At 37.0% G+C, this 140778-nt stretch overlaps 17 protein-coding genes, 1 long non-coding RNA gene and 1 pseudogene across 38 annotated transcripts in view; 7 read left to right on the top strand and 12 right to left on the bottom strand.

Annotated features, from left to right (window-relative positions):
- LOC103325676 (F-box/kelch-repeat protein At3g06240-like) overlaps positions 1-1355 on the top strand; it is a 1754-nt gene extending 399 nt beyond the window's left edge. The window contains exon 1 of the mRNA XM_008227854.2: positions 1-1355. This exon is cut by the window's left edge and continues 399 nt beyond it. Coding sequence (XP_008226076.2) covers positions 1-1000 — 1000 coding nt within the window. The 3' untranslated portion in view covers positions 1001-1355.
- Positions 1-7881, top strand: part of LOC103325675 (Trypsin family protein) — an 8259-nt gene extending 378 nt beyond the window's left edge. Inside the window, exons 1-6 of one of the 3 annotated variants that reach the window (XM_089049096.1) lie at positions 2527-2997; positions 3787-4495; positions 4627-4770; positions 5280-5520; positions 6195-6695; positions 7130-7881. In XM_089049096.1, coding sequence (XP_088905222.1) covers positions 4001-4495; positions 4627-4770; positions 5280-5520; positions 6195-6695; positions 7130-7554 — 1806 coding nt within the window. In that variant the 5' untranslated portion in view covers positions 2527-2997; positions 3787-4000 and the 3' untranslated portion in view covers positions 7555-7881. Of the gene's footprint in view, positions 1-2526; positions 2998-3786; positions 4496-4626; positions 4771-5279; positions 5521-6194; positions 6696-7129 lie in introns of those variants that run through there. The other 2 variants (XM_008227853.3, XM_016793201.2) reach the window with 2 other exon arrangements.
- Positions 7882-8136: 255 nt separating this feature from the next.
- LOC103325674 (arginine/serine-rich protein-like protein) lies at positions 8137-14269 on the top strand. Of its 4 annotated transcripts, none has more exons than XM_089049097.1 (13): positions 8137-8446; positions 8859-8924; positions 10059-10147; positions 10723-10769; positions 10851-10931; positions 11019-11178; positions 11266-11476; positions 11577-11630; positions 12214-12330; positions 13028-13094; positions 13183-13214; positions 13608-13671; positions 13867-14269. In XM_089049097.1, exons 1-12 carry the CDS (start codon positions 8247-8249, stop codon positions 13669-13671), a joined length of 1188 nt encoding a protein of 395 aa, XP_088905223.1. In that variant the 5' UTR covers positions 8137-8246; the 3' UTR covers positions 13867-14269. The 4 variants fall into 4 exon arrangements, with proteins under 4 accessions (XP_088905223.1, XP_088905224.1, XP_008226073.2 ...); XM_089049098.1 differs by having other exon boundaries at positions 8139-8446; positions 11580-11630; XM_008227851.3 differs by having other exon boundaries at positions 8140-8446; positions 13884-14269.
- An 850-nt stretch (positions 14270-15119) lies between these two features.
- Positions 15120-18042, top strand: LOC103325673 (Lojap-related protein). Its single transcript, XM_008227850.2, has 5 exons — positions 15120-15461; positions 16016-16142; positions 16376-16514; positions 16623-16711; positions 17522-18042. Exons 1-5 carry the CDS (start codon positions 15216-15218, stop codon positions 17641-17643), a joined length of 723 nt encoding a protein of 240 aa, XP_008226072.2. The 5' UTR covers positions 15120-15215; the 3' UTR covers positions 17644-18042.
- Positions 18043-18223: 181 nt separating this feature from the next.
- On the bottom strand, positions 18224-22559 carry LOC103325672 (2-oxoglutarate (2OG) and Fe(II)-dependent oxygenase superfamily protein). The gene is given in 5 exon segments (XM_008227848.3): positions 18224-18796; positions 19224-19607; positions 20122-20750; positions 20752-21189; positions 22229-22559. Coding segments are annotated over 4 exon segments (1428 nt in total). The 5' UTR covers positions 21165-21189; positions 22229-22559; the 3' UTR covers positions 18224-18794.
- A 126-nt stretch (positions 22560-22685) lies between these two features.
- Positions 22686-27197, top strand: LOC148918686 (uncharacterized). Of its 4 annotated transcripts, none has more exons than XR_016125499.1 (2): positions 22686-22838; positions 25731-27197. It is a non-coding gene; the product is annotated as an uncharacterized LOC148918686 (long non-coding RNA). The 4 variants fall into 4 exon arrangements; XR_016125500.1 differs by having other exon boundaries at positions 22716-22838; positions 24142-27197; XR_016125501.1 differs by having other exon boundaries at positions 22716-22838; positions 23478-27197.
- Positions 23129-26997, bottom strand: LOC103325671 (G-type lectin S-receptor-like serine/threonine-protein kinase At4g27290). Of its 3 annotated transcripts, none has more exons than XM_089049095.1 (7): positions 25683-26997; positions 25271-25426; positions 24981-25171; positions 24630-24840; positions 24020-24257; positions 23780-23930; positions 23129-23676 (listed from the first exon to the last, which is right to left on the bottom strand). In XM_089049095.1, exons 1-7 carry the CDS (start codon positions 26995-26997, stop codon positions 23374-23376), a joined length of 2565 nt encoding a protein of 854 aa, XP_088905221.1. In that variant the 3' UTR covers positions 23129-23373. The 3 variants fall into 3 exon arrangements, with proteins under 3 accessions (XP_088905221.1, XP_088905219.1, XP_088905220.1); XM_089049093.1 differs by having other exon boundaries at positions 24981-25111; XM_089049094.1 differs by lacking the exon at positions 23129-23676 and having other exon boundaries at positions 23779-23913; positions 24981-25111.
- Positions 27198-37247: 10050 nt separating the features above from the next.
- LOC103325670 (putative BOI-related E3 ubiquitin-protein ligase 3) lies at positions 37248-39003 on the top strand. Its single transcript, XM_008227846.3, has 3 exons — positions 37248-37603; positions 37709-38090; positions 38216-39003. The coding sequence occupies exons 1-3, from the start codon at positions 37548-37550 to the stop codon at positions 38831-38833; spliced, it is 1056 nt and encodes a 351-aa protein (XP_008226068.2). The 5' UTR covers positions 37248-37547; the 3' UTR covers positions 38834-39003.
- Positions 39004-50821: 11818 nt separating this feature from the next.
- Positions 50822-52389, bottom strand: LOC103325668 (Ubiquitin carboxyl-terminal hydrolase family protein). Its single transcript, XM_008227845.3, has one exon. It carries the CDS (start codon positions 52239-52241, stop codon positions 51024-51026), a length of 1218 nt encoding a protein of 405 aa, XP_008226067.2. The 5' UTR covers positions 52242-52389; the 3' UTR covers positions 50822-51023.
- Positions 52390-59925: 7536 nt separating this feature from the next.
- LOC107880783 (DNA polymerase zeta processivity subunit) lies at positions 59926-61700 on the bottom strand. Its single transcript, XM_016793036.2, is given in 5 exon segments — positions 59926-60487; positions 60777-60798; positions 60800-60967; positions 61230-61342; positions 61540-61700. Coding segments are annotated over 5 exon segments (549 nt in total). The 5' UTR covers positions 61652-61700; the 3' UTR covers positions 59926-60353.
- Positions 61701-62297: 597 nt separating this feature from the next.
- LOC107880667 (elongation factor 2-like) lies at positions 62298-63504 on the bottom strand (annotated as a pseudogene). Its single transcript, XR_016125696.1, has 3 exons — positions 63389-63504; positions 63208-63295; positions 62298-62957 (listed from the first exon to the last, which is right to left on the bottom strand). The product of XR_016125696.1 is annotated as an elongation factor 2-like (transcript).
- An 8151-nt stretch (positions 63505-71655) lies between these two features.
- LOC103325771 (akuammiline synthase 1-like) lies at positions 71656-73430 on the top strand. Its single transcript, XM_089048136.1, has one exon. The coding sequence runs from the start codon at positions 71785-71787 to the stop codon at positions 73207-73209; it is 1425 nt and encodes a 474-aa protein (XP_088904262.1). The 5' UTR covers positions 71656-71784; the 3' UTR covers positions 73210-73430.
- Positions 73431-89860: 16430 nt separating this feature from the next.
- On the bottom strand, positions 89861-91732 carry REV7 (DNA-binding HORMA family protein). 2 transcript variants are annotated; one of them, XM_089047634.1, is made up of 5 exons: positions 91634-91732; positions 91465-91545; positions 91156-91268; positions 90744-90846; positions 89861-90457 (listed from the first exon to the last, which is right to left on the bottom strand). In XM_089047634.1, exons 1-5 carry the CDS (start codon positions 91662-91664, stop codon positions 90258-90260), a joined length of 528 nt encoding a protein of 175 aa, XP_088903760.1. In that variant the 5' UTR covers positions 91665-91732; the 3' UTR covers positions 89861-90257. The 2 variants fall into 2 exon arrangements, with proteins under 2 accessions (XP_088903760.1, XP_088903759.1); XM_089047633.1 differs by having other exon boundaries at positions 90744-90933; positions 91634-91731.
- Positions 91733-92523: 791 nt separating this feature from the next.
- LOC148918685 (elongation factor 2-like) lies at positions 92524-96769 on the bottom strand. The gene is made up of 4 exons (XM_089048052.1): positions 96645-96769; positions 95622-95675; positions 95441-95528; positions 92524-95190 (listed from the first exon to the last, which is right to left on the bottom strand). Exons 2-4 carry the CDS (start codon positions 95622-95624, stop codon positions 92750-92752), a joined length of 2532 nt encoding a protein of 843 aa, XP_088904178.1. The 5' UTR covers positions 95625-95675; positions 96645-96769; the 3' UTR covers positions 92524-92749.
- Positions 96770-98207: 1438 nt separating this feature from the next.
- LOC103325667 (elongation factor 2) lies at positions 98208-102149 on the bottom strand. The gene is given in 5 exon segments (XM_089048050.1): positions 98208-98618; positions 98621-100879; positions 101211-101298; positions 101394-101440; positions 102026-102149. Coding segments are annotated over 4 exon segments (2529 nt in total). The 5' UTR covers positions 101397-101440; positions 102026-102149; the 3' UTR covers positions 98208-98439.
- A 708-nt stretch (positions 102150-102857) lies between these two features.
- LOC103325693 (Per1-like family protein) lies at positions 102858-107563 on the bottom strand. The gene is made up of 6 exons (XM_008227873.2): positions 107422-107563; positions 107003-107103; positions 104978-105239; positions 104678-104874; positions 103823-104010; positions 102858-103376 (listed from the first exon to the last, which is right to left on the bottom strand). The coding sequence occupies exons 2-6, from the start codon at positions 107101-107103 to the stop codon at positions 103063-103065; spliced, it is 1062 nt and encodes a 353-aa protein (XP_008226095.1). The 5' UTR covers positions 107422-107563; the 3' UTR covers positions 102858-103062.
- A 1494-nt stretch (positions 107564-109057) lies between these two features.
- On the bottom strand, positions 109058-111431 carry LOC103325772 (NAC (No Apical Meristem) domain transcriptional regulator superfamily protein). Of its 2 annotated transcripts, XM_089047693.1 has the most exons (4): positions 111104-111431; positions 110335-110669; positions 109410-109879; positions 109058-109302 (listed from the first exon to the last, which is right to left on the bottom strand). In XM_089047693.1, exons 1-3 carry the CDS (start codon positions 111303-111305, stop codon positions 109448-109450), a joined length of 969 nt encoding a protein of 322 aa, XP_088903819.1. In that variant the 5' UTR covers positions 111306-111431; the 3' UTR covers positions 109058-109302; positions 109410-109447. The 2 variants fall into 2 exon arrangements, with proteins under 2 accessions (XP_088903819.1, XP_016648489.2); XM_016793003.2 differs by having other exon boundaries at positions 109058-109879.
- Positions 111432-119651: 8220 nt separating this feature from the next.
- On the bottom strand, positions 119652-132389 carry ABA3 (molybdenum cofactor sulfurase (LOS5) (ABA3)). Of its 8 annotated transcripts, none has more exons than XM_089048431.1 (22): positions 132023-132382; positions 131641-131739; positions 131399-131457; positions 130972-131132; positions 130363-130514; positions 129749-129875; positions 128828-128930; positions 128702-128747; positions 128251-128289; positions 127990-128146; positions 127362-127458; positions 126500-126616; positions 125509-125586; positions 125168-125269; positions 124868-124943; positions 123505-123615; positions 122589-122653; positions 121981-122132; positions 121479-121711; positions 120726-120862; positions 120297-120410; positions 119652-120205 (listed from the first exon to the last, which is right to left on the bottom strand). In XM_089048431.1, the coding sequence occupies exons 1-22, from the start codon at positions 132132-132134 to the stop codon at positions 120095-120097; spliced, it is 2448 nt and encodes an 815-aa protein (XP_088904557.1). In that variant the 5' UTR covers positions 132135-132382; the 3' UTR covers positions 119652-120094. The 8 variants fall into 8 exon arrangements, 6 of the variants coding, with proteins under 6 accessions (XP_088904557.1, XP_016648747.2, XP_088904558.1 ...); XM_016793261.2 differs by having other exon boundaries at positions 122589-122656; positions 132023-132381; XM_089048432.1 differs by having other exon boundaries at positions 120726-120865; positions 122589-122656; positions 131641-131805; positions 132023-132380.
- Positions 132390-134625: 2236 nt separating this feature from the next.
- Positions 134626-136368, bottom strand: LOC103325695 (2-oxoglutarate (2OG) and Fe(II)-dependent oxygenase superfamily protein). Its single transcript, XM_008227876.2, has 3 exons — positions 135787-136368; positions 135307-135652; positions 134626-135147 (listed from the first exon to the last, which is right to left on the bottom strand). The coding sequence occupies exons 1-3, from the start codon at positions 136287-136289 to the stop codon at positions 134887-134889; spliced, it is 1110 nt and encodes a 369-aa protein (XP_008226098.2). The 5' UTR covers positions 136290-136368; the 3' UTR covers positions 134626-134886.
- Positions 136369-140778: the final 4410 nt, after the last annotated feature.

Genomic DNA, 140778 nt, shown 5'->3' with positions numbered 1-140778 from the left:
TCGACTTCCTGTGAAGTCTGTTGGTAGATTCAGGTGTGTTTCAAAGTCATGGCTTCGCCTTACCACCCAACCCCACTTCATCCAAACCCACCTCAACAGAACCCAGACTCAGAAACTCATTCTCAGCTCTCAGTCTCTCTTCTCCTTGGACCATTTAGCATCTATAGATGATGATATGTTGCCCTTGGAGCTTGATTTTCCACTCAAGACCCATCTCAAAACTGAATGGGTTCTCGTGTCTGGTTCCTGTAATGGTTTGGTCTGCATCATGCCTCAGCCAGAAGCCTTCTTTATATTTAACCCTTCAACCAGAGAGTCCATGAGAGTACCAGATTGCCCCATGCCAAGCCATGCTTGTCCTCAACGAGGAGTGCGTTTTCAAGGTCATGCCCACGGTTTTGGTCATGCTCCTCCTATGAGTGATTACAAGTTTGTCAAGGTTGCTTATGGATGCATGGTACTTGTCTTCTCATTGAAAAACAATTCATGGAAAAGGGTTCAAGATTTTCCCTACAAACATCTTTTGGATGCCTATGGGACATTTCTCAATGGAGCTGTCCACTGGTTATGTGGTCCTCTTGGAGTTGGAGGTCCCTGTGTTATTGCTGCTTTTGATTTAGCAGAGGAAAAGTTCTCAGACTTGGCCACACCTGATTCTGTCACGAATTATCGGAGATTTACAACTGGCATTTTGGGAGGGTGCCTTTGTTTACTACATTACCATGATGATCATAAGCAACACTCATTTTGGGTTATGAAAGAGTATAATGTGAAGGAGTCTTGGACTAAGATTATGATAACCAACTCCTACTTTTCTTTACAGCCATTGTGTTACTGGAAGAATACCAATATACTATTGGTGAGAAATCAAAAGCAATTACTTCTGTGCAACCGAAAGGATGGAACATGTAAAAAATTCTTGGTGAATGGCCTTCCGAGTGACTTCAATGCTGATGCGTATGTGGAGAGCCTCATCTCTCCAAACTTTCAGCAGAACTAAGGATTGTGTTTAATCCAGTGTTTTCGTTTCTTCCTCTATGCATTATGCACTACTTACCTCTTGTATGGAACTCAGAAAGTTTATGTTTTGTGGGTAATGAAGTTGTTTCCTTGTGTGTAAGCTTTCACTTAGTTTTGCCGAAACCCTCTCCTGATTTGATTGATGGTGGAGACATCAAATTGGTGGTTTGTTATTATCTGTTTTGTGATTAGTTAATTTGTACAAAAATTTGTTGATTGCCTTGGAAATTTGCTGCTAAATTTTAGATTGTCATTGTCTTAGTAGCTGTATTCATTGAAGCCAATTGATTATGGAAGTAATGTACAAGGAACCATGGGTTTCTTAAATGGCTTTAGATTGCCTGCCTTAGAAACTTGCTGCTAAATTTTCTGCATATTGACAGCAACCTATATGAATTGTGGGCTATCAGTGTGTAAAATTGGAATTTCATTAGTTATTTGAACTGTTTTTCTGTTGGATAATGTCTCTTTTCCAGCCTCTCTTGACTCTTCATAAAAGTTTTAAGTAATAAATGTGCTATGCCAATTTTCATTTCCTTAATTGTGCATACTCGAGGCTTTCACTGTGAGTCGTATTCTGCTCAGTTGGATGATTTGGAAATGTAGAAATCTGAATAGGCAAGGGAAAACCACAGTACAGTTCACAATCATCCAACTATATGGCTCTATCCTCCTTCCAATCTAAAGATAAATGTAGATGCTCGTCGATCGGCAAACGAGTTGAAAAGTCTGCAGGACAAGATGTTGAGAGCCTGAGACCTATGTTTAATATATGGTCAAGTCTACTATATATTAGGGTAACACTTTGCTTGAGCCTTGCAGGCAAGGCAGAAAAGCTCAATAATCACATATTGTTGTAGATGATATGCCTTTTGTGGTGGCTTGACCTCAGCCCATCCTCTTTGGTCACCATTATAAACAAGGGTGGCCTTAATTGGATGTCAAGGAGAAAACCTTACTTGGGGCTTCAGATGACACCTGTGAGATGTTACAGTTCAAACCCACCTTGTTAAGTTGGTCATTCTGAATTAGTGGAAGTATTATTGTTATCAATATGCTGTGGCCAATCTACTCTAATTTCACCAGTTTCCCAGATTCGCTAAATTCAAATGTTGACGTATAGATAAATGAACACTATTTATGTTATTCCTAATTCTTGCAAATGAGAAATAATTCGTCAAAATTAGTGAAAATCAAGAGAAGGAGCCGAGTGTTTTTCTTTTACCCCTGCAAGGCTTGTGGTTGAAGTAATTAAGTAACACTTGAGATCTTGTGTTCGAATACTCCATCTCCGAATATTATTAAAACAAAATCAAGTGAAGTACTTTATGAGTGAAGATTCAATGGAATCCAAGGTTGTGACATTAAAAAAAAATACATATAATAATTATAAAAAAGGAATACTTGGAAGCATACTTTGGCCATGGAGTAAAGATTTTTCAATTTTTTGCTGCAGTTAAACTCTTGATACAAATAGAAGAAAATCAGAGCCCCTTTTCTAATTTACAATTTTTCCAAAAACAATGTGGCATTACATTTATTGAAAAATTTCTTTTTATAACGAGACATTGACAAGTATTTGTACCTCGTATACGATAATGCTGTCGGAACTACAGAATCAGTTCAAGTTAAAGGAGCCAATACAAATCAGACAGCTTCAAGACCCAAGTATTAGCACATAGCCCCCCACACTATGCACTATTTCCCACCAAACTCTCTTCCCCACAAAAAAGAATGTTAAAGTTCAATAAAATAAGCGCACAAGATGTTAACTTTACCAGCTTTAATTTCATTGGTTTTTTATAGCAGCAGCAACCACTCTGCTGCATACCAGCAAAGTGGCAATCCCAGAGGCTTTTGAGCCGATTCTTTCTCCAGTTTGGCTGAATTTCTACTTGGGTTGGTTTGTTTGAAGGTGCTCTGTGACTGTGAGGTTCCTGCTACAGGAACCCATTCCAGCTCTGCCATTACTGATCAGTGAGCTATCTTCTTTTTACTCATTCTAAGCCTTTGATTTTATGTTCAAATCATTTTTCTTTATTTCATGAGCTGATGATTGTAGTTCTCAACTTCTCATATCTGAAAAGGTTTGCTTTTTTGGTTTCTGCTGGGTTTTTGTTCTTTCTTCTTAATGAATTCCTTGTTATATGTTGCCTGTGTGATTGAATTTCTGGAATCCGTTAAACATGGGTTGAAAATAAGTTTTTCTACTGTTGGTGTAAAAACTGAAACATTTTGGTCACAAGGAAGGTACAAGTTTCCATAGCACCTGGTCATTCAGCAAGCTTCTTTGATAGCCTCCGCTGGTTCTGCTATGTTTGGTCGGTGGTGAAGCTTAAGAGGCAAATGGAGTGTGAAAGATTTTTTCTTTTCTTTTTTTTAGATTTTAACAGTGAATGTCGAAGTAAGTCTTAGTTTGACATTATTTTTCTCTTCATTTCTTCCATTTTTCTAGGCGACCAGACATAATTGGGGGGAATTATCATGCCTTTCTCAAATTTCATTACTCAATTTAAGGATTTTTTTAGTCTTAATCTTCATATGAATGATGCTAAAAAGTTGGATGGTGCTCCTAAAGTTGTTTCAGGGATTAGAGCACGCCTTTCGTGTATGTGTAGTGGAAAACATCATAATTATATATAATGGTAGACTTTTAAGTGTATTAACCCTGCTGTAGGGGGATGTTTCATAATCCACATTTTCATTTTGGGATTTCACCATTAAGGAAGTCATTAGTATATTTTGAGGCATGTCTTTACTTTGCAGTCTATACTCTCAATTGCGGATTGCATGGTCCACCCATTCCCCATCATGTCTACTGGACTTGTACTGTCTCACTTCATTTCTGACTATAAGTTTAACATGTGTTTGCAGCATAAACTCTCCCTTTTTTCCCCTGCTTATAAGTTATAATATTATTACCTTAGAATTCTCCTCTTAAGATTTTTCATTATGTTATCGTGTTAAGCTAACTGGAAAGATGGAGCGGACCAGATTTAATATGAGGATGCGTTATTCTGGTTCAACACCATCAGAGGAGTCAGTTTTAGATCTTGAAAGAAACTGTTACAGTCATTCTAATTTGCCTTCCTTAAGTCCACCAACACTTCAACCTTATGCATCAGCTGGACAGCATTGTGAGACCAGTGCTGCTTACTTTTCATGGCCTACCTCAAGCCGATTGAATGATGCTGCCGAAGAGAGGGCAAACTATTTCACTAATCTACAGAAAGGAGTCCTGCCTGAAACTCTTGGTCAATTGCCAAAAGGGCAGCAAGCGACTACATTGCTTGAACTGATGACTATAAGGGCATTTCATAGCAAGATTTTGCGGTGTTACAGTCTTGGAACAGCAATTGGGTTTCGTATTCGACGGGGTGTGTTAACTGACATACCAGCTATTCTTGTCTTTGTTGCCAGAAAGGTTCACAAGCAATGGCTCAGCCCGATACAGTGCTTACCCACTGCCTTAGAGGTCAAGAAAAAAATGTTAATTACAATTTAGTTATTCATTTAATTATTCAACAATTACTTTTTTTGGGATTATCGACACCTGTTCCATATGATTTTATTTGTGTTTTAAAGTACTCTTTTTAACTTAAGCAGGGGCCTGGAGGTGTATGGTGTGATGTGGATGTTGTAGAATTCTCATATTTTGGTGCACCTGAGCCAGCTCCCAAAGAACAATTGTACACAGAAATTGTAGATGATTTGCGTGGAGGTGATCCATGCATTGGCTCAGGTTCTCAGGTATGTTTAGGTTACCTTCCAAGCTTACCTTCTTTCTATGAACTAATATAGGGATGGGAAATTGGAAATGCACTAGTTTTAACCTTTTTTAACAAAGCATGGCCATCATCTTTTGTGGAATTTCTAATATACGACAATAGTTAATCAAAAAATTTGAACTAGTTATTTATAAATCCAGCCTTGATTGAGGTTCTTATTCTTCTATCTCATGTACCATGTCATTTGTCATAGTATTGAATCAGTAAACCAAATTCAATGGCATATTGGGTTAAGTCGAGAGCCAGTAGCTTGAGCTTAGAACAGTCAAATGTTAATTAGCCTTCTCCTGTTAAGCTAGATTTGTTGAAGTGTCACACTTCTAAAATCTGGTACACTAGTGTTAGTTACTTAAGTAAATCCATATCTTATTCTATTACTGTGTACTGCATCACTGTTATTCCATCTTATTCTGGTATTCTTTTAAATCTGAATGCTGGTAAGTACTCTGTTTCTTTTTGCTTTTATTCAAGGTGGCAAGCCAGGAGACATATGGAACATTGGGTGCTATAGTAAGGAGCCAAACTGGCAATCGGCAAGTTGGTTTTCTCACAAATCGGCATGTTGCAGTTGACTTGGATTACCCAAATCAGAAGATGTTTCATCCCCTACCTCCTTCACTTGGACCTGGGGTATATCTTGGGGCAGTGGAGAGAGCTACCTCATTTATCACAGATGAGCTTTGGTATGGCATCTTTGCTGGAATTAACCCAGGTAAGAAGGATTCAAAAGTTGGTAATGTAACCTATTTTGCTTTTGGAGATGGATTCTATTACATTCTTTCTTCAGAGTGCTCATCAATCCAAATTTGAGTAGATTGACTTTGTTACTTTGACCAATTGGTCAATGGATGTCTACTTAGCTAAGTTGATCAAGCTCTAATAAAGATATTCACAGATTAAATTTAAAGATTACAAGCAGAATATTTAATATTGCTGCATCAGTTTTTACTTAATCTATTGTTCTATAGCTTCACCTGTCCCAGCCTTTTTGATGCCTGGCAAAAACATCAAGATGGTGCCAAATCGCCTGTTTAACTCATGTATTGTATGCTTGCATGCGTTGTGCATGTCATCAGTAAACACTATAATGCTTTTACCTTGAGTCCTGTTTTCTCTTATTTGTATCTACTGATGATGCCTTAGGCACCATGGTTGGGGATGCACTCACCCTATTGGCCCATTTCAACCTTTTTTTTTTTCCTAATCCTTTATCAAAGTCTGTCCCAACATTTTGGTAATTAACATAAAATTATGTGGTTTGATTATTTAATGGTAAGGCTATCTTTCCTTAGGCTTGCTAATACCAGAGACGGACACATTTTTTAAAAGAGAGAAGGAAAGGAAGGAAGAGAAACACTTATTCATCCGGATTTCATGTTATTGCAGAGACATTTGTGAGAGCAGATGGGGCATTCATTCCTTTTGCTGATGATTTTGACATGTGTACTGTTATTACATCCGTGAAAGGAGTAGGAGAGATTGGTAATGTTAAGATAATTGACTTGCAGTCCCCAATCAGTACACTTATTGGAAAGCAGGTGATGAAGGTTGGAAGAAGTTCTGGCTTGACTACTGGAACTGTATTGGCCTATGCCCTCGAGTACAATGATGAGAAAGGCATATGCTTCTTAACTGATTTTCTTGTTGTTGGTGAGAACCAACAAACATTTGACCTTGAAGGAGACAGTGGGAGCCTCATAATATTAAAAGGCGAGAATGGGGAGAAGCCACGGCCAATTGGGATCATATGGGGTGGTACTGCTAACCGAGGCCGACTTAAATTGAAAATTGGTCAACCTCCTGAGAATTGGACAAGTGGAGTTGATCTCGGACGTCTTCTCAAACTCCTTGAACTCGACCTCATTACAACTGATGAAGGGGTTAAAGGTTTGTGCTTTGGGGTTGCCTTTATTTGCTGGTTCCCCCTTCATTAGTACTTGCCAATCTTCAACTTTTTATTTGTAGTTGGTCTGCATATTCATTCTGATTTTCTGCGCTCGCGTTCCTTGCATATAATTAAAAACTCAAATTTGTGGGGTGCATAGACTAAGATAAACCTTTAAACTTGGATGCATTTATCATTTAGGGTTTGACAAACCCTCATAATATTAAAATATAACAGCATGTTTTCTCTTATTATTATTATTACTATTATTATGAGGGGAGCAATGCATTAAGGAAAACTGTGTGTTCATGGGTAATGTGTTGTGATGTATGTCAAAATGATGGTGAAGGACAATATTTTATAATATTAATACAGACAAATGAATACATATGATGTACATGCCTTAATTACAATTCTATGTAAATGTTATCTGTAGTTGCAGTACAAGAACAAAGGACTGCTTCGGCAACGGCAATTGGCTCGACTGTCGGTGACTCTTCCCCTCCTGATGGGATGCTTCCAAAGGAAAGACCTGAGGAGAAGTTTGAGTCACTGGGTCTCCAAATTCAGCATATCCCTTTAGAAGCTGAACCCAGCAGCTCACTGTCCTTGGTGGAAACAGAGTTTCATCTGGAAGATGGTATCAAGGCGGTTCCTAGTGTTGAACATCAATTTATACCAAGCTTTCTCGGAGGATCCCCACTACATAAAAAAAATCAGATGGGTAGAACAGTTTCTGAGAATCTCTCGTCACTGAGGAATGGCTGCGACGAAGATATTTGCTTTTCACTGCAGTTGGGCGACAACGAAGCCAAGAGAAGACGTTCAGGTGCTTCGACCAGTGCTGAAGAACCAAAATGAACTTGATTACTACTGGCTTAAGCTTGGCGAACCAACCCATTTTGCATGCCAGGAACCCTGTGTTAAGATTTGCTAACACCCTCTGAGGTATTATGTTGCAAGTATAAATTTCAAGCTCAAACAACGTGCATGTCTGGTTGTCTTGGGTACAAGTAAACATTTGTAATTTTGTTATAGAGCAATTGTGATCCAGCTCTCATGTTGAGCTTTTGAATATGAAGCTTTGGAGTATGGACATGCCATCATAATTTTGGATCCAATACTCCTTTTGTCACCTTAAATTTGTTTTTCTTATGATCTGCCGGTATGAACATCAATTTTTACATACGAAAGCGAAACCCCGAAGTGGAGAAATTTTGTAGTGGGACAGTGTCACTTGGTGTTATTTTTTTGTGAATATTTGGTGAAGTATAAAATCATCTCGTTATAGTATTACTATTAGTAACTCCATCTATCAATATAAATTTTATTTCCCCCAAAGGTCAAGGTAATAAAAAATAAAATTAAAAAAACAAAGAAAAAGAACTACCAGCGCGAGACAAAATTTGCCACCCTGACCTCGTGAAAGTTGAAAACCCTTGTTAATATAGGCCTCTCGCAAACATTACATAAAACCTCTCTCTCTCTCTCTGTGTCTTGGCCACTCACCACTCCACCAGGGATTTATCTAGGGTTTCGTCTCTCTGTCAGCCATGGCGAAGCCAAGCCGAGGCCGTCGCTCGCCACTTTCAGGCTCCGGTTCTGACTCATCGTCACGCTCCCGCTCGCGTTCGCGCTCCTTCTCAGGCACCGACTCGCGCTCCAGCTCTCGATCTCGCTCCAGGTCCTTCTCTTCCTCCTCTCCGTCCCGGAGTGGCAGCTCTCGTAGCCGAAGCCCTCCCTCCAAAAAAAGGTTCGATTTTTTTATTTGCGTTTTAATTTGACACTCTAGGGTTTTGTATCTGCTGTTTGGTTTCCTAGAAAGTGCGGAGAAAATTCATGAAGGAAATTTAACAATTTATATGAGCGTGGACATTTCGTCACAATGTATGGGTATATTTTCTAAGTTGGCAGGAATTAATTCTGGTTGAAATAAAAAATATTGAGACTTGAACACGAACTGCAATTATGAGTTGATTAATTGGAGAGGTTAGAGCAGCCTATCATGTAATTTTTATTTTTAACCATGCACCTTTGTTTTTTCCTTTTTTAGTCTTTTTGTCGTGTTTTAGTTTAATTGTAGTTTAATTGCAGCATTTCGTATATTGAGGTTCGCATTAAGAAATCTTATTTTCTGATGAGAAGTAAACTGATTTATTTTTCAGTCCTGAAGTTCCTAGACGAGGTCGTTCTCCACCACCACAAGCTAAAAAGGCATCTCCACCCCCAAGGTATACAGTTTTAGCATTGTTTCAGTTTTTCCTTTAAAAATTTCGGGTGGTTTAGTGTTTTTTGTGCTTATTAATTTTTTTGGGGGCACATAGAGAAGTAGAATTTGTTAGTCAATTTCCCCTTTTTTTTCAACATAGCCTCTGTTTTTTTCTTTCTCTTTTTAGGGTACAATATTGAGAAATCGATATACTTAACATGAAGTTTGAAGTAAAAAAAGTTTGATTTTCATAGTATTTACTGGTCAAGGCTAGCATCCATTAGTTCTGAAAGGATCCAACGAAGACTTTGATTGGGGTCAAGTGGCTGTTCATGAACATATGTATTTTCATATGAGAATGTGACAGAAAATCCCGTTATGAAATTTGGTTGTGTTTAGAAAACCAGAGAGTTATTAACTCGAACTATGTTGGTACCAAAATTTAGGCCCTGTTTGGTATCCTACTCAAAAAAATAAACTAAAAAATTATAATTCTTTTTAAGAAGATGAGTTTTCAATTAGTGATTTTAAGATCTAAAAACTTGTTTGGTATTGAACTCCAAACTATTTTTAAGATCTAAAAAAAATTGAAATTAAAATCAGAAACCCTAAATTCCCAATTTGAAATTAACAAGAGAAAAGGAAAAATTTGTAAGCTTTCAATAGAAACCCTAGAAACCCAAAACATGAAAAAAGATTGATCAATTTTGGGTCGGGTAGTGGACGAAGGAGACCTTGATGGCCTTGACGGAGCTGCGAACAAGAGAGAGAGAGAATAAAACCTCACTTTTTTTGTTTTCAATAGTGGGGGTGCTTTTGAGTTTGTTTTGCGTTTGGGTTTTTAAAAATGGGCCTACCAAACGGGTTTTTAAAGTTTTGAACTTAAAATCTGTTTTTGAGTTTATAAAATTGGATCCCAGTAGGATACCAAATGGGAGTTTTTACTACAATTGACATTTGGAAATGAGTTTTCTCTTATAAACTTTATTTTCAACTTGATACCCGGGGTCTTGTTGGTATTGAGTTCGGGCTGGACTTCATTATATTCTGATCATGTATTTGTCTGGAGTACATCCACTATGTTTCCATTCTCAACCCCATAAATTTCATTGTATGTGAATGCACATCTCACATCTGCTAACATGTTACATTTCAGGAAAGCTTCTCCAATTCGCGAGTCACTTATTCTTCACATTGACCAGCTTACGAGGAATGTGCATGAAGGCCATTTACGAGAAATATTTTGTATGTTTTCTTTTGTTTCGTTTAATATTTGAATTCTTTTTGCATCATGAGAATTATGTTGGTTTAATACACATAATTCTGGAGTCGATTCTAAGCAATTTCCATTTACGATTTTTTTGGACATCATAGTCTATAACGTTTGCCACATTGCGACAATTTAAAAATCTAGCCAGAGGAGTCCAATGAAAATTTTAAAATATTTATATGTGTTTCTCTACCTTATAAGATTCTCAGATCAGCCTCCAGGACAATTTGAATTGTTATATCTTTTAAAGTCTTATTCTTTCCACCTCTTTAGAAAAAAAGTTATATTCTTTTTACTTTTTTTTGTTCTCTTTGTGCAAAATTTCCGAAGGACCTATTTCAAGCAACTGTAAAAGTAGCTACTATGACTTCAAATTTAGGTACCATTTGTCTTACAAGTATCTTGTACTCTGCAGCACTGATCCTAAGCTCAGATTTGAATACCTATGTATGAAAAGTTGTTACATCATTAGCTCATATTTTTGTTGTTAAATGTTCAGATGAACTGGGTTGTAGGCAGTGTATCTCATCCAATTTTATATTTTTTGTAGGTAACTTTGGTGATGTTGTCAAAGTGGAGCTGGCAATGGATCGTGCTGTAAGTCCGTACTAGATTTAATTCTTGATTTTGGCGTATCTTGCTTTGGTACAATTGTGTAAAACTGGTTTTTTTCTGCAGGTTAATCTTCCAAAAGGATTTGGATATGTTGAGTTCAAGACGAGAGCAGATGCTGAAAAAGCACAGTTATATATGGATGGCGTAAGTTTTCTTGAAGTGTGGGAGTAGAAATAGTTTCTCTAATATGACCATACATTGAACATGCTGTGTTTAAATACCTTGTTTCAGGCTCAAATTGATGGTAATGTAATCCGAGCGAGGTTTACATTACCTCAGCGTCAGAAGGGATCACCACCACCTAAGCCTGTTTCCACTGCTCCAAAGAGAGATGCTGTGAAAACTGATGGTGTCAATGCTGACAAAGATGGACCGAAGCGACCAAGGGAAGGTATAATCTTTATATTTGATACTTTTTATGACATTGCATATGTTTTTGTCTACTATGTGAATGATATGTATGACTTAATGATATCAGCTTCTCCTCGTCGGAGGCCACCTCTCTCACCACGAAGGAGATCCCCTGTAGCTCGCAGAGGTGGATCTCCAAGACGACTGCCAGATTCTCCACCACGTCGTCGTGCTGGCTCTCCTGCTCGTCGTGGTGATACTTCTCCAAGGAGGAGGCTTGCATCTCCATCTAGAGGTCGTTCTGGATCTCCGCCACCAAGGCGACGTTCCCCTGTTAGGTATGTGCGTCGACTAAATTTTGCATCTTTGCATGTTAAGTTGTTGAGTTTTTTTTTATTAGTGTTTGACTAATTATCTTCTTGGTATGACTTCTCCAAGAAGGATACGTGGCAGTCCCATTCGTAGACGCTCTCCTTTTCCTCCAAGGCGCCGGTAATTTTTTATTTTTTTTTCTTTGGTACTTCAAACTCTTCACAAATTAGGGGCATAAAAAATGAAGCTATCGCTTTTCATAGACCATGAATTTCTGTGGAATTAAAAAAGACATACTACTTCTGGTCATATTTTACTGGTTCTTCCAGTGGACAATGTTAGTGAATGCATATTGATGCCATCGTAACAAAAGTATTTCTTCCAACAGTTTTGTATGTTATCACCTTGCAGATAAAGTTCTGGAATGTATTTATCAAAAGCAATGGGAAGCAAAGATTGTCGAAGCTCAAATAATTTTTATAAATGAAAAGAACCGAATGAGTAACATAGATGACCCCTTTAGGTTTTTTTGATAAGTAGGACAGCTCCTAAAAACCAATGCTTTCAGCATGGAATTTACATGCACAGCCATGCACCACTTTTTAATTCTAATCTAGGTGGCTCGTCATGAATTGCAACGAAGATTGATGTCACTATATCAAGTGTGCTTATAAATACGAGTTTGTTAGGCTGATTTTATTTTCTTGGGTTATTTTGAGTCTACACTTTGGGTTTAATCTTATAAAAATATTTAATTCTTCAGTTCACCTCCTAGACGGGTTCGTAGTCCTCCCAGAAGGTCTCCAATCAATCGTAGGCGTAGCCGGTCTCCTAATCGTAGGCTTGCTCGATCACGATCAAGGTCAATCTCGCCGCGGAGGTATCATCTAAATATCCAAGTCTTATGAAGTCTAGCTTTTTGTTTGAACTAAATCATTGTTTATTATTATTTTTTTTAATAATTTCATTTCGTGATTGTTCTTTACCATTTTTCATGTTCTCAATTTTTTGAAGTTATTAAATTCATTGAGTTCAGATATTTATAATATATATTCATATTTTGATGCAAATAGTGTTTGACATGATGTGTTGATTATGTCAACCATTTCTTTAACCTATTTTAGGTCTTTGGTAGTTGTAATCTCTCTCTCTGGGCGATTGAGTAGGGTATGAAACATATGATGAGTGTGCATGTGCTCATTAGTTGTGTCGAATACAGAACTTTATTATGTTGAATGAATAATGGATGCATAAAGTAAATCTGGTCAGTCATGTAGTCATATGGATTACTTTAAACTCCTGGTATCTCGATGTGTATTGTTTTCTATATATGTTTTGATAATTATCTACTATGTACTATTTTTTGCCCCTTTTTAGATGAGTTAATGTTTTTCATTATATTGCCCCTTTCTGGTATCTCGATGTGTCTGTTATGTTATTTTGAAGGAATAGAATATGCTTGATATCTTGTTTAGTTTTTTAAATTACTGACTTTCCCTCATTAATTTCCTGTCATAAGTTTGTTATTACTCTGGAGTCTAAGATGCCTGCATTTTTTTGTTGCTTGTCTTTGACAGAGGTCGAGGGCCACCTACTAGACGTGGGAGGTCGTCATCATACTCTGGATCACCTAGTCCAAGGAAGGTTTGTGTTTGTTAGTTTGTTAGTTTGTGTAGATAGAGAGTTTAGCTTCTGGGATACCGTGCATGGCTTAATACTTGCAATCTTACAGGTACCCCGAAAGATATCTCGTAGTCCAAGAAGGTAATGTTTTTTATCAATTTGTTTTTAAAGTTTTGATCTTAATGAGTTTCACTCCATGTTTGTTCGAATCTATTTTAGGATCTCACCGTCACATAAATTTGCTTGTATTTGCCTATGTCCTTTCATCTTTATTATATTTTATTTGTCATGAATATCTATAAATGTCTTATTTGTAATCTGTAAACGTCTGAGCATTTTTCTATAGTTTCATTGGATAACCTGTTTATCTAATCTGACGTAAACACTCAATTGAGCTACGAAATTTATGCTTAGTACTTGTTTTTTAACTTTAAAAAATTCCCATGTTTCTGGGGGACTGGTGGGTTGTTTGGTTTTTAAAAGATCTGGTACTTGGCTTTAGCTTGTTCTGATGGTGGAGGGTGTTTTATGCAGGTCTTTGAGGAGAAGAAGCAGTAGCAAGAGCAGCAGCAGCAGTTCACCTCCTCGTAAGCCATAGGTAAGTACTCTCTCTCTCCATAAATCTTATTTTGGTTTCATTGATAAAAATTCATATCTAATCGTATTGAAAACACAGTTGGGCTACGTTATTTAGATCCAATACCCATTCTTATGCAGTAGCTTAAAAAATATAGCTCATGATTTCTGCGGGCTAGGTGGATTGTTGGTGATTGGTTTTAGCTTGTTCTAATAGGAGGGTGCTTGTTGTAGGTCTTTACGAGAAACAAGCAGTAGCTGTTCCCCCTCCCTCTTGCACTCAGCAGCCATGGATATGTAATATCAAGATTCGCTAGAGTAACTGATATTCTCGGAGTTCATATTTCTTTTTGTATTGATGTTCCCCCTCCCGCTTGCACTCAGTAGCCATGGATATTCGCTAGTAACTGATGTTCTCGGCGTTCATATTTCTTTTCGCGTTGATTACGAGCCAACAGGGTGCAGTTGTGCTATTTTGAGCTAGTCTTTTAGTTGTTTAACTTGTTTATTTCCATGACTGTATCCACATAATGTGGGAACGAAGTATGATGCTTGATTGAACATTGGTAAAAATCTATTGTATAAACAGGTGTATGATATGATTTTTTTTTTTTAAGCAAGGTGGTGTCAAGAATTGCATGGTTGAATTCTCCAAAATTTTCCATCCCATTAAAATTGAGGCAATCTGATTGAGTGAAAGGAGAGTGATTGTCCTCTGTTTTTCCATCGCTGGTCAAACTGTGCCAATATTATGGTGACTCCAAAAAATAAAAACATTAAAGTTATTTGCTGCATTAGTTTTAGCCTTCAGTTTGTAAGTTAACCTTGAAGCTACAAGTGAAAACTCGTTTTGTTGTATAGCATTTCTCATAGGGGAATGCTATCAACTTTCTCTCTAAGGTTAAAGGTCCAAAGGAGAAGGTTGAATACTAGGAACCTTCTCTCTAGGGTAATGAGAATGACATATGTTATGAGAAAAAGTGAAGAGGTCCAAAGGAGAAGGTTAGAGAGAAGGTTACTAGTATTCCCCTTTGAAATATAGAATCTGGCTTAACTTTTTGAAGAAAAAGAACGTGGCCATGAACCTACTAGTTATTATGGATCCTTCATGACCGTCGAAACATTGATTGGACAGGTCGTGATTTTAGCTACTAAGAATTTAAAACTGTCATGAACACAAATAACCCAGTTTTATCTGATATATATGCCTTGCGAATGATTGCACGTATTTAAAATTTATCTTAATATCTCGTACACGATGATGAACTGCGTTTTAGGAAAAATAGAAAGAAAAAAGGGAAGTTTATTAGGAATGTAGTTACTACATTTTGACCTAAAATTATTTTTCTTTTCTTGTTCTTTAACAAAAAAAAATAAAGAAGAAAACCCGATTTTCTTTAAACCAAAATAAATAAAAAACGAAAGGATAAATTGGGCTGATCAGGAGGACAGTGTAGAGTGGTGGAGTTGCGTAAAACCCAACCCAAAGCCCAAAGTTCCCACTGCTATCTATCTAGCGAGTGTATTTTCTCTAAAATTCTGTGCAACCGTACCAATTGAGCTACAATGGCAGTGCTCATTACGCTGTCTTTCGCCGGAGCTGGCCCCGGCTACCGATTCGATGCCCTCAAGAAGCTGGGTCGACTTGAACCGAAGCTCTGTCAAAGTTCCACCAAGCCTTTTTCTCATAAATGGTTCCACTGCAAGTGTTTTTGGCAAGAACCCAGAAGCAAGAACCTATCTTTGAAGTCAAGGGAATTGCGAACATTGCGTTTGGCTCGTGGGAAAGAAGCTGAAGATAGTTTCTCTTCGGTACGTTACTTCGTCTTTCTGTTGTCAAATTCATGTGAGCTGGTTTTGGTTTCGAATTGTGTAGCTGTTTTGTTCCAAAAAGAACAAAGTTATGAAACAAGTTTTGGTTTGGTGTTGTATTAGAATGAATATTTGAAGCTTATCTTGTAGATGCTCTACTCAAGTAAAAGCCACAATGATTTTCCATTCTGCCTTCGATATCTTTAATTGTATTTGAATCTGTCATACAAACACTTATGAATTTCACTTATGGTCTCACTGAAATTCCTTAATATAGATTGGTCCGTTTTCTCCTTTTAGACTTAGTATATAAAAAGCTTCTTGGTGAAAACCTGGCTGAGAAAATATCTCCTTTTGTTCCTTGTGCGTGAGACCTTGACTTCTTATCTGCTTGTTGAGGGAGTCAAAGGGTATGGTGGCCATCTCTCTGGTCCACCAAATTTACCTAAAGGAAAAGAAAAAAAAAGTTGTAAGCGATTTTTACAGGATCTTGTCAAATGCGTTTTGTCAGTCTGAACCTTGACAGCTTATTGCTAATCAATGACATATTGCAGAATGTAAGTGAAGATACCGACGATATGTTTGACGACTTGTTTGATAGATATGGAAAAGTGGTATATCAAAGCAACGATAGGATGTCTCCTAGCATAGAACTTGATGACGATGCTGAAAGCTTATCATGTAAGTTCATATCACAATCAATTTGAGCAAAGACTCTTTGCAGTGTGACAGATGTAGATTTTATTTTGTTTTTGTTTTCCTCTCAATTTTGACCATAATGTTGCGTAGGTGTTGATATAAATATTCTTTCCAGTTTTCATGTATTACTCTTTGGCCGTATGAAACCAAACTTTCAAAGTGCTTGATATGCTTACTGTATGCAACTTATTAATAATCTCCTGCAATCGCTTTAGTTGCTGTAGAAGTGGCCAGTGTTGCAAATGATGTAAAAGCAGGAGACATAAAGGTCCTATTTGTGAAGCCTCTTGTGTATTGGACTCGGTTTTTTATTATTGCCACGGCATTTTCTCGTCCGCAAATTGACGCAATTGGGTATGCACTTCACATTTAAGTTTATGATTGTTTATGTTCGATTTGCATGCTAAATTATGAAACAGACTTGGAAGCAATATTTGATAGACTTTTTATGCCGCAATTTAGGTCCAGGATAAGAGATCTGGCAGAGACAAAGTATGGAAGAGTTCCATCTGGGGACTCAAAACCCAACTCATGGACCCTGTTGGACTTTGGTATGTATGATTCCTTTACAATGTAGTGAAAATTATTAATTGTGGATTAGTTTGGAACAAACTTATCCTCACAGTTATGCATTTGTGATTGGGAATATGGGATGTGTGACCCTTCACTCAATTTAGATATACATTGATGAAGATTCTAATATATGACCTGCCCTTGTTCTTTCTTTTTATTATCTTGTATATTGCTAATCTACCCATGGTTATCGGCAACTGGGATGTGGCACCGTTGTCTGAAATTGTCATTCATGGTGCTAATATGAATCAATTCATATTATTTGATTGATGCGGGAGCAACTATTTCCATATGATTGTATCCAAGCCGGCTATAGGTTTCTTAGATGATCCGTTTGACTCACTCAGATGAAACTTGTTATGCATCCTAGCTAGTCAAAATTTTCTTTTCTTTAAGTAAATTTCAGGTTAGTTTTGTTAAAAATTTCCTTCAAATTTCTAGCTGCAATTGGACGACATTGACAACTTGACTTTGCAAACTTGATGTTCACTTAATTATGGTCAACTGGGATGATACCTGTGTACTTTGATCCACGTATAAGGCTTTTTAATCTTTAGGACTCGTATCTTGGTTGTCATACCGAAGCAAACCAACCTATTGACGCTGGGGTCCTTGAGAATTATAATGTTGTCAATACCAGGAATTTAACTCTCTCTCTCTCGCACAAATAGGGGTCTAGCAATATGCAGTTGGTGTGTCTTTCTAGAAATTTTTAAACCTGCATGCTGAAAAGTTCTTTAAGAATTCTTGATCTTACACGAAATTCTTGACGTGTGTCTTAATTCCAGGTGATGTTGTTATTCATATATTTCTTCCGCCACAGCGAGCTTTCTACAACTTGGAAGAATTCTATGCTAATGCTACGCCCGTTGAATTGCCTTTTGAAAACCAGCCACCATTTCGAGGCTGAGAAAGGCCTTTAATTTGCCCAACAAATCAAACTGAGTGCTAATGGGTGCATTGGATGGCTAGAGCGGCTCTTTGAACCTCTGCCAGTTTTGGACTCTTGTTCTCCTGTCTCACTTGCAGAGTGACAGAATGGTACTGAACACTGTTTCTGGGCCAGCCTGATATTGCTTTGGATGCCATTATGAGAGGAGCAATAGGCACGGTGTAATTGTGCAAGCATCAATGCGACTTTACATTCTAGTTATGGTTCTAAGGAGTGCTTCTGTTTCCTCAGGGCTTCGGAAAGGCCCGAGGCTTGTATATGTAATTGACCATGTTAAGAATCTTCAAACACTGAAAGTCAGTGTCATTTTACATATTTATTTATTTACGGTGATATATAAGTAGCATTTTCATCTAACCCTATGTGTTAATCACCCTGTAGTTTTCCTGTTAAATTTGGATATCAAGAAAAATGATCTCCTTAAGACGCATGCCACATGCATCTGTATATGAACCAATGAAAACTTAGTTTGGTATGAAAATTCTGCAAAAGAGTTTATTGATCTCCAAGATATTTAATACTTTCCTTCTGAAGGACATTCAATTTTAACTGGTATTTCCATATTCTTATTGTGCTCTGCCATTAAACTGACCAGTGGATCAGGGAAGCTGTATGTATACAACAACAAATAAATAAAAAAGTACATGATAAATTTACAGCAAGATTCTGTTGCTTTCTCTCTTTATTGATCTATAACTCACACTTCCTGCCTCTGTGGAAAGCATTCGAAATTTGAATAAACACTGTAGTATTACAGCATCAAAACCAACATGATATGGGAGGTGCAAATAAAATTCCAAAATCCCCCTCCACTTGTATCCATATGATCCTCAGCTCTTCACTGGTTCCATTGCCTTTTTAGAGTGCAGCACAATTGATATAAGAGCAGATGAAGGTTCCAGATACATCTTGTTCACTTTGTCAACTATTGGAATGAAGGAACATAAACTTTTCTCAAGAATGTCTATTTACAAAACAGAAAACTGGAGTATGAGTAACGATTGTCATGCTATGAGAATCACATGTGAAGGAGGACCACATGCTTCTGGTGGCCATGTATTGGAAATTACAGGTACTAAAGGTCGGCCAGGGAAGGCAAGCCGAAAAGTTCCTGCAGAAGAAGATGATGAATATTAGTTCACATAGTAACCATCAGTGGAAATAGGGAAAGAACAAAGGTGCAACCCAAATGACCTAAATTAGGGAAAGACATACAACACAAAACCAACTGTTCAATTCTGTGTGGTATTAATAATTATCCACAGAACTACTGCACAAGTCTCACCATTGTCAAAACTTTTTCTCCTTTACTAATGCTACCACAAAGACACGTATATAACTTCTATTTCTAGCACAATCTTCAGACACTACATTTCATTAGCATATATATCCTATAATAACTTCACAGTAACATGGATGAAGAGAAAGCATGTGTGATTGTCTGCGAAGCATTGAACCAAAGAGAAGAATCTAATGTGCAAGTATGCTCGGTTATTCAGATACAAACTTTTTTACTTGATTACTTGAATGGCACTTACAATTACAATTAACCGAGTGTTGACTGGCCTGTCCTGGTTCAGTTAGACTTAACTCCACTTCATGAGTAGCTGTCCAACCAGGTTCATATGCTTCAAGGAAACCAATCTTTGCCTTGTTGGGTAGATCATGGGGATGAACAAATGGCACTCCATGTGGCCACCCAATCTCCATTCTTATATTGGCACATGGGCTATCAAGTGTGAGAATATGATTCTCACACTCCTTCAGGTTGCAGAACCTCAGCTTGATTCCCTTCTTGTCTGCAATGTCCTGAACCCTTTCCTTCAGAACTCTCTGGGCCTCAAGCCTTAATCTCTTGGAAGGTGGCAGAGGTTTTGATCTCGAATCATTCTTCCTCCTCCTTAACAAAGGCTTCATAGATCCTGTACCAGCATTTCATCGATCCAAGGACCTGCTGTTAAAAGCTTCTCACTAAGAGCTACTCACACAGAGAACACACGTAATCCAACATCAACAGGATTCATGAGATGGAGAGAATTTCTAGAAGATAGAACTAGATTGAAGATCCTTGTTTCTTACAACAGGAATGCAAAAACTATTAAGTAGACCCTACTAAGAAATATTAGAAGCCAAATTCAAATAGCATCAAATGTTAATGATAACAGAATATCAATTATACAACACCCTACTAAGAAATATTAGAAGCCAAATTCACTGGTTAAACTTATTTTTGGTGTGTCCACCTGATTCAGTGAAAAACCAGTCCTGTCTAAAAGAAAGGAAAAAAAAAATCTTTGACGCGTATATGACAAGCCAGAACAATGAAGAACAGACAACCAAAGTAGCTGTTATGAAAAATATGAAAAGTAGCATTCATGAATTAATCTATGGTATATAAACAAGCAGCCAATGGTAAAAAGATTAAATGCAGCATACCTTCTTGGGTTGCATGGAAATTGAAACTTTGAAAACTGTGTCTGTTGAAAAGTTGATCGGTTGGGTGAGATCTCTGCATAAAGTCATCGACCGGAACTGGCAGCTGGAACTGAGCTTCAACCCCATGACCAGCATCTCTCATCTCTGAACAACTGAGACTGGTCATGGATTTAGGCATGAGTTTAAAAGCCAAAGAACATCGGCCAAACAAGTTGCTCTGAATATTAGTAGTCTCTGTTCTTTGCAGTGCAGGGTTGACATATCCAGCAGTTGCCTGATAGAGTGCAAGGCCAGGGTAAACAATAGCTTCTTGGGGACCAAGATCTTCATCCACAAGAACCCAACGACCCTGAAAGTCCTTTATGTGTAGACCTGCCTTGTCTGACTTGACAAGAGATATCAAGCTTTTGTCAACTTGATGCTCATGGTCAGAAAACATAACCAACTGGCCATCCTCTTGAGTCGTAAAATTATGGTGTTGTGCTCCCTGAAATGATGGTCTTGTATGACAGCAGACAGACAGTACTGAAGAAGATATTTCCCCATTTCTTAAGGGAACATTATCAAGTACTTTAGTAAATGGTGAGCTCCGCAAGTTCAAATAGAAGCTGATAGCATCCAATATATCGAGCTGCCTTTCCAAGCAGTGAAAATATATCCGGTAAACCTGCTGGAGGAAATTCCATTGTGTTGTTGGGCTCTAAGGGAGTGAGTCCAGGTCTGTAATCATAGGTTTCTAGCCACAATTGAGGATCTGCATAATAACCGGAAGTCTTGCACCAGTCACGAGGGTCATTGGTATTAACCATATCCGCAGCTGGGTATGATGCTTTTTGGTGGAAGTAGAGGCGAGCCGAATCTAAACCAGATCTCAAAAGAGCCCCATCACTTACTGGAAATTGAATGATGGCAGCAGAATATTGAGCTAGTGACTGCGACAAAGTTGAAACAGATAGTTTGTATGAATCTGATGGAAGACCTTCAGCAGGAGCAAGATCAGTTAGCTTCACACGACCCAGAGATGGCAGGCCATTACCTGCCATGAAACCCTTCTGGTATACTTGCTACCTGATTTTGAAGAGAGGTATGTAGCAATCAACAGCATAGGTTACCACTGACATAACTCACAAATTAATAAAATGAAAAAAACCATCATTATTCATCAAGCAAGATCTTTTTCTTCTTTTCTTTTTTTTTCCTTAATGAGTATTCAGAAATCCCTTGACCCTTAAGTTGAAACCACAAGAACTGAACCATCTACATATTGTAAAAAATGCACATGAAGCATATACATATGAATAGATACATCATTTATATAGAAAAAATGCTCTCCTAAAGTCCTTAAAAACAGTCTTGCTTCTCATCCTCCAGTACGTCGCATGCCGCGGGCACATCATTTGACATATGTGAGTCATACTTAACTAGAAAGATCAAAACACATAAAAGTTATTTAAAGAAATAAAATTGTTTTCATTAAGTTTTGAATATCAAAGCATCTACATTTATATATGACAGGATGATATAATAGGCTCCATAACAGTCAGAAAATTGAAGTGCTAACCAATATCTGCCACAATGTCATCTAAACTTAACACAAACGTAACTGTGTGGTGAAAGGTAAAAGGTAAAGGACTGTCTGATTCGAAAAATAAAGAAAAAGAAAAGGTCTAGCTACAAAACTGAAGACTATATGCTAGAGCATAGACCGGAGACACCAGAACAAGCTTGCACCCATATTTCTTTTAACCATAATTCCCTGTAGGTAGTCTGGCTTGATACAGAAAAAGTGAAAATCTTCATTAAAAAAACCTGGTGCAACGATGAGCCTGTCCATTGAGATTTATCCAACCGTTGAAATGTTGCTTTTGTTTCAAAACTTATTTTCCCTCAACCTTTTAACCAGTTGCCAACAATTTTCCATCCAACTTTAGCTTCAATTATAGTACCCATGAAGCAATTCATTTCAAAAAGTGACAAAACTGGACAAATTTATTTCCTTTATTCCATGTAATGTAACCAAATGGTTTAAGAACATGACAAATTCCTAATTATCAAAACAAGCCCAAGAATACAGAGAGAGAGAGAGAGAGAGAGAGAGAAGACTGACCTTATTGAAAGAAAATGTTGAAGAAGCCAACCCAGAAATTTTAATGCAAGGAAGATTAGGGTTTTGCAGAGGGAAAAGAGGAGAGAAGAGAAGAGAGGTTATGTGAGAACAGTGTTGTTCTTTTTTAATTACAATTTACAAGGAACATTTGATTTGATGATGTGATGATAACGAAAACTTGGTGAGGTGGAAATTTTGGATTTTGAACTGACACAAGAAGAGTCGTCAAATGCCATCTCAGCAATCGGCGGCGGGACTCGGTGGATCGAAGTCCTCCTCCTACCACTCTCTTCCAAAACACTTTTTGCATCTAAAAATTGATGGAAAATGCTTTCCAACTTGATTTCTTTTTTCCAATTTACTCAAATCTGGTAGTGGCTATACTCGTGAAATATACGACACGTCGAACTATACTCGTTAAGTATTCGACATGTCGAACGTATAGCCGCGCGGCTATACCACTTAAATATACGACATGTTCACCTCACCACACCAACGACAACGAGGACAATCCTCCCTCTGCGAACTCCGCCTTATTCTCCTCTCTTCGCATCGACGACGTGGTGGAGCTGTCCTAACATGGAGTTTCTATGGTCTTGCCAATAACAAGGTTCGGTTTTTAGGCCCCAATCTCAAATTCTGACTATTTGTTTCTGGTTTGGTCAAGCAATAGATTGATTGGTTTGGTTCTTCTTGAGACTTGATAAATCTTTATGCATTCAGTATTCATCCATTGATAGTTCGTCTTGGTTGGACTGCTTTTCATTCTTTGGATATTACATTTCTGTTATAGATTTTGACATTTGCTGATGCCCTCTTGTTTGCTGAGAGAAAACAAATTGAAAGCTTTGTCTCCTCCTCCTCTTGCATAGGAACACAAAACCAACCCACCAAAGAACAGAAATAAATAAATAAATAAAATTATAACACCACCTCAAGTGAAAAATCTAATTCATAGCTTTTACATTAGTTCTTGTATCAGCATCTGTGTTTCTGTAGTGTGAACTCCAACTCCAAAGAAAAAAAAAAAAAAAAAAATTAGAGGGTGCATTTGCTAACGCATGGGTTGGGAATCTCTTAATTATATTTCACTTTTCAAACTGACTTCAAAAGCACCAGATTAACACACCAACATGACATATCGTTTATCGAGCCTCCATTAGTGTAAAAGTGACTTCATTAACTGAAAATGCTTTAGAAGAAGGATCGACTTCGAGTTCATTGAGATCCCTTTCACTATAAAAACCAGGTTTTTGAGGTTGAGGCAATGACCCTTCACCACTCAACATTAGAACTGCAGCTGGCATGCTCGGTCTATCTGCCGGGTTACGCTGCACACATAAAAGACCTACATGAATTGATCTCAAAACTTCATGTGGATCACTGGAGTCTCCTACTGATGTATCAAGCACTTCAATGGACCTGCCTTCTGTGTATAGCTTCCATGCCTAAAAGAATTAATCAGAAGTTCAAAACAGTTGTGATTGATTAAAAGAAGAAACAGAAACAAGCAATGAGTAAAATTTTTTGGGCATGACAGTTGACACTAACATGTCCAAGAAGGTTGAGGCTGTGGCCTGGATGAGTGAATCCTCTGTTTCTCTTCCCACTCACTATCTCTAGCACCAACACACCAAAGCTATAGACATCGGATTTTGTCGAGTAGAACCCATCAATTGCGTATTCTGGGGACATGTAACCACTACAAACTAGTCAATCAAGAACTAATTTAATAAGCAAAGTAAGTATACCATATGTACATATTGGTTTTTTTGTGATATATATACTTACTATGTTCCAACCACTTTCTTGGTTTTTGCATTTGTTTCATTTTCTGCAAAACTTCTTGCCAGGCCAAAGTCTGAGATTTTTGGGTTAAATCCATGGTCTAATAAAATGTTACTGGCTTTCAGATCTCTATGAATTACTCTCAGTCTAGAATCCTGATGAAGATAGAGGAGCCCCCGAGCAATTCCATTAATAATGTCAAAGCGCTTGGGCCAATCTAGCATCATGCTTTTTCTTTGATCTGCAAAGTAGTGTAGTTCACCAATGTTCAAATGTCCATCATGCTAACATAATCAAGTTTTGATCATACTCAAACACACAACAAGACATGTTATTATTCTCTAAGCTAAATCCTAATTGAAAAGGAAAAAACTCTCAAAAAAGAAGCAAAAAGGATGTGTCAACAGTCATACAACTGTTTTACTGTAAAAGCTTAAATTGTTAGGGAATATTCCAACATAGTAAATCAAGCTAACAAATTCCTTATGTGCACACTGCACGCAGAGAGGCAGAAAAATGCATATGGCAAGAAACAGATAGATAAAATCCCACCCTACACCTTGCAAACCAACAAAGAAGTGAACTAATGAAGAAGGTTTTTGAGTGGTCAAACCAAAAATAAAGAAGTCTAAGCTTTTGTTAGGCATGAACTCGTAGATCAGCATCATTTCATCTTCTTGAATGCAGCATCCTAAAAGCTTCACTAGATTCCTGTGCTGAAGTTTGGCAATATGCGTAACCTCATTATTCAACTCATTGAATCCTTGTGTAGAATGTTTTGAGAGCCTTTTCACAGCTATTTCTTGTCCATCTTTCAGTGTACCCTGAAATCCATCAGCCACATATCATGACCAAAATTCATACTCTGTAGTTTGCAAACGTTCAATATACTACTTTGTATGTCCTGGCCGAAACGTGTGAAAACTGTCCAGCTCACTGTAGGGAGGACTGCATATGACTTTACCTTAAAGACTGATCCGAAACCGCCTTCTCCAAGTTTACTGTCGTTTGAAAAGCTATTGGTTGCACAAACAATAGCAGCCAAGTCAAATAATGGTAATTCCATATCTTCCTTTTGGCTGGGCCTCGGTTTTCCTGTGAAGTATGCAGTGAAGTAAATAAAGTAACCTGGAACTGAAACTGAAACCAAACTACCTAGCTTACAAAATAAAGGAGCAACAGCAAAAATTCCCTATAGAACTGAGCCTACATAGAAGATGGAGGGGCAGAGTAGTACAAAATTAAATAGCTTACCATCTTTTTGGTGCTGCTTCTTCCACACATATAATAGCAATGTTAGCCCCAGGATCAGCAGTACAGTAGACAACACAGTACTGATTACTATGATTCTCACTTTTTTCACATTGGATTTAGAGGTTTTAGCATTGGTGTCTGTATTGCTTCCTTGATCTAGGAATGAAGTATTTGAAAGCAGAAACTCGAGGAGTCAGAGATCAATAAAGAAGAACTTATGTACTGTATTGTTTCTGAGACAATTCCAGATAAATATTTTTCTAATTGTGTCAAAAGTTTTCTGGCTTTATTTTGTTCCTCTCTACACTGCCTTTAGGCACATGTACTGTCGGAAGATTTCTTTCTTCTTTTTACTTGGTTTTTTTTTCTTTTCCTTTCAAACTTTGTTCTAAACAGCAAGATAATTCCATACCTAGTTCCGATGCAGCCATTCTTACGTAAACATCTTGCCCATTTCCAGTGGAATATCTTATATCAATCAGGTCGCTGAACCACAGCAAGCACCCCCTTCCTCCATCCCGGACATCCAAATTCGCAAAAGCAGTGCAGGAGCAGAAGCTGTTCATGCACATCATCTCACATTCCTTGAGGTTCATACTTGAGTTATACCAGGATTGTTCTGTATTTGGCAATTTCATCCCAGAGTACTTCTTAAAGATGTCTCCAGTGCAACTCAGTGGAGTCTTTCTCACACAGCCATATGACCAATCCACCAAGTCCCGGTCTTGTTGAAAGTTAGGTGTAAATCCTTCCAAGCAGCCACATACTGGGGAGTTTTCAACACTGCGTGCACCATTTGGACCACATAGTCCATAGCTGTCACAGATATCAACCTGTGCTGTTAGGTAAAGGACCCAACCTTGGGTTTCATCACTCCAGGTGTAGCTATGCAGAAACCCATCTTGAGTTAAAGCCAGCCTTGAAAGAACTGAACTGTTGAGAAGCTTGTAACCATAATATACTTCTTCATCATCATCCAACACAAAACCATATGTGTTTGTATGGTCTGAATTTAAATCATGCATCCCACTAAATTGGATTCCATTCCATGGTCCAGTCCGATACTTTATAACAGAACCCTCCCTCACAATTAATTCATGGTATCCATCAGGACCAAGCTGATATGTATAATTTCCGGGAGAAGGATCCTGGGGGCTTTTCCATGGTGTAAGATGCCAATTGAAACCTGTGATTTTGTTCCTACCAAGCTTCATACCTGGTAGTAATGTATCACCTGGGTAATCAAAACTCTGCCATAAATATTTCTCAGTGTCATTATGATCATTGCCATCTATCACAACAAGATTTCCCGAATCCAAAAGTTTTCCCACTGGATTCTGTGCAGAACTTGATGTGTTGGAAGACCAAACTGAAGTGTTCTTTTGGTCAACGAGGACAAGAAATCCAGGGCTGCTTACCTTGAGTACACCTGATGAACCTGTGAGGGGTGTGTCTCTGTTGGCAATCCATACAATGGTGGCAACCGGTATCTTCTTGTACCATATCGCCACGTACCGGCTTTTTGAAGCACCGGCGCTGAAGAATCCAAGCTCAAAGGTTCCCCCTGTTGAAACTACGGTCTCACCATCTGCAATGGACTGAAATGTGCTTGTGTCTTCTGCTGTGGAAACTATTATTTCTGTTGTGATGAGCAGCAAAGAGGAGCACAAAAGATGCAACCACATATTATATAAAAGCCTTGCATGGATTTTCAGTTTTCCAGCCATTCATATATGAGCTCTTTCTTAAAATTTTCTATGGCACTAAGCTGCTTTTTTGTGGAACTTTGAAGACCTCATTGGTTGTTTCTATAGTTTGTGAGATAACATCTCACTTTCACAAAGACTCTGTGATAATATATATAATTCCTATCTATTGACCACTAATATGTAGTTAGCAATGCAAGCAGTCGATCATCTTCTAGTTCCTCAATTTTTTACACTTTGAATGTATTGATTTGGTACCCTGTCATTTTCTTAGGATGAATTGCCTACTAAAAGAAATTCATTGATTTCATCAGGGATCCCTTTTCAGAGCTGGAGCAGAATTCATATCGATTATCATTGTCAACACGTTATCGATACATTGTCGACAATATGAAACTAAATTTAGATGCATGATTGAATGCAAATAAACTAAATTTTCTCCAGCGTGAAATGGAGAAAATTCTCCTCAATCAAATGTAGACTGCCTTTAAATTTAGTTAAGAATGGATCGTTCCTCTAGTAGAAAAGTCTGAAAATTCATTTCGTGGTCATCTTGGAGACAACATTATTTGAAACTAGTGCCATTTTGGATGATCCAAGAACTGGTCCACTCACTCGGTCATTCTTCCATAATCAAATATACCAAATTTGAACAAGTCTTCTCATCCAATTCCCTCACTCAAAGGAAGCTGCAATTTTCTGATTTGTAAACTCTTTGGCATTATTGTTCAAGTCTTCCCATCCCTTTCCTCTCCTCTTTCAGTTTTTCTTTTTCTTCTCAGGTTGTGAACCTCACATTTGACCTTAATGGACAAATGCCCAAGGGAAGTATGAATAAGAGCATCTCCAACTGGGGAGGTGCTGTCCAATAATTTGACTTACATTTCATTTTTTTCAATTCTAGAACACTAATTTAACATCATGTCATATCTATCTATGTGTATATTTATAAAGCAAAGTGCCATTGTAGTTAAATTTTCAAAGAACCCAAGTTGCTCTCTATCTATATTCTATAGGAAAACTGTGGGGTAAAAGACTAGAAAACAACATACCATCTTTCTGGTGCTGCTTCTTCCCAACATAAAAAAACAGAGCTACACTCAGGAGGAGTCCAGGAGATGACATTATAGTGCCCACTATGATTCTTACTTTCTTCTCATTGGATTTAACAGGTTTACAAGTCAAAAGCCAAAACTTATAGAGTAACAACCTTTGTGAATACAAGCGACAGTCTTAACTATAAGGGGAGGGGGGTTTCTCACACACACACACTACAACGGTGCCAAGGGAGTTTGAACCTAAGATCTCTAGTCCACAAGTCAAGGCCCTTTTCTACCCGTTGGCAAGTAACAACCTTTGAGTTATGTTTTGACTTTAATTTTTTGTGCATGATCATTAAGAGGTGCATAACTCCCAATTGGGTGTTTCATGTACAAAGATGTTTCTTTTTCTCTTGTTTTCTTTTCAAAGTTACATTAAACACTAACTTTTGAGATTTGAGATGGCTCCATACCTAGTTCTGATGATACCATTCTAATAATCATATATATCTTGCCTATTTTCTGTGAAATTTCTTATATATCAATCAGGTCACTAAACCGCACAGCAAGCACTCACTTCCTCCATCCCTGAAATCCAAATTTGCATAAGCTGTGCAGGAGCATTTCTTGCCCTGGCAAGAATTGGGCCCTGGAAGTGGATTTTGAGGCCTAAGGAGCCTTTTGCCTGGGCCAGGTTGCTCTATTGTTTGTGACTTTTGACATGCATAGGTGTATCCATTTGAGGTAAGATAGAATTAACCTCTACTTTAATTAAATTTAAATATAGTTACTTGTCTGTATATTATCAAACACGCACGTATCCAAAAGCCAATTAATTAAATTAAGAATAGAAAACATCTGATGGTGATTGGCAGATTTAATTACAAAAATATACATATTGTATACCCAAGTTCGAATCCCTCTTTCGGTTAAATTAATTTAGACTAATTATCACTTGTAACAATAAAATAAATTTAAATTAATAAATAATAAATAAAACTTTGACGAGCCATGCCTAAGAGCAACTCCACCCATTTGCCCTTAGAGCCTTTCCACCCGTTCAGCCCGAGGCTAGGGGAAAAAAATGGCTTTCAATGGAGCACCAGCCCGGGGTGTGGGACCCACCTCCTCGGGCTGGCCCAACGCAAGTCTTACCCGATGTCCAAACGAGGGTTATCAGCGCTCTGATTCGCTTCTAAAGATCGCTACAAGACTCACGATTTGATTTTTTTCCTGTTGCCACGTGGCGTGGCTCTCCGATCTGATTTTTTCCTCCAATCCAACGGCAGCCAATTTTTTTGCAATAAAATACTGAAAAAAATTCGGAAAATTTTTTAAAAAATACCCAAAAATTAATGAATTTTTTTATATAAATACCAGCCTTTTTTTATATAATTTATCTGAAATTTGAAATTGAAAATTTTATCCGATTATGAGATATGAATAATATTGACACGTAGGAACCCGAAAATCTTATCCGAAAATATTATCTAAATTAATTATTGAGGTAAAAAAAGTTGTGAATAAAACAAAAAAATGAATAGTAACTGCCCTTAGCAAAGGCAACGGGTGGAAACACAAAATTCGGATTTTGAAATAGCAACCACTATTCACGTGAATAGTGGCTGCCCTAGCTCCCCCCCTTGCCATGGCTAAGGGCAAATGGGTGGAGTTGCTCTTAGCCATGGCAAGGGGGAGGTAGGCAGTCACTATTCACGTGAATAGTGGTTGCCCTTGCAAAATCGAATTTTGTGTTTCCACCCATTGCCCTAGCTAAGGGCAGTTACTATTCATTTTTTTGTTTTATTCACAACTTTATTTACCTCAATAATTAATTTGTATAATATTTTCGGATAAGATTTACGGGTTCCTACGTGTCAAGACTATTCATAATCGGATAAAATTTCGGGATAAGATTTTTTTGTTCAAATTTCGGATTCAAATTTCGGATGAATTTCAAAATTCAAATTTCAGATAAATTTTTGGGTTCAAATTTCGAATGAATTTCAAAATTCAAATTTCGAATGAATTTCAAAAATCAAATTTTAGATAAATTTGGGTTCAAATTTCGGATGAATTTCAAATTTCAAATTTCAGATAAATTTGGGTTCAAATTTTGGATGAATTTCAAATTTCAGATAAGATTTTCATCCAATCAAATCAAGTCACGTGGCATCTTTATCTTGCCAAATTTTTCTATAAAACCAAAGGCTCACCTCATACCTCTCACACCACATCTCTTTGTTGAGAAGTTTCCACCTACTCGACAATGCCATTTCTATACGAGGCGAGTCCGGAATTTTTTAAAATTCGGCATGAATTTTTTTCCACATATGGAAAAATTTCATCTCATTGCCTGTCAAGGGACAATGACAAACTCGGAGCCAAGCCTCACACAAAGAAACATCTTCCATGGTGCTCCACGCCCCTCCGGTTTCAATAGAAGAAGCCATAAAAATAAAATAAAATAAAATTACAAGGTGAAAGAGATGAAAATGTTGAGTGAAGAGTGAAGAAAATGTTGAGTGAAGAGTGAAAAAAATGTTGAGTAATTGTAGAAGTAGAATAAAATGTATGAGAATTGGTGTTGAAAGTGAAGGGTATTTATAGGTATTTATAGGGAAAAAAATCAGAATTTTTTAGGATTTTTTAGTATTTTTTAAAAAATTTGATTTTTTAAAAAATTTCGATTTTTTTTCATAATTTTATTGTCCAAAAATCGCCACCGTTGGATGAATATTTGGAATCAAATCGGAGGGGCGTGCCACGTGTCTTCCACCCGTTGGTGGCGTCGTCGGCCACGTGGGTTCAAATTTTTAACGTTGGCGCGTGCATTGCACGCGCCAGTAAAAATTTGAATTGCGCGCGACGACGCCACCGACGTCGTCATGACGTCACCCCACCGCGTTTTGGACCTGGGCGGAAGTTGCCTTGGGCCAGCCCGGGTTGGTGGGTCCCACCCAGGCTAGGCTGCACCGTTGGAACCGCTCTAATAGTGGGGCTCAAGCCAATTGGACTTAACCGTTTGGACTTGGGCCAGTTATAGGTCATAAGCCCACTTTAACCTTTAAGAAGTCTCTGGATGAATAATAGCCCAAATATAAAGTCTCTGCTGGACGACAAAGAAAGAAAGAATGTTCAGAAAAACCATGAATCTAGTGAAGTCTAGGAAACCACAAAATCTTTTGTGTAGAAACAAATTTGTAAGTGCGTGGATAACTAGTGTGTTTAAACACTTAACATGAAAGTGCTTTTATGCTTTAATAAAAGCACTTATTAAGGACACATTACTTTTTTTTCTTCTTTTTTTTCTTTCTCTTGGTAAATTGCACATGACATCTTGGGTTTTTTACACAAGTGATATTGGGGAAGGAGAGATTTGAACACATGATGTCGGGTGCAAAAGTAACTGTTCTTAATCACTTGAGATTTGCAACATCTTGGTTTTAAACTTGGCCACTTAATTCTAATACAAACAGTAAAATATGCCTTGTCAAGGGCAAGGGTTTAGGTATACTTGCAATTTAATGGACAAAAGTTTGTAGCAAAGCAAGAGATGCTATGCTATGCATGCAGCTTCCTTTCCAGATATAAAATTCTTACCATCGAAGCAATATTGGTGCTTTGACCATATGATCATAATAATTTCTTCTTTGCTTTTTGTATATAACCTTACTCTTGAAGTCTTCCAAAATCTGAAAACAGGTGAAAAGAATAACTTTTTCATTTATTATTATTATTTATATTTATTTAATTAAAAAAATAGTTGTTTTGTGAACTGACAATGCAGAGTCCTTGTTATGGTTGAGGCCTACACATTATTATGGGTGACGGGTGGAGAGGTAGTATCCATTGGGACAAGTATCTCTGTATTGAATTTGTGAATGCATTAACAATTTAATGTGAAATTGACTTGTCCTAAAGTTGGAGGAGAGGAAGGATGTATTGAAATGCACATGGAGAGACATTTAAGCCTGGCAGGCAAACAAACACCATGACAAGAAAGAAAAAAATACAGAGAGAGAAAGAAAGAGATGATGCATTGGGAAATGTAATCTCTGTTTGAGCAGAGCAGAGAGGGAGATCCACCATTGTTAATCTTTTTCCCACTTCTTTCTTTCTTTGCATGTGTCTCATTGAATGTGGGAAATTTCGTTCTTACTTTATTATGAGGGTAAATTTCAGCTGGTTGTAAAAATCACATTCTGTTGAACTACAAGTGGTAAAAAAAAAAAAATTATAAATAATGACATGCCATGATGCCACATGAGTTTACTGGGTACTGCAGATTGATGGACACCAGTAGAATCATGCAGTGGGTCCAGGGCTGCAAAAGGGACCCACCCTGCAGGTGGCCCCATGAATGAATGCCACTTCTCCCTCACTTTCCCCCCAACCAAACGGTCAAATTTCACTTTGGCAGAAGGAAGGAGAGAGAGAGAGATATATAGATATATATAAAGCTGACATCTTTCCAAGCATCCTGAGCACAAGTAAGGTATGTTTCCAATACAAGAAATAATGATAGCCCGTCAGAGACCCAGCAGCAGATGCAGCAAGCATCATACTTAGTTGTCATAACAATTGCAGCACAAATGGGAAAGTGTCCTTTTATTATTTTAGCTTTGCTCTCTCTCTCTCTCTCCTCTCTCCTCTCTCCTCTCTCTCTCTCATGCATGAGCAAAAACGAGTTTGGTTGTATTTATGTATATTGTTTGTTATGTTGACAGAGACGAATGGAAGTGAGAAATATTCAAGTATGGTTGGTTTTATATGTGTTGTTGGGGTGATGAATGAGATTCCCGAAAAGGAAAAACAAAGCTGTAAAGATAGAGAAAGAGAGTGAGAGATTCTTCATAATGTGAGAGTTTAAAAGGGTGGAGATCACATGTAGAATATAACACCAACTTTAAGTTTGAATGGAAGAAAAGATAAATAAAGAACAAAACCAATTAAAAATAAAGAAAGAAAAAAATACACTAGATATATATATATATATATATATCCCCACAAGTCGTGGTGCAAAAAACAATTTGCCCCTTAAAAGGTGGTGAAGCACAAACAAAACACACATGATTCCCCATGTGTGTGTATATATATATCTTCTTTTTCTTTTTCTTTTTCTAATTTATCATGATAGCATAGCATGCCTCGAGTAATCTTGGCCGTCCAATTTAGTATCTTTTTTTTTTTGTTTTCTACTTTTTATTACTTTTTGATATATGCTTTATAGATTTCGGTAGTGGTTAAACCAAAGCATGGTCGATGCAGTTGGGTTGATGTGGGCAATAATAGAGCCAGAATGAAAGAGAAAGGTGAGGCAAGGTTAAGAAGAGGGAATCACTCTCTATGCTCTACTTTTTTTCGTTTTTTTTTCCATCTACCTTCTCCTTTGGTAGTGGCATCTTTCTCCATCTCTTTCATGAAGTTTCGAAGCAATTGTGTATGATCGAATTCTAGGTTAATGAGTTACTAGATCAAGAATAGATATTCAAAAATATAATGTTGTATTGTTAAATAGCCTTGTATTCCTCGTAGATATCTGAATGTACGACTTGTATTCCTCTCAATAACTCGGTTATTCAAGTAAATATTCGAAAAGAGAAAAATCGAATACTGTTTTAGAGTTAAGAATAAATACTTTAATAACCAATTGAGTTATAAGTCGGTTTGCTTCTTCTGGATCATAATAATAACAAAACCAAAACTATGTTCATAAATTTGTGGTCCAACAATTTTATAAGCATACTCTAGTGGTTGTTTGTTGAGCAACTTGAAATGCCAAGGGGAACTTGGAAAGATCGAAGATGATGGGGATACGATATGCTCAATATTATTATTAATGCCTTGTGAGTCTGTCTGTCCGTACGGCCTTTGCTATCCCATGCAACATTACATCCTACGAAAGAGGGTATGCTATTAGTTTAATAACCCTACCCATGTGGGGGTTGTGTGCGTGTGTGAAACTTAAGAGACTGACTAAACAAGATTAGTTGTTAATAATGCAGTCATTAAAGGAAATTTAAATAATAAAAAACAAGAGGTAAAAAAAAGTGGTTAATAATGTCAGGTTATGCCTCCTCAAATCTTCCGCAAATGAGATTTTGTAGGATCAACTTGCGGAACCCTAGTTGGCCACTGAATTAATTAACCTTAATGGCAAAGCTTTTGCTCACTAATTAAATGACAGATCTACTTGTCATTTTGTCTCCTTGATTGAAGCTATACTTTTCCCACCCCATCGCGTAATTAAAAACTAATAATAACAATAATAAATAAATAAATAACTAGTTGCTTAATCGGAATACATTTTGCCTTGAGAATATCGTAGTTATTTTACAATTGTGGGTGGCTATATATGCACTCGAATAAAATAATTTCAACATGTTAATTTAATTTATTGGAAAGGTACGATGATAATATCGAATTAATAACAAGAGAGAGAGAGAGAGAGAGAGAGAGAGAGAGAGAGATTAGGGCAGCAAACAATGCATGTGGAGACAAATTAAGTATTTGGGAAATTAAGCATGCTGGAAGTTTGTAACATTTATTTTTCATCGGCTTAGAAGAAAGGTGGCAAGATCTAGGTGATGTTGGTGGGTGCATTTTGGAGGACGAGCGGGGGGTGAGACAGATTGGGATTTTAAATCAATGTTTATTTTCTTTTATGAAAATACCTTGTGGTGTAACATGTATTGTTTGATAGCGTATTACGTATTACAATATCTAAATTGTATGTTAAAAACTTATAACATGAAATACGTTTTAACTTGACTACAAAACACGCCACTCATTATTATATGATGTACGTGTTAAAATACATTATATGAGAAATTATAAAATAAACTTTTATTTTGAACTTGTGCTTTTCTTTAGGGTCAACATCGTGACCAGCAACGAATTAAATTGTATCCTCAGTCCAATCTTAGCAGCAAAGTTTTATTTTTCTAATTTACAATTATATGTGGAAAATCAAACCCAAGCAATCTCAGGGAAAGTGTGACCCGGATAAGACTGACATTGCATCAAACTTTATCCACAGTTTTCTCTTGGACAAACCAACACTTGTACATATTCATATACTAATATCAGAACGTGAACTTTGAAAATTATAAATTAGTTGGGATTGATTGGCATGCTGTCAAATTTAGATTTGGTCAAGGTGCATGCATCAAATGGAGGGAAAATTCATTTGCAAGAAATTAGGCTCCAAATATGGGAGTCCATCAAAACGACATCAAAAACGAGACTTCCTAAATTCCATCTAAGAAACGGAAATATTTTCATTGATTTTATATATTTTCTTTAAGTTTGAGATAAGCTCAAATTTCATTTTTTTTGGGTCAAGGACTAAATAAAAAAATCAATTATTGCTCTTCACTCACCTGGAAACATATATAAATGGACGAACAATTAATTAATTAATTAGTGTAGTGATTTGCAGTAATTGCTTTTGAATTCAAGCCCTAACATCCGTATAATGTGTATAATACATCATCACTTTTCTCGATAAGAAAAGGTCATAAATTTGGAGAGGTCAATAATAATGAACACCAATAATGCTTGTCCTCAAACAGCTGAGAGGTCAATAATAATGAGCGTTCCAAAACTAGAGACTACGTTTTCAAGAAAGTACTCAATAAAACGATGAAATTATGCTATCAACTTGATGTGGCACCACGAAATATTGAATATCTTTTAAGTATTTTTATTGGTTTTCACTTGAAATTTGAAGTTTTAGATTGATTAGGCAGCCTGGCCCATACCAAAAATAGATAGATTATAAGAAACTACCACCGCAGCTTGAGTATTTATCATCCAAGCGTGCCCTATAGAGACGTAAACATTATGATCTATAGATATGTGGATCAGAATCTGTAACACACACTTTGATGCAATGCAAGGCTGTATGTGAAGTCCATCGTATCGTCTGTGCATGTACGTAGACATATCGAAAATTACATGAAATTCTATAATACCGTATATTGCAAAGTAAATTTAACATTGATATATATATTTTATATCGTATCTGTTGGAAATCAACGTCTTTCATTTCTTGCACACGCATATAACAATACACGTGTGCATTATAGACGTGTCCATGTACGCGTGTGCATTATAGACGTGTCCGTGTCGATTTCATTTCTTGCAAATTAATTAACAGCTAACAATTATCCATGTGCACATAAAACATAAGATGAATTAGGAGGTCGGAGGGGAGTGACCGTGGAGCAGCAAAACACTTTTCTTTTTTTGGTAGATGAGTGCAATAAAAAGGGGGCTGAGGCCAGGTGGCAGAAACAGTCCAAAGCTAAACCAAACAAAACGAAACGTATCCATGCGATGCGCATGAAGAAGAGTGTAGGCTGTAGCTCTCGCCAAAAGTAAACCACCTGCCAAATGGACCAGCCTCCCAAGGGTACCACCGTACTCATCATCATCAACACCAACCCCAACGGCCATTAATATTTATTATTATGAAAATAAATAAATAAATAAATAAATATTCCTTTTTTATTATTACACGTTGTTTTATTTTTAACTTCGTGTTTTGACAAAAGTTCGCCTTCGGTGGTCCCCACAAGTCCACGCTGGCCCCTCGCACGTGTTCGGAGTGGATCAGCCTTTGTCATGTTCCCCGCCTACCCGGCCCCACACGTGCAGCAGCAGTTGCTGTTGCGAATTCACTGAATTTATGAGAAAAGCCCTCCGTAGGGGTGATTTGGCGTTTGGATTGTAGCCGTGCCTACGTGGCGGCCCCTGGCAGGCCCCAGTCGGCAAACTGCTGCGTGGCAGATGCCCACAATGTCAGTCTTCATCACTCTCTTTCTCTCTCCTCCTTTTTTTATTTTCGTTTAATTAATAGAAGTAAATAGTAATTAAATATTTTTCCAGGGAACAAAGGAAAAAACAGATACGGTAAAAGACTCCGCGCCCGTGTTACGGATATGCCCCTGGGGAATTGCTGGAATTACTGGAATTACGGACTGACCGGATATCTGTTACGGTTTTGGTTACAAATTATGAGTCAAGTAAAATACGGAAGGGTCTTTCTGGTAACCGCATCCCAGAATAGACAAAACGGTCAAAACCCCATCTCTTTCTCTCTTTACTCTATACCTTTTATCTTTACTCTCTCTCTCTCTAAACTTTTTTTTTAATAATTATTTTCTGTCTCTAAACCAAACCAAACCCTAAATAAACCCACCATCAGCCTTGCCACCTCTACTGCATGCCCTTTTGTTCATTTCCTCCTCACACTTGTTCTCTCTCTCTCTCTCTCTCTCTCTTCCTATCTTCCCTCCTCTTAAAAAGCACCAAAAACCAATAAAACCAAGCCCAAACAAGAACCACTACCAAACTATAACGCATATATACACATATCGACACTGCAAATTTCATAGGTATCAACCGAGACAGAGAAAGAGAGAACCCACAAAACGCTACACAGAAAGAAAAGCAGAACAGAAAAGAAAAACGCCTGCTCTGCTCTGCTCTCCTTTCTTCCTTTTGCTCATCATCAATCAATCCATGGCTGTTGAAGCTCGGCATCTCAATCTCTTCCCTTCCCAGCTCATACCCAACAGGTATGTACTCGTCTTCTTCATCTTTATCTCTGGATATGGGCATATGGGTTTGCTGAGTTCGTGTTTTGGTGCATTAAATTGATGGGGTTGGTGCGATTTTTACAGGGAAATGATGAACCCAATACAAGGAAACACAAATCTGTACAGTGCCCATATTGGGTACGGGGTGCCATTATCAACTGGAGGGGTGGCTACAGAGGCTCTGCTGCCGACCTACAACTCTGTGATCACGGATTCGATAATGCCTCCGAAGACCTCAACAACCGCAGCCATGAAATCCGATAGCGGCCTCACCTACAACGTCCCTATTAGTCTACCAAGAAAGCGGTCCAGAGACTCCATTAACAACATCAGCCCTCCCTTCTCATACCCAACTGCTCCGGCTAATTACAAGAACTCATGCGGGCCTTTCTCTTTTCTCGGCGAGGACATTTCTCTGCGCATACAACAAGAGCAATTCGACATCGACCGTCTCATTTCTCAACATGTACGTACCAAATACAGAGCAACGAAAACTATGCGATTTGGTGTCTTCTTTTTTTTTTTTTCTTGATGGGTATTTTCATTTTTCATTTTATTGATTTGGGTTTTTCTTGTTTTGGGATTTTGTAGATGGAAAAGGTGAGATTGGAGGTCGAGGAGAAGAGGAAGAGGCAAGCAAGGAGAATAATGGAGGCCATAGAGGTTGGGATGGCGAAGAGGCTCAGAGCCAAAGAGGAAGAGATTGAGAAAATCGGGAAACTGAATTGGGCTCTGGAAGAGAAGGTCAAGTCTCTGTGCCTAGAGAATCAAATATGGCGCGACCTGGCTCAGACCAACGAGGCCACCGCCAATGCTCTCCGCACAAACCTAGAACAGGTCCTGGCTCATCATCAGGTCAAGGAAGAACACCAAAATGACGCCGCCGCTCTCATGGACGACGCGCAGTCGTGCTGCGGAAGCTGCGGCGGAGACGAGGTTCAAAACGACGGCGTCGTGGGTTTAGACGGGTGGCGCACGGTGAAGGGTACTACTAGTACTACTGAGGGTCACCGCGGGGAGGAAGGTACAAGCGGGCGATGCGGGTCGAATACAAGTAGGTGGTGCAGGAATTGCGGGAAGGAAGAGGCCTGCGTTTTGCTTTTGCCGTGTAGGCACCTTTGCTTGTGTACGGTATGCGGATCATCGCTCCACACTTGCCCCATCTGTAAATCCACCAAGAACGCTAGTGTGCATGTGAACATGGCTTAGATCAATTTTCACCAACACCACCACCAAAAAAAAAAAAGACAAGAAAAACAGGAATTTTCATGAATAGAAATTTGTTTCATCCCAGTTTTGTCTAAATTTCTTTCTTTTTTTAAAATTTTCTTTTTCTTGTAAGTAACTAATTTCTTTTTTAATTATGCCTTTTGGGTTCATGATGTGTGTTTCAAATGCTTGCATTAAGGCAAAGTTACTGCAGTTGGAATTCAATTACTGTATATCAATTGCCAATTAGAGAGGAAAGGAATAGGGTGAATTCGAATACCCGAACTTTCGATATAAAAGATAACCGCTCGTAACCACATGAATTACAATGCTCCTGTAATGCTAGTTAAATTAGCCCATTATTTGGCTTTTTGTGTTTATAAATTGGTCTCTAATGAAATTAGCCTTTTTTTTTTTTTTTGGGGTGCTAAAATTAGTTCAGGATAGAAAAATGGACAGCACGGCGCATGTTAGCACGGGAGCAGCGCAGGTTAGCGGGGGTTGTTCAGGTTTAAGGCTGAAAGGCGGATGTGTGTGTGTACGTATTTATAATATAATGGTGGGGACCGATGACGGGCGACGTGATATGTATTTGTCTTTCTGGGGGTGGGTCCCACGGCGCATCTACCCCTCTTCTGCTTGCTGCTGTTGCTAGTCTCTCTTTATAGACCAACTAGGTAACACGAACGGTGGGGCGTTTCGTACACGCGTGAGCTTAGAAGCGTGGGGTCAACGAAAGAGAGAGAAAGCGACAGGTGTGAGGCAAAAGCTGACACGTCGGACGCGCGCGCAAATGTTGCTGTGGCTCAGCAGCAGCACTCATCGCTGCCTGCAAACGGCCACTATTTCTGAAAAAGTTAAAATATAAATAAATAAATAATGAAAAAAGGTGATATAAATAAATAAATAAAAATAAAAATCAGGGAAAAGGACGAAAAGGTCCAAGTCTGGTGGCAACATCACTGCAGCACTGGCAGTCTCTCTCTCTCTTTCCCACCAATTACTATAACTATTGGCAGTATATTTGTTGCGTAACCGAGACGACGACGTATTAGCAGAAATATCGTGCAATGGGGCACAACAATAAAAACTGTTGGGATTCCCGACGCCTGGTGGGGTGGTGGTTGGGCGAGGCGTGTCCTACGCACGTTACTATGCACCTCTCTTTGGTCGCTTTCAAATGGGTACAATTTATATATATCAACACAATCACAAATGCCCCTTATTATTTTACTATTTTATTTTTTGATATTTTAACCTAGGAATTTTAGGGTAGGGGTAAAGAAGAAGAAAGGTTGGTGGTTTGAAGGTGGCCTGGCTTAGTTTGGAAGGTGAAGCAGTGAAGGGAAATGAATGAGGTTTGTGCTGAATCTGGCAATGCAAGGCAATTGGGTTTTTGGGTAAATTTGGTACAAATCGTCCTTTCGCCGGCACAGTAGATTTTACAACATTACAATAAAAAAATGGTAGTAATGTCAAGTCTAGTTCTATATAGCTCAATGAGGTCATGGATTCGATCTGATCCGATTCGAGTAATATCTTCAAACAACTTTATCTTATGTGTTATATTATCATGCATTTTACCGTCTGAAAACTACTCACACGGGCATAGACAACTGACCTTAGAAAATATTCATTAACATGTTCTAGACATTTTGGAAAAGTAATTGAAAATATGAGGGTGTATTTGGAGGAACGTGAGGGGCACGTGATGTGTGGTCGTGTGTTTCCTTTTCAAGATGTGGGGAAAACAAAGTCAAATGATAAGATAAGCAGTGTGGTGTGGTGATTCTCATCTAGGCATCTTGGGATGAATAAATTTGTGAATTCATTCTCACTCACACCAGTCACCTCCCTTTGTGGGACTTGGAAGTTATGTTCCCATTATTTAATTAATCACAAATATTTATATCAAACAGAAAAAAAAATTATAAAAAAAAAAAAAAAAGTGGGGCTTTGATTGATAACTGGGGTCCTACCAGATAAAAGAATCAAAATCAAAATCAAAGTATGCAATTACGTATCTCAATGGAAAAATAGATGCACTACGCAGCCTTACATTGAATTCAAATAATTAATTTTTATTTATTTATATAAATATAGGGTTAATTTAATCAAAATCTATCATTGACCTAAATCGGAATCCCAAATATTTTTTTTAAATTTTAATTTTATTACAATTTGACTATGAATTACCATACTTTCTAAAAATGACTATGAATCTTCGACATGTAATGTTCGTTATTTATTTATTTATTTACGGCTATTTACACGAAAAAAGATTTATAATAAAAAAGAAATTGGTATGTAATTTGAAAAAAGGTTGAAATTATAAAAAAATCCAACACCCAAAATACTTTATAAACACACCCAAAACCCATTTATAATAAAAAAGAAATTGGTATGTAATTCGTATTCTAGAAACGCAATCAATCCAGTAGAATTGTGAAAACGAGGAGTCAATAATAACAAAATAGGTTTCAATCATCCAATATTGGAAATCGTTGGCTAAATCAAAGGCGTAAACGACATAGGGCCAAAACGATAAGGCTAAGAAAGGGTCAATATTTATTAAATTTTTTTAATTTTGTTTGAGTCACATAAAACAATCAACTTCAGACCAACAAAACAAAAACAAAAAAACAATAGACATATTTATTGCTAACAATAGTGCCGTCGACCTTTGGACAATAATTTTCTCAAATTTTTTGTCTTCGGGGAAAAGGAGATGAGAGAAAAAGAGAAAAAAAGACAAGTTTAAAATAGACATTGCATAGCCTTTTCTTCTTGTTCTTTGAGTCGACTAAAGGCAATAGACTTACAAAATGAATAGTTTGGGGTAGTTGTTGGAATGCTACAAGATATAGGTAGTCATAATCAAGTTAATGACTATTTGGTTTAGTCGTGCTTAGTTTTAGACTTCATTAGAGAGATTTTGAGTTCAAATCTCGTGTACTGTATTTATTAAATAAGACAAAGTAACCCTATTTAAAATAGATAAGTTTGAATAATCAACAACTAACAAAAGAGGATGGGAGGCCAAGATTGTAGGTGATTGATGGAATACCTATACGATGGGCAAGCACATTAATTTACTTTGGTGTTCATTTTTCATAAGATACAACATTTATTTGCTTCTTCTTTTTTCTTCGTTTTAGTGATACTCAAATATATCGAGTGTAAGGAAAATAGCGAAAGTAAGTAAAGATTTTTTGGGTAAAAGTAAAGACTTTTGTTATGCGTGTGGGTGAAGGTACTTCTAACTAAAGGTATAAGTCTTCCTTGTGTTTGTATTTTTTTGAAGTCAACTCAGAATTCTTCTCTCTCTTTTTTGTTGTCAAACTGCTAGAAATTCATTCACTTCCCATAAATGTCTATGATCCGGTGCTAAAGGTCAAAAGATTCAAGCATTTGGACATGATTTAGGTTCATGGATTATGATCTAAGTTTGGAGCAAGTGCTTAGAGCTTAGTGTTACAGGCTTGAGGCCTAGGGTTAAGGGTTTGAGATGCAAGTTTAGGGCTCTCATCCTAGGTTTAGCGTCCAAGGTCTAGGGTCAACCGGTCATGTTTCAATGCTCGAGATATGTGACATTGTGATTGTAATAGTTCCAAGCTATAATATTCTTTGTTACCAAGATTCGAGTTAAGGGATTCAAATTTCGCTTTCAAGATTTATTGATTAGACTTGATTTTCAAAGTCTAGTGTAAAACTTTTTATATACAATCTTACTACAAAAACTTGCAACACGTGTTATATTTCAAATGAAAAATATCTTCTTATCGCAACAACTCATGAATTCAATTTGAGCCCTAAAATATTTGCCGTCAATTTAGGAATGAAAACTTGATACGTCTCAAAATTGGGAAGACTTGTAGATATAATATATCATCAACTTAGGCATCATCTCCAATAATGCTAGTAATCTTCACACTTTATTTTTTTTAAGAATCACGCAGGCTATCCCTTTTCTCCAACACTTATTATTAATAGTATTAAAATATCAAAAATATAAAAAATAAATATAAAATTATGATAGCTCCAAGAATAATAATAACAAAAGGTAATATTAAAAGGTGGCCAAATTGTTCAGATGTGTTATTATTTTCTATCCCATTCAAAGCAACCAAATCAAACTTCAAATTTGTCCTACTAATGGGCCAATTAGAAACCATATGTCCTATTTGAGGGGCACCATAATAAAAATATTATTATTTTATAAAAAAGTTTTGGGTCCCACCAAAAAAAAAGAAAAAAAAGAGAGGTGCAAACAGCCAAAATTAGCATTTAATGAGGAGGGTAACAAAAGACATCACAAAATAATGGGAGATTTTGTTTGTAGGATTGGATCTTTGGGCCCACAAATGGGCCCCCACCAAGATCAGGACCCTCTGTCCCTTTACGACCAGCATGCCATCTACAACACGCGAATCTGATTCCCACCCAGTTCTGTTTCCCTTCCCTTGTTTATATAAATTTAAATTAATCTATCTTAATCTCGCTTAGTGAATTGATTAAGTGTTGATGATTTAGATTAGTTGGGTTGGGTTCCCTATCAGCATAAATTATTGCCATCATAAGTCGGATATTTTTCTATTGACTAGTTTTTGTGATAATGATGTCTTACTTTAATAATGAAAGACCTTTTAATTGTTTGTTTTATTGGGCAATTGGATGGACTTAAGCCAAATTTAAAAAGGTGTTTCTACCTAGGAATCTAATCAAAAGCTAGGGAACGTTGTACCTAAAAAAACAGAGAGGAGAAATTATGCTTTTTTTGATGTGTATTCAAAAAGATTTATCTCTTTCTGACTCGGGGTGACAACAACAACCACTATGACCGCTAATCGACATAATTTTGGATATGAAAAACTTGACGCCATTGATCGGCCTGCATTTGAACACATATACTTGAATTTAATTATCCAATAACATAACGTGTCACTACTTTTACAGTTGATTAATTTTTTAAGAAAAATAGATAGAACATTTTAACTCAATGACAAGAATATAAACCTAATTGAACATTTTAAACAATTGGGTTTTCCTTTCTTGTTGTAGTTTTGTATGTATGTTCAAGTTGGAATTCCCAAAGGCATCCATAATCTATACTTGGGCAGATACACGTAACTTATGGCCAAATTTTGTTGACCTTATTAACCCAAAATTAATTGAATCCTTATCTCATCATCTAGGGGTTTCTAGTCTCTTCCACACCTTTTTTTAAAAATTATATATATATTTTTATATATAATTTTTAAAAAATTTTTCTAGTTAGGCTAAGTTTGTCTTCTTTTCAAACCCAAATATATAGTTTGTACTTGCATATATCATAAAATAAACATTTGGTTGTACTTGTATATGATTTTATTGAGTGTATATGCATTCCATGGCATCCACATGCAATTTATTTGGCCAAGAAATTGACCAATTTGTTGGATATGACGACTCCTTTTGTCCAATTGAAAAAATAACAAAAACCCATTTGGCGTATGCATTTGTAATTTGTCCAGAAGAATATGTAAGCACATTTGGTGAAATTTCAATGGCGATTGCCAGTTGGGTTTTCATCAAAGAAAAAACATTAGGTCACCCTCAAAGCTATGTCATATGCCCATCCTTTTTCGTTGCCTTTGGGAAGACAAATGAAAAATGTCAGAGAAAGCTGATTGTTTAAAATGAAAAGAAAATGGGAAAGGAAGATTGCCCGTGCTTGAATCATGGAAAGATGGCTAGAGGGCAACTAACTTTGGCAACCACAATAAACTTTCAGCTAATAATTTTCTTGACCTCAAAGTGGGGGAGAATTGAGCAAATTAATATTGGTGTAGGGGTTGGTCTAAGTCTTAGCTTAGTATGGGGTTAATTATAGATTAAGTAATTCGATCATATTGCTTGCTTCATCTGACAGCAAATTAACTTCTTGTTCTTGTTTTCTTTTAGTTTGTTACAAAGGTGGCCGAAAAAATAGAGAATTCGAACTCTAGTATTGAATGTGGACTCTCTACCACTAGAGCTATGAGTACATAGAACACCCCGCTACACAAGCTCTAGTTCGTGTTAATATTATCACATCGAGAAATGTGAATTAGAATTAAATCACGAGTTTAATTAGGTATTGTTGATAAAGATTGGTTATGGATTACACGGATGAAGCATCATGGAGCTTAGTGCATACTCATTCATGGTCATGGGGCCACGTTGTTGTATTGTGGCATCATTACATTTATTCGATAGTGACTAACGACCATGTAACCTTTAGATAGAATTTTTAATTGGATTTTATTCTCTCTCTTTTTTATATATAAAAAAAGTAAATTAACTTTTATAAAATGGTATCTTTGGAGATAATTGGGATTGTCAAAGGGAGATTAAGTACTAATTAATTTTGTCAAAATGGCACATCTCATGGTCATGAAGTGCTTTGCTTTGGTTGAGTGCTGCCATTGCACATTGGACTTCTACCACCAAGTTGCCAACCCTAATTTTTTTTGTATTTTTTTATTTTAAAGATCAATGCTAGAAGGAAAAACCTATATATTTAAGTAGCTTCTACTTTTATGAAAAAGAAATTGTGATTATACAATGTAGATTAGTAGATGTTACCCCTAATAGAAAAGTGGTCCGCAATAATTCTATTATATTTTAAATGCTCTTACCCAAATCATCAACTAGGGGCACACATTTTATAAATGCCGAAGGGAGGCAACAAACACACATCGAGGGGCCTACTTTTTCTTTCTCCTGCCAATGAAAAAGATGTGTGAATAAAGTAAAACCCTAATAAAAATTCATTGCCTTGGTCCCCCTTCCTATAGAATCACACATCAATTTCATGTGGGTCATGATCCATCCTTACCTTGTTCCTCTTCTCCACTCTATTCATTTCATTGATATAAATGCATACCAGATAGATGCATGAAGGGACATGCTCAACCCAACAAAAATGTCGACGATTCGGACAATGACACTTGAACCAATGGAATTGTTTCTTTTTATTTATTTATTTATTATTTATACAAGTGATACTGAAGAAGGTGGAATCGAACTTAGAACCTTGTGTGTAGTAGTAAATGTTCTTAATCACTTAAGTTACAAATCCCTTGCAAATCAATAAAATTGTTCTTTGACGACCTAAATTTTTTTAATTTTTTTAATTAAAAAAAAACAAAGAAAATAAAAAACTAGAGAAAGAGAAAAATCCCCCACCTAAGTATCTAGGACCATGCTTTGTGCTTTTTTAATGTTTTACATCCTTAAGGTGTGAGACTTGGTGTAAAGGAATGGAGATGTGTGTGTCACATAAGTTGCCCACTTTGGTGATATAAACCATATTCCAAGTTTGAGTTGAGGTGAGGTGAGGTGGGGCTGCTGGCTGCTATGTAAGTAAAAATGGACAGTACAATACAAAGCATAGAATATGGATCCAATTAAGAGGGGGGCATGGGGGCCATGATGGGAACCCTAACTTTCTTCCCTTGTGAAAAGGGGCACTCATGTAATGTAATGGAATTGCACCACTCCATTCATATATCATCTTACAATTATGTTTGCTTTGCTCCTTTCTTTTCTTCTCTCCTATATATATATATATATACTTTCATCTTTGGACAAGGACCCCTCATAGGGTCCCCACACACACACACACATATATATAAATATAGGGCCCCACACTCACATATCACAACTCACTTGAGAAACTTGATGGGACCTAGAGCCTTGTCAAATTGGAATTTAAGATGCATGGCCCCAATTTAGCATTTCTTAATAAGCATGAAGCACAAGTCTAAAAAAGGAGCCCACCCTAGTGAGTGAAAGCAGACCAAAATTACAAAGACTTAGAGATTTTGAGTGGAGGTTGATTATTTACTCTGTTCTTTTGATGCTGCAAAAGGAGATTGGTGAAAAAAGAACAAAACCTCAAATGTGTGACAGACAGACATGTCTTGATTTTACTATGCATGGGTAATGGGTTATATGTTATCTTTTCAAATGGAGGGCTTAAAGATGAGATTCCAAAATCTCCCCAAAAAAAAAGAAGGCATAAACCAACCAGTGACCTAGAAATCATATCTTAACAATGAATTTTTTTTCTTTTTCTTTTTTCTTTATGTGGGGAATTTCAATGACCTGCCATGAGTCTACTTTACAAGGTTGGATTTGGATTTGTGGTGTGATGGATGGAGTAAGTCTAAAGATAGAGACATTATTTATTGCAGATTTGAATCCAGAAAACCCACTAGGGATGATGAAGCAAATATGGAAAACACAAGTTAAAGAAGCAAGAAAAAAAGAGCAAAGGGAGGAGCAACAGTTAACACAAACTATTCTTTTTTCTCTGTGGATTTGACAGAAGATTGGTTGTCTGCAAGTGTAAACATCACCCTCTTCCACTAGCACATTATATCCATGTGCAAAAGTCCCAGTCTTTACTCTCTCTCTCACCCCCATTGATAGGTCCTTGTAGATTGTGGTTGCAAACCCAACCCTCCCATCTTGGGTAAAATCATTGTGTCTCTCTTTGCTCTCTCTCTCTCTCTCTCTCTCTTTAGTGGGTACTTTGTCTAAAGTAGAATGAAATCCCTTGTTGTCTACATTAGGCACCACTCCAAAAGCTCTCACCAATAAAATGATTCATCATGTTTGGTTGATGTGAGTGGGCACACACCAGAGAGAGAGAGAGAGAGAGAGAGAGAGAGGGATGAATTTTCTATATGAAAGGACATAATATTGCAGAGGATAGATGGGTTGGTTTGGACTAGGTGTTGGCTGAAAATATGTAAAGTGATTCTGCTGAAATGATCTCTATCATGAACTAAATAGAGATATGAATGTACTATGGTCTTTTTTCTTTCATCCTTCTTTTTCACCCACTTTTCTTTTTTTCTGTTCAAAAGTTGCACAGCAGTGAAGTAGAGACATGAACTTGGAGTTGAAGGTGACATTACAAGAGAATCAGCTCTCACTTTGGACCAATAAGTGGAGGATATATTTAGGTATTGTCACCAATTTGGTAGTGCACAGTATCGACTTGTCGACAATTTTTGGGGTGCATGACATGCGGGTGATAATTGGGCCCATTGATCATGGAGCACAATACTTTCTCAGTGGAATTCAAACTCTAATTGGATTGATTATGAAACTGAAAAGAATTTGTATTCTTCCTTTTTACACCTAAATCCTAATCTATGGACAAAACAAAAAAGCCAATTTAAATGTATATGGTAAATTTGCACTGAAATGATTTCAAGGTGTAAGGATGTTTTGACTGTTAAGGATAAGTCTTATTGTTTAGGATCGATTGTCAGAGTGACCATACATTTGAGTAGAGGATACCCTCTCATTTGGTATGAGATGAGCAATGTTAGAGATAGTCGGAACATAAGTGGGCTAAATCTAATTATTGATGCGTGTAAGTATACAATGCATCAACGATTAAGATCATTCCACACCGGCGTTCACGATTCATGGCAGCATTCTTGGGTTTGGTAATTGCTTGTGCATCCAATAGTTGATGATTACAACTTACAAGTCAATGAATCCATTATTGAAACAAGAAGTACTAGTACGATAATAATGCCAATTAATGGTCAGCTGTCAAACCTTTTTTATGGGTTGGAAGCTGCCTTATTTTACAAAACAGAATGGGCCATAAGGAACAAACAGATCAAGAGTGAGAGTTAGGATGTTTGGGCCAATTTTACTAGGCTCCACAATGAACCCTACTACTCCTAATCAAAAGAAAGAAAGAAAGAAAGAAAAAGACCACATAATCAAATCTCGCTTTCCATGTTCAAAATGAATGGATGGTGACTTCACAGGAAAGACATGCCCCACCAAGTCATCATATACCAAACGAAACATGCATGATGATCTCTGCATAATGCAATTCCCACACTAGTCGTAGTCGACACACAGATTATTATCAGGAAAATAAATATTCAAAACACTTTATGGTTGTTTTCATTTGATTTTTTTTGAATTGATGATGAGGAGGAAACAGCTACAAATAAATGCATTATAAAGAAACGGAGGAAAGTTTTTAAACTAAGATTTCTCAATGTGTCGGCTGCACACTTTGTCTTACCTGATTTTGTTTAGTGATGCGTATGTACAGTAGAAAAAGTATATCATAACCGACCGGTCGTACGTACGTATACTAGGTATAAAGTGATTTGTTCTTGCGAGACTATTTAACATGACAGAAGTATAATGACCCAGCGCTGTAAATCATGCGCAGAGACTGAAGCACAGTTTTCTTGTGCACCAGCCAAAGGCATAAATTGTGAACCAGTGTTTTAAAGCATCCACTTGAGTCTGTCAGTAACGTTAAAGCATATCAACTACAAAATATATATTTCACATAAATTTTTTGAGATTTTGGAGGAAACTTAATGGGTAGAGATAGATTGAACTGGTTTGACATAACTAGCTGTTCAATTAACTTTCCGCAACGTGCACAAGGGCGAGGAGGTGACACATAATTTTTTCCTTCTTTAATCTATGCTTAAGTTGTTGCTCAATCTCACTAGCTATATGGGAAGTATTTCCACATCCAAGGGACAATTTTATAATGTTTTGATATGGAGTATGATTGTGTATTCCGTTTTTTGTTTTGTGTGCATGTGGTTTATTTATTAGGTTAGATTCATGGTCCATCAGTTGATGGTTATGTCACAAGGTGGTGCATTATGTTATAGATTTTGGTTCAATTTCACATCAATCATGGAGTTGTTATGTGATTACATTAGGTTGTTGGTTTGTGAGTTATATCTTGAGAATTTGAGGAATAGAAGAAGATGCATAATATATGAGTAAGATTCATAATGAATAGATTGTGTTAGGTTTAATGATTGAAAATGTGTTATACTCTGTTTTTCTGTTCTTCTTATTGTTAATGATGTATATTATTCTTACTAAAATCAAAGAGTTGAATTTTGTGTTATGAAATGAGTTTGTTTGTCTAATTATATATATATATATATATATTTTTTTTGTAGTTGTTTTTAAATTAATAATTTTTTGATTTACTTTAATCAAAGTGAAACTTCATTAGATAAACATTAGATTTTACGAAACAATAATTAAATGGGTTTCTGCATAACTAGAAGAAAAAAAAGTGTCATGACAAAACAAATTCATTAAACCAAAGGAGTAGTTCTTGCCATCTCCAATGCTAGAGGACTCAAAACTAAAATTTCTCCCTTCAAAATACAATTATTCAAGTATAGTTCGGACTCAAACAATTTTTTTTTCCACCAACAGTGCACGACTCAAGATTTAAGTCTGTAGCTTTATTTATACCTTCGTGGTTTATTTATCCAAACATTTTAATTTAAAAAAGTTGAAATTCCACAATCATATTTTATTTCACTTAAAATGAAAGGAAGAAATTGATTTTGGTAGGTTAATTAATAAATGGATGAATATTTATAAAATCTTAGATGAGTTTCGGGGTTGGATATGATTTAAATTAATTAATAATATTATAATAGTTGTTTGATTTAAATTTGGGCCATTGGATCTCAAACGGGCAGATAATCTCATCCTTACACGCAGTGTCTGCAAGCTTCCGCAGTGGTCTGCACGCTCTCTTCAGCTGCTTCACGTGGGCTGCATGACTCGCTACCCTGGGCGTCACATTGTTTCAGTCTGACTGGAATCTCGGGCCAAATTCCACCTGATCTTGGGTTTTGGGGAAAATTTGAACCCGCCTAATACACAAGTTTGAAGGTTTTCTTGGGCCAAAAACTCAAATTTTGGGTTTGGCCCTTACCCATTGGAGCCTTAGAACAGAACAGATGACAAATTCTTTAGATATCTTAAAAAAAAGATTGGGCAGTTAGAAACAGAAACCTGCATCTCTGCAAGTTGATTGGACCATCAGCAACTGCTACATCAAGTACACTTGTATTGACCTTCGCAAGGACATTGTGAGAATCAAGAGATGATATTATCAAATCAAAATGACCAATGTTGGAGTTTAACTAGCACACACAGTCCAAAATGTTTTGTTTAACTAAAACTCCAGAGTCACTACACATAAACTTGTCTTCCCTTTGCACCTTAGAGATCTCTAACATGAAGCTTTCCGCTTCTTGTTCTTTCAAATTGGGGAGATAAAGTGCATGAAAGTTGCAATGACAAATATCACAAAAAGAACCAAAACTTTACATTTTCAAGAAACAATCTATGGAGAATGCATGGTTTTACATGAATTGATCTCTCTCCTACCGCTAAGTGCTACAAATTTATCGTTAAACAACAAAAGGGGACATTTGTTTATCAAATTCAGCCCATCATAAGCTTCTTTAAGAAACACAGTGCTCCTTGCACCTTTATTAGTTATGTAAAATATGCCAGGATGCTTTATCAGACAGAGCAGCAATTTAGAGGGCAAGAAATACTCTGAGTGAAACGCATCCAATTGAGCAGATGTCATCCTCTTCTGCATTGTCAAGCTGAGAAGCTCATGGAGCACCGCTACCACCCGCTTCCTGGCTTTCGGATCAGCAATGTCAAATCTCCTGGCATTCAAATAAGGGGAAGGGAAATCCATTTTCTGCCACCTTTCAAGTTGCTCAAGATAGCTAGTGTTTGGCCTAAAACCAGCAGGAAAACTCATTCTAAATGCATGGGGACCTCGAAAGTTACCATCTTTTGATATTCTAACCTTGTTTCCCAATCCAGAAGGACCAGAAATCCCTTCACCACCTAATTGTTCCTCACGAGCTGTGACTGCTATTGAAGAATCCCAATTCTCCAAATGAAGATAAAGTTTGCCATTGAGTTCCTTGACCGAAAAAATTTCAGGGTACTTTGGAAGCAATGATTTCTTGAAATCATTCGGCAAACCCAATTCGGAATCAATGAATTCAATGTTTTCCAGAGGGACCCGGCAATCAACTGACAGCATTAACAGCTTCCTCAAGTTTTTAACCAAAATGGGTTCCATCAAATCCTTAGCTTCAGCTTCTTCTCTAGCAACTTTTTTAGCTTTTTCAGCGAGTGTAACAAAAGGGGGCGTTCTGTTACCACCACCAACATAGAAGATTGAAGGATATTTTTCTATGGCAGCCATGAAGTTCCATTTCTGAACAAACCCAACTTCTTTCTCGAGATCCCTGAGAAGGAGAGATTGGTGCTTTTGCGACTGAATAATAGATTTCAGCTGCAAAATCAAGGCCGGCTTTTTCTGAAAGTCCATGACTTTGTCAAGTTCGTGGACTCTGTGGTAGACTTTCCTCTTGGGTCTTCTTCCTCCGCTGGATTTGTGCTTCACCGGGACCCACATGGAGGCTTTTCTGTGACATGGGATTGGAGATGACAATGCATGCGCTTGTGATTCACACGGAGGAGAGGTTTTCAGAAGTTGGTGAAAGCGCAGCATCGTGGTTTTCCTTTGCATTTTGCGAGAACAGGTTAGTCTCTGTGGCGCAAAACATCGAACAGTTGGCGTGCGAGCCTATAAGCAACGGTCAACCCAGAGAGACTGCTCCACCTTTGTAGGAGGTGGAATGGTCATAGGATTCATACCAGGCATGGCAGTGAACTGGGCCTTCAAAGGAATATGAAGCTGCGTTTTTAAATGGTGGGTAAGCCCATAGCTATCACTACTATTTCGGTGGATAGGCCCACAGGCATCATTACCTTGCAAATTGATGATATAATTCCACACTTCTTGTTTTCTTTCCTTCCTATCCTTTTATGCTTTTATTTATGGCTTATTATCACAAAACGTCCATAAGGTTTACGAAACTATCAAATTGCATCCTGAATGTTTTTTTGTCATTCGTGGTCCTCAAGGTTAGTGTGCATGATCACAAATGGTCCCTGCCGTTAGGATCTGTCAAAAAACTCCGTTAGTTTGTTGATGTGGTATATATGTATATCACAAAATATTCTTAAGGTTCACACACCTATCACAAATGGTCCTTACGAAAATTTTAAATTTTTTAAATTTAAAATTCATAAATTTTTTGTTTTCTTTTTGAAATTTTATGAATTATAATTATTTAATTTTAAATAAATGTGACACTATATTATTGTAGTTGTGGGCTCCATATATATATGCCACATCAACAAACTAATGAAGTTTTTTTAAAATAATTTAAAATTCATAAAATTTAAAAATGAAAAAAAACTAAAGGTTTAGGGTTCATAAATGGTCATTAAGATTAAAATCCTTCTATAAATGGTTTTTTATTTATAAATAATTTTAAAAAGAAAACCAGAATTTTATTAATTTTAAATTAAAAAATAAATTTTTTTTTTGTAGGAATCATTTGTGATAAGTGTGTAAACCTCAGAGATGTTTTGTGATATATATGTATGCCACTTCAGCAAACTGACAGAGTTTTTGACAGAACCTAATGGCAGAGACCATTTGTGATTGCACATACTAACCTTGAGGACCATAAGTGACAAAAAAAAAACATTAAGGATGCAATCTGATAATTTCGTAAACCTTAGGGATGTTTTGTGATAATAAGCCTTTATTTATATAGGGAGATCTATAGTAACAGTACCATGGAAGTTTTACTAGTGACACCAACCAAACTAATCCTGTTGGATAATTAGTTCAAAATGGGGAATTAAACTCTACACCAACGAGATTTAGCCGAGTAAACAAAGATATAGACTTGTGGACGAGTCGTCTCAAGTTCGAATCCCATGTCAAAGAAAACATGTACCTTAAAAGGGAGGGAAGGTTGGATGCACTTGCCTGTTGGCTATGGGTTAGCAGTGATAAACACATTTTTCATAAGCAGAAACTATCTACACAATTATTTGTAATTTTAAGAATTATAAATTGTTATTTTTGCTCATGTTATAAAATATTTTGAAGCCTAAAGTCACAAAATCGTTATTTTGACTATTTTATAGCGACGAAAACAGCTCCTTGAAGTTATGATAAAATAAAAGTGCGTATGTGTATGATGGCTATGATCAAATAAAGTAACTCTTATAAACCTAAGGCCATTCCAATAAATTCCTATGTCATTTTCAAGATTAGTTTTGGGATTAGCTACTTACCCTGGGGAAGAACCGCGTAAAGGATTCTGAGAAAGGAAGCTTGATAAAAAACGACCTTAGAGAGAACTCCAGGTCAGCTTCTTCCACCCTCGAGCCATAAGACTGATTCACAGTGAGCTTAAACATAAATCTTTCCACAGGGATGCTATCACTGTTAAAGAAAATAACTGCTACTCTCTCCACCAGACCCTAGTTTGTAAAATGTACGTCTGTTTTAGTGAAAATGGTACATCACCGGAATAAATACATTAAACGAATAAGAAAGACTGCATCTTTCTTAAAAAAATCAAAAAGAAAAAAGAAGAAAAAAAATCCAACCCAACCACTTGAGACCGCCTAAGTGAATTTTCGAACAGATGAGATATATGAGAAATTTTTGAAGAAACAAGAAAGAAAAAAGTAAAAGGAAATAAATGAGTAAAGGATCAACCTTTTGGATGAAAGGATGAAGTCCTGAGACAGCAGAATGGATATAATCTCTGAGTTCAGGGTATAGCCGTTACACTAAGACGAGAGAAGTCGGGATTTGTGGCCTACCCCATATTTGCCTTCTATGCGCCACGAGTATCGACAAACATCTCCTTTTAGTTTAGGACATACATTAAAAATATTCTATTTATAGCGTATAGCCCCGCGGCTATATGTTTGGAAAATTCTTATCGCTGCGCGGCTATACGTTTGGAATATTCTAATTACAGAGCTCGGCTATACTATTTTCACAAAGACACACTCTAGGCGCGTCTTTTTATTATTATTTATAAATGGTCTAGCCGGCTGACGGGCTTTATTGCAGTCCTTTTTTTTTAATTTTAATTTTTTTTTTATAAATAGTATAGTTGAGTGGCCATACTCTGGATTTTTTTTAAATTAAAAAAGGTATCGCCGCTCGGCTTTATTGGGGTCCTTTTTTAATTGTTTTTTTAAAATAGTATAGCCGCGGCAATACTATTTACATGGACGCTGTGATCTTTTTTTTGTAATTCTTTTTCCCCCATTTTTGTTTGTCGATAAGAGTAGTTTAGAGCATTATCCATTACTATTAGGCTATTACCTGAGTCTCTATTATTCCCTTTTGAGTTTAGAGCATTATAACATACAAATCCTTCTCCTCTCCAGGAACATAATTTGGACCGTGATTCTAACCTTCAAACCTGTCTGGACTTTACCAGCAAGGACACGACCAAACGCAAAGAATCGACCCTTGTCAGATGAGGGAATCATCTTAGATACATAAAGCATAAGAGGCCCTTCAGGATCACAGTTCCTGATAGCATTTGCATATTGATCATCAAGGGGACCCTCGTACAGGTTTTCAACATGGTATCTCTGGTCTGTTGAAGTAGAGGGAAGGTGAAAGATGATCATTTCCAATAGGGCACTGCTGGCTGGTAGCCAGGTCTGCATGACACGCTTCATCAACGCCTTTCCCATCAGCTCCTTTTCATCACTCTTCATCGTGACACCAATCTTTGTCAACATGGGCCACAACTTGTCCTTCTGATCATTCATGCAGGTGTTGATAATCTGCTTGATGGATTCATAACAGAACTGAACGAAACCACACTTGCAGGTAGCATAACCAGTGTTCTTGCTGGTCCATTTTGTTTATACCAAAATGAACAGCCAATAAGCATTGGACATGTGGACCAAACTGGAGCTTTATAGCCTTTGGTACCTAGCTTCGGTACCTAGTCTACCGATCCCGCAATTAGGGCAATTTTCCCCCAGGGACACGTCGCAGTCCCACAATTGGAGTCTACAGTCCCACATCGAAATTCTCAACAACTTGCACACCTCCCAAGGTCTATAAAAGAGAACAACTATCCCAAAATGGAGGTAATCATAAGTTACAGCAGACTGCCTATTGATCTGTAGTTCAACTTTACTAAATCCGTACTTACTTAAGCATCGGAGAGCCTTCGGCCGGTACCACACCGGTGCCCTAGGTCTGACCGAGCGTTTGCTATCTTGCAAATTGCACGCCCTACTGAGGCCCAGGGAATACCGAAGGCCCCATATCACTAAGTTACGCGGAAAAGTGCCGAATCATTTTTCTGCGTCAACACATTTCTTGGTAGCTGGGTCAAAGTAGTTCTCACCCCAGAGCCTTTCCATCATCTTTGATTCATCAACTCCAAACTTGGATGCATACATCTGTGCAAACCAGTGTATGATGGCTATGATCAAATAAAGTAACTCTTATAAATAAATCTAAGGTCATTCCAATAAATTCCTATGTCATTTTCAAGATTAGTTTGGGATTAGCTAGGCAAACAAATTATTGTACTAGTTAGCAAAACGGGCACGTATGGTTCAAGGGATACCTCAACATGCAAGTTGTAATTGTAAATGAAATGTTCAGAGTGAAATTTTAATCAGCATTCATATTGAGAGTGTGATGCTCTACCAAGCATATTTTTCATGATTAACGACCTCCAAATCATGCGTGAGGCATATTTTTCTTGCACCGGCCAAAGGCATATGTTCTCAACCAATTTTTAAAAGCAACTACATGAGTCTATTCTAAACATGAAACACATCAACAAGTACAAAATATACGATAGTTGGTATTTCAGAAAAATAATTACAATCGAAATTGAGATCGTGGAGGAAACTAAAATGTCATTTATTTTGGTTACCACTATTAATTTGTTTGTTGAATTCTATCACGTGTTTGATAATTACTTTTTAGTGGCAAAGATGTGATAATTACTTTTTAGTGGCAAAGATGTGGATAGAGGAGAATGCATTCATGGCCTAGTTTGCGGAACAAACTAATATGTATGAGGAAAATAATGTAATTATTGGGTTAGTGGTAAAAAGAGTTGATGTTGCAAATTTTCTCATGGAGGTTTCTTTCCACTGTAGTTTGCTCTCCGGCATCAAACCAATGTGACATGGGCTAGGAGGGCTTCATGGAAGATATCTCTTACATAATTGGCTTCGTATATTCATATTCCCCAATAATGTCAAGGGCTTCTTTTGCAACTAACAAAAAAGATCAAGTTTTCAAGCATCTATTTATCATATGATAGTAAGGATTGCATCAACAGTTCTGATAATGTAGGTGCGATCATACTATGACATCTCTTATTACAATCCGCTCATGTTATAATAAAGTGTTTTATTTATTAATACTTTACCTGTTAAATATAAAATGATTGCCCATTCATATAAGGACGCGTGAATTAACGTCACACTCAAGAATATTTCGAAAAGTAGTTCAGGCAAATGAGGTCCCACCACCTAAGTTATCAATGGAGAAGTGCTTAGGGACACCAATGTTGAATTGGTTCAAATTTGGGTCACTTTTAGATCATACTTATTAACAACAAATAATCATGTTAGTGAACAAATTTAGTGAATCTAGCATTATTGTTATTAATAAAAGGAGGTGTCATATATAAAAAATAATTAATAATGTGAGTTTTTCTAGGTTTTTACTTAACCATTTTCCTATAATTTTTATCTAACCATAATGCAAATGAGGAAAAATTGTCACGCAGACCGTCAAAGAACACAGTTACCTCAAACATTACCCTTCCCAGTCCAGCTAAATTTTGTACGAGAATTTCATAGTAGTTTAAATTGATGGCCTCAAAATGCAAACATCTCCACTTAGCCTCGTTGACTGATAGTCATGCAAATGAATTATTACAATGGAAATTTTATCAGCATTCATATTGAGAGTGTGGTGCTTCACCAAGCTTCCTTTTCGTGATTAAATGATGATCAAATCATGCACCAGCCACAATTTCCTTGCAATAGCCCAAGGCATGTGTTGTGAACCAACTTTTTAAAAGCATCTACATGGGTGTTCGAATTTATTCTAAACTTTGAAGCATATGAAGAACAAAATTTATATGATATTGGACATTGAGAAAATCAATGCAATTCAAATTGAGACTGTGGAGGAAACTAAATGGTAAGGGATATGTTTAATATAGGATTACTATGTAAGTGATGTAACTTTTGAATGAACTTCTGTCTATAGGTTATGGGTTAGTAGTGATTAGGAGTAATAAGGGAAAAGCTTTCAGATCTATTTTCTCTTGTTTAGCTTTTACATAGATATTGTCACCTTGATTTTACCATAGAGCACTTGAGGATATTTTGCTCTCACTCGAGATGTATTTTGTTGTGGTTTTTAGTTGTAAATTGGCTTTCTCAGTTGCTCTCTGACGTTCTAGTTGTAAATTCCTTCAGTAATCCCCATATCCACACAACATTTGAGGATTCTTTTTTCTCACCCAACATGTCTTTTGTTGTGGGTTTTAGTTGTAAATTCGCTTCCTCAATCGCTCTGACATACTAGTTGTAAATTCCTTCAACAATCCCCATAATGACTCTCCATGTTATAAAATTTTCAAAATCCCGTGATAAATTTCTTTAGTGAATTGGAAATTGCCATTGAAGTCTAAAGAAGAAAATAGAGTATGAAAGATAGAGCATGGAAATCTTAAATCCAATTCCTAGCAATAATTGAAAAGAAGGGTCCGAAGTCAATTCTTAACATCTTGAAAAGAAAAAAAAAAACTAAATTCTTAAACTTAGGTTTCTTGATTGTTTTGATCAAAATAAAAAAAGAAAAAGAAAATCCAACATATTGAAAGTCATTTGGAAATAACAATCGAAGATATTGAAAGTAGACAAATTACTGATCCACTAAAAATGTTTAAACTAATCCTGAGTATATGAAATATGCTAAAATCTAAACGAAGAAGGTAAAACCAAATGAAGTAATGCAATTATAAAAAAAGCCATGACCAATCGATGTGATAGTATTTCAGTTGTTGTCCAAAAATTAGTGTAAGATGTTTGTGGCAAATTTTGTTGGATATGGTCTTTTGAATATTTGACGGGTTTGCCAATTTAGCATTTTATTTTTATTTTAAAGGATTATTATTACTAAAATTACCCTAATAGATTCTTACCTCAGATCCAGATTATGATACTTTAATTTTTTTGAAAATCAGTACACCATCTTCCACTGTGTGTCGCCTCATTTATTGCTTTCTTAAGCCAATCAATTTATTTCTTTACATAGACATTGTGATTTTATTTATTTATTTATTATAATTGTTTTTCCCTGATTTTTGTTTATCGATAAGAGTAGTTTAGAGCATTATCCATTACTCAAGTCTCTATTGTCCCATTTTGAGTTTTTATTTTTCGGAGTTATTACCCATATAACGAATTTAGCATTTTCACGTTGAATATTCGTATTTTTCATGTTTAATACACTTATTTTTAACAAAACTTTCAATAATACACACAAAATTCACGTATTATACACAAAATACTCACATATTATTGAATAAAAATATTTAAATACTAATTATTCACTAAGAAAATAATAATTAAAACATAACTACTAATTAAAGTAATTAAACAAGAGAAATTCAGAGTGCTATTCAATGGGTATAGCCGAGCGGCTATGCAAAATTATAAACGTATCGCCGCCTATACGTTTGAAATATTCTATTTGCAGGGTATCGCCACTAGGCTATACTCTTTTCACAAAAACGCACTAGGCGTGAGGCGGGTCTTCTTTTATAAATAGTATAGCCTTTCTTACTGGGGTCTTTTTAAATTCTTTTTAACAAATCGTATAGCCGACCGGCTATATGCGGATTTTTAATTAAAAACTGTATAGCCGCGCGCCTTACTGGGTTCTTTTTTGTTTATTATACATATACATTTTTTATAAATAGTATAGCCGCGCGGCTAAACGCTTCACATGGACACTGATCTTTTTTAGATAATGGTTTTCCCCCTATTTTTGTTTATCGATAAGAGTAGTTTAGAGCATTATCCATTATTATTAGGCCATTACCTGAGTCTTTGTTGTCCTCTTTTGAGTTTTTACTTTTCCATAGTTATTACCCGTATAAAGAATTTAGCATCAACAAATGAAGAAGATATTTCAACAACTAGAATGACTTAAACCCACAAAAGCTGTGCAAATTCATTTTGAACTCATATTCCAACATAAAGGAACATCCATTTCTTTCACAAAATGACAATGGTTAAAATGCTGATAAACTAATGCCGAGTAGCTAAAATGTGGTAAAAACCCCTTTGAATTGTTAAAATGTGCTGATAAACTAATGTTTCCCTGGACTTGGGAGAGTACAAACAACAATCCCTTCTACTAAAAGGAAAATACATTTAGCTATCAAAAAGTAATTTTGTTATCTCATAATATACTGTAAATTGTAATGTCATATGTTAATCACCTCCAGTTTGTCACATGGTAAATGCACCATATGTAAATGTAGAAACTCGGAATCCTCTCTAAAGTGTTGTGCTTATGCTTTTCCCTTCATCTTCCACAAAATTTCTACCTTTGTACCCTGTAATCTCATTCTAATTGGATAACAACTTTACAACACTAAGCACTGAATTCTTGCGGTTTATACACCAAAATGCAGAAAGCAAGCGTAATTTACTTATTGAGCATTAAGTTTATGGGACAGTGTGATCATGATTTAATGGGGGTTATTAATGGAGGCTGTTGCCCCTGCTGTGTGTCTGTTGGAATCCACAACTCTGCATCCCTACTTGTGCTTGCCTGAGGAAGGGATCGAAAGTACGCAGTTATCTCCCACCTGCAATCTGTTATAAAGGAAAAGCTTACACACCTAGCAGCAATATCGAAAGGAAAGCAGACATGAAAATCCAAACCATGTTCATGAGCTCAACAACCACCCAAGCATATGGTCAATACTCAACCAATTAAACCAAAGCATTTGATAGAAAGTAGCAATTTTAAAGTGAAAACCAAACGCAACTACATCATTGAAAAAGAATTATATCAAATAGTATTCTAAGACAAAACTACAACACTGAAGCAAAAAAAATGAACATCAATGTACAGTTGTCAACTATGAAACTTAAAACTTACCCTGGGGAAGAACCCGTGTTAAGGGATTCTGAGAAAGGAAGCTTGATAAAAAACGATCTTAGTGAGAACTCCAGGTCAGCTTCTTCCACCCTTAAGCCATAAGATTGATTCACAGTGAGCTTAAACATAAATCTTTCCACAGGGATGCTATCACTGTTAAAGAAAATAACTGCTACTCTCTCCACCAGATCCTAGTTTGTAAAATGTACGTCTGTTTTAGTGAAAATGGAACATCACCGGAATAAATACATTAAACGATCATCACCGGAATAAATACATTAAACGATAAGAAAGACTGCATCTTTCTGAAAAAAATCAAAAATAAAAAAGAAAATCCAACCCGGCCAGCCGCCCAGACCCGCCTAGCGCCTAGGCGGAATTTTCGAACACAAGAGATATATGAGAAATTTTTGAAGAAAAAAGTAGAAGGAAATAAATGAGTAAAGGATCAACCTTTTGGATGAAAGGATGAAGTCCCGAGACAGCAGAATGGATATAATCTCTGAGTTCAGGGTGACGAGCGCTATGAACCACCAAATTCATAGATTTCCTTCTTTCAAAAGCACCTTTGCCCAAAACCAACCATCAGTGAAAGCAGTTGAAAATGCAAAAAATAACAATTACCCATTATCCCGCTAAGCTCATATGCGATTTGAAAACTGGGTTTTGCTTTCTGGTTTCCCCAGATAATGAAGAAAAACAGAACTCAAAGCCACAACTTTTTTTCTCAGCAACCAAAACGAGAAATGGGTTTAGAACAAACCTGGAGGGTAAATTCCTTTGAGGAAAACGATTGAAGTGATTGCCACCTCCAGGAATTCAACCAGAATCCGAGCTGTCTCATCTGCACCATTTTCAATTTGAATTATTCTCATCTAATAACCAAAACATACCAGAAGTAAAGAGGCTTTGAAACCAAAAAATGAGGAGAGTGATTATCTTTGCAAACTGTGTTGAATAATGTATAGCCGAACGGCTATATAAAAAAAAAAATTATTTATAGAGTATAGCCGATCGGCTATACGTTTGGAATATTCTAAATACGGAGTATAGCCGACCGGCTATACGCTATACTCTTTTCACAAAAACATGGGTCTTTTTTTCGCACGGCCGTACTCAGGATTTTTTTAATATAAACCAGTATAGCCGAGCGGCCTTACGGGGTCCTTTTTTAAAGAATTCTTGTTTATGAATAGTACAACCGCTCTCTTAAAAAGGTATCGCCGTGCGGCTTTACTGTGGTCCTTTTTTATTTTTTTATAAATCGTATAGCCGCGCGGCTATAATCATTTCCAATAGGACACTGCTGGCTGGTAGCCAGGTCTGCATGACACGCTTCATCAACGCCTTCCCCATCAGTTCCTTTTCATCACTTTTCAACATGGGCCACAACTTGTCCTTCTGATCATTCATGCAGGTGTTGATAATCTGCTTGATGGGTTCATAACGGAACTGAACGAAACCACGCTTGTATGTAGCAGAACCACTGTTCTTGCTGGTCCATTTCTTGGTAGCTGGGTCGAAGTAGTTCTCACCTCAGAGCCTTTCCATCATCTTTGATTCATCAACTCCGAACTTGGATGCATACATCTTGGCAAAGTTGGTCAGAGTAAAGGCCCATCTGTGTAAACCAGCTGAAAAGGCAACTGTTCCTTTCACTGGATAGTACCTGGACATCACCAAGAAGGGGGTCTTCGTATGTAGCCAGAATGACATTAGCATTCTCAATAACCCTTTGGAATGCTCGGTAAGCCTCCTCTCCATCGACCTGGAGCTCAAGGAAGCACCTGTCCATCTTGTTAACAGTGAAAACAGGTCTGATCTTTTCTCCTAAGGCTTGACGAAGCAGAGTCTCTGTTTGGACACAAACACCCTCAATGCAATCAACCACCACAAGTGCACCGTCAGTAATACGAAGAGCAGCTGTGACTTCAGATGAAAAGTCAACGTGCCCAGGGGAATCAATGAGATTGATGAGGTACTCATTTCCGTTTCTCTCCCCCTTGTAGCTCTTCAAAGCTTCATCAGTCATCTCATAGTAGAGAGAGATACCAGTAGATTTGATTGTGATACCACGCCCTGCCTCATCTGCACGGGTATCTGTCATCCGGACATCACCAGCAACTTCTTGTGCAATGATACCAGCAGCAGCAACAAGAGAGTCGGTAAGGGTTGACTTCCCTGCATATTAAAATTCAGTACCATTATAGCTATGAACAAACACACAGGAGATTGAAACATGAACAAGAATGTAATGCAAATTTGAAAGCAAAAGGACAATTATACATTTGGGCAGGGCATAATCAACCAGATACAAGAAAGCAGCTCAAATTAACTCAAACAGAACACTATTAAGCACTCCATTATAAGCAGATGAGTGAAAATAATGTTACAAAGATAAGAATTATCAAGTGAAAAAAGTTATCGATACCATGATCAACATGTGCAATAACGGACATATTACGAATGTTATGCTTGTAGTCCATAATCCTACGGAGTTCCTCTGCTGTAAACTTCACCTGCACATATCAACAATATCTCTCCATTAAGAATTACGAAATTAACATAGCAGCCCAACAACCACTAAGCTTAGATTGATAGATTACACTTACCATCTTGACTAGTATTTAAGAGAAACCACCAATTTGTAATTATAAGGAGGTGAACCACCTGAAAATTAAAACCATAAAGAAAATGAACCGAGGGTTCAATTGAACATTCAAGCAAGAAATTCAAGTAAATATCTATGAATACCCTCTACTTTGATAACTATTACTGTATCAAATATAAGGAGGAGGAGGTGGAAGAGAGGTTTTTTTTTTCCTTTTGATTTTTGTTTTTAATTTATTTAGTATTTTATTTAATTGGACTGTTTTACCCCTATGCAACGGTACCAATGCAACGATTAATAAAAAGTTGGTGTACCATTTGAATTAATGATTTAGTTAAGGGACCAAAATGCAACTCGGTATAAATTTGAGGACCACTTGAATAAATAACCCCAATAATTTTTCTTTTACTAGTTAAGGCAAATGAGATCACACCACCTATATCAATCGAGAAGTGCTTAGGGACACCATATAGTTTTTACCCATCCTAGTCCAGCTAAACTTTGTATGAGAATTTCATAATATTACAGCATCATATATAATATAGTTTAATTTGATGGCCCCAGAAATGCAAACACCTCCACTTAGCCTCGGTGACTGATAAACCAGATTATAATTGAGAGTATGAAATGTTAAGATTAAGAATATTAAAATGGAAATGATGTATAGTGAAATGATCAACCCTAATATTTATGCAAATGACAGGACCCGTCCCAAATTTCCCGGAAGGGATTTAACCTCGGAGACCCCGGCATCACACCCACGGGTTCACTCCTTAAATCTATGTCCTCGTTTACGAGAGGATTAAGGGCACGAGACTTTTGCCAAAATTTGTGAGTCTCCTGTAAATTGAACATTTTCCCAAAATTTCCACCTGCATAAAACACATTTTATAACCCAACCGGCAGCACGCACAATATAATCTCACGTAATTTACATAAATGACCTCCGGCCTTCAAATGATTCTAGCAGAACTGCCCACAATGTTTTTAAAATAACTTAATGCATCAAACATGCATATAATAAATTCAAAATCTATTTATGCACACCTTCACTCACTTAGTCCCCAAGACAAGCCTCAATTCAACCAAGTTCGGGACCAACAACGAGGTCCAAACCAAACTCAATAAGACCACCTAAGTGGAGTCTAATCTGTGGCTGCACCTAGTATCTTCAGTCGCCTCATACCCTACTAAGGGATCAAGCCACACGTAGCTCTTTCGTATCCATCCCGCTCCTAATATCACGTGATAAACCATTACAACCATACAAATTCATACATTCTAGGATTTATTCATCACAACTCACCAAATACAATCACAGTGATCTCCCCATACCGGAACATCCAAAGTTATTATGGGACATATCGCACGGATAAACCCACGACACGTGAGATCTCATCAACATATCACATAATCCCCTCATACGACGGGGCGTACCCGGCCTCGTGTAGAGTGCATCAACACGCCGGCTAATCCAAAGACGCGTGCGACCTCACTGGCCCGCTACATTCTCACCACCCTCACACAATCATGTCTCCTCATACGTCGGGACGCACCGGCCACATACGAGGTCTGTCAACACGCGGCTAATCCAAAGACGCGTGTGACCTTAACATCTGGGCCAGCTACATTCTCACCAGCCGCACACAATCATATCTCCTCATACGGGACGCACCGCCACGTATGAGGTGCCAACACGCTGCTAATCCAAAGACGCGTGCGACCTCCTGCAGGTGCATTACATTCTCACCAGCCTCACACAATCATATCTCCCCTCATACGTCGGGACGCACTCACCACGTATGGGGTCTATCAACACGCCGGCTAATCCAAAGACTCGTGCGGTCAACCCAGCTAGAAAACCAATAATTCAATGACCAAAAAACAATCATGGAGTTGTACAGAAAATTCAAAGTTCCAAAATAAGTTGGATTAAATCACTTCTCATATAATCTCCACTTCAATCTAACAGATGAGTGAAATAAACAAATGAAATTGACATTTTCAAACTCAGAAAGTATAGAACGAACTTGGAGAAATCCTTGAACTGATGTGAAACCGAGACCTTCATTGCATCTCATAGAACTTGAACATGGAAACTCTCTGAACCACATTCAAACATTGAAATTTCCTTGTATATCTCTTATTTCGGGAGGGAATGTAACACCCGACCCCAAATTTATCCATGTTTTAATTTATTTAAGTGGAATTGAGAAATTACCCGTGGGATAGAGGTATTTTAGTCAGTTTCTTATTCGGAAGGAATTTGGGAATTCGGTTGTCTGAATTACGTAGAGCTGATGAGATGAGTCCGTAGACACGTAGTGGGCTCGAATCAGAGTTGTAACGAGAGAGATATGATCAAATGAAGCTCAGTGGCATAATCGTTAATATTTTGAAATGGGTTTTTGGTTAAAAGACGGAATTGCCCCCGTCTCTCTCTCTCTCTCTCTCTCTCTCTCTCTCTCTCTCTCTCTCTCTCTCTCTCTCTCTCTCTCTCTCTCTCTCTCTCGCGGACGCACCGGCCACGTTTTGGCCGGCCGTTCGTTCATCCGGCCACCACTGGGTCGGGACCGGTCCCAAAATGACCGCCGACTCCGCCGTCCTACCCACCCGTTCTCCGCGCCAGTAGCGATACCGCCGAAAATTGCGTAAACACGGCCGATTTTACCAGAATTTTCGGAGCTCGTTCCGCGATTCCGACCACCAAATCTTGCGATCAAGGTATGCTTTCTCATCTATTTTCCGAGCTCTAGCTGCCTGTTGGGTAGGAATTGATCAATTTGTAGGCAACCTCGATTTATGAATTGAGTTTCACCGGATTTCGAGGAGATTCCGGCCACTTCAGGTCAATTTTTGGGGTATGCCCAAGAACAAAAGTGATTCCAAATTAGGTGTATTACCTAGGGTAGGAGTCTTGGCTCACGATTTGTAATTTTTCCGGCGATGCGATATCGCTTTGACACCCACGCGCTGTCGGTGGTGTGGCGGCGCGTGGGCACTGTAGCTGAGGGGCTTTTTATCCCACCGTGATCCTCTCGATGTCACGAGCACGTAGGTGGGCTCGGATCTCATTTTGGATACCGTTAGAGTTCCAATGCGGATATCGCTATCGCGTATTTTCCGGGTTGGCTAGGTTTGGACCGTTGGATGGTCCTAAAGTTATAATAGGTTGATCTAGGTATTACCAGGATCGTATAGGATTCGACGGATCGTAAACGGAGTCCCGGATACTAAAATGCCAACCCTAGGGTAAGGTTTAGTAACCGTCAATCGATGCGATCGTGAGCGATCCGACCGTCCGATCTGGACCAAACTTGCAGGACATGTGTCCTAGAGCTTGTAGAACCTATAGGAACTTTCGGATCGGAATTTGGAGGTGTGGGCCCCGCAGGCCCGTTTGACCCTAGGTTGACCGTGAGACTTCCGGGATAGTCTTATCTTTAATTGAGGGTTAGAATGACCTTAGTGACAGGTCTTGAGCGTTGTTGAGTTAAATGGATATTGTGGGTTTAGGATATAAATTGGTGAATATAAGTGGGGGAGTTTATGGAATGCTTTATTGATTGAGGTTAATATAGGATTAGAAATTATATTATATATTTAATTGTGTGATTGTATAAAAAGTAAATAAAGGGATCGAATGTTAGTTTACAGTGCTATATGCACTACCCCACGTACCCCCCCCATATTGTGATTATGTTGAGGCCGTTAAACCCGTGCGGCTGGTGAGAATGTAGCCAGCCGGTGTTGAGGTCGCACGGGTCTTTGGATTAGCCGGCAGTGTTGCGGACTCCCATACGTGGCCCGTCGGCGTATGAGGAGATATGATTGTGTGAGGGTGGTGAGAATGTAGCGAGCCCGGTAAGAGTTGAGGTCGCCGCGCCTTTGGATTAGCCGGCGTGTTGACAGACTACACGTGGCGGCGCGTCCGACGTATGAGGGAGATATGATTGTGTGAGGTGGTGAGAATGTAGCCGTGCCCGGTGAGGTCGCACGCGCGTCTTTGGATTAGCCGTTGCGAGACCCGTCACGTGGCCGGGTGCGTCGGCGTATGAGGAGATATGATTGTGTGAGGGTGGTGAGAATGTAGCCGAGCCCAGGAGGTCGCACGCGCCTTTGGATTAGCCGGCGTGTTGCGGACCCTACACGAGGCCGGGCCCCGTCAGATGAAGGGATTATGTTGTGATTGTGTTTGGTGAGTTGTGATGGATAAATCCTAGAATGTATGTATTTGTGTGGCGGTAATGGTTTATTTGATCTTAGGAGCCGGATAGATCTGAAAGAGCTATGTGTGGCTTGATCCCTTAGTAGTAGGCGTAGCGACTGAAGTTACTAGGTGCAGCCACAGATTAGACCCCACTTAGGTGGTCTTATTGAGATTGGTTTGGACCTCGTTGTTGGTCCCGAAACTTGGTTGAATTGAGGCTTGTCCTGGGGACTAAGTGAGTGATGGGTGCATAAATAGATTTTGGATTTATTATATGCATGTTTGATGCATTAAGTTATTTTAAACACATTGTTGGCAGTTCTGCTAAAATCATTTGAAGGCCGGAGGCTATTTTTGTAAATTGCTTGAGATTATATTGTGCGTATGCTGTTAGGTTATAAAATGTGTTTTATGTGGAAATTTTGAAATGTTCAATTTACGAGGGACTCACTAAATTTCGCAGAAGTCTCGTACTTAATCCTCTCGTAAACGAGGACATAGATTTAAGGAGTAAACCGGCATGGGGTGATGCCGGGTCTCCGCAGGTTCGTCTGTTCCGGAAATTCGGGCGAGTCTGTCAGGGAATGAGTGACAATACCAGCAGCAGTAGCAGTGAGAAACAATCATTTTATTCATAACCAAACCGAACTTCATCTCATCACGTTTTCCTTGGAACCCCTTCATGGAGATTATCCTAATATGTGAAGACAGACAAGTAGGCACAAATGCGTGACAGAAAGGGTTATTTTCTATGTTCAACATACTATCAAGGTCTAGGTTAAGAGATTCTAGATGAGGTGATCGGTTCAGATATTCTATGAGCAATGTCCAGTAGCTAGAATGAATTAGTCCTAGCTCCAACTATTTCAAATGTTTAAAGATAGCAGGCAAAAGTAAACCATCCAAACTAGAAGCTAGAAGAGAAAGATACGTGACATTGGAAATTCCTATAGTAAACGGAGGCACAAGGTAATCACAGGCTAGACTTTCACCTACTGGAAGCCTATAGGGACGAATTTTGGTTGCAGATTTTAGAAAACACAAAATGGCATATGAGCACCAACTGAAGACATTGACAATCAAGTTTTCAAGCTTTGGGGAATTCATGAAGAGCTGGAACGTACAATTATTTCTAGTATTTGTGATGCTTGTCTTCAATTTAGGGGTAGAGATTTTGAATCAACTCTAACATTCCCGAGTATAGTCACATCTTCAAGTACGGGGCACTTAGAAAAAAGTTTCTCCATTGAGGCACCATATCCCCCATCAAATCTAACACAAAGACTCGGGAGATTATCCTACATGTAATGCCGGTGTACATAAGAATGGTTTCTTCCCCTATTATTGTGTTAAGTATCCTTAGGTGCCTTTTTGACGTATGATAGTATCTCTTTACAGATCGAAGATAACTTGAGAGACTTCTCAGCGGGAAGCAATGATGCCTTCACCACAAGATCCTGAGTGCTTCAGCTTATGGGTAACTTTATATTTCTCTTTATTAAAATTGAGTATATTATGGGCTGTGATTGCCGGTATTAATGTATGATTGGATGCAACTTGCTTCTTTATCAAACTAACGTCCTCGTGGAAGGTTGGATCTACTACACTTGCGAGCTACAAGGGAGGTATTGCACTTACCTCCCCTCTTCACACTGGGAATTTCAAGTGCACGAGGGTATGGTATATATAAGAATGAGATGCTACTTCTCATCTAGCACATGTTGTTTGAATTCTCATTCAGAATACTTCGTATATCAATGCCATATGACCTCTATTACCTTCGATTTATTTCACAACAGAGCTGCAAACTTCTCTTCGTTGTCTCGTTAGACGATTTTGTATCCAATTTTTCATCCGCATAGAATACGGCGCGGACTAATATATCTCATAGCAGAAGAGCAGGGTTGTCAAGTGCAATGAGAAAAATGCAGTAATTGGGTTTAGTTCGTTATTACGATGGACAGTTTAGAAAGTAAATTCCTATACAAGCAATTTTTTAATATGAAATTCAACAGTCTTTGATCCACAAAATGTTGGCGGATCCTTTTTGTTTTTGTTTTTTTTTTTTGGGGTATTTATGGGTTTAGCCCGTGTTATTTGTTATAAATAAAATCCATTTTTGTATTCTTGCTCAATGGACTAATAGCTGGAAATCATTAGAATGGGAGGTATTGGAAAGTATTTAAATTCTCATTCCCCAATATCGCTTATACAAATAAAAGAATTGAAGAAATAACTTTAGCCCAATGGACTAAAGTGGTATTTTATCCCCAAACCCTGAAATGATATGACAAAATTGTATATTTAAAGAGAAGTGCCGCTCGGCTATACTGGTAGAATATTTTAAAAGTATAGCCGTTCGGCTATAATATATTCGAATATTTTAAAAGTATAACCGATCGGCTATACTTTTTAAATATATTCGAAAGGAACACGAAGCTTGCACTCGAAGAGGACGGAGGTTGCGGTCAGTGATAGCCATTTCGCTTCTTTATCAACTCAAGCATCGATTTGTTTTCTTGGTTTGATTGCTTGCGTCTTCTAGGTTCGGCACCCAAAAAGACCCAACTCGCCTAGGAGGCCCGCCATCGCCTAGAGCTCGCTTAGCCACCTTGCAGCTAGCCTAGGTCAATTTTTCAACATTGCGATTGACTGAAAGTCAAACCCGAAATTGAAAAAGTTTAGCTGCCAACACTAGCGGAGGTGCAATATTGACTAAGTATGAAAAATGGTTTTTCGGAATAATCATTTTCTCAAGATAATTTTTGGCGGCTTTTATTTCTTACACATCAAATAAGAAAACTTGATTTTATGGGATTTTAGTATGAAGTATATATTGACTTAATGAGCCATTATTTTTAGCCTAAATTGTATTTTGCACTACAACCGATTTTTCATATTTTGATTTGGTGGGAATTTGATTTTCTAGTATTTTTATTTGAATCCAAATTGGGGGTACTTCCTTATTTACATTGTAAACTTAAGTAAATGGAGTAATATAAAAATAAATGAAAGTAAAAGGACAAAGACATTTACTTAAATGTTGGAAATGGAAATAAGGTAATCTGCACACCAGTTGAGCAAATGGGCAATCTGAAGCACCTACAATGGTTTTTCCAGCTGGGAGGTGCAGCTGCACCTCATTGCGCCTTAATAGGTCCACCACTGGCGAGCTGTATGTCGTGTTTTATTTTTATTTTTGGTCGTACTCGTAGCCATTTTCCGCGTTTTCACTTTTGCCGTGAGAAGGTTGAAAACATCTTTCTTTTTTTGTTTTCTAACTTAAAGCACAAATCAGAAATCGTTTTGAAAATATCATTTTCTTGTTTTATAAGGGTGAGATGACAGCCAAAAACAATTGCAGATCCTTCTCCGTCAATTTATGATTATGACCTGAGAGAATCTGTTCGTAAGTATTTAAATTCCACCTAAGAGCATCCACAATGGGCTCCCTAAACTACCTCCTTAGACAAATTTTAGGGAGGAATCGCAAAAAGGTAACTCCAACCACGCTCCCTATCTATCTCCTAAAATAAGGAGTCCTCTAAGAGCTCCTAAACATGAGGAGAGAGAATTGACTCCTAGTGATTCCCTATAATTTAATGCTGTTTTATTGAATGAGTATTTCAAACCTTTATTTAATGCTAACTATTTTTTATTTTATTTTTTAATGGAGATGGACCAATCAAAAAAGAGTTATAGCATTTATGAATCTCTAAATTAGGGAGTATGGCTGGAGTTGAAATTTTTTAGAGAGCTTCTAAAATAGCTTTCTTATATTTTTAGCTAAATTTTAGCTAAGAAATAGAGAGTATCATTGTGGATGCTCTAACACATTAATAACCCACCGAAAATTGTAAGTCGCAGATCGTCTTCATTAATTCCCACCTAGCACATGTAACACATTATACTATACTATAAGCCAAGCTAAAAGAATCTGGCAGCTTTAATTTGGTAGGCAGAATCTCCGAGCTAGAGCCACCAATCAAAACTACAAGTCTCGTCTTCATAAAATCCCACCTAACTAAACTTATCACTCACACAAGAATTGTAAGACTCTCTCGATCGTTATTCCATGAAGATCCTTTCTCTTGCCAATAAAGAAAGTAAGATGGCCACAGACTTGATATATAGCAAACAGTCATATTAGTTTCTAGCGAGATATAGCCCATAGCGTACAAAGTGAGATGGCCACAGACTTGATCAAGGTTGAAATCATTGAGAGGCAAACAGTCAAACCATCATCCCCAACTCCTCATCCCTTGAGAACCCTACAGCTCTCTGTTTTTGATCAGATGATTCCTAGTCACGCTTACTTCCCAACGATTCTCTTCTATGCCGCCAACAATAATATTAATGGTTCAGGAGGTGGAGCTGCTTCTACAGACATGGCGGCCACGAGGATGAAGGAGGGAGATTATTGTCAGCATCTAATTCAGTCATTAGCCAAAACTCTCACTCACTTCTACCCCTTAGCAGGAAGATTCAGTAAAGGCCATGACATCATCCAATGCACTGACGATGGAGCTGAGTTCGTGACGGCCCGAGTCAAATGTTCCTTATCGCAGATTTTTGAACGTCCAGATCTCGAGATGCTAACAGGGCTTGTCCCAGCAATTGGTCAACCTGATGCTGACGGTGTTGCCACTAGGCTCCCGTTGCTTGCTGTGCAAGCCAACTTGTTCGAGTGTGGAGGAATGGCAATAGGGTTGAATTTTTCACATAGGGCTGTTGATGGCACCACATCTAGCGCCCTCATCAGTTGTTGGGCCAAAACAGCCCTTGATGATCGTGACGATGATCAGATACCCTTCATGGTCCCAAAATTTGATGCTGCGTCTTATTTTCCACCACTAGATTTCTTAAACTCATCACAGCCATCTCCACCCAACGTGGAGGGCATCAAGTACATAACAAAGAGGTTTGTGTTTGATGCCTCAAGGATTGCCACCCTCCAATCACATTTGTCCAGTGCAACGGCACCTCATGCACCGACACGTGTCCTCGTAGTTTCAGCACTCATTTGGAAATGTGCTATGGAAGCATCATCCAAATCATCAAACATACCACTGGGGTCAAGATCATCTTCGTTCAGAATGTCTATGGACTTGCGTAGACGGTTTGAGCCACCCGTCCCACAAAACTTGGGTGGGAATGTTGTTGCTCATTTATTAGTCATTGCAACACCATCGTTATTAAAAGGGCAGGAAGAGAGTGATGATGAGACGATAGATCTAAAAGACTTGGTTGCCAAACTCAGGAAAGGGCTTGAACAGCAGAAAGAAGCTTATCCTACAAAACTACCATTTGATTCTATTAAGGCATGGCAATGGGGTCAAGAATGTAAAAAGTTGACAGGGAATGTTGACATGTACCATTTATGCTCTGGAAGTTGGTGTAGGTTTCCTTTTTATGAAGCTAATTTCGGATGGGGAAAGCCGGCATGGGTGAGCATTCCTAGTATTGGACTTAAGGATTTGGTTATTTCGATTGATACAAGAGATGGCAAGGGAATAGAAGCAATGTTGAGTGTGAGTGAAGAAATCATGGAGCATTTTGAAAGCAACCCGGAGCTGCTTAAATATGCTTCTGTAAATCCAAGGGTCATGTAGCACTAAGTGTTAATTAAGGAAGGTCTGAGTTTAGTCTAATTGCTATTGTTGTGATTCTGTCGTCAGAATAATCAGTTTCAATTCTATTGTGAGAATAATATTCCAAAATCTAAGTATTAAAGTCGAGTTTAGTGTAATTAGTATTGTCATAATATGTGAGAATAATCATTTTCACTCTGATGTGCAATCTTTGGAAAATACTCTTTTTTTTTCGTGGCCAAGGATTAGTCTTTATAGTATACGTCTAGCTGTTATCCTAGCCATTTGTTCTAAAGTTGGGGACATCAAAGGTTGATCCTAACCGTCAGTCGGAGCCACTTTACAAATAATCTCTCACTGATTTATTGGCGCTGCGCTTTTTTTCTTGGCCGGGACGAGTTATAATAGAATACATCTTGTTTATCTCGACGAAATGGGCGGAATGGCTATCGCAATTCCAAAAATATTCACGAAACTTAGAGAGCACACTACCAAAAAATAAAAATAAAAAAAGTGGCCACAGTCACCATTATTTGGTGCAATGGCGGATCTAGGATTTTTTACAGGGGTGGGCCAAATTTTTTTTTGGACACCTATGTGATTCGGACTACAGTCGGATCCTCCACCAAAACATCCACATGCTCAAGCTGGTCAAACGACCTATTCAACATCTTCATCACAACAAAAAACCACCATCAATGCGTAAACAAAGAAACGCATGGTAAAGAAGAAGAGAGAAACAGAGACTTAATAAAACAAAAGAGAAACAAATAGAGAAGACAAAAGGAAAGAAAGAGAAAAGAAAAATGGCGGAGACAAAGAAGAAGAACAAGAAAATAGAGAGAAGAAAGAAAAAGAAGGGAGAAATGAGAGAGAAAAGAAAGAAGAGGCGAAGGGATTAAAGAAGAAAGAGAAAGAAAAAAAGAAAAAGGAAAGAGAAAACGGAGAGAGATAGAGAGAAACTTTGTGCTAAAATTTGATTTATCTAAATTTGGCTTAGAAATTAGGCCTACTCTAAAAAATAGGACTGGGCTGGAGCCCACTACAACCCTCACATAGGTCCGCCCTTGATTTGGTGACATTTGGTGACTAATGCTGGGGTAACTAGCTTTGGTAACCCTAGCATTAGTCACCAAATGTCACCAAATAATAGTCCAGCATTAGTCACCAAATGTCACCAAATAATAGTCCAGAATTAGTTACCCCAGCATTAGTCATCATATGTCACCAAATAATAGTAACTGTTGCCAATTTTTTTTGTAGTAGTATAAGGATTGATCTTGGCCATCCTTCCATTAAGAGCGAAGAGGGTTTCAACTTTCAAAGGTGAAGGCAAAACAAGACCACACGTGAAGTTTAAGGCCCCATTTGGTAGACAGGATTGTTGTGCGCAAACACTTCAAGACCTTGTCGTTGATGGACTACACAAATACTACACATAAGCCACGCAAAGAAAAAGCATACTCACCAACCCAAAAGTAAACATACACACAAAGAACACAAGAATTTATAAAGTTTCGGCATTGTGCCTACGTCCTCTCTGGTGATCCTCAAGAAACTCACAAGTATGAAAGAACCCCTTGGGTTACAATGAAGAACCCCATTTGCTCTCTCACAAACCCTAGCTCTCTTCTCTCTCACCCTGGCTCAAACCTAATTTGAAGCCCTTGTTTTCTCTCTTGCACTTGTTAGAGAAAACCCTAGCACTAAAATGCCTATTTATAGACCATAGAACTTTAGTACAATCATACAATGAATAGGAAACTTAAAACTCCTCAAAACCCAAGGAAAAACTATCCTAAATCGTCAAGGATCCACAATGGATTTGCATCATTCGCTAGAGCAGCTGCAAGAGTAAAAGGGATGATGCTTCATGTAAATTCAACAATTAAATAGGAGATTATTGTTTTCAAGTTGTTAATTCTTGAGATAATTTGTCATTTTTTAAGATTACGTGAAACAAAAACATGTATTTAATATTACTGTATAGGAGACCATGTAATTATTTTGATGCCATTAAATGAAATTTTAGTTTAATTTACTTGAAAATTTTGGGATCTTGAGTAAGGGACGATGGTCACGTATACGACAGTTTTGAAACATACAAGATGACAATGTAACAATGTTTAATTTTGACAATATAGGAATGTGATTCCATTCTAACAAAATAGTGAAACAAATATTAGAAACATACGGTTCCACAAGAAGAATACATAATGTCTTAAATTTCCTTATTAATTCTTGCGGCCTAATAATAACAAGCATAAGCCAAACTTATTTGCTAGTTCTCTTTAAAAGACATGATCCAAAGCCCACTAGCTGACTAGTCTCTCCAATCTGCCAAAAAAAATTCATTCGTTGATAGCATAAACCAAACTTACTCAATAGTTTCTCTTTACTCAATTAGTTACTTGTTAGTTGGAGATAGAATTGGAGTTTCTCAGGCTGTCATATCTGAGGTAACAGGCTATGTGTTCTGGTATTATCATTAAAAATTTATTTGATGAACTTCTCTGTTTTTCTGGGCATGATGAATGGTAGTCCATTCGCATTTGGAAAGTAAAAACTTATAGACAGGAACTAATCGTAGTCGAAGTTGTGTTGTGAGACTGTTGCTGTCATCTTTCCTGCAACTTACCACTATTCATAAGAACATATCCATTTTCCTATACAACGTTATGTATATTGTATATGTCGGCAAAAGAAATCTGGTTATGTCCTGACAGAATCTGTCGGCAGGCATTTAAATCCCACCTAACATATTAATAAACCAATAAAGAATCCCCATCTAGCAACTCTTGTATATGAGAGCCTTTAAATCCTAGACAAAATAATCTGTCAGCCTTTTTTTTTTGTCTGCAGACTCTCCGATCTATGGGGCCATAGGAAGAGCAAACTATCAAAACTACAAGTCTCATAAAGTCCCACCTAAATAAACTAATCACTCACAGAATATATATATATATTCTCTACTTTTTTTCTGGTGGAAGAATCCCAGAGCTATAGCCACTAATCAAAACTAAATGTCTCTCGTCTTCATAAAATCCCACCTAAACAAACTATACTATGAGCAACCTAGCTAAAAGAATCTAGCAGCTTTTTTTGTGGTCGGAAGTATCTCTGAGCTAGAGCCACCAATCAAAACTACAAGTCTCTCGTCTTCATAAAATCCCACCTAAACAAACTATACTATGAGCAACCTAGCTAAAAGAATCTAGCAGCTTTTTTTATGGTCGGAAGAATCTCTGAGCTAGAGCCACCAATCAAAACTACAAGTCTCTCGTCTTCATAAAATTCCACCTAACTAAACTAATCACTCACCGAAGAAGTTGATAACATGGGTTATGGAAGTAATGCCAACCAAAATAAATGGGCGATGTGTAGGGGGAATGTCAATTAAACTAAATGGGGTGATTGATATGTTATTAATAAGAAGTATTAATTATAATTAATGTAGTTAATGACATATTTGAAAATAAATTATAAATAAAATATGAAGGTAGGTGGCATATAATGCAGTTTACACTACTACAAAAAGTGAAAAAGATTTATCAGAAAAACACGACGGTCTAAGTGAAAACCGTCGTTGTTTTAAAAGACGACGGTTTTATAAAACCGTCGTAATAACACCTTAGACAACCAAAAATGGAGATTCAAATGGCTGTTCCTAAAACACGACGTACTTAATTAAAAACCGACGTCTTATTGAAATAGGATTTTCAAGTGAAAAATCGAGCCAACAAATAACGGCGGAAGTTATGAACCGACCGACGTAGAAAGTAAAGACGACGATTTCAAAAAGCCGCCGTTTTACCTGCATATTAACACGACCAAGTTTTCGTATAAGGCGCCGTATAATTACAAATAAATCCACGGCGGTAAAATACAAAATATCGCCGTATTAAATTAATGTACAACTACGGCAAAGATAAATATAACGACGTCTTTCTCGTATTTCTACGACGATATCTTTAAATCTCACCAAGTTGGGGTTTTCATTTAACGACGTATTATACAATTTAACGTCGTATTTATCCACTTTATACGTCATACATTATATTTAAACCGCCGTCTGAATAAGAATTTTTTTTAACAATTTATTTCTTGGATTTTGTTATCCTACGTCGGTAGATCTACTTAATGACAAGAATTGAAATAACCACGACGGTTTATATAGAAAACCGCCGACATAATCAGATTTTTCTGAGATCACAAGGGTTAGGAAATCTTACAAGATGGAACTCTGTTGCTCATCATAATCTTACCAGAAAGACAATACTTTAGAGGTTAATGATGTATGTGTATTTGTGTCTTTGAGATACACAAACGCACATACACATTAACATCCAAAAAATTGATTCTGAAATTTGACGACGGCAGCCTCAGATTTGCAATCAGAGAGACAATTTTTTGGAAGTGGATGATGTGTGTGCATTTGTGTATCTACACAAACGCACACACACATCAACATCCAAACAATTGCCTCCTAAAACTTCACGACGGCAGCCACAGATTTGCAATCAGAGAGACAATTTTTTGAAAATTGGTGATGTGTGTATGTTTGTGAATCAGATACACAAACATACACACAAACCAACATTCAAGCAATTGCCTCCCAAGAGATGAGGTGAGACAGAGAAAAGGGCAAGAAGAAGTTGAAACCCTAATCGAATACTAAAACTAAAAGCACCCGTGAAAAAAAACCCTATTTATAATTAAAAAACCAAATCCACGTCGGTTATATTACACAAAGTAGCAGATATAGTTGCTGGCCAGTTATCTTAGTTACATATAATCTCCCTCCATGGCTGTGCATGAAACGAAAGTTCACGATGTTGACCTTATTGATTTCCGGTCCTAAACAGCCCAGAAATGATATAGATGTCTACTTGGAGCCTTTGATTAATGATTTAACATCTTTGTAGGATGGGATTGGAGGAGTGTATGATGCACATAATGGAGAATACTTTACACTTAGAGCTGCATTAATGTGGACAATTAATGATTTCCCCGCCTATGGAAACTTATCTGGTTGTGTTGTTAAAGGATATAAAGCTTGTCCAATATGCAGTGATGATACACCTAGTCACAGGTTGAAAAATGGCCATAAAATTTGTTACATTAGGCATAGAAAATGGTTACCAATCAATCATCCATATAGGAGGCAACATGCAGCTTTTAATGGGAAACCTGAATATGGCACGCCTCCTGAGCCATTAACCGGAGAAGAAGTGCTGCATATGGTTGAAGATGGTGACAGAGTTTGTTGGAAGAAGAAATCAATATTCTTTGATCTCGAGTATTGGAAATACCTTCCTGTGAGGCATGTCCTAGATGTTATGCACATTGAGAAGAATGTTTGCGATAGTATCATTGGTACATTGCTGGAGATCCCTGGAAAAAATAAAGATGGGATTGCTGCTCGATTAGATTTATTGAATATGGGGGTCAAAACTGATTTGCAACCTGAGTATGGAGAAAGACGTACTCGTTTGCCTCCCGGGCCTTGGAATTTGTCAAGAGCAGAGAAGAGAGAGGTTTGCAATTCTTTCTATGGTATGAAGGTCCCTGAAGGTTATTCTTCAAATATAAAAAATCTTGTATCTTTACAAGATTCAAGACTTCTTGGCCTTAAATCACATGATTGTCATACCTTAATGCAACAATTGCTCCCTGTGGCAATTCGTTTGTTTTGGAGAAGCCTGCAAGGTATGCAATAACTCGTTTGTGCTTCTTCTTCAATGCTATATGTGCAAAGACTGTTGATGTTTCCAAGCTAGATAAGTTGGAAGAAGATGTAGTAGTTACTTTGTGTTTGCTTGAGAAGTACTTTCCCCCTTCATTCTTTGATATCATGGTTCATCTAGTAGTACATCTTGTCAGAGAAGTTCGTCTATGTGGGCCAGTATATTTTAGATGGATGTATCCGTTTGAAAGATATATGAAAGTGCTAAAGGGGTATGTTCAGAATCGTACTCGTCCCGAAGGTTGCATTGCTGAGCGGTATATAGCTGAAGAAGCTGTAGAGTTTTGTACCGAGCATTTATCTGATGTTAGTACAGTTGGAGTGCCTTCAAGCCAAACGATGGGAGTTTCAAAGCCATTATCAGGTTGCACAGTGAGCGTAGTTGATCGGGACCTGTTGAACCAAGCACATCTATATGTCTTGGAGAATACGGAGGAAGTCCTACCTTATATCGAGTACGTATGAGTTATTCTTTAAGTTTCCATTTTAAATTATTTCTTATGTTTATCTTATATGTTTGGGACCGTAATACTTGAATTTTGTGTGTCATGTAGGCAACATATGATCCACATTAAGACCGCTTATCCAAAATTTAGAAAGAGAACAAAGTGGCTGCAGGATAAGCACAATAGCACTTTCATTCAATGGCTACGCTTCAAGGTATATGTTATTGCATAACATATTGGACTTTTAATTTTCTTCTTTCTATGTTAGATTGAATTAAGTTATGATTAATTTGCAGGTTCAAAGTGAACTTAATGAGGAAGACAATCATGGCGTATCAGAAAATTTAAGGTGGCTAGCAATGGTCCAAACATGGCAGTGCCATTATATAGGAGCTATCTCATTAAATGTATTAAATTCAACATCAAGGCACAAGATGATGTGCGGACAACTCAAAATAGTGGAGTTTATTTACTTGCACATACTATGCAAGTTGCTAGTGCCAATGATAAAAACCCAATTCTCTCAAATATGGGTTTCTATGGTGTCATTCAAGAAATTTGGGACCTTGACTACCAAAAGTTTACAATCCCAGTCTTTAGGTGTGATTGGATTGATAATACTTCTGGTCTTGTAGTGGACGAACTTGGATTTACCCTTGTAGATTTGAGCAAAATTGGACATAGGAATGACCAATTTGTTTTGGCTTCTCAAGTCAAACAAGTATTTTTTGTTGACGACCCAATGCATCATGGTTGGTCGGTAGTGTTATCAATGCCTAATAGAGAATACAATGATGTTATTGGTGATGATGTCTTAGGTGATGTGAGAATTGAGTGTGAGCCATTTACTAGAGGGATGCCAAATGTTGACACATTTGATGAAGTGGTGGTTGAGTTAGGGAGTCAAAATATTCGAGATGGGTGTGAAGATATATGGGTTGAATGATGCTTTATGTAATTGGCAGTGTATGACATTAATTTTGTAATATATTGTAATGTGATTTCTTCACTTTCATTATACAGGTTTTGGCCACAAAACAATCAGTACAAAAATTACTGGTTGCAGATTACAAACACGACGGTTTTGATAAAAATGTGAAAAACAAACGTCTGTTCTAATAAATAACGACGTTTTGGAGCATTCAACGACCGCAATATATTTACCGACGTCTTAAAGCAACGTAACAATGAAGAACCACGACGCTATTGTGAAACAGTTATTCAGGATAACACGTCGGACAAGCATAAAGAACCGCCATGTAATTCAAAATAACACGACTCCAATCCCATAATACCGACGTCTAAAAGACAAGAATTTTAACCTGAACGTTACAAAAGACGATGTCGTCATGAATATACCACGTCGTATGTTCTTTCATAAACGAAGTGGAAAAGAATGAATTCACGACGGTATTTGAAGTCCATTAAATTTTTCGACGTTAAGATATATGAATTAAACGACGTTAATTTTCTTAATGAGGACGTATAAATTATTAAACACGACGGTCTGTTTCATCATAACGACGTTGTATATAGACGACAACGTCGTCCATATAAATTACAGTGTCGTAATTAATGACCCCATCATTCTTTATTTTCAAAATATGACGTATAAATTCTGTAATACGGCTCTCATTTATTTGGAACCGACATTGTTTACACATTTCAACGTGCGTCTCTGTAAATACATGCGTCATAAGTAATGACCCTGACATCTATTTCCACGTCAGAATTCCTAGAAAAATCGAAGTGGAAAATATATTTTACGACGGTATTTGAATTTCATTAAATTTGTCGACGTTAAGATATATGAATTAGACGACGTCAGTTTTATTAATAAAGACGTATAAATTATTAAAGACGACGATATTTTTCATGGTACCGACGTTGTATATAGACGACAACGTCGTCCTTATATATTACTGTGTCGTAATTAATGACCCCATCATTTTTTCCACGTCGTTTATTTTAAAAATATGACGTATAAATTCTGTAATACGGCTCTCATTTATTTGGAACCGACGTTGTTTATCCATTTCAACGTCGTCTCTGTAAATACATGTGTCGTAAGTAATGACCCTGACATCTATTTCCACGTCATAATTCATAGAAAAATCGAAGTGGAAAATTCATTTTACGACGGTTGTTGGAAATGTTGTGACGTAGTAGGTGTCAATAACGTCGTCTATTATGATTGTAAAGACGTCATATTTATATTTGTCGTTAAATATTTATTTAACGGCCATGTTCTGTTAATATATGTCATATGTTTCCTTTTTAACGACGTTTTTTCGTTGGAGTTGGTCGTCTATTCTCATCCTCGACTGTTTTTTTATGTCTTTTTGCAGCACAAAGACGTCGGTTTTGATTTTTTGATGACGTTTTTTGTTTTAACAACGACGGTTATTCACCGTCGTGGTTTTGTTATGAAAAGATGTCGGTGGATTCCACGACCATTTGAAAACAGAATACACGACGGTGAATTCCCGTCGTAATTTTCCTTTTTTGTAGTAGTGTTAGATAATAATCCTAGGACAAATCTAAAGTAATAGTCTGGCTTTCTTTAAATCTCACGGAAAAAGTATGTTGGTATTCCATGCAGATCCTTTCTTTTGCCTATAAAGAGCAGTTAGATGGCCACACACTTGATATAGCCTTCAGAAAAAAGTCATATTGCTTTGGAGGTAGACATAGCCTGTCGCTAACAAAGTAAGATGGCCCCAGACTTGATCAAGGTTGAAATCATTGAGAGGCAAACAGTCAAACCATCATCCCCAACTCCTCATCCCTTGAGAACCATACAGCTCTCTGTTTTTGATCGATGATTCCTTGTCACGTTTACCCCCCAACGCTTCTTTTCTATGCCGCCAACAATAATGTTAATGGTTCAGGAGACGTGGCGGCCATGAGGATGAAGAAGAGAGATTATTGTCGAGCATCTAATTCAGTCTTTAGCCAAAACTCTCACTCACTTCTACCCCTTAGCAGGAAGATGGAGTAAAGGCCATGACATGATCCAATGCACTGACGATGGAGCTGAGTTCGTGACGGCCCGAGTCAAATGTTCCTTATCGCAGATTTTTGAACACCCAGATCCCGAGATGCTAACAGGCTGTGGCGGACCCATAATTTTTTTAGCAGCGGTGCATTATTGACTAAGTATGAAAATGGTTTTTCGGAATAATCATTTTCTCAAGATAATTTTTGGCTGCTTTTATTCCTTATACATCAAATAAGAAAACTTGATTTTATGGGATTTTAGTATGAAGTATATATTGACTTAATGAGCCATCATTTTTAGCCTAAATCGTATTTTGCACTAAAACCGAATTTTCATATTTTGATTTGGTGAAAATTTGATTTTCTAGTATTTTTATTTGAATCCAAATGGGGGGTACTTCCTTATTTACATTGTAAACTTAAGTAAATGGAGTAATATAAAAATAAATAAAAGTAAAAAGATAAAGACATTTACTTAAATGTTGAAAATGAAAATAAGGTAATATGTACACCAGTTGAGAAAAGGGGCAATTTGAAGTACCTACAATGATTTTTCTGGCGAAGGGAGGTGCAGCTGCACCTCCTTGCGCCTTATCTGCAGCACATACAACATATCAGTTGATTGAATCCTTCTCTGCAGCACATCTCCAATGAATGCCCTGCAACATGTCACTTACAACTCAGAGAACAGCATGAAGAATGTCCTTGTTCTTGTGAGAATTGATAATGCCCTTTTATTTGATAGAGGTCATGTGTTGAGCTGAACACGAATGACCGCAAAAAATTTCATCTTTTCTATATGGTTTTGCATATAGTTGATGTCTTGTATGATTCTTAATTGTAGATAAAGGATGGGATTCATTGCTTAGTACCAACAGATGGCAAGACGCTCGAGGTTGATGATAAGACCAATGATTTTTTGAATTTGTATCTTAGTATTTTTCTGATGTGAAAATATAGTAGCCAATAGTACTATAGAATGTTATGTAATAATCTTTCTTCAATTCTTATACAAGTTGTTGTACGAGGATCATTGGCAAATATATCAATCATATTGAAGAGATACATATATGGTGCTTGTTGTACCTTATTTATATGATAGTGAATAATGATCTAGCATTTTCCTTCATCATAGTCTTCATCATAGACATTATATCTCCACACATAGAGAGTGCCTTATGATCCCTGTTGGATTGAACCCATACACATTTGATGCATTTCTTTGAACAGCTCCTCATTCGGCATAAACTTTGAGGTCCTTCATGAGGGCATCTAAGGCCTTGGAGCGACAATTACTATCAAAAATGAACCAAAAACGTGCAGAACATAGTTCTTTTTATTTTTATTTTTATAAGATTGTTTATGTATAGATATAAGAAGCATAAAAAAAAAATGATGTTCTCACTTGTCAATGGCCTCGAGGAAATTTTGGTATTTTAACGAAAAAGAAGGAAAAACAACACTCTGCCAGCTTCGCTACCTATCTCGATGTTGGAAGTTTGAATGATATTCAAGAACCTTTGTCCCACATTGATAGAAAGTAGAAAGAGTGAGGTCTTTATAAGTGTGGAAGTCTCATACTTAGTAAGTGGAAGTCTCATACTTAGTAAATGGAAGTGGGCCAAGTAGAAGCAAATTGAGCTTCAAAAACGATTTGGGCTTTGAATATTATATAAAATTATATAATATTTAATAGTCAAAAATTATAAAATTATTTTTTTGATTTCGAATTAATAATTTTTATTAATTCGGATTAGTTTTATTAACTGTTTCTAACAGTTGTGACTTTTCTGATAAGGTTTCAGAGGTTTATTTAAATCAAATGAAGCCTCATTCATTTGAAACAGATAAAGCATTCTACAAGCGTTTTCACATTGTCCGAGAGGAAAACAATCAAAGTTCGCCAGATTCTAAGTCCGAGTGCTAGGGCTTAGAATACAAATAGTTGAATCCTGGGAGGCAGTCACCTGTAGAACTTCAAGCATCGAGAAGGGGTGAAATTACTGTCTTTAGGACATTGCATCAACTCTGCAAGCCTCTATCTCGAATCCAAGTTAGTTTAATTTGTTGTTTATATACTATATTCTGTATTACATATTGTTTTAAATTTTATTTATATAATTATTTTAAATAGTCATTGATTGTTGTTTTTCCAACACTCGCCATGTTGGCTCACTACATCTAGCAAGAGGAGAGAGAAATTCAAGGCTCACCAAATCCGAAAGCTGCGCAAGAGAGGGAGAGAGAAAGAGAGAGAAAGAACGAGGGAAAGAGAGAGAGGGAGAGGGAAAGAGAGAGAAAGAACCGGGAGAGAGAGAGAGAGAGAAGAAAAAGAAAGGTTTCATTTTGAGTTCTTTTAAATTTTTTAATGAATTTAAAATAATAAATATTCGAGGTTAGGAAAAATAGAGAGCATTGCTGGAGGAACCACCTTTTAAGTGGTTAGCTATTTTAACTAGAATTTGGGTAAAATTTGGAGACTCTCCTGGAGATGCTCTGACAGAGTATCCGAATGGCAAACCTAGCAATTGTATGCTCTCATACTATGAATGATGTTTCCAAGGTACATTCAGAATTGCTAAAAGCAAAATTATCCAATTTTTTAACAGTATATTCGCACGGCTATACCCTTTAAACACATTTGAATTTTTTTAAAAGTAAAGCCGCGCGGACTGATATATCTCGTAGCAGAAGAGCAGGGTTGTCAAGTGTAATAAGAAAAAGGCTATAATTGGGTTTAGTTCATAATTACGATGGATACAATTTAGAAAGTAAACTACTATACATGCAATTTTATACTATGAAATTCAACATTCTTTGATCCAAAAAATGTTGGTAGATCATTTTTTTCTTTTTTTTTTGGTATTTATGGGTATAACCTGTATTATTTGTTATAAATAAAATTCATTTTTATTCTTGCCCAATGGGCTAATAGTTGGAAATCATTAGAATGCGAGGTATCGGAAAGAATTTAAATTTTCATTCCCTTATATCACATATGTATAAATAAAGTAATTGAATGACTAACACTAGCTCAATGGGCTAAAGTGGTATCTTAGCCCTCAACCCTAAAATCATATGACAAAATTGCATATTTAAAGAGTGTCGGCAATACTCTTTTAATATATTTGAACATTTTAAAGGTATTGTTGCGCCGCTATACTCTTTAAAAATATTCACGGTTTAGGGACAAAGAAATGAACACGAAGCTTGCAGTCGGAGTCACATCCGTTTCCAAGCTTCAAAGACTCGGTCTTGAGCCCTTCTCTCAACTTAAGCTTTGATTTTTTTTTTCTTCAGTTTCGGCTACTGCGTTGATTGATTGGATTGGGCTCTTTCAATGTATGTAAAGGCAGAGACTTCAGACTGGGCTCGGCACCCAAAAAGACCCAACCGCCTAGCCGCCTAGTGCCTTTAGCAGCCTAGCGCTTTGATCACTGCAATATTGGTTGAATGTCCTGAAACCCCAAATTGAAAAATAAAATATTGACATGTAAAAGCTGTCAATTGTTGCCGGTTCACGCCAGCTAGAAAACCAATAATTCAATGACCAAAAAACAATCATGGAGTTGTACAGAAAATTCAAAGTTCCAAAATAAGTTGGATTAAATCAGTTCTAATATAATCTCCACTTCAATCTAGCAGATAAGTGAAATAAACAAATGAAATTGACATTTTCAAACTCAGAAAGTATAGAACGAACTCGGAGAAATCCTTGAACTGATGTGAAACCGAGACCTTCATTGCATCTCATAGAACTTGAACATGGAAACTCTCTGAACCACATTCAAACATTGAAATTTCCTTGTATATCTCTTATTTCGGGAGGGAATGAGTGACAACACCAGCAGCAGTAGCAATAGAAACAATCATTTTATTCATAACCAAACCGAACTTCATCTCATCACGTTTTCCTTGGAACCCCTTCATGGAGATTATCCTAATATGTGAAGACAGACAAGTAGGCACAAATGCTGGTGGACAGAAAGGGTTATTTTCTATGTTCAACATACTATCAAGGTCTAGGTTAAGAGATTCTAGATGAGGTGATCGGTTCAGATATTCTATGAGCAATGTCCAGTAGCCAGAATGAATTAGTCCTAGCTCCAACTATTTCAAATGTTTAAAGATAGCAGGCAAAAGTAAACCATCCAAACTAGAAGCTAGAAGAGAAAGATACGTGACATTTGAAATTCCTATAGTAAACGGAGGCACAAGGTAATCACAAAATGGCATATGAGCACCAACTGAAGACATTGACAATCAAGTTTTCAAGCTTTGGGGAATTCATGAAGAGTTGGAATGTACAATTATTTCTAGTATTTGTTATGCTTGTCTTCAATTTAGGGGTAGAGATTTTGAATCAACTCTAACATTCCCGAGCATAGTCAAATCTTCAAGTACGGGGCACTTAGAAAAAAGTTTCTCCATTGAGGCACCATATCCCCCATCAAATCTAACACAAAGACTCGGGAGATTATCCTACATGTAATGCTGGTGTACATAAGAATGGTTTCTTCCCCTATTCTTGTGTTAAGTATCCCTAGGTGCCTTTTTGACGTATAATAGTATCTCTTTACAGATCGAAGATAACTTGAGAGACTTCTCAGCGGGAAGCAATGATGCCTTCACCACAAGATCCTGAGTGCTTCAGCTTATGGGTAACTTTATATTTCTCTTTATTAAAATTGAGTATATTATGGGCTGTGATTGCCGGTATTAATGTATGATTGGATGCAACTTGCTTCTTTATCAAACTAACGTCCTCATGGAAGGTTGGATCTACTACACTTGCGAGCTACAAGGGAGGTATTGCACTTACCTCCCCTCTTCACACTGGGAATTTCAAGTGCACGAGGGTATGGTATATATAAGAATGAGATGCTACTTCTCATCTAGCACATGTTGTTTGAATTCTCATTCAGAATACTTCGTATATCAATGTCATATGACCTCTATTACCTTCGATTTATTTCACAACAGAGCTGCAAACTTCTCTTCGTTGTCTCGTTAGACGATTTTGTATCCAATTTTTCATCCGCATAGAATACGGCGCGGACTAATATATCTCATAGCAGAAGAGCAGGGTTGTCAAGTGCAATGAGAAAAATGCAGTAATTGGGTTTAGTTCGTTATTACGATGGACAGTTTAGAAAGTAAATTCCTATACAAGCAATTTTTTAATATGAAATTCAACAGTCTTTGATCCACAAAATGTTGGCGGATCCTTTTTTTTTTTTTTTTTTTTTTTTTTTTGTATTTATGGGTTTAGCCCGTGTTATTTGTTATAAATAAAATCCATTTTTGTATTCTTGCTCAATGGACTAATAGCTGGAAATCATTAGAATTAGAGGTATTGGAAAGTATTTAAATTCTCATTCCCCAATATCGCTTATACAAATAAAAGAATTGAAGAAATAACTTTAGCCCAATGGACTGAAGTGGTATTTTATCCCCAAACCCTGAAATGATATGACAAAATTGTATATTTAAAGAGAAGCGCCGCCCGGCTATACTGGTAGAATATTTTAAAAGTATAGCCGTCCGGCTATAATATATTCGAATATTTTAAAAGTATAACCGATCGGCTATACTTTTTAAATATATTCGAAAGGAACACGAAGCTTGCACTCGAAGAGGACGGAGGTTGCAGTCGAAGTGATAGCCATTTCGCTTCTTTATCAACTCAAGCATCGATTTGTTTTCTTGATTTGTTTCGCCTTCTAGGTTCGGCACCCAAAAAGACCCAACTCGCTTAGGAGGCCCGCCAAACGCCTAGAGCTCGCTTAGCCACCTTGCAGCTAGCCTAGGCCAATTTTTCGAACATTGTGATTGACTGAAAGTCTGAAACCCGAAATTGAAAAAGTTTAGCTGCCAACACTAGCGGAGGTGCAATATTAACTAAGTATGAAAAATGGTTTTTCGGAATAATCATTTTCTCAAGATAATTTTTGGCGGCTTTTATTTCTTACACATCAAATAAGAAAACTTGATTTTATGGGATTTTAGTATGAAGTATATATTGACTTAATGAGCCATTATTTTTAGCCTAAATTGTATTTTGCACTAAAACCGATTTTTCATATTTTGATTTGGTGGGAATTTGATTTTCTAGTATTTTTATTTGAATCCAAATTGGGGGTACTTTCTTATTTACATTGTAAACTTAAGTAAATGGAGTAATATAAAAATAAATGAAAGTAAAAGGACAAAGACATTTACTTAAATGTTGGAAATGGAAATAAGGTAATCTGCACACCAGTTGAGCAAATGGGCAATTTGAAGCACCTACAATGGTTTTTCCGGCTAGGGGAAGTGCAGCTGCACCTCATTGCGCCTTAATAGGTCCGCCACTGGTTGTGAACCAGCTTTTTAAGAGAGCATCCACATGAGTGTTCGACTCTATTCTAAACATTGAAGCGATAACAAAATTTATACGATATTTGGTATTAAGAAAATCAATACAATTCAAATTGAGACTCTGGAGGAAACTAAATGGTAAGGGATATGTTGAATATAGGATTCCTATGTAAGTGAGGGAACTTTTAGATGGTCCTTCGTTTTTTTTTTTTTTTCTTTGGTCTGAAAAATGGTCCTTGTGTATGGGTTATGAATTTGCAGTGATTCGGACTAATAAGGGAAAAGCTTTCGTACCTTTGCTCTCTTCTTTAGCTTCTCTATAGAGACTGTTATTTTGATGTTTCCACATAGCAGTTTAACGACTCGCCATGTTAATGACTTCATCGATCCCGATAACGAGCTGACGTTCTAGTTGTAAATGCCTTCAGCAGTCCCCATAACGACCCGACGTTTCTAGTTGTAAACGTGATAGATAGAGCATGCAGATTATGTGATCTGAGTCAAATTTTAACCATTATTTTCTTGATTATCTAAATCAAAATAATAATAATAAAAAAGAAAAAAAGAATCCAAGATATTTGAACTAATTTGAAATCGTCTAAGATGTCGAATTACTCATTTCTTGTTCAGTTTAACTGATCGTTGTTAAAAAGTTGCAAATTTACAATCCAGTAAAAATGTTTAAACTAATCGTTGGTAGACGAAATATGCTAAAATCTAAATCCAAACGAAGAAGGTAAACCAAATGAAGTAATACAATTATAAGAAAATCATGAACATTTTGAGAGGAGAAGACATGCGTATGGCATATAACCATATTATTTAGAGCTCAATAATCAACACTAAAGGCGTTTGTTCTTTTCTATTCAAGGGCAAATTAGATTTCCCCTTCTTTACACTTTTTTCTTCGAGTAATATTGGAGGTATCCACTCATTGCACCAACTAATGTGATAGTGTTTTAGTTGTTGTCCAAATGGAGAAGAAATTTCAACAACTAGAACGACTTAAACCCACACAAGCTGTGCAAATTCATTTTGAACTCATATTCCAACATAAAGGAACATTCATTTCTTTCACAAAGCATGATAATTGTTAAAATGTTGATAAACTAATGCTGAGTAGCTCAAATGTGGTAAAAACCCTTTTGAATTGATGTTTCCCTGGACTTGGGAGAGTACAAACAATAATCCCTTCAAGAAAAAGGAAAAGAGATTTAGCTATCAGAAAAGTAATTTTGTTGTCTCATAATATACTGTAAATTGTAATGTCATATGTTAATCATCTCCACAAAATTTCTTTACCCTTCATCTTCCACAAAATTTCTACCTCTGAAGCCTGTAATCTCATTCTAATTGGATGACAACTTTACGATACCAAGCACTGGATTATTGTGGTTTATACACCAAAATGCAGAAAGCGGGCGGAATTTACTTCATGCGCAGTATGTTTATGGGACAGTGTGTGATCATGATTTGTCATGTAAAATCAAGGCAGATATTCATTTGCTTAATTCCCTTTAAGGCTTTGGTTCAGATAAACCTGGATGTTCCAAGTATAACTGCACAGATAGAGGTTCGCTACTCATCGATTTAATAGGGGTTATTAATGGAGGCTGTTGCCACTGCTGTGTGTCTGTTGGAATCCACAACTCTGCATCCTTACTTGTGCTTGCCTGAGGAAGGGATCGAAAGTACGCGGTTATCTCCCACCTGCAATCTGTTATAAAGGAAAAGCTTACACACCTAGCTGCAGTTAAGGAAAGCAGACATGAAAATCCAAACCATATTTCATGAGCTCAACAACCACCCAAGCATATGGTCAATACTCAACCAATTAAACCAAAGCATTTGATAGAAAGTAGCAATTTTAAAGCGAAAACCAAACGCAACTACATCATTGAAAAAGAATTATATCAAATAATATTCTAAGACAAAACTACAACACTGAAGCAAAAAAAATTAACATCAATGTACAGTTGTCAACTATGAAACTTAAAACTTACCCTGGGGAAGAACCCGTGTAAGGGATTCTGAGAAAGGAAGCTTGATAAAAAACGACCTTAGTGAGAACTCCAGGTCAGTTTCTTCCACCCTTGAGCCATAAGACTGATTCACAGTGAGCTTAAACATAAATCTTTCCACAGGGATGCTATCACTGTTAAAGAAAATAACTGCTACTCTTTCCACCAGACCCTAGTTTGTAAAATGTACGTCCGTTTTAGTGAAAATGGTACATCACCGGAATAAAAATCAAAAACCAAAAAAGAAAACAAAAATCCAACCCACCCAGCCGCCCAGACCCGCCTAGCGCCTAGGCCGCCTAGGCCGAATTTTCGAACACATGAGATATATGAGAAATCTTTGAAGAAACAAGAAATAAAAAAGTAGAAGGAAATAAATGAGTAAAGGATCAACCTTTTGGATGAAAGGATGAAGTCCCGAGACAGCAGAATGGATATAATCCCTGAGTTCAGGGTGACGAGCGCTATGAACCACCAAATTCATATATTTCCTTCTTTCAAAAGCACCTTTGCCCAAAACCAACCATCAGTGAAAGCAGTTGAAAATGCAAAAACAACAATTACTCATTATCCCGCTAAGCTCATATGCAATTTGAAAACTGGGTTTTGCTTTCTGGGTTCCCCAGATAATGAATAAAAACATAACTCAAAGCCACAACTTTTTTTCTCAGCAACCAAAACGAGAAATGGGTTTAGAACAAACCTGGAGGGTAAATTCCTTTGAGGAAAACGATTGAAGTGATTGCAACCTCCAGGAATTCAACCAGAATCCGAGCTGTCTCACCTGCACCATTTTCAATTTGAATTGTACTCATCTAATAACCAGAAAATGAAAACGAAAACATTCCAGAAGTATAGAGGTCATTGAAAACCTTGAGGAGATTGATTATCTTTGCGGTCCATCTCTACAGTTTGGAAGTGCAGTAACTTGGAGTTTTGGTTTGGGAATTTGAAAGGTTTCGTACCTTGGAAGTTGCAAAGTGTGTTGAATAATACTAAGGCCTGTAGCCCGCTATTTGGCGGGCCTGACAGAGAGCCCATGGAGACCCGCCTCCTCTTTTTTAATTTTTAATTTTATTAATTTTAATTTTAATTAATTAATTAATAATTTTTATTTATTTAAAACAAATATTAATGGGAGGAGAGAGGCAGTCCAATTTGCCATCTCTTGGGATACTTGGAAGAGAAATAGAAGTACAACTAGATCAATAGTTAGTTAAATTGATGACTTCAGTATTTTCTTTTCATACAAGCGATACTCTAAATTACAAGCGATAGTTAATTGTTAGTCTAGCATGATATAGTGACTAGTCCGACTTATAAACCCAACGTAAGTTTATATTAGCATTGTGCTCCTTCAGAAAACGGACTAAAGAAATCTATAAAAGGATAATTGTAATTTATAGGCTTAAATTTTTGAGTCTTTATGATGAGTAAAATGAGAGGTATAAAGCTGGTTAAAGAGGGAAAGGAAAGGAACGTGAGTCAAAGTAGGATTCCCCAAGAGTTCTGTGTGGCACCAACTAGCAATTAGGCACTCATCTCCAAAACATTTGATAACAAGCAAAATCATCCTAGTAGAAAATCGGAAGCCTACAATTTGCAAAGTTGGTTCATCTGCAACTTTGAGCAACTAAAGCAAACATGTTGATCCGAAATCAAGAGCCGATTGTCATGTAAGAAGCATTTCCTAATCAGGAGGCAGAAATGTAAAAAAATTTGTTTACAGATGGTAATAAAATAAACAAAAGGAACATAGATATAAAAGTAAGAAGTGAAAGTACGATATATATCATAACCCATGTAGAAAACAGAGTAAGAAGTTGACGAAAAGGAACATCATAACAGAGAAGATAAAGCTACAAGTCCCTAACAGTAACAGAGGACAGAAAACCAAACAAATTAAAATAGTTAAAGACCAAAAATATTGTAGGGCAATCTCCTCAGGCCAATTGGCAGGACAAAAAACTAATAGCATAGTAAATTGTTTAAAGCTTATCCTCAAACTCGGATAGCGGGGTCATTTGCTCCTTCAAGCCCTTCCTCTTGCGGATATCTGTAACAAGCTGTGCAGCCTGGGATCCAACTTCCAATGGATCAGACGACATCATCTCCCAATGATCAAACACACATTGTGGGAAGGCCTGCCCTGAAGTCGAAGCCCTCAACTGACCGGAGAACCCGAAAGACTCAATGACAGGGAGGTAGGCCTTGATGTTGTAGAGTGGGGTACCAGGCCTCTGAATTTCCTCAAACACATGCCCACGTTTCTGATTAAGAACACTGTAGATACCACCAAGAGCCTGCTCTGGAGCTTGGATTTCAACAAGATATACAGGTTCAAGGAGCCTTGGCTTGGCAGTGAGCTGGGAAGCATAGATGACCCTCCTAGCAGTGGGAATGACCTGACCACCTCCTCTGTGGATGGCATCAGCATGAAGAACCACATCACAGACTTCAAAGCAAATACCCCTCATGTTTTCTTCTGCCAATGCACCTTCCTTTGAAGCCCACTGGAAACCAGCAACAACAGAGTCCTTAATTTCATTCAGGTACTGAACTCCCTTACACATATCCACCACCATGTTGGGACCGGTGGTCTCAGGGCCAAAACACCAGATTTTCTTAGCAAGATCCTTGTCCCAACCAAACTCTTCAGCCAAGATCTTGGAACGAATTTTGGGATCATCTCTTGGGCCAATACGACCATCATCAATGGCCTCAGGAAGACCTTCCTCCAAGGGTCGAGCTTCCATATACAGACGGTTATGCTTGTTGGGTGACTTGCTCATCACAGTACGACTAGACTTCTCCAGGACAGTCTCACGGAAAGACACAACAGGGTCAGATTTTATAATCTCAGCTCCACCCATGAAATCATCCTGTAGATCCTTCAAACAAATCTCAAGATGGAGTTCACCAGCACCAGAAATAATGTGCTCACCGGATTCCTCAATGGAACAGACAACCATAGGATCAGACTTGGCCAGACGTTTGAGACCTTCAACCAGTTTGGGAAGGTCAGAAGCCACCTTGCATTGAACAGCAACACGCACAACAGGTGAAACAGAGAACTTCATAGCACGAATGGGGTGAGCATCCACTTCCTTCTCGTTTGTCAATGTAGCATTCTTGGTGATAAACTGATCAAGACCGACCAAGGCAACAGTGTTACCACAAGGAACATCCTCAACAGTTTCTTGTTTCTTTCCCATCCAAATAACAGTCCTCTGCACGTTCTTAACATACAAATCCTTCTTCTCTCCAGGAACAAAATTTGGACCCATGATTCTAACCTTCAAACCTGTCTGGACTTTACCAGCAAAGACACGACCAAAGGCAAAGAACCGACCCTTGTCAGATGCGGGAATCATCTTAGATACATAGAGCATAAGAGGCCCTTCGGGATCACAGTTCCTGATAGCATTTGCATATTGATCATCAAGGGGACCCTCGTACAAGTTCTCAACACGATATCTCTGGGCAGTTGAAGGAGAGGGAAGGTGAAAGATCATCATTTCCAATAGGGCACTGCTGGCTGGTAGCCAGGTCTGCATGACACGCTTCATCAACGCCTTCCCCATCAGCTCCTTTTCATCACTCTTCATTGTGACACCAAGCTTTGTCAACATGGGCCACAACTTGTCCTTCTGATCATTCATGCAGGTGTTGATAATCTGCTTGATGGGTTCATAACAGAACTGAACAAAACCACGCTTGCAGGTAGCAGAACCAGTGTTCTTGCTGGTCCATTTCTTGGTAGCTGGGTCAAAGTAGTTCTCACCCCAGAGCCTTTCCATCATCTTTGATTCATCAACTCCAAACTTGGATGCATACATCTTGGCAAAGTTGGTCAGAGTAAAAGCCCATCCATGCAAACCAGCTGAAAAGGCGACTGTTCCTTTCTCTGGATAGACCTGGACATCACCAAGAAGGGGGTCTTCGTATGTAGCCATAATGACATTAGCATTCTCAATAACCCTCTGGAATGCTTGGTAAGCCTCCTCTCCATCGACCTGGAGCTCAAGGAAGCACCTGTCCATCTTGTTAACAGTCAAAACAGGCCTGATCCTTTCTCCCAAGGCTTGACGAAGCACAGTCTCTGTTTGGACACAAACACCCTCAATGCAATCAACCACCACAAGTGCACCATCAGTAATACGAAGAGCAGCTGTGACTTCAGATGAAAAGTCAACGTGCCCAGGGGAATCAATGAGATTGATGAGGTACTCATTTCCATTTCTCTCCCCCTTGTAGCTCTTCAAAGCTTCATCAGTCATCTCATAGTAGAGAGAGATACCAGTAGATTTGATTGTGATACCACGCTCTGCCTCATCTGCACGGGTATCTGTCATCCGGACATCACCAGCAACTTCTTGTGCAATGATACCAGCAGCAGCAACAAGAGAGTCGGTAAGGGTTGACTTCCCTGCATATTAAAATTCAGTACCATTATAGCTATGAACAAACACACAGGAGATTGAAACATGAACAAGAATGTAATGCAAATTTGAAAGCAAAAGGACAATTATACATTTGGGCAGGGCATAATCAACCAGATACAAGAAAGCAGCTCAAATTAACTCAAACAGAACACTATTAAGCACTCCATTATAAGCAGATGAGTGAAAATAATGTTACAAAGATAAGAATTATCAAGTGAAAAAAGTTATCGATACCATGATCAACATGTGCAATAACGGACATATTACGAATGTTATGCTTGTAGTCCATAATCCTACGGAGTTCCTCTGCTGTAAACTTCACCTGCACATATCAATAATATCTCTCCATTAAGAATTACGAAATTAACATAGCAGCCCAACAACCACTAAGCTTAGATTGATAGATTACACTTACCATCTTGACTAGTATTTAAGAGAAACCACCAATAATTATAAGGAGGTGAACCACCTGAAAATTAAAACCATAAAGATAATGAATCGAGGGTTCAATTGAACATTCAAGCAAGAAATTCAAGTAAATATCTATGAACAACCTCTACTTTGATAACTATTACTGTATCAAATATAATAATTTTATTAACAATCAAGATAAAAGATTTCAATCAGAAAAAATAATCACATATGGTATTCTCTTCTCTGCATGGCCTCACATGTTTGGATGTGTGAAGGTATTCAAGAGGGAAAAACAAGCAATATAAAACATATACCAATGGGAAACACAAGCAATTAGCCACATTCAAACTACAGTAGATAGACATTTTCTCTCTTCGAATTGTGTGAAATTATTTCATAGCATTTAGAAAAATATTTGCCAGGAAATATTTAATGAAACGATATAATAGAAAACATAACATTTATTCATAAACACAGAGGAAAAACTCATATGGTCATGTAATGATTTTTCACAGTAGCAAGGAAACATCAGAAAATTTTTCCAAATCGAAAAATTTGTAGGTGTAACTATTTTGCAGTAAAAAAAAAAAACAGAGTGTTAGCGCGATCAGTGTATAAACTGAGGATATAGATGATACAACAAATCTACTCAGAAAAACGAACGATATTCCAATACATCACGTAAAAAACTCCAACCGTCCGAAGAAAACGCCAGAAAATCTTTCCGCCAAGAAAATTTTTTCACGTAACAATTTTCCGACGAAACAAACAGCGCCTTACAGTGATCAACACAAGAAACAAGGATCTAATACAAATCTATGAACAATCTCACATCAAAAGCATGCATATACAACGAGAATTTTCAACAAAAAGATAAAATAATAATAAAATCCATGCAGATCAACCATGTTCAGAAGAAATAAAAAAGCATAGCGACAGAAACCAGAAACAGAAGAATAATCTGAGATACAAAATTAAAGACAGGCACTGAATTGAATAAAACAAAGAGGATATACGAACGAACCTCAAGAAGAATCGCGGTAGAGAGAGAGGAATTCTCCGCAGCCTATAAAAGAGAATGAGACAGAGAGAGAATTTGTGGGTTCCGAAGGTAGTGTGTGAGTGTTATATAAGGTTAGGGTTTTCGTCTCATGGGTTGGGCTCGGCTGTGCCATTTTCTAGTCTCTCGTGGCCCATCATTCTCTACTTCAGCCTCTCTCTTTTTTTTTCCTATATAAATTTAAGCCTATATTTTATGACCCCACCAAAAAAAAAATACAAATTTATAAATAAACCCAATTCTAGACATGTATTTATAAAAAAATCCAAGCACTATTTAAACATAGAAACACACCCAAAATCAACCCCAAAGTCAACTTTTTGGGTGTGTTTATAAATGAGTTTTGAGTGTGTGTAATGATGGGTTTTGGGTGTGTTTATAAAGTGTTTTGGGTGTTGGGTTTTTTTATAATTTCAACCTCCATTTTGGGTGTTTTAGTGAAACTCCCAAAAAAAAAAACCCTAGATTGAGGAATTTCGTTTGATCACCCAAGATTGTTCTTTGGAAACCCAACCCCAAACTTTGGTGTTCCCTATGTGAATAAGTTTTGCAACAAGTATGAGAGTGTTGTTCGTTTCTTTAATATTTCTCAAATATACAATTTATATGCAATTTCGATATATTTTTGGAGAAACTAGTGTTGTTGATGATGCTTTGCTTTAGCTGATTTGGGTCATTCAAGTTCTAATTATCATATTTGGGACCACCACTCTCCCTCCACGTGTAGCGCATGCTTCTAATTTTGACATATGGGGTAAGTTTGGTTGGAATATGCAGGAGTAATTTAGGAAACAAAAAAATTGTATTGGGTTCTGGCCATACATTCCATACATCTTAAAACCCATTCCCGTGATATACAAGTTCTTCTCCAGAACATGACTCCATCACATTACATGTAATAAAAAGGATGGCGATTTTCACTCCCATTTTCTCTTCCTACGCTACTTCCAGCTTTGGAGCATATAAGGCTAACCATATTCAATTCATACAGTACGCATCAAATGCTTCCACCATTCAGTACCATTTCTTCTTTGGTCAACATCCAAAAAGTTTCAGTTACGGACGGAAAATGCAATGCCACATTAAGCAAAATCAAAGGCCAAATGCTCCAGAACTTGCAAATACAAGGCCAATACAGTTATTTACTATCTAAAAGTTCCAGTGGTGCTCCAAAATCACAAAGCAATCAAATTTTACTTGATGCTGCTGCACAAGAATCCCGACAGAAAATTGAAAAGGCAAATCAAGCCAACTCCTACAGCAAGACTGGTCTCAAGTAAGCCACCCTGTCTGGCCACTCGGCACGCCAAGGTGGTCAGAGACTGCCACCAGTGTTTTCCCTGTATCACAACAGAAGAATTAGGTTCAAAAGTAGGCATCAGCCTGCTTTCCTATATCTATTATTGAGATAAGAAGCTGTAGCAAACACACAGAACAGTCAAGTTATGCAAGAGCAAGCTACCCAATTCACGAAACAAATCACAAAAAGGAGTGTACAGTAAATTCAAAAATAGCATGTACCAGCAGTGGCAGAAATGGTTCCATAAGCAAAAGTAAGAACATAACATTACATAATCTTCTGAGCACGCACAAAACATTACTACTGGGCCACTGGCACAGGATGCTGACTACAACAACAGGGTTGGTACAAACATTAAACGAAAACAAAAAACTGAAAACAAAAAATAGGCAGTGCAACGGAACTACTGTCTCAAAGTAACTCAGTCATCCAATTGTTCGATATAATCAAAGAAATTACTCAGAGTTTGTCCTCAAACTCGGATAGTGGGGTCATTTGCTCCTTCAAACCCTTCCTCTTACGGATATCTGTAACAAGCTGTGAAGCCTGGGATCCAGTTTCCAATGGATCAGACGACATCATCTCCCAATGATCAAACACACATTGTGGGAAGGCCTGCCCTGAAGTCGAAGCCCTCATTGACCAGAGAACCCAAATGATTCAATGACAGGGAGGTATGCCTTGATATTGTAGAGTGGAGTACCAGGCCTCTGCATTTCCTCAAACACATGCCCACGTTTCTGATTAAGAACACTGTAGATACCACCAAGAGCCTGCTCTGGAGCTTGGATTTCAACAAGATATACAGGTTCAAGGAGCCTTGGCTTGGCAGTGAGCTGGGAAGCATAGATGACCCTCCTAGCAGTGGGAATGACCTGACCACCTCCTCTGTGGATGGCATCAGCATGAAGAACCACATCACAGACTTCAAAGCAAATACCCCTCATGTTTTCTTCTGCCAATGCACCTTCCTTTGAAGCCCACTGGAAACCAGCAACAACAGAGTCCTTGATTTCATTCAGGTACTGAACTCCCTTACACATATCCACCACCATGTTGGGACCGGTGGTCTCAGGGCCAAAACACCAGATTTTCTTGGCAAGATCCTTGTCCCAACCAAACTCTTCAGCCAAGATCTTGGAACGAATTTTGGGATCATCTCTTGGGCCAATACGACCATCATCAATGGCCTCAGGAAGACCTTCCTCCAAGGGTCGAGCTTCCATATACAGACGGTTATGCTTGTTGGGTGACTTGCTCATCACAGTACGACTAGACTTCTCCAGGACAGTCTCACGGAAAGACACAACAGGGTCAGATTTTATAATCTCAGCTCCACCCATGAAATCATCTTGTAGATCCTTCAAACAAATCTCAAGATGGAGTTCACCAGCACCAGCAATAATGTGCTCACCGGATTCCTCAATGGAACAGACAACCATAGGATCAGACTTGGCCAGACGTTTGAGACCTTCAACCAGTTTGGGAAGGTCAGAAGCCACCTTGCATTGAACAGCAACACGCACAACAGGTGAAACAGAGAACTTCATAGCACGAATGGGGTGAGCATCCACTTCCTTCTCGTTTGTCAATGTAGCATTCTTGGTGATAAACTGATCAAGACCGACCAAGGCAACAGTGTTACCACAAGGAACATCCTCAACAGTTTCTTGTTTCTTTCCCATCCAAATAACAGTCCTCTGCACGTTCTTAACATACAAATCCTTCTTCTCTCCAGGAACAAAATTTGGACCCATGATTCTAACCTTCAAACCTGTCTGGACTTTACCAGCAAAGACACGACCAAAGGCAAAGAATCGACCCTTGTCAGATGCGGGAATCATCTTAGATACATAGAGCATAAGAGGCCCTTCGGGATCACAGTTCCTGATAGCATTTGCATATTGATCATCAAGGGGACCCTCGTACAAGTTTTCAACACGATATCTCTGGGCAGTTGAAGGAGAGGGAAGGTGAAAGATCATCATTTCCAATAGGGCACTGCTGGCTGGTAGCCAGGTCTGCATGACACGCTTCATCAACGCCTTCCCCATCAGCTCCTTTTCATCACTCTTCATTGTGACACCAAGCTTTGTCAACATGGGCCACAACTTGTCCTTCTGATCATTCATGCAGGTGTTGATAATCTGCTTGATGGGTTCATAACAGAACTGGACAAAACCACGCTTGCAGGTAGCAGAACCAGTGTTCTTGCTGGTCCATTTCTTGGTAGCTGGGTCAAAGTAGTTCTCACCCCAGAGCCTTTCCATCATCTTTGACTCATCAACTCCAAACTTGGATGCATACATCTTGGCAAAGTTGGTCAGAGTAAAAGCCCATCCGTGCAACCCAGCAGAAAAGGCAACTGTTCCTTTCTCTGGATAGACCTGGACATCGCCAAGAAGGGGGTCTTCGTATGTAGCCATAATCACATTAGCATTCTCAATAACCCTCTGGAATGTTTGGTAAGCCTCCTCTCCATCGACCTGGAGCTCAAGGAAGCACCTGTCCATCTTGTTAACAGTCAAAACAGGCCTGATCCTTTCTCCCAAGGCTTGACGAAGAACAGTCTCTGTTTGGACACAAACACCCTCAATGCAATCAACCACCACAAGTGCACCGTCAGTAATACGAAGAGCAGCTGTGACTTCAGATGAAAAGTCAACGTGCCCAGGGGAATCAATGAGATTGATGAGGTACTCATTTCCGTTTCTCTCCCCCTTGTAGCTCTTCAAAGCTTCATCAGTCATCTCATAGTAGAGAGAGATACCAGTGGATTTGATTGTGATACCACGCTCCGCCTCATCTGCACGGGTATCTGTCATCCGGACATCACCAGCAACTTCTTGTGCAATGATACCAGCAGCAGCAACAAGGGAGTCGGTAAGGGTTGACTTCCCTGAGAGGAGGAAAAATTTAACATTATTACTTGATCATGCAACCACAGATACAACAGAACAAGAAGCAAACAAATCAAATATGGTCCAAGCCTCAGTGGTCTTCAGTAAATTTTTTTTTTTACGAAGTTAACAATTGCATTAGTATCCTACATATACATAAAAATTCAGCCACTCCTTTAGCTGCGCCTTGAAACCATAATTGATAATTATGATATTCAAGCTTGGGAACAGATACGATCATTTAAAGCCAGTATAAATGCTCTATACTTGTAAACAAAACATCATTTCAGATTGATATTTGGTAAGCCAAATAAGTAACATTATATATACCGTGATCAACATGCGCAATAACAGACATGTTACGAATGTTGTGTTTGTAGTCCATAATCCTACGGAGCTCCTCAGCTGTGAACTTCACCTGTACATATGAAAAATACAACTCAATTAAAATTAAGGAAATAATGTATTTTCTCAGCAACCCACTCAACTAAAATGATGAAACAAGTAATTTACCATCTTGACTAGTCTTCAAATGTCACCTCCAAAAGTATAATTAGTATCTGTCCACAAAAATAGTAAAACCATCATAATTAGATAAATGAACAAGAACAAAGTAACAAGAGCCATAACAGTTACAAAATTCCCCACCAATTAAAGGAAATCTAAAAGCTTAGTAAGAAAGTAATTTTGCAGGTATTTTGATACATACACATGTGTTTAGGCAAGTAAATATATAAGATACTTGTTTAAATCTGGTAAGTGTGTATGCATCCATATCCATACGATCTTCGTTTAAATTTGATATGGGTTATATCAAAAACAAAGAAAAAAAGAAGCTCAGAATCTTTCTTTTTTTTCATCGAAAGAAGCTAACATAAAAAATAATGAATAAAAAAGTCGGCTAAACAATCAGATTATACAAGCAGCAACTAAGCAAAAGAACATTCAATCTAATCCATTTCAAATCATATAGTACAAAAGATTATACTACTTTAACAGTCTAATTACAGATCTTAAGCTAGAAAAATCGAAAAACAGGTACGCGAAATCATTTAATTGAACTAAGCAAGCAAGTTAATTACTTCAAAGCAAGCTTCAGCTTAGAAGCTTCAGATCTAAATATAGTAGAGAGAGAGAGAGCGAACCGGGTGACAAGCAGCGAGCGAGGCGGCAGGCGAAAGAAAATGGAGCTAGAATCTCAGACTTCTCCTTTATATACAAAAGGAGCTGAGAGAGAATAAAATAGTACGACCGAGGTATATGCGGTTGTGAAAAGAGGTCTTCGTTATCTAGGGTTTTGTAATAAACTGGGTTGGGCTTTGCTTTGTAAATGGGCCAAAGGTCCAGTCTGGATCATTAAAAACCAATGTCCAGTGAAACTCGTCTTGAGATTGAAAATGATCTTGAAATTTTCAACTTGTCAAGGCCAACACAAAGTTAATAAAATAAACTCAACTTAAATGATTGATTTAATCTCTTTTCAATGGAGGTAAACACAGCAAAAACTCCACACACACACAAAACAAAACAAAAAAACAAAACAAAAAAAGGGGGAAGGTTCACATTCAAACGTAATCAACGAGTAATTTTTAGGTGTAATAGTAACATTGCGCAATAGACTTACATAGTGTTAAAAGTTCATTCACATTATAATACGATGGTGGATCTAAACCTAATACATGTTATGATTTGTGTCTAAGTCTTGCAGGGACAGAACTGTGAGCCCACTAGTAATTTGTCTTCAATGGAAGAGTGAGAAATTAGAATTAATTTTGTTTTTTTTTTCTCTCTCTTTGGTATTTATTGTTTTGTTTTTTCACAATTTCAAGATTTCTTGTTCTTTTTTTGACTGAATGCATTTTTTTCCCCTTTAGCTTATGTGCTATGTTGCTGGTTAAGGTTTCAATGTTCATTTCTTAATCTGGTTGTGTTGCTGGTGATAAATGGAGTGACCATTTATTGTGAATGGATGAAGTATTGCTAAAAGATGAGCTAAATAAAATATAAAAAATAAATAAAGGTCTTCTGATGGTCTTTTTTGTGCATCAGTACCCTAGCGCAACTGTCACAATTTGCAATACAAATAGACTGAAGAAAAAGGGGGAAAACTGCAATTTCCAGTAGCTAATGGAGACAAGGGCTACGTGCTCAAGCATCACATGGTCATACCATATAGAAACAACTATTTTGCCTTCTTTGCAAGGTTAGAGGTTTTCAACCTCTTCATTTGGTTCGAGGTTAGGAACTCGGCATCATCTCTGATGAAACTCCACCAAACGTAAGTTAGGGGAATAGTGGTGGCGTGCCAGGCCGCATGAGCATCCACAAACCCTTGATATGGTGGGAAATCATAAATTTCTAGGAGCATTGCAAGGCCACCTGCCACTACTACCAGCCACAGCTTCCAACGTGATGGATGCCGAGTGACACCAGCCCAAATCGCCCAAAGAAGAAGTTGTACTACTGCCATGACAACACAAACTTGCATGTTCCACCCTGCAATGTGTTGATTAATTAAGTCAGATTGTTATCATGAAAACTAGGAAATTATGTCACAGAAAGAGAGAAGACAACTCATCAGTTGTCCAAATAAAGGAAATTACGCATTTCCTAACACTTCAACTTTCTCGGATAATCAGTGATCTATAGTGAATCAAAGCAAGATATTTCATGTCCAATATAAAGACTTTCCATCTAATATAAAAAATTAATTCACGGGCATGGTCAGTTTGTGTGTTGAAAAATAGATATCATCCAGCACTTGTCACTTCCTACTAGCTGACATTGTTGGAATAACAGGTAGCGTAGCACCTATGTGATCCAAGGTCACTGCTATTCAAGTAAAGAAACTATACATAGGTCACTGCTCTCTCCCTCTTCCTCTCTCTCTCCAACTATATATGTTAACGAAAAAGAAAAAAAAATTAGTACAAGGGTCATACCGTAATCCAGTTTGTAAAAGTTGAGATACAATATGTGGGTGGTTACAAAAGCCAGCAGTGGAGCAGCAACCATCACTCTGACAGCATCATCCTTCACATCAAAACTTCTTAGTATGGACAGAATGAGCGAGTACCCAAGTATTGCCACTGCAGATGAGTAGTCTAATTTCTCTGTCAAATCCACGTCCCTGCAGTCCAGTAAGACACATTAACGATCAAGAAATGTGCCAAGTGACCAAGCTCCACTCCCCTCCCCCAACCCAAAAAAAAAAAACACAAAACGAAGTTAACTAAGAAAGGATCACTGCTTTCCAGGTTTTTTCCTCACTGTTGGGCGGGTGGAAAAGTGTGGAGGAGGGCTAGGTACTTTTAAAATCACCAGATGAGGTTTTTCAAGAAAGATTTACGGCAAGTTAAAATATCACATAAAAAGAACAATAATAACTTAATTTACAAACTATAGAATCTTTAATTAACGTAAAATGACACTCACAATTATATTTACAACTCACTCAAGAATGATGAAATATCCAAGTCCCAATAAAACTTCTTTTTCTGTGTCTTGCCATCTGGCTGGCACAAGTTAGTCTAGACTAAAAGTGACCTGTTCTGAAGCTTCTATAGGTATTAGAACATAATGAACAGTAACATGCCCTTCAAACATTGAAGTTTTAGTGCCAATGACCGAACTAAACCTTTGACCTAGAATGAGAGTCTGAAAGCATAGTAAAAGCACACATATTCTTGCAATGTACTTCATATAAATAAGATAAAACCTTAATAAAAAAAGAAAACAGCGTGCAGATATTCATTCCCACATCAGAAAAAAATACAGAAGGAAAGAGCAAAGCTTACCTACTATGGAACACAGCACTCCAGAACCAGGAGTTAAATGATAAGAGAGCATAGATGTGCCACAAACTGGCAAAGTAATAGTATGTCTTCTTATCCCGTCTCAAAGGTAACTTATAATATAAAAGGATGAAAAAGGATATCCAACCGTGGAAATGCATTGCAAGGTTGAGCACAGAGAAAGCTACAGAAGCAGGCTCCTAAATAAATGGATAACATGTCAAATAGCACAAACCATGATAACATTAAAGCTATTGTCAAAGAAAATGCGGCCAAGGCATATAGCCTGCCAAAAAAGCAAACCTGGATCCCGTAAACACGCTTGAAGGGCCATTTACCATGATATTTGACTGGATCATGACCAGTTGCTTCTCTTTCGTTCTCTCTGTCAAGCATACAATAGTAACGGCAATCACTTTGGCAATCCCATTGTTTCCACTGCATATAAAGAGGTTCTTGCATGTACCACGGACTATCAACGGAGACCCCGTCAGAAGAGAAATTGCACTGTGGAAAGCATCTCTGTGCTACACATCCGGTTTCTCCACATTGTTTTACACAAGCCCTAATGTTAAATATACATGACAGGTTACAAGTGTAGGCAAAATGACCAAAATTAATTCATTTTACAACATGGACCAAAATGTTGATTCCACCAAATAAATAATAAGAATCTGCACTCGAGGAACTTATACAACTTAGCCATGAACAAATTATTACAGATTACTTTCAAGAGAGGTACTTATCAAAAACCAACTTCAAGAGAGGAATTTTAAGAATTTACATAGTTCCAGACAGAGAGCAGTTGCAATGGGAAATTCCTCTATTTTAACATTATAAGATGGGGCTGATAGATGAACTTTTTAACAAAAACACCATACCACACATGGTTATTGATTCATAGGTGACACAAATGAAGAAAGCCTGTTCACGTAACAAAAATTAATTGTTAACATTTGTTAGCTAGCCAGCTGACAGGGAGACGCGAGATACAGATTTATTCCATAAGATAAAAGCTTGCTATGTTTGTACATTTCTTAATGAACAAATAATTGCTTGATTCGTTTTTGTTTGTGAATAAAGGTTGTGAGCTAACTCTATATAAATAGCATGTTCATCTGTGTATTCCATTTGGGTGATTGATCACCCTAAGTGAGGCTTGTGCAGCCTCATTGAAAGGTTATTGTGATTGATTTATAGTAAATACAAATTCAAAAAAAATTAGAGATTTCCTTACAAGGATGCTCTTAAATGCTTGAGATGGCATAACCCTGTTTCCATTAATTTTTCAGACAACTAAGGTTTTATAACATAATTATGTAGAATGCACTTTGTCAGAATGTAGAGCACAGATTACAAAGACATAAATACCTACGGTATAAAACCCTATAATTGTTGTAACACTTTTTATTTGACATGAAAAGAACATTTAGGTGCTAGTTCTGCAATCACATATAAGCTCCATGCCTACTTGCTATGGTTATTGAAGACCAGAATTTGGAAGGAAAGTTCAGATACAACTTTTCCCATTTAGAAACTCGGTAGGTTCCTATTTTAATTTGTTTACAAACATGTACCCGTATGTAACTATAAGACCAAAAACAAATATATTGTAATTCGAGCAACCCCAAGTGCATGCAGTCAAGGACCTATGGATCTGATGGCATGTACCCTGTCCCTAAGGATGGGGTGGTTTAAGATCCCTAAAGCTTGGGTAATAATAGGGAGGGGAAATGCAATTGTAGCAATAGAAATAGAAAGGAAAAAAGAATTGTAAGCGTGTCAACAGACCCATAAGAATTATGTCACACAAAGGATTGGTAAGTTAGTTTGATGAACAGCTTTTTCAAGCAAAGAATCCTCATTGTGTATTAATTCTTCCACCAAATTATTGATTAGTGAGTTACCATCTAGAATTGCAAGCACAAAAATTCAATGGAAAATAATGCTCTCTATATCGAACTTCAAATGAGGAGCGCTAATTGCTAGTGAATGGGGAGCATGTGGGCCCCACACTCTTGAGTGGTGTGGATGACAACCGCCCCTTTCCATTTGAACTTCAAGTGAAGAGGAGCAAGATAGCCCTTCAGCTGAAATTTCAGTCCTTTGGCTGACTCAGGGCAAGAAAGCCGAAGTAGGCTACAGAAAACCTCAGTAAGAGGTGAAAATATATAGTATTTTAAGCAAAACAATGAGGAATTATTACAAAAACCTCAAAAACAATACATGTAGCTGTGGCAAAAGAGCACAAAGAAAGCTAGAGAAATAGCAGTACAAAACCCATAAAAAGCTATAGGAAAATATCTAAAGAAGAAAAAAAACACTTACCTATAAAGTGGATCAGCATCACCAGCACTGGCATCTAAAACTCTGAAGTTGACGACCCATGAAACCACCACAAAGAAAGCGACCCAATAGTGCTTTAACATCTGAACATAAAATCACAGATTGGTTAAGCGTCTAAAGCTCTCAACTTTGACCATTGCAAGATCTTGACTTCTCCATTGCATATCAATACATCATCACTTATCTTTTCTAATATTACAAAAACCAATCTGGGCAAGAATTGCTATGTAATTTGTTTAAAAGCCCAGAATCATTTTCTGGGTTCTTAAAAAAAGCTTTGCTTCAATACTTCATTTGTGGTCACTTCTACTAAATACATATTTCTTTCAAATAAAAACCATCATATACAAGTTTTACTGGAATGGAACGACATCGTTTTAGATCCGGCAAAGGAAACTCACCGGAGCACCAGACCCACGCGACCTCCTTCTTCCGTCTCTCTCTTTCTTCTTCCTCTTCACATCAACATTGACAGTCTGGTCCACTCCGTGCCTAGTTCAATTCTTCAACAATTGCTGCTCGTATGCAATTCTTCAATTCTTCCTCATTACTTTTTGGGTTAGTGGGTCTTCGGGTGTGGATTGGTAAATGGTAATGGGTTGAAAATGGAGCTCCATTTGGGCTTGAAACTCGTTGGATTTTGAACAAGTGAGCCCAAAGCCTTGACAAAACAACCCTCGTGTTTTTGCCACTCTTTTTTGTTCATTCGGTTCCGAAACAAAACATATGATTTCGAAAAAGGAGTGCGAGTTTAAGATGGATTTTCAATTGGTTTTGGGTCTAAAGCGACTAAGTGTGTCCACTTCGCAATACTCATTGAATCAAACTTATCTGGAATATATTGAAATCTCAAATATATACTGGTAAGCGCTTAAAAGACACTGAGTTCTATCAATCCCCTTTGTGTTCTATTGGTATGGAAGATAATGTCTATTGTAGTAGTATGGACTTTTATGAGTTCGTGGTTTCTTTAAGGGTTCCCTGTTGTTAATATGACACAAAAAATGGTTTTACGTGCCTAATTGTTACAATGGGTCTCACATTTTCCTATTATATAATCATATAGCGATTTTAGCATTGTTTCTTATCATTTGTGCCTAATGGTAGATTATGTACTTTATTATGTGACGTTGTTGCCATACCTTCCTCTAAAATACTGGTAATAATGACAATAGAGACGATTTTATGTCCCTTTATATTTCTAGAGATGGAACCCATATAGCACCTCCTCATTAGATAAATATTAGCTAGATAGTACATGTAAATAGATAGTTGAAACAATTTGAAGAAATAAATTGAAAAAAATCGAACGTTATGTGTGTATATTTAAATCACAAAGCAATTTGAAGAGAGTAATTATTCTTTTTGTGCTCCAAGGGAAACTCGATAGGCGAAAATTGAAAAATATTAATGAGAGTAACTTCTGATCATGTGATGATCTTAATCCAACGAATCCTATACAACTGATATTTCACATTCTTGTTCTTGAATTTTTTTAGTTTCAAATGTCAATTCTCAATAAGGAGGAGATGGGAGCCGTAGAACCCTAGCTAAACAAACCGTTAAAGTGGGATAATCATCTGCTCTCCATGCATTCATTCATGTGATATTTTTTGTTTTTGTTTTTCATAAAAAAGTTCCCACGAATTATATTATAGAGTCTAGCAATTTCAGTGCAACACTCATTTACTCACCAAGTTTTTTGTTTTACTTTTGCTTAAGAATTGAGGGTTTGAAGCAGGCCTTTTAAAAAAATAATAATAATAAGTATAGGTGATAGTCTAAAACTATACGAAGAGGAATTTTCACATATATATACAACTATGATGTATTCAAACTTGAGATCTTTGATCTGCAAATCAAGGCCTTTTTTCACTGGACGAAACCTCATTGGCTTGAGGAAGTCCTTGTTGATGTTTATAATGTGTAGTAATTATGCATGTTTTCTAGTTTAATTCCTCAGAGTCTTCATATAAAATAATTCAAGAGCACAGCTGAACTGAGCTTAATTTAAATGAATCATGCTAACACAACCTAAATTAGTAAGGTTTGATTTTCTTCGATGTACTTGAACGACATAAAATAAGGCCTTGAGTTGAGCCTTAGATTGAGTTCTTGCACGTTTATGTATGTAATCAAGAATTAATAAAAATATATATATATAAAAGCAAATGTCGAAGCTTCAAGCGACACGAACAACCTGGCTCTTTTAATTTGCAGCAGCCCCCCTGACGACCTTCAACATTTTCTCCAAAGCCCTCAGATTGCATGTGCACTAGATTCTATACAGAGAAATTAATTCATACAATATTAGAATACATCCAAATTTTATAAACAAGGCAACAAGATAAAATTAAATATATCAGTTTGTCAAAACATGAACTCCTACACTCTAGCACTTCCCCACTGCAACATTAATTATTCCATTTACACCAGAAACGTTGGATCAAAAGCAAGATGGACGGCGGCGGATCTAAGCTCATCCCAGTTCTCATTCAAAAGCTCATTCTCAAGATCTTGATACGAAAAGTTTGAGAAAGTCTCCATGTACGGATATGTAGCAGGCATGTTGGAGCTCAACTGGCCTACTGCATGTAGCTGCTGGTTGCTTCCATTGAAGTTGTTCATGTTGGTATGGTTCACAACAGGCTTCTTCTCTTCGTAGCAAATAATATTGTCTGAAGCACCAAAACTGATGTAATTGTTAGACTGATCTAGGTCATCTTGATCACTTGTGCATTTCTTGGAGCTTACTGTGTCCATTGGATGGCGTTTAGCTCCGGATTGCCCTCTCCAATCTGCTGTATATTTTTTGTACGAGACATTTCTCTTGAATATCCGGCACAATGTCCATATTTCCTGAAACAAGTGAACCATTGCATCCATCAGAACATAAGCCTTTATATATGGTCAAATGGGACAGGAAAATTTTATTTAGCTAGTGTAGGTCATGGATTATTATGAGTTTACTTTGACATCATGACTGGTTTATGGTTAAGGTTAATTTCAGCCTGGCTAGCTCTAGTAATTTTTTGATAAATTATGAAAAGTACTAATGTGAGATGCAAAATGCATAAGAAACGTTTTTTTTATTATGCCTGACTTATATTGTCGGACAAATTTTTTATGTTGCCAGATTATGAATTTGGAACTACGTATTCAGGCAGAATAAAAAATGAACAATAATTCAGAGATTCAAAGGCTGACAAGCATCTTATGTTATCAGACAGTGACATTTCGCACATGAACAAAATTGTAATTAATTTGTCAAATAAAAGGGTAGATGGAAACTAGGATGCAGATTTTTCACTTACAGCTTCTTGTTGAGGATCAGTACTATTGATGTTCTTAGTGTTGGAGCTGCAGTGAATGTATTCATTAGAACCGGCCGGATTGGGAAGGCGAAACTCGTGCATCATCCAATCGGTTTTGGTGCCTTTGCCTGCACTTCCACGGTAGTAAACCAATGTTTTCTTGAGGCCAATGCAGGCATGGCCTTGTCCTCCATGGGAATGTATCGGCTTGTCAATCCCAGTTGCCTTCCAAAATCCAGACCCTGTAACTCTGTTGGGTCTGATGCTGTTCTTGTACTTTCTCCCTCTTTTGCAGAAGAAGTACCATTCCTTCTCTCCTGATGTACTTATCGCTTCTGCGCATACACACATAATATTGAAGTTAATCACAAATTAATTAATCCATATGTTTGTAAGAACAAGATCTATAGTTGGAGCTAGCTGCGGCGCTTATAGTAGAGCTAGGTTTATAGCTATACATGGAAAAACTAAAGGGGTTACAGAAATCGTTTGCTGATCATATATTTTATATACTAAAGTAATTTTTCTTGATAGTATAAACTATATATAGTAGTTAAATTAGAAATAAAGAAATAGCTATTACTAGGAACCAGTGCAACCAATATATATTCTAGGCCACCTTTTGCTCAGTATCCTTTGAGTTTTTGAAGCAATTTAACCCTAGCTATCTTCTTGTCTTCTTCTTCTTCCAATTAAGGATATACCAGAGAATAAAAAAGAGGGAAAGTAAAAATTCATTACAGGGACATATATATATATGTATGCATACTTGGAAGATCCCAAGGATCATGCTTGTAGATGTCAATGGACTTGATGAGCTCTATGCTGATTGCTTTCTTCTCAACCTTCCGGCGAAGATAGAACTCCACAAGTTCTTCATCTGTCGGGTGAAACCGAAATCCTGGAAGTTGAACATCATCTTCATCAATATATTGATGATCATCCTTAGTGCTAGTGTAGTTGCTGTCCATGATTTTGAGATCTTCTTCCAACTCTAGCTCAGCTCCTCAATCAATTTTGTTGTGCTGTTATGTAACCTCAGTGCAGAAGGCGATGGTCTATAGCAGTTTTGAAATATGGATGCAAGTGCAACAGAAGGTTCGATAATTAAGCTGAAGGGTCATAGGCCTTTGTGCTATTTATAAGGTGAAGAAAGTCATAAAAACGTAGTTTTATTAGGTCAAGTCATAAAGGTTGACTCTGGCAGGCCAGAAGTCTTGAACCATTTTTGGTTCTCTGTCGCCGTTTAAGACTTTATCTTGCTATACTAGTTGTATAGTCTCAGTCAGTGCCATATATGTATAATGCATCCACCACTCCCTTCAACTCATTTAGGAATTTCAAGGCATCATAACAAGGCCAGATACAACTAGAGAGAAACGTTAAACATTTATAGATTTTTTTTTTTTTTTTTGGTTTGGTTTTGAACCGATAGAAATTTATTGATATCAAAGAAACAATGTATAACTGCATCAGCTAAAAGTCAAAAGGATTAGACGAGCGAGCCACTCTACACTTCGATCATCGGACTAATCAACTTATATTCTTCTCTCAAAAACGATTAGGTTGAAATAGAGCCCATGATAAAGTACCCCCGTCCCTATGCCTGCCTTAAAACCAAAACACAAAATTTTGTGCCTATAAACAAACATAATTTTACGACATGCATCAATCCATATATTACGTTGATAAGTACAATAATTTTTTTAAAAGTAAACTTACCAACTTGCACGATATGTTTGTACGATTATAGCACTCAATACACGGCGTGTAAATTTTTAGTCATTTTAAAAAGTACAATTAAGACCCATTTTTTTCTTATGGCATAAGTTCGATACAAATATTTTCATTCTTGAAAGCGATGTGAATGAAAATATAATCCACAAATACCATACAAATATTAATTGTCATATAATATCAATTACCTTGCACAAAGGCCACACAACAGTTTGTGGGTCATTGATTTGTGCAAAGAAGTTTTGCGTGGTAGAAGAGGTAAGGACCCAAGAACATATCACATTATCGGTCTCCATAAAGGCTTCCTTTATGTATAAACAAATCAATTATAATTCGATGGCACGAGGGATTTGAATTATTTGTACATCTGCATATTATGCAGTTCTATATCATTGCGACACAGAGTATTATCTAGGTTAATGTGGTCCATGATTTGCATGGCTTTCCAATTTTTTTTTTATTTATGAAGTATATATTTTGCTTCAATATTTATGCGGTCAAAAGCGTCTATCAATTATTGTGGGTGGAAGAGATCGCAAGGCAAAAACGAGAACCACACTCAAGGGCAGATTAAGAAGGGGGGAAGTGCAAAATGGGGAGAATAATAATGGATCAATTGTCAATGGTCTAACCGATTGAAAAAGGGTCTTAATTTGCAGAACATAAGTTTCAAGTTCGAATCTCGTAGCATCAATTTATATCTGTATGTGAGAAATCCCCTCCCTTCTAATTTAGACTATCTTATACTAAAAAAAAATTATATTAATGGACCAATTAATGAAAGACTTCTGGAGGCACAAAATAGTATTCAACATGCACATTAAGATCTTGAGATCCATAGAACTCTTAACTCGTTATAGCAATTTGTTCTTAAAAATTGCTTCCTACCAATTGATAAATTGCAAATTAGAACGTGAGAATCTCACGGCGATGAGATGCGTTAGTTTTGCTCTAAAAATTTAGGATAAATCACACACTATAAAACGATAGGATATTTAGATATTTTTACAATGGAATAATACACCCACAACAAAATCACGTTGTCATAATAAATCCAATCACAATGAGGTATCAAACTCATCACAAATATATACTGTCCTTACATTTATATGAGTCAGACTTGAGACTTCTTCCAACTTACTGTAAGACAAGATTATCACTAAACTTAAACAAGCGTAAAGAATTCACATCAATTAATTCCAAAGCTAACCTTATTGCAAGACGCGTAGGGCTTGTTTGATAGGGAAGACTAGACTGGATTAGAAAAATGTCTATATTTCGTGTGCAAGGCATAATATGGATATGTTAGCTAACTTAAAGGAATAATTGGGACTATTTATAAGAGGTTGATGACTACAACTTATTCTCTTCCCCCCACCCCAAAAAAAATTCCCTTGAAAATAGTTGAATTATGAGGGATAAGTTTTAGTCATCACCTCTTATGAATAGTCTTTCGTCATCCTCCAAGTTAAACAACAATATCCATATTATGCCTTGATTGCACATAAAATGTAGGCATTTTGCTAGTCATGAGTCTAGTCCATTCTAGTCATCTCGAAAAAACGAGGCAGTATAGAATTAGTTTACATTCTTTGTGATAAAATGATTAATTCCCTATAATTAGAGAGTTTTTCTATTTAAAACTCGCACTTCTCTTTGTTCACCCCATATTCTAAGTTTACCCCAACTTCTAATTCAAAATTTCATAATTTTTAAGCAACTCGCACTATCTTCCCAAACTACCCCTAAATACATACCCATCAGGGGGGAAAAAAAACTCATCAACCTCACACCCCACTAAAACTGTAAGTCTAGATAATCTTTCAAATCCAGAAACAGATTCTTGCAGTTCAAGCCAACCAGGAGTAATGGAATTCTTTAGACAATTTCAATTTCTTATGCATGCCTTAAAACCAAAACACAAAATTTTGTACCTATAAACAAACATAATTTCGGGACATGCATCAATCCATGTATTACATTGATAAGTACAAATTTTTTTTCAAAGTAAAACTTACATACACCAACTTGTACAATACGTTTGTATGATTATAGCAAATCAATTATAATTCGATGGCACGAGGGATTTGAATTATTTGTACATCTGCATATGAAAATTATGCAGTTCTATATCATTGCGACACACAGTATTATCTATAGGTTAATGTGGCCCATGATTTGCTTGGCTTTCCAAATTTTTTTTTTATTTTTTATTTTTATGAAGTATATATTTTGCTTCAATATTTATGCATGTGGTCAAAAGCGTCTATTAATTATTGTGGATGGAAGAGATCCCAGTCCAAACAAGGCAAAAACGAGAACCACAGTCAAGGTCAGATTAAGATGGGGGGAAGTGCAAAATGGGGAGAATAATAATGGATCAATTGTCAATGGTCTAACCGAGTGAAAAAGGGTCTTAACTTGCAGAACATAAGTCTCAGGTTCAAATCCCATGACATCAATTTGTTTGTATGTAAGAAATCCCCTCCTTTCTAATTTAGACTATTGCTTATACTAAAAAATATATATATTAATGGACCAATTAATGAAAGACTTCTGGAGGCACAAAATAGTATTCAACATGCACATTAAGATTTTGAGATCCATAGAACTCTTAATTCGTTATAGCAATTTGTTCTTAAAAATTGCTTCCATTACCCAATTGATAATTGCAAATTAGAACGTGAGAATCTCACGGCGATGAGATGCGTTAGTTTTGCTCTAAAAATTTAGGATAAATCACACACTATAAAATGATAGGATATTTAGATATTTTTACAACGGATATTTAGGATATTTAGATATTTTTAGAATCTCAACGGAATAATCCCACACTCATCTCGAACAAACGAGGCAGTATAGAATTAGTTTACGTTCTTCATGATAAAATGATTAATTCCCTATAATTAGAGAGTTTTTCTATTTAAAACCTGCACTTTTCTTTGTTCACCCCATATTCTAACTTGATCCCAACTTCTAATTCAAATTTTCACAATTTTTAAGCAAACCGCACTATCTTCCCAAACTACCCCTAAATACATACCCATCAGGGGAAAAAAAAAAACTCATCAACCTCACACTCCACTAAAACTGTAAGTCTAGATAATCTTTCAAATCCAGAAACAGATTCTTGCAGTTCAAGCCAACCAGGAGTAATGGAATTCTTTAGACAATTTCAATTTCTTAAAGGAAAAGAAAGAAACAAGGAACAAAGCAAACACTCTAAGCAGCTCCTTACCCTCTCTGCATTTGTGAAAGATATAGAGAACCAACTTCTTGGATGATCCACAAAATTTCCGATCTGGAGGGTTGTTGTGCTTTATAATGTTCAGCATTAGATTGTCTACAAGAGAGAGAAAAATGCATAAATGAGAATCTTAGAATATCAGAATTTGTTGTGATACACATTAGATCTTTAGGGAAAAGTTTTACACCTCACACCCCACACCCCACAACTCCTGTTACCATAAAAAAGTTCACTCTAGATTCTTTTTAGATACTTACAACTTAATATGAAGAGTGACGGGGTGTACTTATACATGTATTAGGTTAAGTATTAGATTACTTTTTTTGTCTTTTTACACAATTATAAAACTTAAGAGCTTAATAATTTAAGTATTGGGGTGACAAAGAAAAGTGCGAGATTTAAATAGAAATTGTCTAATTAGATATGCATATGATTAGGTCATAATACATATCCAGTCTTATGAAACAAACTGAACGACAGAAACACTGGCGCCCATCTTAACTGAGTTAGGGAGTGAGATACGCAAACAAAACCCATAGATTGGATCCAAATTCCAAGTATATTCCAACATGTAGAATAACAAGTGGAAAACAACGAAAATGACAAAATAGATGGACTCACTCAACTCAACTCAACCACGTGAGTTTGAATTTAGGACAAATGGATTATCATATAATTACTAAAATAATATATTGCTAATCCAAAGTCTACAAACGAACCCATCTAAGATAATTACTTCCCCTTTTCAGCAGGCCATTGAATTGACCTTATCAATTTTCTTTGTCCTTTTTCGAAGAAACACATGCATTAATTGCATTTTCCTGGGAAATTTACAATATAAAATATATAGATAAAGGAATTTCTAGAAGAGTAGGAGGTGATTTACATTTGAATCCCATTTCAAAGGGATGAATTGTCAAAATTATCCTAAATAATCGGCAATAAACTTATTATAGTAACTCTTGTCTAGTGTTTTTTATCTTTTCGATTTCGTCATAAATTTTAAATTCGAAATATCTCTGTTTTAAATTCAAAAGGCACATTTTTACCATGTAATTTTTGATAAAAATATTGATAAATATTCTTAAAGCATGTAAGTTTACGATATGCGTCCTATTAATTGTTGACCAACTCGTTTTAGTACATGATAAAATATCTCCGGTCTAATGGTATTTTTCTTTTCAATATTAAATAAAAGTCATACAAGTTCGAATCTCCCTTTCATAGTTGATCAAGACAACAAATTGTTGAATTTCATGTACTCGCTTGATGCATGGTGAGAATCTTAGTCCTCTTCAATATGTTATATACATGAAAAATTGAATGGTATATATCATCTTAAACAAGATATGACCCCCATTAGAAAATGATAGGTTTTGAGTCTCTTGACTTTGCCATGGCCAACGAGTTTCTGACCTTATTTATGACTTGAAATCGTGAAGCCTAGACATATTAAGACACGAATTCCCATTTAATTAAATTGTCAATCGAAGAATTAATCTAGAAGCCTAACAGCCACCGGGAGGTGGCAGTGAGACATTTGGTCCTACACCCTCTCAAAACGGATCGAAGCAAATTTGGATTCGACCAGTTTATGAATATTAAAATAAAAAAAAATCATAGGCAATAATGGTAATATTATATTTAATAAAATCATGCATAATTGTTTCACTATTATATAAACTTTATTAAGATATAATATTATTGTGAAGTATGGAAACAGATGTACGTTTAAATAAATAAATGAAACTGTCGGTTATTCTAAGACTAAACTAAAATAAAATAAATGAAACTGTCTCCATCTTGTATCATTCTGAAATCTATTGTGGACAAGAATTTAATTTCCAACCCTAAAAGATCGATGGCTTTTGTAGTTAATTCACTAAACACACTTGCTCATATTATATCATTTTCGGAAATTCACATAATTTCTCAGAGGATCTAAAGGATAATTAAAAAAGAGAGGAAAAAAACAAACAAAAGATATATATATATATATATATATATATACAGTCATCTTTTATTGAGGATTCCTCAAATAATTTTATTTAAGGGACACTCTTTAGGGTTCCCTATAAAATTTTCAACAATCCGAACCATCTATTTTTTAAGTCAACATTCATAGATCATTCTTGCCAAAAATTAGACAAATCGAAAACCGTTTGGACATTCCATTGTGCCCTACAAAATCAATAAACACAGTGCTTCAAGAAAGTACTGAAATTTTAATAATTTAATTGAGTGGTCAAATGATATCGGATTCAAGTAACTTTTTGTAGAGATGATATTTGAATAAATATCTACAAAATAGACGGTTTGGATTAGTAAAATATAATATGGAGTGGGCTCTATAATGGTGTCTCTCAAATAAGCTTATTTGAGGGATCATTCAATGAAATATATATATATATATATAAAATGTGTGATCCAAATAAATTATTTTCCTTGGAAATTCTACTTGTATATGCTCAACTTGCAGGATTTTTTTTCTTTCTTTCTATTAGATTTCTATCAGGCAAAATATGTTGTTAATGCCAGGTCATGTGTGCACCGCAATGATTAATTTATACAACTTTAGCAGGAAAAAAATGATTAATTAGTACATATAGCTTGTGAGTAAGACAATGCTATAAAATAATCATATGCATTAAAATACATAAGAACAATAAAACATTAGAAACAACGTAGAGTGATGGAGCAGTCACTACAGCCATCGACACGGAGGGATGGAGGTCAACTTAAACTAATTATAATTAAGATTAAGAGAAAGGAATTTACTGGTTTTAAGGAGGGAAAAAAGTTAAGAACCTAGTTAAAGAAATAGCATGTAGCAGCCATGAGGAAAATAGAACAATATATAAGAACAAGTCCACGCGTATAGACAAGACAAAATTAAAACCTAGTTAGTTGAGTAAGGACCAAGGAGCAAAAATAGTACCCTAAGCCTAGTGGCTTAGTTGCCAAGTCAATTAAGACAAAACATATAATTTTATTTTTTTAATATAAGCCATAGCCTAAATTATAAAGGAGGGGGGAGAGGGGTGTTTCCTCACACATATTACTAAGATGTCATGAGGATTCGAACCTGATTAGTCTACACGTCAAGGTTATTTTCATTGGGCTAGATCCCATAGTGACAAAACATGTATTATTTGATGCTTTTTGATGTTTGAAAATTTGAACGAAAATGTAACTGAGTTTTGTACTAACAGAGAGCCACAAAAACCATGTCAAAAGTGTTGAAAAATATAAGTCTCATATCGAAAACTTGACTAAATAAAATACAAGATATAATGAATACTTCCACTATTAACATCAATGAGACATTTTGTGATAAAACTTCACACATACTGGGCTTTGTAGGTGGTTAAATTGGGGACAATATTGGTGTTGCTAGTATTAGGCCACTAGCTCGTCTCTCTGAAATTTAACAAAAAAAAAACCCAAAAAAAGAAAAAGGAAAAAAAGGGCAAAAAAAGAAAAAAAAAGGGATCATGACCGTTGGTCACATAAAGTCTAAAGTCTAAACAGGAACATTCCAGTGAAGCTGCTTTTGTTTTGGTCAGAGACTTCGGCTGCTGTCATATTTGCATTATTTCAGTTTTGTTTATTTATCTTTTTTATTAATTGGTCCTTTTTTTTTTCTCTTTAGACAGCTGGGGTGTGCTATTATGCGTGTGTGTGACATTTCGTTGAAATAATTCTCCTAAGAGTTGAATTGTATTGTTGAGCTTAACTGATCTTTAGAGACTTGTTCTCATTACTTTAGAAAAAGCATTTCTCCTCCTTACTTTTTTTTGTTTTTTTGGTTTTGACAATTCGACATCCAAAATTATTCTAACTTACGGTTGAGGAGGATTGAACTCAGGTGCAAGGAAACAAACAACCTAACATATATATGCGTTTCCTCTCATTAATTAAGGGTTGAGATTGTAGATGAGAGAGAGCTGAGGAAGAGGTAAAGGAAATATATAGCATCATTTTTTTAAATATAAATAAAAACTATTAAAACAAATTTAAAAGATGGGAACGTGGTGCACTTGAGATGAAAATAAATAGATGGAAAGTACGATGATGGAATTACCATATTATCATTCATTTTCGAAATTCTTCCTTTTTACTTTGACCAAAAAGTTCAGATTGAAATTTCCTTTTACCCAAACACGGCGTAGTACTTTATTATGCAACACTTGCTACAAAGTTCAGGTTGAAACTTGAAAAAGAATGCACAGGTGGAAGATGAAAACCGTCGTCTATTATCCTCATTCAAAAAGATGACCAACTATTTGACACGCCAAATTTCCCCTCAACTTTCTTAAAGAGAAGATTTGAATGACTAATGAAACAGAGAATCTGATTATATGTCAAATATTACATCGTTGCTTTTCAAAATTATTGGCAAGAGATGTAGCCAGCACGAACAACTTTATGTTTCTAAGAATTGCAAAACCAGAGTATATGAATATGGTATATACTTATGCTACACACAGATATACAATATATATTGGCACTGAATAGCTCAAACATGTATAAATGTCATCCCATTTTTCTGGGAGGCCACAACCGTATAGTGAAAGTGTGTAAATTTGGTCGAATGCTTCTGTAGAGGACTGTTGTCGAGTTCCATAATCGGACTACTGACATGTATACCAATCTTTGAGAGGTCTGTCATTGGGAATGCATAATTGTATCCGAAAGCTTCTATAATTTCCAGAGATGGAAGTACATTATTTGTTAGATTATGCAGGAGTGTTGATCCATGCACATGCCATGAAGCTAAGAGACATTTGGATGTACATCTTGCCCCACTTGAAGCCACAAATCACCATCCCTCCCTACTGGTTCGCTTCTTTCGTATTTCAGCAGTATTCCGAAAAAAATCTTTCCCTGCATCCGCAAAAGTTTTGATTTTATTTGCATTAGTAAGAATTAAAGACAACAAAATAAACATTACTTTTTAATAACTGTAATGGATGACCTTCATTCTCCTATACGATGCTAGAGTAGCCAAAGGTTCATTCGACTTCTGCAGTAGTCCGGCTTCATCATGAACAATGTTGATCATCTGGCAACGGTTGCATCCACCCAGGGACTAGGAACAAAAAAGAAAAGAAAAGAGTAGAGTGAGACCATCCTTGCACATGAAGTAAATGATATTATATTCAGTTACTGGTTTCATAAAGTTTCAAAAACTCATGTAAGATAAACGAATAATTGTCATCTCTAGACTCAAGTTCCATGAAGCAAAAAGCCATTTTTACATTAACAATGCATCTCACAGAACTATAATTAATCACAACTTCAATACATATTCTGGACTATATTCTAGACTCCGCAGTATCCAGAGGAACACTAGTGTACCTCTAAAATTATCCATTACTTTCTCTATTCAAGTTATAGAACTTACTGTGAAGTACTTATTTCCAATTTTAAGATTTTTCCATCCATCTTCAGCATATGGTTCACCTCCAGATACGACAATGTTGGGCCGAAATCTCATTGGACTTATTTGGCTTGCTGCTCCACAAGCACCCTTTTGTACATCTTCTGCCATCAATCATTCAGTTGCATGAACTTTTAAATCAATAAATATCAGGGGAAAAACAATTCTTATACTCCAAATGACAACTAAATTGAAAAGAGCATAGACACCGATTGTTTTAATATAGAAACTTCACTGCACGTGGCTAACTTTGGGCCTTTGGTAAAATTTTGGAATCTATTCTTCAGCTAGCTACCTTTTGGTGGGGCAGTAACCACAAACCAAAAGTGCTCGACATCTTCACATTCCTTTTACTCTGCAGCAAGAGGTTCCACTCTCTGGCAAGCTAATCATGCCTGATTTTAAGGAGCAATCAAGTATCATAACACTTGGCCCATTCTTAAAATCCTCAACTAATTTCCTAAAAGGTCTTGGGCTGTCTATAATGCGATAGGGTAGGCATAAGAACAGTATTAGGCCGGAATTTAGTCAATGAGGGGGAAAAAACAATAGGAAAAAAAAAGTGTTTTCTCAAAGATTCCAGGGTACAGGAAAATCAATCCATATTGCAATTGTATTCAGAACAGAAGATAGCTCATGCAAGTCTCGATCGTTTCACATCAGAGTGCAAGAATTTACTCGCTATATGACTTGCAACAGTTCAATGTAAGAACATACTTGTGCTTACTCTGTGGCTGAGGTCAGACACGCTTTCCTCAGAAATCAATAAGAACTGAGCTTCATTGGAAAAATTCAACATGCTCTGCACCTCTCTTCCCATGCTTGCACTTTTGATCTTATTCAAGCAAAAGTTGTGATTGGAACTAAAACAGCGGAATAAAGTGCATGGTCGACCAATGGCATTGCTGAACCAAATATTGACTTCATTCTTGTAGCTCTGTACTTCATATCTAAGCCCCCCCCCCAAAAAGAAAAGAAAAGAAAGAACGAAAAAACAAACCAAATGTTAACCAATAAACCTTTATAGAATGTTGGGGATAGCTCAAAAACAAAGGGAATTTTCTAAATTACTTCAAAACAGCGACAAATTAACAAGTATATTATCATTGTAATAGTATCTAAACATTCCATCAATCCAACAAGTCTAACAAGGCCATGACATTCTAGACCAAAGGAGTAACAAGCAGTTAAAAAGACAGATACACAAATATTATCTTGCCTTTGGCCATTTAACTTAATTTGTTCGCTCCCACCATTACATGAATCTGTGATAAAGTTGATTGGCAGTTTCACTTGGCATCGTGGTGACTCTACAAACAATATTCCCTTGTTGAGGTCAATAAAAGTACTTATAAAGCACATTTCAGGAACCTACAAAACCAAATTCAGAAGAATTAAAAGTTAATGCTAATCAATTTTTTATGGTCAAAGCGTAAACAAATTCGATGTTCAATATACTCCAAAATTTGAAAGACTCTCTGAAGACCAGATCAGACACTTGGACATATTACCCACATAGGCCGCCCTAGAATAAAGAGCTCTTTTAAATTTTATTTTATTCTTTTCCCTACTCTTTCACCTATCAATATCCCATACCTTTAACTACAAGGAAAAAAACCTAATCCTCTTAATTAAAAATATGAAAAGAAAAAGGTACCTGTACCCTAGGCACAACATCAGCACGGCATGAACACGAATGTACCCATCCCACGTGCTGGAGCCATGCCTAGGGTCTGAGCCAATTGCACTGTGTTTGTGCGCATTTGCATGTGCTTGAAACTACTAAATTGGTTTTTTTGGTCGAAAACTACTAAATTGGTATTTCACCTTCTTCTGCGTAAGAATTTCACCACTTAGGCTTGTAAGAACCCATTCCCGATCATGAAGCAAACCTGCTAAAAAACCACCGAAAAAATAATAAAATTCCATTAACCAATACACTCCCAGATATGACAAAGATTCTACCCATCAAACAGGGATATTCAAATAATGGAACATACAGTGCCTCTAGGCCCTCTATATATTGTCACTGCATTAAGATGCATACATTAATACATACATTATACATACATAATAAATAACAAACGAAATTTTGCTAATTTCCTGGAGCAGGACATACTTATAAGAAATGAACAGATACTATGCCAAAGAAAAAAAGGAAAACAATTATAAAATCATTAGGTTCAATCTACATTCTTGAAACTGTGAAACACATCCAGTGTTATTAAGTCACCAAGGTTCAACAACAAAATTTGGTTCTGGTAAATGTTAATACAGGTTATCTTCAACAGATAAGTACAATTCCAATCTCCTCTTCTTTATGCTTCGCCACATATAACCACTGCTTGCTACGCTCTTCACCGAAATAGGGTGATCCTAAGTATGATAACAACAAAATTTGGTTCTGGTAAATGTTAATACAGGTTATCTTCAACAGATAAGTACAATTCCAATCTCCTCTTCTTTATGCTTCGCCACAGATAACCACTGCTTGCTACGCTCTTCACCGAAATAGGGTGATCCTAAGTATGATAATCCATGGGGGTGTAACTTTTCTTTTCCATCATAATGACTATCAAATAACACTTGTTACATAAGATTAACTGGCACGGCAGGCTTGTATCCTTGTGTTATTCAAAAAGGTGCCTCCTACTGCTATGTACAATATTATTAAATTATGATGATATTTTACACAACTATTCCAAGAAAAAACACATAAAATGTGAAGACAAGAAATAGCTACCAGAAGTGCTCAAAGGCCAACTTTCGACATTGAATCCTGCACATGATTTTATTGGGTAAACAGTGATAGATTTGAGATAGAAACTGGCAGCTCCTAGTCTGCTTTCCGAACCTACAATATATTAATAAGTAAACGAATTTTAGTGTAGAGCAACCCATGTACACAAAACCCACAGTGAAAAGAGTGTAAAGAAAGCAAAAACTGACAAGAGAAATAGGAGACATGGAAAAAGCTCACAAGGCCCACTCAATTAACCATCCAAAATCTGGGCTTTGGTTTCCATAAATGAGCGCTCCTCTCCTTAAATAAAAAACTTTACTATCTCTCATCCAATATCATAAAAAAAATGTGGAATGGGAGATGAAAAAAACGTTATATTAGAGAATTTGTATTTTAAGAGTATAAGAATGCTTCTACTTTGTTTATGGGCTTAACTAGTCTCCTAAATTAGGTGTTTTGGTTGTTAGCTAGTTTCCTATTGAATTAGGGTTGTACTCTATTTACAAATTTTCACAATTATAATTTAGGTAGAGGCACACGATGCAATCCAGTTTGTAGCCATGTGAAGCCTAAGTTATTGAAGTGAGAAATAAAACCATGTTAAAGTTCAAAGATCCCCAAATATAAAAGGTCTGGTTTAAAATTTCAGACAAGTTGAACCCTAACACATTCAGGAGTAATGCTGAGAGACTCTTGAAGATCTTAAATATCATATCCAAATAAACTCAAGGCTCAAGGTGGCATTACAACATTCATTCAAGGTAGCACAAGTACAAATCCAATTCACTTTTATGTTTTGAGTCTGCTTTAAAATTATAAGTTTCAATTATGTTTTTGACTGATTTAACAAGCTAGGCATAATCAGCATCTATGCTATCTCTTGAATGGCTGTTTTTTGTAAGAACATTTGGTTCCTATAGGAGTGTAATTTAGTTTCCTACGTCGCCATTGTTTAGTTTCTTATTATAACTAATGCTCTGCTTCATGTAGACCGCTTTAAGGATTATGATTGAAGCACCTTATTCCCTCCCTCTTTATTTCTCAACATACGATACCATGCAAAAGACATCACACATAGATGCGTCATCCGTGCTGCATAGAATTTTACTATGCCCAGTCCTTTTCTTTCCTATATTAATAACATGAGAAACGATCACTTCATCTTGTGAGGCAACGGAAACAATGACATGGCTTATAATTTTGAAAATGCAAAGAAAATAAGAATTAAGAGAGGGTGGGAGGAGCAGGAGGTTGGAATCCTCCACAGGAAATGAAGATATGTAATTTAAACCAAACTTCAACTCTTTCAGACCAGAGTATAAAGCAATATATAAATTAACCTTCATTTAGAAAGGGGATGAACCTTGCATTAGTTGATACCCACTTTCAATCCAATTGGGTAATGCTACGAAGGAACTTGTCACGAAATCAATAAATTTCTGCATTTCATAAAACAAGAAAGAGAAAAGAAAATCAGACTGGAATGAAAAAGCCAAATTAGTGTTTTTGCCTTTCAAAATCTAAGAAAACAAACATTTGTTAGTTAAAGCCTGGAATGTTGTGCTTCACATTAGCTTATGCATAAAATTGGAAAGGAAATGCTGCAACACTGTACACTTCAAATTTTAACTATGCTCTCTATGGCTTGAGAAAGAACATCTACCTTTGCATCTTCAAATGTTGACATATAACCAAAGGATAGTCTCACCGCTCCAGTAGGTTTTCCATGAATTATGTCATGATCATCCCAGCAAACATGTCCAGCCTAATATCCAAAACCAAATTGTTAAGAGTATTTCATACCCTCAAGCAGAAACTGAAAAATACACGCCATGCGGTGGATCATTCAACTAGAATAGAATAGTCATTCATTAACTAAATCCTATGAAAAGTCAGAAGTAAGCCCCAATCCCCCACACACCCCCACCCCTTCCTTTCCCCTCGAAAACCACAAAAAAGAAAAAAGAAAAAAAAAAAGAAATCAAAATAAACAGTTCCAAGCACCTCAAAGTTTGAACGAAGATCCAAGTGAGACAAGCCAAGATATTTTGCACATGCACCGGGATTGCAAAAGCATCCTGTCTACATAGAAAGGAGGATATAAGAGAATGTCAGGACCCATCACAAGTGGAGTAAAATTGCTGATCTTTCTTTCACCCAACCAGATTATATATCATTACATAGAACAAATTTAGGAAATGCATGCAAAATATGAATTATATACATAGATTGACATAAGTTATCTCAGAAGATCAATTGCGTTTAAAAACAGAAGAATATTTTTATAAAATCCTAAGTACCAATTTTATTTTGGTGAGCTTAACAGAAAGAAAAATTAAAAAACACATTCCACGTTGTTCTGACACCAAGGAAATGCTGAAAAATCGCCAATTACTTAAAATGCAACATATTGCAAATGAATAACACCTTGAGAAGCGACCAAGAGGTGTTTATGCTATATCCTAAGCTACTGTACATCATATATTTTGGTAATTTCACAAAGGCAAGAACATCCTGAGCTACACAACAAATATTCCAACACTGCTCAAAGCTGCTGTTCAGATATTTTGCATACCAAGTTTGTCGACAAATGAATGGACGAGAGTACTGGGCACACTCTTAGTGAAGATATCAGCAAGTTCTTGTCATGTCTTCACAAAAGGAGTGCATATCATATCACACCAGATTCCAGGTTTTCTTCTAGTTCTATTATATTGGACTAGATTCTGTTAATGACAGCTTTATTATCACTATAGAGTTTCATACATTCCTGGGCATCCATACCCAATTCCCTTAGAAAGGTTTTGCCCAACAGTGTAAACCTTGCAACAACTTTTGCAATTTCAAGTTACCTATCATTTGTGAATTAGGTATAATAATAAAAAAAAAAAAAAATCAATCACATATTGCCATTTCTAGTAGAGTAGCATAATTTGATTGTCATGCAAAGACCAAAAGGATAGGTTGAATGCCAAATAACATCTCATAAATTTACCCGTAACTGAATCCCAGATAAAGATGCCAGTTTTTCCACTTCACGGTATCCACACCAGGAGCCATCCGACCTTTTCAAGTTGAATGAGACTGTAGGACCAAAGTCATGAAATAATGCCTAACAGAATAAAGTTTTGAAATATATCAGATTGTTATCTACAAATCTCAGAAAACATAGAAGAAAGAGATTGTCTGTCCATAGAGCATTTACTAAATTGATCAAACATTAGACGTCTAAACTAACTAATTGTTACAGAGCATCTGACATAAAAATCAAAAGTTCTAAAGAATTGACACATTAGACCTTAACAGTATATCCAACAGAGTCATCAATGTTAGCTAGACCCACTGAAAGTCGAGGAGGTTAATACAGTCAATGAACTTTTCTCTATTGTGCCAGGTAAATAGCACAAGCACCAAGGCATCACCCTCAGTCTTAAGAGGAGGTGCCACCACCTGATACAACCAAGAGGGACTCAACTCAAACTGGGGATCATGTGTCAGACCAAATTTGAACTGGCATCTTCAAATTTACATAATTGGACCACAGTCGGATATAAAAAGAATCATCAAACTTGCAACTCTTTCCTACCATTTTCCAAACAACTCCTTGGCCTTTTCCCTACTTTTTTCCCTTAAAGAATTACATGCAGTGAAGTTGGCTTACTTGAAATGAATCAGAAGCCTTTGTTTTTACCAAAAATAGAAAAATATAAGAAGTTCTAACTGCCACCCCCATCCTTCCCCCTCCACAACGCAAAGAGATATAACATATGAAATGACGTGCATTTCATTACTTAGTAAATGCAGCAGCTTTAATTTCAAAAAGAAAAGCTCAGTAAGCATTCAATTACAAAGGAAACCTTGGAATCTCCATAAAGCGTGCAAACACGGGCTCCATTTTCATGCCTCAAGCCCAAGAGCTTCTTCCTCACGTACCAGGCAAGAGATGCTGTATGCCTAGAATAATAGCAAGGTCATGCATGGTTCAGAGCATTTCATCTATATTTATTATCTAGACAAAGATTATTAACTGAAGATAGAAATGAAAAAGTATGAAAATCAAGGAGAATACCCATTTCTAGCAATGGAAAATTAAATAAAATTAAAATATACCACAGTTTTTTTTATATATGATGAAAATTATGAGGAAAAGACTTGCAAAGTCGTACTTAACTTTTTTCATTGTCCAAATGCAATGGCAGGAAATATTCTTAGCAGAAAATTGAGACAAACTAATGATGAGAGAATGCAGATCCATCATTTTCCTACCTAGGTAGAGATCAGCTAATTCTCAATGTAAAAAGTGCATATATCAAGAAAAATCCCAAGGATGATTCATGTCAGAATACAATACGATGATTTTAACTTATTTCAGAGGAGCAATTCAACCGTATTACATGCATAAAGTTTTGTTTAGAAAATGAGGAGTTATTTTTATCACTACAGAGTACAGACAATGCATTTTGAAACTAACAAACTATAACATACCGAGATATGGCAGATACAGTTAGGGAATTAAGAATTTTGAACCCATGGTGAACAGAAGCTATGCTCAGGAATGAAATGGTGCCATCCTCAAAGAGCTCTTCCACACTTTTTCTTCTCCTAACAAAGTCAATATCAGCGATTGAGGTTGCGACTGTGCCTGAAATGTTCGTATGATTACCAACTGTATAACTATATTGACTAGTGTGACCCAAAATAAACTATACAGACTAGTGATAGCAAATTAGATATCTAGGTGCAAACCTCCACTGAAGTACGTCTTCTTCAATAACCTGGAGGCATCTGTGTTGTAAAATAAAAGTTCAAATAAGAAAAACATATCCCTTAGTTTTGATATTACATTTCAAGATGATACACTACCAAAGAAAAAATTAATGGAAGTAGCATGAACAAAAAATTAGAACATAATTTTCACAAGTAGTAAGTTCATGCAAGCAACCAAGAAGAGATCTAGTGGCCATACTTCTATAATTTTCTGTGACATCCTACTTTAAAGGGAAGAAAATGGCACATGCAACAAGAACTAAAATCACAAATAAATGAACTACGCCTACCCACCCTTGGAAAACAAGATAAAAGGCAATTTTAGTACTTTGAAGGCAATATCACAACATATATGTGAGACTGGAGAAAACTTCTAACACGCCACCAAATTATTTTTAAAATATGATTATGTTCATTATTAGTTACTTACCATTTCGAGCAATGAGCACTCCAAGTCCAGTTGGATAACCAAACAGCTTAACAAGAAACATACAGATACAAAACATTAATATCCAAAGGTAATGGTTTCTAACAAAATCCAAAGAAAGACATGTACCTTATAGAAAGACATAACAACAAAATCTGCCGGATATAATGATAAATCTGGTGGTTCTGCGGCAGATCCTTTTGCAGCATCAATCAAGACCATCCAGCGCCCACTTATGAGATAAAAAAAGTAAAAATAAAATAAAATACTAAATGCATAATATCAAATTGATGAATTTTTAAAGAAATTCTCAAAATGTAGTTCCTCTATAGTATACTACCTAGATGTCCCAATATAAACAGCAAAGCATACTAGAATGAGCAAAACCTATGCTGTATAAAATAGAAGCATTCAAAGAGAGATCATCAGCAAAGATTCTATACTTGTCTTCCAGGAAAACCCTTCATTGAAAAGAAAGACCAAAAGGCAGCAAAATAAAGACTCGGAGGATAAATATATATCACATTCGCAGAAAAAGACAAGACAACCAAGCCAACAGAAAACATGTGCGGAGACGCACTGGCATGCACATGTTTATGCATGCATTTGTCTGCATACTAATGTTTGTATAGAGGATCTTCCATTTATGATATATTTTTCTTCCAGAAACAAGTCATGACACAACAGCAGCATAGGTATGTACATTCAAAGCAATTCTGCCTTTCTTTTCCTTTTTATTTTATTTTTTGTAATAGAAAAGGTGAAGAACATGAGAAGAAGAGAGGTCCATAAATTAATGGGAAGACAACAAAAACCTCAACCAGCCACACCAGGTAACATTCGGCTCTGTACTAATATAACCACATCCATCGAAAATTCAAAACTGATATTGCAGTTATATTCTGCTTATGCAAGATAAACTGGTTGCAATAATTGTAACAACAATAATTTTGTTCAGATCAAATATTCCATGAATCATTAATTCAGATTAGAATCAAATGTGAATGGCAGAACAAATAAGAAGTTTACTGGATATAATGTATGACCTACTTGCAAAATGGAGAGCCTTCCAGAATTCTTGCCGGATCTTCTTTAATTATCTTCACCAAGTCAAGGCTGAATCTCAAACCAGAAAAATTGCACTCTGAGGGGAAGGCAAATAAGTTATATGCCTCTCCTGCATCAGGAAAATGAAATGAAATCAAATTCATGTACGTTATCATGAACTCTCCTGAAAATATCAGTATACAAAACTGTTATTTATAACAGTATCCCCAAACAAAGTACAAGTATGAATATGATTTACAATTATTTGTCTCATATTTAAGACCAACACTTTCGCAACAGGCTTAAAGAAACCAACAACAATAACTTATAAATGATAACATCAAATCACTAAAAACCAATTAAATTTTCACCCATTGTACAGTTTTTTACAACTAACTGGTGTTGCAACAGAAATCCAATGAAAAATTGTCATAATCTTGAATGTCATGAAATCCCAATTTTAATTCAGCCAAACCGTTTGAACCCCCTTTCCCTACCAAAGACATGCATGAAATTACATATGCAGATAGCAACCATCCAAAAATGCTAGGAAGATGTGCTGCGATCAAGGTCTTGCCAACTTTCCATCAATATCTAATGCGTCCAGTCAGAATTACCTGTTGGTTCTTCCAGGGAACTTGCTTCATTTCTCCTTTGCACTTGGTGCTGCAACACCTTCATAGATGCTGCAGTACCAGTGGATACTCCATGATGCACAGTCTCTTCAACATCTATTGCAAAGGCTGCAGCTCCTTGATCCAGAGCATATCTAAACTAATTAAGGGCTACATATATGGCGCTCAGACTCTTAAGAAGGTGAAAATGAAAAACAGAAGAATAATGACGTCAATTCAAAATTATAGTAGAGTGTACAAAATATTGCATACAAAACAAAGTGGCCCAAGCTCTCCATTTGATTTCAAAAGATTTCAAGAAAAAACAACATCCGGTAAGGGAACATATATACAGGTCCAAAGACCACAAGCATTAATGGTACACAAAGTAAGTCTGTAATATCACTCAGAAGTCAATCATCTGACAAAACTGATGTTCAACTTCCATGCCAAACATTAAGCACAAACTTGTAAGTTGAGACAGAAATGTTGGTGAAAAGGATCCTCTCCATTAAATGTACAAACAAAAATTCTAGAATAATCATTGAAAAAAACAGAAGAAGCTAACCCCATCTATTAAAGATGATGACTGAGTGATGCATGTTAGGATACTCTCTGATCCCAAGGACACTATTGTGGTTCTCCATCGTGTACGTAAAACAGCTCTGACAGCTCCAAGGAAAGGCCTCCCCTACCAGCTTCAGTGCCGCTGTAGCCCCAGAAGTGAATATGCAGCTGTAATCTTTTGGCGATGCTTTACAATAGTCAAGGACCTATACGAATGTGACACGGCTATTCAGAAACTCACTAAAAGTACGAAATGAGGGGCAAACTATTAATCTTGCACATGAATCATCAGGAAAAAAAAAAATCAAGATAACAAAAATTACTCATAAAGATCAATTCAGGACAATTAGTGGTCATAATATTCCCATTCTATCCAACTACTTGGAAAAGATTAGAAAAAATATATTGAACCTTTAAAATTCATTATATTGTGAGGACTAACACCAAAGCAACTAGAGATAACATATGATACCTGTTGGCGGGCTTCCCTTACAATGTCACTAGTGGAAGAACTCGTATCACTTTGACTATCTGAATTTAAATTAAGGAACTTAATGAAAAACAACCATGAATAACAATAAGGTCATAAATTAAATTTATAAGACAATTTGATTTCAACAACCAGGAGAACAAGATTATATTGCAAATCCTGTTCCAGCAATTACATAACGATTTCTCACACCACAATCATTCATTTCACATGTAATAGGATACGTGGGTTTCCATAAACATTGGTAGTGAAGTCTTTAAAGATTGCTTCCATCTGCAACTCAGAGTACATAGTAGCACCAGCATGGTCCAAGTACACAAGGCCTACATTTCCCAAACCCAACAGCATCAATAGCCAAAACCCAATAAACAAACCTCACCAATATTCCCCTGTATGCCCACCAAGAAATAAATTTTCAGAACTTAATTCATTTCCCCAGCTCAATTAAAAACTAGAAAAATTGCACTTGGGTTCAACGAATAAGACTGAAAATGATAAAACCGAAAGCTTATTTGCTTCTTGTGTCATTTTTTCAGCTCAAATTTCTCAAGAAGCAAACAGAGAGCAAAGGGATAGAATATAGAAGCGAATTAAAGAGAGGCAGACCATCTAATCGTTTGAATTCGGTTGCTCGGATTTCGTCAATGGTTTTGGGACCGTTCGGGTACCCGTAATGCTCCCCAAACTCCCTCAGAAACGCTTCCTTGCTTGCCTCCATGCTCGATCCAACAGTGACAGAACAACAGAGAGAGAGATTCAAACGCCAATAAAGTTTTGTGCTTTCAAGCGTTCTGGAGTGGAGTGTTTAAATTAAAAACTAAAGGAAGAAGCTTTGCACCGCCTTAGCATGTACGGCCATATTATAAACGAGTCGGTCCATATATGTGCATTTCCACTGAACTGAACGCCTTTTTTCCGCTAACCAGAAGGAAAAAAAAAACCCAATTTTTCTACTAAAAGCTTTTCTGTTATATTCTTTTTTGGCGTGAGTTCCATTTATACTTATCAACAATTTGACCGATGGATTTCAGATTCCATTTCAATTTTAGACATCACATTTGTAATCGAAAGTGAAAGAGGAGGAATTGAATTGAGGAGTTACAACATCTTTATTGGGGAGATGTAAATTTAGATATGTAAAACCATCTTTACATCTCCGCGAGATGTAAACTGGGGTTTTCCAACAATTGTAAGAGGTGAGATGTAAAATTGATAAGTAAAAAAGACATGAAAGGAAATAAATTTAGATAAGTTGAAGCAAAATAATGTTTCTGATATTTTGGTAGTTGTCTCACCTTTTAAAAAAAAAAAAAAAAATCAATAGTAACTTTCATTAACCTTCAATATAAGGCATAAAAAGTTAGTACATCAATACGTAACACGAGGGCATAAGAGGTGGCCTCGTTAAAATCTTGTCATTAAAAACCTCCAAAGGGAAAAATTCGGTCAAGAAAAAAGAGTATCACAACGCCTCCGACATGAACTATTTATATAAAAAACCTAGCCCAACTCCATATCTCTGGCAAGGCCCGACCCCAGCCAAGACGGAGCAACATCTTCCCAAACAAAAGTAGTCCCTTCTGTTAATCCAAACCGTGCCAACTCATGTGCCACTCCATCGCTGGACCGGAGTTGATAGAAAACACTTGTAACCGCCAAGTCCGCCTCCACCACGTTCCCAACATGTGTGGAGCCCAACACTATTGCATTATATCTCCTCATTTTCAGCTTGCGGAGCCTAGCAAACGAGGAAGCAGAATCTGTTGATTATTGGCTCAAACAAGTCAAAAGTGAAAAACACTTTTTGTTGACTATTTGACTCGAGATTGCACCCATGTGCAATGTTGCTTTCGGCTATTTATTTTGGTAGTTGGCTGCTTAGCAGACAAATTGCATGGGAATACATTAATTATTGGACTTTGGCTAATTGATTGGTCTGACTTGATTTAGCAGCCCACCAGTCGGCTTCTTTGAAAAGCCACTCATCCTTTGGGTATAAAAGGGAAGCAGTTCAGCACAGAGAAGCTGCACCAAAGAGAGAGCAGAGAGAAGTTGGCAGCAGAGAAAGTGAGAGAGGAAAAATAATAGTTGGGCAGCAAAACAATTTGTGGCTGTCGTTGGTTATTTTTCCCTTTCTCCAAATTGTACTCAATATGTAATCCCTTTATATTATTGAGTGTGTGAGCTTGGGTGTATTTGGGGTTTGAGTTTTTGAGTGTTAAACATTATTGTTTTCTCTCATTTGATTATAGTGGATTACTCTGTTGTTTCTAAACTGGATGTAGGCATTGTCGAATCAGTATAAATCTTGGTGTTCTTGTTGGTATTGTTTTGTTCTTTTTTATCACTCACAGTTGGTTGACACTTCCGCATAACATAACTAGACATATTCATTTTATTTTTTTACATTTTCCAGCCAAATGCTATATTCGCATTCATTTTCACGCCACCATTTAAGCAACTTCTGGCAACTTTGGGTGTAAATATCATTTGCACGTCCTTTTACACCCCTGCAAGGAGATGCTCTTAGAATCCGGATTCTGATGAAGTTTACTGAACTCTCTAGAATCATGATAAGAATGATAGTGATTCCTTATATGTTGTTTACTAAATTCCCATGGATCATAATTGAAACCAATTTGATTACTAAAAAATGTCCTTGTTGTTGGTAAAAGTGTATGGCAAATTTGAAATTTTAAAAAAATTGTGAAGATATAATGGGTAAAAAAGATGGATTCCTGATGGGTTAGTTATCCAGGAATTAGAATACCACATCCCACTCAAGAGTCCAATTCTTCCAAAATCAGGAGTTGAATTTTTGATTTTGCGTGGGCCCCACTTGCACTTTCATTCCTTTATGTGAAGTAAACACATGAGTAATCTGTAGTCGGAGTCTAACTCTTTATTTTGATTCCAATTATGGATTAATGAATCACAAGATAGTAAAATGTGGAATAAAATATGTACGTACATTATTCAATAAAAGTAAGAAAAATATACGGTGACAAATTTTATCATGATAGACAATTTTAATATTAATTATTTAAAATTCTTAATGTGTAGTACTTTTATTCAATAATATGTGAAAATACATGTATTAAATGTGAATAATACATACATGCATTAGTACATTTGAAAATACAAACGAATTCATCAATAAAATTACAATACAATATAGAAACTTGCCAAAATATCATATTGGGAGAGGATAAAAATGAAAATATCGCCGATATTATCGATTTGTAATACTATCGCTTTTGTATGAACAACAAGGATTTTATACATTCATGAACTCAGCGCACAGATTACTGAAACTATAGAGTTAAATACAGTGTTCCTCTTTATTCAATCAAAGAAGCAAACTTTTGTGTTCCATAGGCTTCAACATCCAAGTAATTTCAACACTTACAGAAATGGAGAATATCAGGATAGCAAGCACCAAATAAAGTAAATACACCAGTTTCTTTGCATCAAGTGGAGGTGGAGCTAATAATCTGTGCATACTCAAGAGACTTCTTCCCCTCATGCGCATTGCCAAAAAAGTTGCTCATATAATCTTCAAACACCACCTCACGGTAACGAGCAACTCCGTCATTCTTCACCACCTCAGGCAGTGGCCCAATTCTTTCTGTTGGCTTTGGGATGGTGAAAATTGGAACAGACACTCTTGATTTGGTGCTTGTGGTACGCACTCTGTGTTCAGCACTTTTGTACCTTCCATTACTAAGTATCTATAAAAAAAGAATCACATGTGATGAGATGGTTAAATCTGCAATAACATGAGCTCTACTAGCCACACTCGTCTACTACGCTGGGTTTGATTGGTGGGTCTCGTATTATGAAACAGGCATACTATTAAAGCTTAATCTAATGGATTGTAATTAATTAACCTGTAATGTATCTCCAATGTTGATGACCAGAGCACCAGGGACTGGTGAGATCTCAATCCACTCTCCCTTTCTTCCAGCATCCATGTCTTCTTCAACTTTCACATACAAACCACCAATTCCATCTTGCAGTAGCACAGTTAAGGTGCCCATGTCCGAGTGACGCCCAACTCCGACAGTGAGTTCTGGATCAGGGCATGTTGGGTAGAAATTCATGTTAACCATCCTCAAGCCAATGAGCGCATCAATTTTTGAGTCTTCTAGTGTCACTCCAAGCTTTGCAATCAAGACTTTCAGTATTTTCTTTACCATATCCATAGAAAACTTCAGGTACTCAAGTGCAACTTCCCTACAAATTTCGTGGTGATAAACAATCAACTCATCTAGTTGATGTTTAGTTTTTCCATGAAGAATGTGCATATCTATATTATGAGACAATGTGATATGTTATGTTATTAGACCATCGATATGAACTCTACTTACTTGCACTCGTTAGGCCAATAAGTGAGAGCATCAACATCACTGGAATACACCATGCTTACATAGTCCTTCCACTCCAATGCTTTCTCCTTCTCGGGCACAAAGCTCGTCCCATACTTCACGTATGGGCTAGGGCTCACGCCTTTCCGATAAGCAGCCTTCTTCTCCGGCGCCTGCGAGAAGAAATCATGTGCAGCATTTTTAAGGGACTCTAGCAACTCCACAGGCATGCCATGGTTCACAACTTGGAAGAACCCAAGAACCTCAGCAGCATTAACAATGGCATCTGCTACTTGGTCATGGTCAGGCCCATCTAGCTTTGACAAATCGATTGGTGAGAGCTCATCGGTTGAGATTGCATTTAGCTTCACTATGCGCTCATGGGGCGGTTGTATGTATTGTTCAGGCACTTTGGATAGGCCTAAGTCCACCATGCCCTTTACACCATTGCCATCTCTGACAACAAAGTTGAACAGTGAGTTTCCATCTTCGAAACTTGGAGCCATTGATTTTTGTGCATGTGGTGGTTTTTGGTGGAAAGCTAGATTGATGGATATTGATGGTGCAGATGGTTTGATCACAAAGGGTGACAATAAATACTTGAAGCTCATTTGACTTGTACTCTCTGAATTTAATTCTCACAGGCATGGGACTGCTTTAGCCAACTACCACCTGGTTGACTCAAATTTAATTTTATAAAATTAGAAGGAAAGGTTCAGGGCTTCTGAGTAGGTTTGCAAGCAAACAAAATGCTGAATTTTGTGTTTAATACTTTATGCCACTTAGCTATGTCATGCTTAAATAAGGTCAATGAGAAAGAAAAAAAGTATTTGAATTGGCAAAGAGTATTTGCTTTGTGTAATTTTCAACCTCTGGCCATCAATAATGTTTGGCCTAAAAACACAACACTTTAGCGAAGAGTGTCAAGATCTACCTAATGTATACACCACGAACAATCAAAAACTTATTATCTACAAAGTTACTAGTATGTGAGTCGATTGAAATTGTTAAAATATTAGTTGACAAACACTTGACATCATTACGAAAAGTCGCCAGAAAATGAAAGGCTCATCAAAATTTTCATTGGTGATGATGTGTCAATGATATTGTGTCGATTTCATTAGATTAAAAACAAAATAATATAATTTTTAATGTCTCTCATATATTCATAAATTCCAAAAGTCCAGAGAAAGGAATTCTGCTTTTGATTTCTTTTACACCTCCTTCCATAACTTGATTTTCTCTTTTACCTCTCCCTCCCTAAATTGACTTGATTTTCCCTTTTACCTCCCTCCCTAAATTGAGTGTCTCAACTGTAAACTGCTTTGTTTTAGATGTATCTTCTCACCATCATACTTATAATGTACAATCTGTTACCCTTGTGCATCTTTACTTCTGTATTTTAATTTTCACCAATATCTCAATATATAAATATGCATGTGATGTACCTATAATTATCTCTGAATACAAAAGAGTCCGACTACAACTATACTGCTGGGAAGAGACTACGATGGAATGGACTGTTGTGCTGTACACATGAACATAGATTTTCTTTCGAAACTTAAGCACAGTTTTATAATATGGATAAACAAACATGTCGAGTAGACCATTTCTATGTGACATTGTAGCATCACAATTGCATGCTAAATGTAAATGGAATTGATCATGCATGATGCGCTTAAGCTGAGAGTCACGTATATGGGTTGGGTATAGCCACGTCTTTGACCACTGATATAGCCCAGTAGTCAAGCCCAGCCCACAAGTCTCACACACGAAAAGACTGAGATGCATACCAGAAATACACAGTGCCCGTGGTTAGGAATTAATAGACCAATACATATCACTATCACTCATCGTGTCCCACGTGTAGGGCACTACCCACCGACTCAGAATTTTCTGGTATCGGTGTATCGCTGTTTTTCATGCCAGATTTACGTTTAAAGTTGATTTTTTTATATTTAAATCTCGTAATTTTTTTTCTCACTCAAATACTTAAATAATTAAGATCTTAAATTTTATTATACAAATTTATAAATAAACCCAATTCTAGATATGTATTTATAAAAAAACTCAAGCACTATTTAAACATAGAAACACACCCAAAATCAACCCCAAAGTCAACTTTTTGGGTGTGTTTATAAATGGGTTTTGAGTGTGTGTAATGATGGGTTTTGGGTGTGTTTATATATTTAAATAGTGCTTGGATTTTTTTATAATTTCAACCCCCATTTTGGGTGTTTTAGTGAAACTCCCTAATAAACAGACAAAAAATGTCATTCAACTTAATACTTAACTCTAGTACATCCATACACACCCCACCCACCACTCTGTTTGGGCCAAAATTGACACACCCAAATAAAAGATGGAAGCCCAAAAACCGTAAGAGTCTCGCCAAGGCTCATCGAGCAATCTGGGCCTCACAGCCCAATATAATAGGAAGAGGAGCCGAAATAGGAACAATCTCACGTGACATTTCGGGATAAAGAAAGTCAAGAATGGCGATCATAGAAGAAGTGATTGAAGGGTTCATGACATCAAGTTGATTCAAAATCAAGATCAAATCCTCTTATATATGTATATTCGAGATTTTTCTTGTCCTTTCAGAGAAGGTAATTCTCCCAAGGAGATAAGCAAGTTACAATCTCGAGAGGGATAAGCGAAAGGGAGTCAGTAAAAGGAATCAAACTAACCATCACGGGTAAAATATCACAAGGGGCGTAGAAATTGGGAAAGAGATTAGGTTCCTTTTCAAGAAAATCAGGGAAGTGATTGCCTATCTGAGAGCCTATCTGCCAAAACTGAAGAAGAAGAGGAAAATGAGGGAAATATCTTTGCCGCCCAATAAATAAACACAATCACCCTACTCCAGAGAAGAAACAGTTTACTATAAATACAAGAAGGGGTGAACAGGGTAAAAGACAACCAAAAATCAATCAAAAACAAAAACTCAAAATGATCACTTGATCTCAAAAAACCTTCAAAACACTGAAGCAACGAAAGCTCATTGAGCCACCACAAACAACTCAAAATCAACCAGAAGCTCACTTGAATTCCAAGTGAAAACCAGCTTTAGATTAGAATTCCCAATGTTTAGACTTAGAAAATAAGTCATTCAAAACGAGATTTCTCTCGTTACAAATTTAGTTTAGCAAAAAACCAAGACAGGTAGAGCTTGAGTTTTTCCTAAACATGAAAACCTCAACAAATTTTACAGTGCAGTCTCTAGCCAATCAAGTCCTCGAGAAACCATACGCCTTACAGATCAAGAAACCGTAGTTTCGCCACTCGAAGCTTCACAAAAGATTAAGGTACATTGAAGCTCTGCAGAATCAACCTTTGGTATCGATTTATAGTTGAAGCTTAGCAATCGAGTTGTCAACGGTCCACCCAGACATTCCCCCAAAGCGTCTCTAGTCCAGCCGGGCATTTCCAGTCCAAGTAACCTTCCATCTCGTGAAATGGAGTTCCAATCAGTATCTTCATCTCTCTAGCATGAGTATTTATTGTTATAGTTTTGTAAAAGGCAGTTCTGCCTAAAAACATTTAAATTCCATCAACCATTCTAGCCAGAACAACCTCTTTATACTGAGATAAATTGTTAAAGTCCTCACCAGTCTGAGGCAAGAAAATAACTTACTTGGGAGATATTCCTCACCCAAATTCACAATCGTTTGTTTGCAGAAATCAGTAACTTGGGGCGCAAGTTATCCATTCCAAACTAAGTCTGCTAGAATTTTTATTACTAGCAGTGGCACGCTTGCACACCAAAGAAAGCTGACTTGTTGACCAGTCTATGGTTCTCAAGGCAGTGGGGAACTTTGCCCTTCCATCACAGGAGTAAACGCAAAACGGGCAAACACACTCTTCATATTAAGTTCTAGAAAAACACAAATTTGTCTGCACCCTTATTGCTTGAGAAAGTGCTAGCAGATGTGGAGTGAGATTTTATTCCTGAAAACATGGCCTATGGAAGACAACAAAACTAGACTTAATTTATCTCCAGACAACTAGAATCTATGTATCTGATAGAAACAAAATTTCAAGGCAGTGACAATTAGTAACCAAGCATTTAGTTTGAGTTCATATATTCAGTTTTTTTCTTCATCAAGTGCCAAGACTATGAACAACAACAACCCAGCTGCTTCTAGTGAAAGAAACCAAAAGAAAAGGACCTGCAAAGATAAACTGATATGACCAATTCAAGGGCTAAAACTTGTAATTGCCAACATTCTCAATGGGGCTAGCTAAATCAGTATTCTGCTGTACATGAATTACAGCAGCAGACTAGGAAAGAGTTAGGAACAATACTATTTCACTCCAACTAGCAGAGAAATCGAAATCAACATAAGTCTCATGCACCAATTGTTGCAGTACAGGCAAAACCCTGATGCCTTGGAACATCAGAATGAGGGATTTTAGTGAAAAACACAACAATGCACATATGAACAACTGGATCAAACTGTAAAAATTTGCATAACTTCCTAGCCGTACAAGCTCAAAATTCAGCCAAATCAACAAAACTAAATTCACACAACCATAGTCATTTATTCATCGATGGTGAGGGGCAAGCTTCTGGGTGTGGAGTGTGGGGTGTGAAGTTGATGTTTTTTATTTTATTTTTTTCGCTAGGTGTGTATTTAGGGATAGTTTGGGAAGATAGTGGGGTTTTCTTAGAAATCGTAAAAATTTGAATTAGAAGTTGGGGGTGAACAAAGAGAAGTGTGAGGTTTAAATAGAAAAACTCTTAAAGTTTGGTCATTAACAACAAAATGTGCATTGTTTATTGCACTTTCAAGTTAAAAGATTTTCAAGTTGATATTCAGGCTCGATCTCTAAGTTGATCCTAGTATAAATAAATAAATAAATAAATAAATAAATAAAATAACTAATAATTAAGGGAGGGTTGGTTTAGTTAGTAAGGTCTCTGAACCATGTATAGCCTCACCAATGTTCGAATCCCGCTGCCAGCAGTCCTCGTTGATGCGCAATCTATAA

The sequence above is a fragment of the Prunus mume genome, linkage group LG3 (assembly GCF_029339155.1).
Source record: "Prunus mume cultivar Tortuosa linkage group LG3, ASM2933915v1, whole genome shotgun sequence".
Taxonomy (NCBI): domain Eukaryota; kingdom Viridiplantae; phylum Streptophyta; class Magnoliopsida; order Rosales; family Rosaceae; genus Prunus; species Prunus mume.
Note: the sequence above shows the minus strand (reverse complement) of the source record. Positions and strands in the feature narration are given on the sequence as shown.

Coding starts and splice junctions, on each gene's coding strand:
- LOC103325674 (XM_089049097.1), top strand. CDS start 8,247: ATGGCGAAGCCAAGCCGAGGCCGTCGCTCGCCACTTTCAGGCTCCGGT. Junction 10,770..10,850: donor AGCTGGCAATGGATCGTGCT/GTAAGTCCGTAC, acceptor TTTTTTCTGCAG/GTTAATCTTCCAAAAGGATT. Junction 11,477..11,576: donor AGGCGACGTTCCCCTGTTAG/GTATGTGCGTCG, acceptor GACTTCTCCAAG/AAGGATACGTGGCAGTCCCA.
- LOC103325673 (XM_008227850.2), top strand. CDS start 15,216: ATGGCAGTGCTCATTACGCTGTCTTTCGCCGGAGCTGGCCCCGGCTAC. Junction 16,515..16,622: donor CCGCAAATTGACGCAATTGG/GTATGCACTTCA, acceptor GCCGCAATTTAG/GTCCAGGATAAGAGATCTGG. Junction 16,712..17,521: donor ATGGACCCTGTTGGACTTTG/GTATGTATGATT, acceptor TCTTAATTCCAG/GTGATGTTGTTATTCATATA.
- LOC103325671 (XM_089049095.1), bottom strand. CDS start 26,997: ATGGCTGGAAAACTGAAAATCCATGCAAGGCTTTTATATAATATGTGG. Junction 25,172..25,270: donor GAAGCAGCACCAAAAAGATG/GTAAGCTATTTA, acceptor TTTGTAAGCTAG/GTAGTTTGGTTTCAGTTTCA. Junction 23,931..24,019: donor AAGAAAGTGGTTGGAACATA/GTAAGTATATAT, acceptor ACTAGTTTGTAG/TGGTTACATGTCCCCAGAAT.
- LOC103325670 (XM_008227846.3), top strand. CDS start 37,548: ATGGCTGTTGAAGCTCGGCATCTCAATCTCTTCCCTTCCCAGCTCATA. Junction 37,604..37,708: donor TCCCAGCTCATACCCAACAG/GTATGTACTCGT, acceptor CGATTTTTACAG/GGAAATGATGAACCCAATAC. Junction 38,091..38,215: donor ACCGTCTCATTTCTCAACAT/GTACGTACCAAA, acceptor GGGATTTTGTAG/ATGGAAAAGGTGAGATTGGA.
- LOC103325668 (XM_008227845.3), bottom strand. CDS start 52,241: ATGCAAAGGAAAACCACGATGCTGCGCTTTCACCAACTTCTGAAAACC.
- LOC103325771 (XM_089048136.1), top strand. CDS start 71,785: ATGGCCACAGACTTGATCAAGGTTGAAATCATTGAGAGGCAAACAGTC.
- REV7 (XM_089047633.1), bottom strand. CDS start 91,664: ATGGACCGCAAAGATAATCAATCTCCTCAAG. Junction 91,546..91,633: donor AGATAATCAATCTCCTCAAG/GTTTTCAATGAC, acceptor AAAATGGTGCAG/GTGAGACAGCTCGGATTCTG. Junction 90,934..91,155: donor TTCATCCTTTCATCCAAAAG/GTTGATCCTTTA, acceptor TTTACAAACTAG/GGTCTGGTGGAAAGAGTAGC.
- LOC148918685 (XM_089048052.1), bottom strand. Junction 95,191..95,440: donor TATTGCACATGTTGATCATG/GTATCGATAACT, acceptor TTTAATATGCAG/GGAAGTCAACCCTTACCGAC.
- LOC103325693 (XM_008227873.2), bottom strand. CDS start 107,103: ATGTTAAAGCACTATTGGGTCGCTTTCTTTGTGGTGGTTTCATGGGTC. Junction 105,240..107,002: donor GATGCTGATCCACTTTATAG/GTAAGTGTTTTT, acceptor ATTTAACATTAG/GGCTTGTGTAAAACAATGTG. Junction 104,011..104,677: donor AGTGCTGTGTTCCATAGTAG/GTAAGCTTTGCT, acceptor ACTGGACTGCAG/GGACGTGGATTTGACAGAGA.
- LOC103325772 (XM_016793003.2), bottom strand. CDS start 111,305: ATGGACAGCAACTACACTAGCACTAAGGATGATCATCAATATATTGAT. Junction 110,670..111,103: donor TGATCCTTGGGATCTTCCAA/GTATGCATACAT, acceptor GTGTATGCGCAG/AAGCGATAAGTACATCAGGA. Junction 109,880..110,334: donor CTGATCCTCAACAAGAAGCT/GTAAGTGAAAAA, acceptor CACTTGTTTCAG/GAAATATGGACATTGTGCCG.
- ABA3 (XM_016793259.2), bottom strand. CDS start 132,134: ATGGAGGCAAGCAAGGAAGCGTTTCTGAGGGAGTTTGGGGAGCATTAC. Junction 122,133..122,588: donor AAATTCTTACGCAGAAGAAG/GTGAAATACCAA, acceptor TTGGTTTTGTAG/GTTCCTGAAATGTGCTTTAT. Junction 121,712..121,980: donor ATTAAGTTAAATGGCCAAAG/GCAAGATAATAT, acceptor GGGGGGGCTTAG/ATATGAAGTACAGAGCTACA.
- LOC103325695 (XM_008227876.2), bottom strand. CDS start 136,289: ATGGCTCCAAGTTTCGAAGATGGAAACTCACTGTTCAACTTTGTTGTC. Junction 135,653..135,786: donor TATTGGCCTAACGAGTGCAA/GTAAGTAGAGTT, acceptor CGAAATTTGTAG/GGAAGTTGCACTTGAGTACC. Junction 135,148..135,306: donor ACATTGGAGATACATTACAG/GTTAATTAATTA, acceptor CTTTTTTTATAG/ATACTTAGTAATGGAAGGTA.